This window comes from Lissotriton vulgaris, chromosome 6 (assembly GCF_964263255.1).
Source record: "Lissotriton vulgaris chromosome 6, aLisVul1.2, whole genome shotgun sequence".
In the NCBI taxonomy this organism is placed as follows: Eukaryota; Metazoa; Chordata; class Amphibia; order Caudata; family Salamandridae; genus Lissotriton; species Lissotriton vulgaris.
The window spans coordinates 325,034,368-325,178,546 of record NC_141694.1 but is presented as its reverse complement, the minus strand read 5'-3'; the positions used below and the strand labels follow the sequence as shown (position 1 = coordinate 325,178,546).

The 144,179-nt window shown below is 45.4% G+C and overlaps 1 protein-coding gene across 3 annotated transcripts; it reads left to right on the top strand.

Moving 5' to 3' along the window:
• Positions 1 to 36,793: 36,793 nt before the first annotated feature.
• Positions 36,794 to 135,056, top strand: GRHL1 (grainyhead like transcription factor 1). 3 transcript variants are annotated; one of them, XM_086926353.1, is made up of 16 exons: positions 36,794 to 37,008; positions 44,782 to 44,968; positions 47,331 to 47,401; positions 49,056 to 49,434; positions 52,035 to 52,102; positions 53,675 to 53,831; positions 57,251 to 57,362; positions 58,101 to 58,195; positions 86,757 to 86,915; positions 101,073 to 101,160; positions 104,132 to 104,271; positions 106,055 to 106,095; positions 108,146 to 108,234; positions 111,689 to 111,774; positions 130,589 to 130,653; positions 133,443 to 135,056. In XM_086926353.1, the coding sequence occupies exons 1-16, from the start codon at positions 36,989 to 36,991 to the stop codon at positions 133,555 to 133,557; spliced, it is 1,872 nt and encodes a 623-aa protein (XP_086782479.1). In that variant the 5' UTR covers positions 36,794 to 36,988; the 3' UTR covers positions 133,558 to 135,056. The 3 variants fall into 3 exon arrangements, with proteins under 3 accessions (XP_086782479.1, XP_086782480.1, XP_086782481.1); XM_086926354.1 differs by having other exon boundaries at positions 36,845 to 37,008; positions 101,073 to 101,124; XM_086926355.1 differs by lacking the exon at positions 36,794 to 37,008 and adding an exon at positions 37,141 to 37,272.
• The last annotated feature ends 9,123 nt before the right edge of the window (positions 135,057 to 144,179 follow it).

Sequence of the window (144,179 nt, the reverse complement as noted above, 5' to 3'; positions counted from 1 at the left end):
GTGATACGCTCGCTGTGAAGCGCCGACCTCAATTAGTCTTCCACTGCAACGGAATAGCGCTAGAATCAGCAAAATCAATATCCGTCGGGAAGGATTCCACTTAGGATCACAGCGGAACACAATGACAAAGTCAATTACGCGCAAATGTCAAAAGCGCGACAATAAACATTAAACGCCTGTGCTGATAAAGCACGTAACTTCTCCAGGAACGAGTGAAAAGCCACGAGGAACAAAAGGGAACGCTGGCTCAAAGATAACTCGTAAGCAAAGCACAGTTCGCAATTCCTCGGAAGACTCACAGTTACTTGACAGGCGTTGTGCTTTGCACGCGTGGGTTCGTATCCCACCCTCGTCGCCAATTTGTTAGAAGGAATGACAGCCACACGATGAATCTTGAAGAGCTGTGTTTATTCGCATCTGGTCTCTCGCACTCCGCTTGCCTCAGTCAACGTTCTAAGACAAGCGCCCTACCAACATTCCACGGGACAAACAATGCCCGTTGCGGAGGGAGGGGGGAAATGGGAGCATACCATTAACATATGTCACCAAGGAAGATAACAACAACGTAATACAATGAACAGGAAGAGATTACAACAATACTCTCACTAGCCGCCCAACTCATGAATTCCGCCTTCCATCGCTCCACACTAGGGCCATGCTTGGATTTCCACTTTCTCGTTAGTTCCCGTTTGGCCAACAGCAACCCCAGGTCAATTAATTTACTTGTTACCTTAGTTCGTTCTGTATGAGGAAACCAGTGCAGTATACATGCCCCCATTCTATCTGCCTATTCGTCACTCCGCAGAGGACCTCAACCACCTCCTCCCAGTACTTTCCGAGCTGGGGGCAGCTCCACATCATATGTTGGAAGTCTGCTGCAGTCAAACAACATTTAGGGCAACATGCCGAAACCACATTGAAGTATTTATTTATCTGCTCTGGGGTTAAGTACGCCCTGTGTATGATGTAGAAATGGATCAGTTGGAATCTAGCATTCCGCTTACCCCTCCATGCCCTTTCCACTAGTTTAGCCCAAGTCGATTCAGGTATATCCATACCCATTTTCCTCGCACCTGAGATAGTGGCTGAAATCCCTCCTCTGCCATTCGCCTATACAGGTACGTTACTGCCTTTACTGTCCCTGCGGCCATTACTACATATCGGCATGCCAGGGATGTTTGAGGCCCAGTGTTTCTGAATCTCTGATACCAGAGCGGCATGCAGCAAAAAGTCACCCCTGGGCTGTACCTGTCCTGCAGTGTTGGATAAGGCAAGAGAGCCCCCTCCTCATACAGGTCACCTACCATCTGCAACCCCAGTCTTTCTCACTCTGAGAGCGCCGACCAGTCCCCACTCCGAGAGGTATCTCCAGTGCGTACGGACGAGTACCTCCCACCCTATGTCAGCTTCTATTCCAACATGCCCTCAGCGCTTTCTCCTCATAGGTCAGTGAATCGACCCACAACAGTTGGGTCATCAATGGCTGATAGCCAGAAACCGGTCCTAGGCTGCTTGATTCTGGTCCAGTAAAGACATGGCTTGGCAGTTCGGGCTGGACTGTTCCATGAGGCACAGGGTCAAGGCTGATTTGCTTATGGACATGTCTGGACTAGGGTGGTTTGGAGTGCAAAAAAACTATGGATTTAGGCCCAGATCTCTGTACTGGGGTGAATGTATGACATAGTTCTGCATTCTGTCTATCAACTGTGTTTTTGCAAGAGTACTCCATAACGCCATGCTCCCTTTGATCCCTCTCACTGCCCTATTCACATTACCATCCAAAAGAGCCGCCTGCTCATGATAAATGTTAGTTCCCAGATACGGCAGACGGCAGGGTTCCCATCTTATTCCGTTCGGTCTGTCAGGAGTTCCCACTGCTCGACACGCCGGGAACAGGCTAGTCTTCTCCCAGTTCACACACAGCCCTGATGCCGCCCTAAACCCCTGTAGCAGCACAGTTGCTCCCGTTAAGTCCTCGCCCGGGGCTGCTAGAAACATCAGCAGGTCATCTGCGTAAAGCGATATATAATGCATGTCTCCCCACATCTCCAGCCCAGTATAATGCCTCCCCGATCTAGCTTGCACCGCTAAGGGCTCAATCGCCAGCGCGAATAGCAGTGGAGACAACGAACAACCTTGTCATGTCCCTCGTCCCACCGAGCAGGGTGCCGGCACCGTCCCCCCCCCGTTCGCACCCGAGCCGTCGCTGAGTTATAAAGTATTTGAGTCCATCTCACAAACTCTTCCCCAAGTCCCATCTTGCGCATAACCTGAAAGAGGAACTTCCACTCCAAACTATCAAACGCCTTCTCTATGTCCACTGAGAGATTCAAGGCCGACGGTGCCAGGTCTTGGCAATTCTCCAACATTCACAGTAACCGTCTCACATTAATAGACTTGTTACGCTTAGGTATGAAACCTGACTGATCTCGATGTATTAATTGCGTCATATACGGGAGTAGGCGGGACGCTAATATCCTGCTCAGGATTTTGTAGTCGGTTGTCAACATTGATAGCGGGCGTTCCTCCCAGATTTCAGAAGGGGAATAATAATAGCCTCCCTAGTAGTCTTAGGCAACCTCCCTACTGTATGCGCCTCCCGATATATTATTTGCAGCCTCGGAACTAAGCAATCTACATATTTGGAGTAAAATTCTATGGGGAGGCCGTCCCCCAGAGGTGTCTTATTACGGGCCATATGTTTAATCGCACTTCTAATCTATCCCACCGTGATCTCCACTCCCAACAGATCTCCATGCTCCTTGCTCAAGTTCAGTAAGGCCACCTCCTCCAAATACTCCCCCATGCCATCACGACCCTGTGTCAGTTGACTACTGTAGAGTCCCGTTTAATACTCCAGGAACAAGTTGTTTATCCCCGATTGAGTGTACACCATCTTACCTGAAGGTGCTACCAGGCCCAATATGCCCTGTTCCCATCATGCACTGGGACAGGAACAGACTAATTTGCATACAGCCAGGTTCTGAAACTGGGATGGTGCAGTGAGCTAAAAAACGGTGTTGGATCTAGCCCTGATCTCTTGACTGGGTGAGAGCTTTCTGCTTAATTCAGAGACTCTGTCCCTCACCACCCCTTGTTGTAAATATTTTTGTCCACCCTAAGCGTGGAAGGGTATTCTCAGATGTGAGACCCTTGCTCATTGCACCATCAGGATTCAAGCAAACCGGGCCGAAGACGGCTGTAATGCCAGAAACCGGTCCCCGGGAGCTTGTTTCCTTCCCAGTGTAAGAATTGGCTTTTGTAGTTTGGTTTGCCCTGTTCCCATCATGCACTGGGACAGGAACAGACTAATTTGCATACAGCCAGGTTCTGAAACTGGGATGGTGCAGTGAGCTAAAAAACGGTGTTGGATCTAGCCCTGATCTCTTGACTGGGTGAGAGCTTTCTGCTTAATTCAGAGACTCTGTCCCTCACCACCCCTTGTTGTAAATATTTTTGTCCACCCTAAGCGTGGAAGGGTATTCTCAGATGTGAGACCCTTGCTCATTGCACCATCAGGATTCAAGCAAACCGGGCCGAAGACGGCTGTAATGCCAGAAACCGGTCCCCGGGAGCTTGTTTCCTTCCCAGTGTAAGAATTGGCTTTTGTAGTTTGGTTTGCCCTGTTCCCATCATGCACTGGGACAGGAACAGACTAATTTGCATACAGCCAGGTTCTGAAACTGGGATGGTGCAGTGAGCTAAAAAACGGTGTTGGATCTAGCCCTGATCTCTTGACTGGGTGAGAGCTTTCTGCTTAATTCAGAGACTCTGTCCCTCACCACCCCTTGTTGTAAATATTTTTGTCCACCCTAAGCGTGGAAGGGTACTCTCAGATGTGAGACCCTTGCTCATTGCACCATCAGGATTCAAGCAAACCGGGCCGAAGACGGCTGTAATGCCAGAAACCGGTCCCCGGGAGCTTGTTTCCTTCCCAGTGTAAGAATTGGCTTTTGTAGTTTGGTTTGCCCTGTTCCCATCATGCACTGGGACAGGAACAGACTAATTTGCATACAGCCAGGTTCTGAAACTGGGATGGTGCAGTGAGCTAAAAAACGGTGTTGGATCTAGCCCTGATCTCTTGACTGGGTGAGAGCTTTCTGCTTAATTCAGAGACTCTGTCCCTCACCACCCCTTGTTGTAAATATTTTTGTCCACCCTAAGCGTGGAAGGGTATTCTCAGATGTGAGACCCTTGCTCATTGCACCATCAGGATTCAAGCAAACCGGGCCGAAGACGGCTGTAATGCCAGAAACCGGTCCCCGGGAGCTTGTTTCCTTCCCAGTGTAAGAATTGGCTTTTGTAGTTTGGTTTGCCCTGTTCCCATCATGCACTGGGACAGGAACAGACTAATTTGCATACAGCCAGGTTCTGAAACTGGGATGGTGCAGTGAGCTAAAAAACGGTGTTGGATCTAGCCCTGATCTCTTGACTGGGTGAGAGCTTTCTGCTTAATTCAGAGACTCTGTCCCTCACCACCCCTTGTTGTAAATATTTTTGTCCACCCTAAGCGTGGAAGGGTATTCTCAGATGTGAGACCCTTGCTCATTGCACCATCAGGATTCAAGCAAACCGGGCCGAAGACGGCTGTAATGCCAGAAACCGGTCCCCGGGAGCTTGTTTCCTTCCCAGTGTAAGAATTGGCTTTTGTAGTTTGGTTTGCCCTGTTCCCATCATGCACTGGGACAGGAACAGACTAATTTGCATACAGCCAGGTTCTGAAACTGGGATGGTGCAGTGAGCTAAAAAACGGTGTTGGATCTAGCCCTGATCTCTTGACTGGGTGAGAGCTTTCTGCTTAATTCAGAGACTCTGTCCCTCACCACCCCTTGTTGTAAATATTTTTGTCCACCCTAAGCGTGGAAGGGTATTCTCAGATGTGAGACCCTTGCTCATTGCACCATCAGGATTCAAGCAAACCGGGCCGAAGACGGCTGTAATGCCAGAAACCGGTCCCCGGGAGCTTGTTTCCTTCCCAGTGTAAGAATTGGCTTTTGTAGTTTGGTTTGCCCTGTTCCCATCATGCACTGGGACAGGAACAGACTAATTTGCATACAGCCAGGTTCTGAAACTGGGATGGTGCAGTGAGCTAAAAAACGGTGTTGGATCTAGCCCTGATCTCTTGACTGGGTGAGAGCTTTCTGCTTAATTCAGAGACTCTGTCCCTCACCACCCCTTGTTGTAAATATTTTTGTCCACCCTAAGCGTGGAAGGGTATTCTCAGATGTGAGACCCTTGCTCATTGCACCATCAGGATTCAAGCAAACCGGGCCGAAGACGGCTGTAATGCCAGAAACCGGTCCCCGGGAGCTTGTTTCCTTCCCAGTGTAAGAATTGGCTTTTGTAGTTTGGTTTGCCCTGTTCCCATCATGCACTGGGACAGGAACAGACTAATTTGCATACAGCCAGGTTCTGAAACTGGGATGGTGCAGTGAGCTAAAAAACGGTGTTGGATCTAGCCCTGATCTCTTGACTGGGTGAGAGCTTTCTGCTTAATTCAGAGACTCTGTCCCTCACCACCCCTTGTTGTAAATATTTTTGTCCACCCTAAGCGTGGAAGGGTATTCTCAGATGTGAGACCCTTGCTCATTGCACCATCAGGATTCAAGCAAACCGGGCCGAAGACGGCTGTAATGCCAGAAACCGGTCCCCGGGAGCTTGTTTCCTTCCCAGTGTAAGAATTGGCTTTTGTAGTTTGGTTTGCCCTGTTCCCATCATGCACTGGGACAGGAACAGACTAATTTGCATACAGACAGGTTCTGAAACTGGGATGGTGCAGTGAGCTAAAAAACGGTGTTGGATCTAGCCCTGATCTCTTGACTGGGTGAGAGCTTTCTGCTTAATTCAGAGACTCTGTCCATCACCACCCCTTGTTGTAAATATTTTTGTCCACCCTAAGCGTGGAAGGGTATTCTCAGATGTGAGACCCTTGCTCATTGCACCATCAGGATTCAAGCAAACCGGGCCGAAGACGGCTGTAATGCCAGAAACCGGTCCCCGGGAGCTTGTTTCCTTCCCAGTGTAAGAATTGGCTTTTGTAGTTTGGTTTGCCCTGTTCCCATCATGCACTGGGACAGGAACAGACTAATTTGCATACAGCCAGGTTCTGAAACTGGGATGGTGCAGTGAGCTAAAAAACGGTGTTGGATCTAGCCCTGATCTCTTGACTGGGTGAGAGCTTTCTGCTTAATTCAGAGACTCTGTCCCTCACCACCCCTTGTTGTAAATATAACCAGGCCCAATATTGGCACTCCCCGGGGGATTAGGTTAGCCAACCATGCCAGAGTGCACTTGATTTGTTCCACTCTGCATACATCCGTGCTCTGTAGTTCTTATAATCAAAGGAGCGCAATCTCTCCACCTGAACTGCTACTGCCTCCCTAGCTTCCAAGACCTCGGCCTGCACCCCCGGACACCCCCGGATTCCCAGGTCAGTCCTTTTCCTCCCGATACCGGCCTTCCTCTTTCTCTAAGTCAGCCAAAATCATTTCCTTACCCTCACCACCTTACTAATACATATACCACTAGTCATAACCTTAAACGCATCCCACTCAATTGCCGCTGAAGTCGCCGTCCCCTCGTTCTCCTCAAAGTACTGTGTAATGCCCATCCCCAGCTCTTCACTGAAGACCGGGTCTTCCAGTGCCTCCGGTCTGAGCTGCCAGGTCGGTATGACCGCCCTCTGTCGACGCTTACGTATCCGCACTAGCAACGGGTTGTGATCGATCAGCCCCCAATTAGTTTGCCAGGTGCTTCTCGCCTTGGAGATCGTATGCACTGAGGCACCAGATAGCGGGGGGTGGGACCTGTCTCGCTCCACATCCGTTATTGAGTTAAAGTCTCCCCCCATTATTGTTGCAGTAGTCAAATATGGCACTAGGCTCCCCGACAATCTCTCAAAAAAGGAAGGCTGGTCCACATTGGGGGCATGTACACTGTATAACGTAACATCCACTCCATTGAGTCACCCCAGTAGCGCCACAAATCTTCCCTCTGGGTCTACCAAGTGCTGCATTGGTTGGAATGGGACCCCCGCTCTAACCCACACCAAGGTGCCTCTGGCAAACGCTGAGTAGGTCGTATGAAATCATTGCCCCTGCCATCTCTTTTTCAGAGCCACCCCCTCAATTCGGTTAAGATGTGTTTCTTGAAGGAGCGCTATATGCACCCCTCGTTGTATTAGGTATGCATGCACCTTGTGTCGCCTTTGCATAGTACGAAGCCCCCGAACATTCCATGTAATACACTTCAGCTCATGTAACTTCCCCATTGATCAAGCATTTCCCCTTTCTCACCCATCCCACATCTAAGAGCACACCAGTGTCAGTAACGTCCCCAAACCTCCTCCCATCCTCTCCCCAACTCCCACCCCCTAGGACAGGCGCTACAACATTAGAACCCATCCAAACTATTGCTCAAATACACCCACAATACTCCAAGGAGCTACGCCCACACAGACTTACGGGAGGTAAGCCCTATGCTTCAGAGAGTCGGATTCCTGGTTGTCCACTCACCTGCGCCCATCCCACTTAGTACTGATCCAGCCCCTTCCGGAGCCGTGTATCTACAAGACCTCTCCTACATATGTTCCACAGCCCCCACCTACTCCTTATCTCTGAACAGCAAAGTATCAGCCAACCGAGTCCCAGGTTAGCACCCCCTCCCCGATCCCCCCCATTTAGTATTCGATTCATGTCCGGTCAAAGTCTACGTCACCCATCTACGATCTCGTCCGCCGTCCCAGCCGTCACATGGGGTAGCTTCTGGCTTTCGGCATACGATTGTTCATTGTCCTCTTCCAAGGATCCCCTGTCTGATTCAGTCCCTTTTGGATGTGAGCCCCCTCCATCTTGCGAGAGAGCCGTGTCGGCCTGCAAAGCGGCCGCTCGCTCCTTCTCCGTTTGCGACTCCGTTGGCCTCTTTGCCACTGGGTGAAGCCGCCAATTGCGCCTTAGTCTGAGCGGCTGGGGTCCCATCGCGCCTGCATTTACACCACTTCCCGCTTCTCCAATTCCTCCTTTATACATCTCCAGCCAGTCCCAGGCCTCCTCAGGGCTGTTGTGGAACAACGTCTTGTCATCCAACGTTATCTTCAGGCGCGCCGGAAACATCAGAGAGTATTGAATGCCCTCATCTCGAAGTGCCCTTTTGACTGCCACAAACGATACTCTGCGGCGCTGGACCTCAAGCGTGTAATTCGGGAACAGTGTCACCTTGTTATTGTCCACCGTGTATGGGCCCGCCATCCTGGCCTGGTACAGCAGGAGATCTCTATCCTTGTAGTGAAGCAGCCTGGCACCACCAGCCTCGGCGGTCTTCCGGGACCTGCGGCCTGGCTGGCACCCTGTGGGCTCTCTCTAAAGTGAAGGACATCAGTCCTGCTGGTGCTACAGTCCCCTTGAGCCTTTCTTCCAGGTATTCCACCATGTTGGGGCCTTCCACCTCTTCAGGTAAACCCACCACGCGGATGTTGTTTCTTCGGTTCCTCCCTTCTGCATCCTTCGCCCGCCTCTCCAGGGTCTGCAGCCTATTTTGAAAATCCACCATCTGCGCTGCCATCGACTTTTGAGCCGGTTCCAGGACCTCTATGGCTACTTCACCCTGTCGGCCAATTTGGAGTGGTCCACTTGGAGAAGTCCTAGACCTTGCGTCACATGCCCAATGTCCTTCTGCAAAGCTTCCCTAGAGTCTGTTATGGCTTGCAGTATTTGATCAACCTGCTGCTGGAGAATCCCTTCCGAGCGCTGTTGCGGTCCCTCTCACGCCTCCATGATGGCCATGTCGTCCTCCTGTTCCGCTGGTGCCCCCGCTTGTTTCCCTCTTGGCTTCCCCATGGTCCCGCAGGTCTCAAGACCTTTGCATCGTCAGGCTCTCTTTGATGTGCACCTCCTCTCCGTGGCTGCCCACCATGTATGATTGCCTCAAACAGTCCAGTTGCCCCACTGCACCGTTCTTCGCCCTCCGCTGCCGCACTCACCCAGTTAGGGTCGTCTTTCAGGCCCAATCATGCCTTCCGACGTTGCGGTTTCAGCCCCCCAGGAGGACCCCTCTCCGGCAGGTTAACAAAGGCTCTCTTCCATCCAAGTGGCCCTCTCCAGGCCAGCTGTCTGGAGCCACGGTGCCATTCCCGCCTGTTTAGAGCCTCGCCCCAGTTCAGTGCTCCCTCCTGCCAAGCTTACAGCCCAGCCTCAGGTTAACGTGAACTACGCGAGTGCTCCTCCTGCCAATATCGCCAGCTCCATCGCCTCACAGCACCACTACCTCAGTTGCCTCACTCTGGGGTTGCTCTCCCGTGCCTTCAGCTGTCTCCACTCCCAGCTCTCCAGGTTCTCTACGCCCTGCCAGGCCCACCAGCTGAGCAGCCGTTGCCTCTTCTCAGTCCTCCAAGCTCAGTAGCGCCACCTGTGTGCTCTGCTAGTGGAGGGGTCGCCTAACATGCCCATCCAGCTCCACTCGTCATCAGCTCCATTCAGCCATGTTGGCACCTTCCGCTAATATCGTACCATTCGCTGGTTGTCGTCTGCTCCACCAACAATTATTAGGACTAAACAAATCGGTTATACCAACCTCCTCGTTGAGGCACTAGCTGCTCCCAAGTAGCTCCCTTTCCGTTCCTGCGCACTACTTGAGCTCTCAACAGGTATTATCCTCAATCGCCCCATACATTGCACGCAGCCCCAGGGCGTCAAGTCCCATCCAGCCCAGCTGATCTCTGTTGTACCTCTCAGCCACAGCTGCCACACATGGCTACCAATGTCAGGGCCACTTCACTGCTTATCCAACAGTCCCCCTCAGTAATTTGCTCCAGTAGTCTGGCTCTTTGGCAGCTCCAGCTCGCAATTCCCAGCAGGCACCCCAATCCAGCTTTCTTCCCCTCCTCGGGGCTGCCTCAGGTCAGCCAGGATAGTCTCAGCTCTCCAGGCGCTGCAATCCAGCCGTCAGCTGGAACTACCCGTCCCCAACGAACTCTCTTACATCTGTAAGCCTTCTCGAGGCTGCAGCGTTTACTCCCAGGCAGGGAGGGAAGGGGGGGGGGCGCCTGCCGCCAACTGTGTCCCGCTTAGGGCCACGCCAATGTGCAGTTCTGTCCCAAACTTTGCCGCTCAGTGTCCCATCCGCACAACAGCAGCGGAGACCTCGCTCCGCCACTGCTATTCCTTTGTGTCTCTGCCTGCCTCCAGGCTGTGTCCCGTCGGCCGCCCAGTGCTGACGTGCAACAGGCGCTCACAAGGCTGAAATCCCTCGCCTCCCCCTGCTAATCACCGCGGGGCCCATACGGACAAATCTCTTCTTCGCCGGTGGTCCCTTTCAGATCTTTCCGCTCCGTCGTCCACTACATCCAGCCGCGTCCCCAATCCTCCTTGCCGCCGTCTTGGGACCGCGACTCGGCTCCCTCTTGAGACGGTGATCTCTAGTCTGCACCGCTGCAGCCTCCCAGGCGCTCGCTACTTTCACCCTGGGGTGTAGGGGCTCCGTATCTTGTCTCTGTGCAGGATAACAGACGGGGGCGGCGCGGAGCTCTGTGCTCACATGTCCGCTCTCATCTGCCTCGTAGCCATGCCCCCCCCACAGTAGCGAATGTTTTTATGTTGTTTCATAATATCATGTGCTTTTTAAATTGAAAAAGAATTGAATTGCCGTATTACTTTGCAAAGGAGGGAGTCAGTTGCGAGTGCTGCATTGACGTCATAGAGAGCTGCGCTGGAATTGGTAGAAGCAGCGGGGTGTAACCGTGAGAAAATTGTAAAGGAGGGGTGAGTGCAGAGAGTGAGATTCACGTCACAGAAAAGCCGCGCAATCATTGGTTAACGCTGCTTGTAAGTCAAATACTCATTGGTCATTGAAAATAAGAGACACACTGGTATTTGAGAAATATTTCTGCAAAATAACCAAATTGATTTAATTAAATTAATTAGAATTTCGTAGAAATTTAGACAGCGGTATATGTGGCATCTAGATCCAGCATTTATAGGAAATCGTCCTGATAGAAAATATTTAGGATTTACTAAAGAACAACAGATTAGAGTAAAGAGAAAAATTTTGTTTTTTAAGAAAATAAAGAATTATTTCAAAAAGGACAAAGCTATTAAAACAAGAGAAGGGATTATTATTCCACCACCTAATACCCCTGCATCATACATGATGGTAGAAAGGGGCTACCACTAGATAGAGTACACTAAGGACGACAGTATTTTGGCATTTCCAGAAAATGGTACCTTTAATGGTAGAATTTTGTATAATTTAAGAATTCGCATGAATGAGTTAGATCCCAGATCTAGATTAACGCAGTATGAAGCATCAGAAGAATTGGAAACAGAGGTGTTTGAGTAAGACAGGCCCAGAAGTGACAGGAATTGGAGTAAATTCTATCCCAGACTTCCTAAAGAGACGAGAGATAAGCAAATGAAAAGATGGAGACAGTCTATGCTAGTGGAAGGATTATATCCAGTTTTCACCACAGAAGAACCGACTGAAAGTAAAAGTACTGACAAAACAAAATGGTTAATGACTAGTGGTGGGGGTTCTGATGAAGATTATTTAGAGGATTTGTTAATGAAAAATCTGCCACCTTACCAAGAAGAAACCCATAGAGTTACTCCTAGTGCTCCATTCCTACAACCACCTTTGGTTCCACAAATTATACAGGAAACCTAATTGGAAAAGGTACTCCAAGAAAGAGCGAAAGAAGCATTAAACAAACAGCGTAGTGAGTTAATTCATAAAATCACTCAATTAAATACAGGTCCTGAAGCCCTGACAATAGCAGTAACAATAGGTCCGGTAGTTCCTCTATATGGAGACAAGCAAACTAGTCCTAAAACTCCTGTTCTGACTATACCCATAGTACAGCCCAGGAACGATACCCTAATAGTCGATGACCAAGCAAGTGAATGCGAGTCAGTAATTTCCTTAATGGATTTACCTATACAAGAACCAGTGAGTGACTCAATTAGAAAAATTACTCTCAGATGCTCAAAGGAAGTACAAATCGAAACATCTACAGCAACAAGAAATGCAACTGTAGTAAGCCCCGATGAGTTAGAAAGATGGACCTGAGATATAGAAAAGCCAAAATCACAGCCAAAAGTAATGGACATATTCAAATTAAGAGTAGAATTGGAAGAAATGGTAGCTGGAAATGTAGGACTGGAAAGGTTAAAATCTTTTGATGAAAATGAACTGTTGTTTATATGCAGAAGTATTACTCGAAATACGAGAATACACCATGAAAAGTTAATGAATTTGGCTTCTGAGATGGGAATTGACATTGGTAAATCAAAGGTATTACAGAAACCGTACAGAGCTGAATTTTCTGACAAAGATTTGGAAAACATGAATGTGTCTGGACGTAAATTGCAGATAAAGGAATTGATGTCTTTGTTGCAAAAGTGGGGAGATCTAGACAAATGGAAAGCTAGATGGACAAAGAAAAAGGAATAGGTATAGGCAAATAAAACTACCTCTGAGTATTTACTAAAAGAAACAGATAAAGTAGAAAGGTTGTGTCCGATGAGAGAAGTGCTAGGAGGAAGTTATGTATATGTACCATGGTCCCGACAGTATATTTTATGATTTACTAATGACTTCCCAAAGCTTAGAGAAAAGCCTATAGAATGGTAACGACAGGTCGAAAAAGATTTGTGAACATGTCGAAAGTACTGTTAAAGGATATAGATGGATTTTTTGACATTGTGTTTCCAGCTGATTTGTGGACTGAATGTAAAATTACAGTAGATTGGCCAAATGATGAATACCCTAGAGATCCTAAAACAGGAGCCCCGTCAGAAGATGTAATGAAAAAGTACAATCAGGTAATAACCTATTTAAAGGGAAAGATTCCCCCAAAAGAAACAGAGTGGACTAAAATTGACAGAACCATCCAAAATAAAGATGAATCTGAATATTGACAGTAAGGACATGACACATTTTATTTATCGTTTTGTGTCCGGACTAAAACCAGGAATTTCCTAAACGATTAAAGAACATAAACTGTGTTGGTAAGCGAAGCCTGTCCATGAAATTCTCAAGTATGCAAAATACTGTGAGGATGAAATTGATAATAAGCTAAAGAAGTTAGAAGAAAAGGTAATGTGGGCTCAAGTGAAAATGGCAGAACAACAGGAACTTCAGTTAGGTCAGCAAGCAAATAATAAAAAAAGGGGGAAGGCCAAGGTGAAAGTAGTGGGGGAAAACCTAGAGGAAAAATGAGTAAAGAAGAGGCGAAGAAAAAGTTTCCTTGTCATGGGTGCGGAAAATTGGGGCATTGGAGAAATGAGTGTAAGTTAATACAGAATAATAATGTCCAAAATCAAAATTTAAATCTACAGATGCAGAATGAGGTGTCAATGAGACAGCCACAACAGGTAATACAGAATCAGTTACCTCAAGCCACGATGCCAGATTTTGTGAGTCAACCCAAATACAGTGTGGACACCGGATTTCGGGAGGGGAGTGGTGAGAAAAGTACGGTAACACCACAGTTTCTTTTGCAGGACACGTTTTTCAAATCAGTAGACTACTGACGGTGCCTGAGAGGGGGGGAGGAGGAATGCGTACTTGGCGCATCCTTACCGGTAGATCAGTCAGGTCCTTACATTGAGGGAAAAGTGGAGGGAAATAATGTTACCTTTTTGTTGGACAATGGTGCTACCCATTCTACTGTGAGAACAGCAGACAACCTACACCTACCCCTCTCGGAAGAAGCGATCCAAGTAGTGGGCGTTTCTAATAAACAAATTAGGACCCCTGTCACAGAACCAATGTATGTTCGTATTGATAATTTTAAAGTAATGCATACATTCATTGTGCGTGAATCTAGCCCTGTAAACTTGCTAGGAAGGGATCTACTGTGCAAGATTAATTGCTTAGTCCTCTGCACACCACGTGGTGTTGAAATTCAGACCCCAGATGAAGACGAAGTGTATAAAGTTATGCTGGCCAGACAAGGAACAGAAGGTAAAAAGATTTTCTTAGAGGTTTTTCCAGGAGAATTAAAAACCTTTGTGAATCCTGATGCGTGGGATATTTCAGGAAAAGAAGTAGGTCTAATGGCAGATATCGACCCCATAAAAGTGACAGTAAAAGAAGGTGTAGTTTACCCAAATATTCGACAGTACAAAATGAGTCCCGAAATAAAAGCAGGAGTTGCAAAAGAAATAGAGCATTTGGTTTAACAAGGCCTTCTAGAAGTAATTATGAGCAGTCTGAGGTACTGGGTTTTCTCGGAACCGATACTATTACAATAACCCAGCGGTGTCAGGGCAACACCCAAAGACCCCGGATTCCCCTGTCTTGGCAAACAGAGACACGGGATACTTCTCGATGACGTCAAAGACCAAAGTTTATTGGTTGCAACCAGGGAAAGAGGTCTTCGAAGTACACACGGGTAGTTCGACAGAGACTGCGCCACTTCAATGAACGAAACTCTGTCTTTTCTACCGAAAATTACGCCTCTGGCAACATCACAATTTACATTTGGTGCATACAAACTGACCAATGAACAAGTAGCATTTCAAAAAGTAACGAATGACGACAGTCAAAGTTAATCCCACTTTCCGTTGTCCAGCCCACCAAAAACGATCGCACACATGCTTGGTTTCCTGTTCGATCAGGCCAGACAAACCCATCATAAAACCTTCAACCCAGATCGATGATCATGTCGTAAAGGAAAGGCAGAAACAGATGGAAAGGAGATAGAGGAGTGGGAACGGTGTGCCAAAATGTCAAGGCACGTCCTGCTCTTTGATCTTTATCAGGCCAGCTGCTGAACAAGGAACTGGCTCAGCGGGATTCGCCCCAGGCGAGGAGTCAGTTCGGCCAGGGCAACCAGAAGTCAACTAAGGCGTACGTGTCAAGGACTCGTTCGGCCACAATCATCGGGCCTATGTTAGGGTAACCACACAAGATGGCTGCCACATACAAAATGAAACCCAAGGGTTTAAACTAAATCCTCAAATGCAGAGTGTTCTCCTATATCGATTCATACGAAAACACTCAGACACGTTACACTCGCCATTTGCGGTCTGTAGAGACCAAAATCGTCCATTTCCGACGATCTTTATAAATCGGGTTTCGGAACTATCGAACCCAATTCGGGACCACGGAACCACAGACCCTCCTTTTGCCCTATCATAGGCAATAAACCCAGACCCATTTTAATCTGAATCCGGATCTATATTCATCAGGTCATCGATATGTTGCTGTAGCATCATCTTATTACTATGCATTTCTCTCCGGACAGGTTTCCGTACGCACAAAGTAGCACACAGGCCACAAATAGCCGGAGCACACTGTACACAAAGACAAATTATGAATAGAATCGCTAAGACCATCCCAATGACCATCAAAATCTTCCAACCCCAAGTGGATATCAAACCCATAACCATCCCATCAAAGACCAATCCCCTTTGTCCAGATGGACAGAATCGGAGATTTTGTGCAATTTGGAAATGGCCTGGAGGACTGACGGAGCATTGTCAGGAATAAAAACGCAGCCGCTCGATTGAATCAATCTACAAACTCCCCCTCGATCTGCCAGAATAACGTCTAGGGCAACTCTATTCTGAAGTGTCATAAGTCTATCCAACTGGAACTCAGCAGTCAGGTTACCAAGGGCACTGGCGGTTTCCACTATGGTGGACTCAACCACTCTCGTAAGCTGACGAATGTTCCTACTGTTAGCCATAGGTCCCCAGAACGGCAGAAAACCCTTGAAGAAATCACCCAAATATTGTCCTGCAGTGCCTTCTTGGTTAAAGACACCTCTAGCAATTCTCGTCTTGTGGTAATCTACCGCAGCTGTAAAAGTGGGGGGTAACAGAAAGGAAACAAAACATGTGCCCGAGAAGTCGGGGGGCAACCATGTATACGCTTTGTCATAGCAAACAAAGTAAGTACCCTTAGCAGCTAAGAACGCTGGAGAAGACTGAGACGGAAACACATAAGTCTCAGCGCAAACGCTCTTCCCTAACTGAGCCTTCGGATTCTTACAGTTGCCCTGCAGACAATAGTAGCCCTTATGAGGCACTATCCAGATCGGTGGAGGACTTTTCGCTCGCTGGTTAATACTCAGACTAACTCCATATCCAGTTACGTTCCAACCACTATATGGTTGCCTCTCATCTTTCGGAATAGTCTCTACTGCATTAGTCCCTTTAATCATGTCGACTATGCCTCTAGCTATAGGACTATTCTTCGGATTATCTCTCGGTGAACGTAAGGGGTAAACGCTGTGGGCATATATGAACATGGTTCTATAAGCTTGAATCAAACCATTCAAACTAAAGGGCAAGACCAAATATGGAATACCTTTATTGGTTGTATGAGGCATCAAACCACAAATCCAACAGTTCGTTGTATTAATCACTAACTGATGCTGGTGCAAAAGCTGTATGAAGGAATTATTGGAGAATTCCTTATGTCTGACTACCTCATATTCAGGCAAAGGGTGGAAAGAATGAGAGGAAACAGTAGGTGAAGGTGTAGATTGCACAGTGGAATTAGACGTCATTTTAAAAACAAATGCTACATAACCAACTATGAAAATTACGAAACTCAATAGCAAAAGTATGCAGGGTATCAAGAAGCATTTCTTCAACATTATTTTGCATATAGGTTTTCTAAAAGTCAGTGTCTGCACAGGTCTCTCCAACTCAAAGAAATCCATCCTAAACTAAAGTTGCTGCCCGCGGTGGTTGGTTGATTCTGCTTGAGAGTGCCTCTGCTGCACCCAGGAAGACTGCCTCGGACCAACAGAACCCAAGACCTAGTGTCTCAGGCTTACACTCCCAAGACTGGTAGCAACCTCGACCCTAGCAGCAAGAACCGGATGGCAGTTCAGAAAAACAAAAATGAGTAGATCCTTGGTGGAGAGTTAACCTGCAAACAGTAAAAAAATCAACTTTATTAATTTTTATTTGTCCTTAATTCTCGATCTCAAATTGTATCTGTTTCTTCCAGGTAACTCTTGATCAGCAAACAAAAGATGAGGCTCGGTAGTGTCCAATCGATCTGCAGAAGGTACTGATGCTTGCAAAAGTCGATCGCTCTCCTGTTCTGAGCTAGTCCCAATCAAACGAGCATCACTGAACGTTACAAACTTCGGGATTGTCTCAGGCTCAGAATCTGCGAGACCATCCTGAACCCACTTATCATACGGCAAAGGTAAGGGTGCTTTCTTTGTGTGGGAGCCGTGTATCCAGTGGCGTTTCCCATGTACTCGCACCGCAGATCTCGTCGACAAAAGGACAGGAAGGGTCCAATTCAGCGGGGCTGATCGTTCTTCGTACGCTGGAAATTTCTGATAAAGATCCAGTTGCCAGGTTCGATCGCGTTGCCTGGATCTTCTGTAACTTGTGGAAGAGTATCATGCACCTGTTGGCGTAAAACACTCATTTTAGTTGTTAATTCACGCAAGTAATCAAGCAAAACAGGGTATTCGAGGTCACTAAACCTCGTCGGTCTTGGTACGCCCCAAATATTCGCCGGGCGACCAAACACAACTTCATACGGACTCAAACCCATTCGTGAGTGCACAGTCATTCGGGTGGACAAAAGTGCTAATGGCAAAGCATCTGGCCATTGTAAACCAGTGCTCTCTTGAATTTTGGCCAACTTAAGCTTGAGAGTGCCATTATAGCACTCAAGTGAACCAGCTGATTGGGGATGATTTGCAGCGTGGAATTTCTGCCTAATTCCGAGACCATCACACACTCTCTTCATCACCTGACCCACAAACTCACTTCCGTTATCACTCCAAATGATTCTCGGCAAACCGAACCTCGGAAAGAACTCTTTGATCAAAGCTTTCGCAGTGGACAAAGCAGTGTTGTCCTTAAGGGGAGTAAGCTTCTACCCATCTAGAAAAAGAGCAAACAACCACTAACACATACTTTAAGTTGTTGCATCTTTCCATATGGATAAAATCTAGCTGCAAGGCCTCAAACGGATATGTAGGAGGAGCAAAATGACCAGCTGGTGTTGGGGTTCCCTTGCCAGGATTATGCATCAAACACACCATACAATTCTTGACCGAATTCTCTGCACATCTGGGTATTCCCACATTCTGCCAAACCGGAGCCAACAACTTGCAAATCCCTTTCACACTAATGTGTGCCAATCCATGCGCCATTGTAGCAACTGGAAGCACATATGCGTTTGGCAGCAACCATCTTTGATGTTCCGACAAATCAGTCCAACAACCATTCGAATCCAACCTACCCTTACTCTCTCTCCATTCATCCAACTCTTTCTCTGTGGCCTCACTCTGAATAACTTTCACGCTCTCAATAGTGTCTTCGCACATACTCTTCTCTGGAACCCATCTCGCTGGACCCACAACATACATTCGACTCGTCACATTCCTAGCAGTTTCTTTCGCAACTTCATCCGCAAATGCATTACCACGACCAACATCATCCGTAATCTTCTTATGGGCACTGCATTTCACGATCGCTATTTGCAAAGGTAGCGTAAGAGATTCAAGAAGTTCATTCACCAGCTGCCCATGCTGGATCTTTGTCCCATGCGATGTCAAAAATCCACATTCACGCCACAATCGTCCAAAGCTATGAGCCACTCCAAATGCATACTGACTATCAGTATACACTTTCACTCGTTTCCCTTTCGCCAACACACATGCTCTCGTAAGTGCAATTAACTCAGCCGCTTCCGCGGAATTGTGTGGGATACGTGCAGCTTCGACAACTGTATGTAAAGTCGTCACAGCATATGCTGCAGTGGTATCACCATTCGGTAATTTAAAACACGAACCGTCAACCCACAAAGCATCATTAACAACAAAGACACAGTGGCATCCTTACATATGTCTTCTGTATCGGCAGCGACCAACAAATCGTCGACATACTGAATAAGGGCTGCACCTTCAGGTAAGGTCAGCAAGTCAAGTTGCGTCTTCAGAGCTTGACTATAGATAGATGGACTCTCACAATAGCCTTGAGGAGCGCGCTTAAAGCGGAAACTTCGTCCTCCTAAAGAGAATCCAAAGATATCTCTACTCTCTATGGCAATCGGGATGCTGAAGAAAGCATTCTTCAAATCAATCACCGAAAACCAAGTAGCAGAAGCCAGAATCAATGTCAATAATGCAGTAATGTCGGGTACAACAGGGAACTGTGGAACAACAATTTTGTTCACTTTACGAAGATCGTTAACACACCTATATACAGGAGGCTGTGAAGAATCAGTTCTCTTCAAGACAGGCAAAACCGGACTATTACACACATTACCTCGAGTCTCTTCGATAACGCCCTTGTCAATCAGATCATAAATGATCGCCAAAAGCGCTCGTTCACCATCACTTGAAATACGATATTGCGGAATGCGTGGTAACTGAGCATTCATTTTCAACGTCACAACATATGGGGGAATGTCTAACAGGCCCACATCATTTGGACCCGTAGCCCATAACGAATCCGGTAACGAAGACAATTCAGGTGGAGGACAATCTTTTGAAAAATATATCGGAGAAATCACATTCTCACCCAAAGTAAGATGTACTCCTGACGGAGAACAGTACAAAGTCGCATACAATCTCCTCAACAGGTCAAGGCCTAGTAAGTTCTCATTACAACCTGTAGTCAAAAGAAGGGGTGCTTCAAACCTACGAGGACCAACAGAAAGAGGCAATGGAACGGAAATCGGATTCATAACGGGGGCGCCAGAAAAACCTATAGAAACATTATTAAAGCCAGACAAAGGTGCGCCAGGGAGTTTAGAATGCATAATAGAACTCTTCGTAGCACCAGTGTCTAGCAGAAAAGGCTCTGACACACCTCATGCAATCACTTCCACGTAAGGTCCACTCTGATCTACCGGAACTGAAACAACTCCCTCTCTTTGTCCATGGCTGTCCTAACAATCATTACCTTGCTCTTCATCGCCTTCAGCATAGTAATCATCTACATAGTACTGTGTAGACCTACCAGACGAATTCTGCTGTTGATCGAAACTGTTCATTGAATTCTGCGGAGGCAAAGGGCGCGCGTTCTGTCCGCGTCCTCTACCTCTAGGCGCTTGTTGAGCACCTCTACCTCTAACACCAGGAGCACTATTAGCACGTTGCAACAAAACCGGACAACTGTTCTTATAATGGCCCTCTTCTCTACAATATGCACACTGATTAGGCCCATACTGAATACGCTGTTGTTGAGGAGTCTCGTCTCTTTGCGAGTTCCTCGAATACTGTTGAGGTTGCTGATAATCGCGCTGATTATTAACACGGGGTGGATAAGCTTGTTGTAGAAGAACCTTAGTCTTCAATTCCTTAGTCTTCTTATCCGCTCTCTCTAACTCATCCTTACGCCTATTCTCGTAGTACTGAGCCGTAGCAAGAATTTGCGCCGAAGTAGAAACAGGCCAAGCACTCTCGGAATCCTTCAACTTAGTACACAACTCAGGAAGAAGATTGTGCACGAATTTATCAACGAATAATCTCTGCCCACCTTCGGTAGCCATATCCTGACTACTATGATCAACAAAAGTTTCCTCGAAACGCGAGAAAAAGTCCGAAACAGACTTGTCTTTCTTCTGCTTACAAGCTGACAATTTGTCCCAATTAACACGGACCTCAGGCATTAAAGTTTTCATGAAAGTGATAATTCTACCAGGAAGTTCAGCAATAACATCTTCAGGCTTAGCACCTCTAACTTGTCTATCGTTCGCTGCAACAAGATTCACCCACGAAGCGCCCAATTCATTATCATGATCTGTATGTCAGATGACATTCCAGATGGACTGTGGGACAACATTCCCAAACAACATATCTATATCCGCCAAATTCATGACGCACAAACTCACAGTTTGCGTAAGTTCTTTATAATATCCTGCCGGATTCTTCCGCGGATCTGGTAGAGTCTGTTTAAGCGCTAAAACTTCTGCACGTTTCCATGGGACATGAACCCACACTCGCTGAAAGTGCGCTAAAACAGGTGGATGAGCAGCAGCATCAGCAGGTCTCCATGCCGGAGGAACCTCTCGCATCGGATACTGACGTGCATGTCTCCTAACTGATGAATCTGGCTCAAACAGTCGTTCAGTAGGGACATCGCTACTAAGTGACAATAACGTCGATACCGCTTTCTCAACATCGAGCAGACTCACAATCATTCCTTTAGCAAATTCTGAACGTAATCGGGACAATTCTACAGGAACTCTACCCAATTCGTCCATCCATTGTTCATGGAGGAACGCACACATAAGCTCAAAAACATAAAGCTGCTTTGGTGCTTCCCATTGTCGGAAAACATCCATAATACCTTCTAGATCATACTGGGACTTATACGTCACCCATCTACGCGCCATATGATCCAAAACCACTCTCTCATCTGTGTCGGGCAATTGGCTACGCAACTGTCTACGCTCACTCACAGGAGACATACCTATCTGTCCCAACAGGGGAGTTAGAAAATTAGAAAAGGCAGCGGTCATCCGCTGTCTAGGAGAAGGAGCAGTCGGAAGGACAAGAGGAGACGAAACAGTAGTAGTAGGATCCATAGTCGGAACAGGCATAGAGGCAGTAGTAGCAGGAAAAGGCAAAGTTGGCAACCCTTGAGAAGGCTGCGCATAAGGAACAACAGCCAACGAAGAAGCTGGCTGCGGAGGAATAACAGGAGGCAAAGCAATAGGTGCTTGCGCAGCCACAACCGGTGGTGGTTGTGGTGCCGTAGCATTCTGCACATAAGGTGGTGGTGAATTTAGCAAATGCGACATCAAAGGGTCTTTCACAAGATCCTTTTCGTCTTTCTGCTCCTAAGCCGGCAAGACTGGGTAGCATCTGTCTACCGCTAACTTCCTCACTCTAAGCATCTGCTCGCTGTTTTTCTCTTCTGCATCATCTCTGTATGCAATGGCAGCTTGCACCATTGACATACCCTTTCTATTCTTCTTCGCTAACTTATTTCTTTCTGTTTGGCTTCTTTGCGCCATATGCGGAAAGAGTCAAACATTGCTGGCCGGGCTTTCTTCTTGAACAACCTCACTTCAAGGTTATCTAAGACTTCTGTCTCAAAACTACCATAACGGGGCCACTGTAGGACACCGTCATCCTTCGTATATTTTACCCAAATCTCATTGTAGCTAATAGGACCTACACCATGTTTCACATACAACTAGTATGTAGGAGTTCCGATCGGAGGAACCGGACACGAATCCTCTAACCGGGAATCCCTCAACGTACCACAACTAAACAAATTCCTAAGACTGCTTAAACCAGGCATCTTGCTCACTAGTCTAGCTTCAAACAACAAGGGCAATCTAAAATCGATAAGCTTGTGAATACACGAATCCCTTGGCTTTGGGGCCTGCAGGTACCAAATCAAAGCTATCCACTAAAGGATACAAAACAAACTAAGAACTAGGAGACGCTCCCTTTATACTTAACTGAGTTGTCGATGGCGTCACCAGAAGACCCCTCAATCGTCTCGCTCTACAATCGTCTAAGGCTCCAAAACAGGGCGACAGTCAGGGCAGCAGTCCTTCGTAGCCGTCGGGACGCAGGAAACCTCGCAGCAAAGACCTTCGGAACCACGTCGACATACAGGGGTCGCTGAAGTGGCTGGCCAACCTCTGGAATTTTCACACGAAGCTCCTCACGAACCTCTGGCTTGGACCGGTACCGCTGAAGTCGCCCGACGTTGGGCACCAACTGAGGTACTGGGTTTTCTCGGAACCGATACTATTACAATAACCCAGCGGTGTCAGGGCAACACCCAAAGACCCCGGATTCCCCTGTCTTGGCAAACAGAGACACGGGATACTTCTCGATGACGTCAAAGACCAAAGTTTATTGGTTGCAACCAGGGACAGAGGTCTACGAAGTACACACGGGTAGTTCGACAGAGACTGCACCACTTCAATGAACGAAACTCGGTCTTTTATGCCGATAATTACGCCTCTGGCAACATCACAATTTACATTTGGTGCATACAAACTGACCAATGAACAAGTAGCATTTCAAAAAGTAACGAATGACGGCAGTCAAAGTTAATCCCACTTTCCGTTGTCCAGCCCACCAAAAACGATTGCACACATGCTTGGTTTCCTGTTCGATCAGGCCGGACAAACCCATCATAAAACCTTCAACCCAGATCGATGATCATGTCGTAAAGGAAAGGCAGAAACAGATGGAAAGGAGATAGAGGAGTGGGAACGGTGTGCCATAAAGTCAGGGCATGTCCTGCTCTTTGATCTTTATCAGGCCAGCTGCTGAACAAGGAACTGGCTCAGTGGGATTCGCCCCAGGCGAGGAGTCAGTTCGGCCAAGTCAACCAGAAGTCAACTAAGGCGTACGTGTCAAGGACTCGTTCGGCCACAATCATCGGGCCTATGTTAGGGCAACCACACAAGATGGCTGCCACATACAAAATGAAACCCAAGGGTTCAAACTAAATCCTCAAATGCAGAGTGTTCTCCTATATCGATTCATACGAAAACACTCAGACACGTTACACTCGCCATTTGCGGTCTGTAGAGACCAAAATCGTCAATTTCCGACGATCTTTATACATCGGGTTTCGGAACTATCGAACCCAGATCGGGACCACGGAACCACAAGTCCTTGCAATTCACCCATAATTGGCATAAAGAAACCAAACGGAATGTACAGGTTGTTCGAAGACCTCTGAAAAATTAATAAAATTGTTGTCCCATGTTGCCCAATAGTACCAAATCCAGCAGAGATTCTGTATCAAATACCATGAGGAGCAGGATGGTTCACTGTAATTGATGTATGCCATGCCTTCTATTCTATTCCACTGCATCCGGATAGCAAGTTTTTATTTTCGTTCAAATTTGACGAGCATTTTTACGTTTGGAATCGTGTTCCACAAGGGTACACGGAAAGCCCATCCATCTTTAATCAATTTCTGAAAAAGTGCCTTGAAAGCTGGCCGGACAATCTGTTCTGATGCATTATATCGATAACCTATTGTTGGCATCGAGAACCCAAAATGATTGCATGATTGATTCCATTGCAGTATTGAACCATTTATCAAAAGGTAGACATAAAGTGTCCCCAGAAAAATTACAATACTGTACAACCTCAGTCAAGTATCTGGAACACCAGATAGAAAGAGGGGTTAGAAGAGTGATCTCAGAGAGAATCAAAATAATTCAAAACATGAAACTACCCCAAACTCAGAAAGAGATCAGAATGTTTCTCTGAGTTGTAGGTTACAGCAGGCAATGGATTGTGGAATTTGCAGTACTAGCTAAACCTTTGATTCAGATGACAAAGAAACGAGCAAAAGACCCAGTCGAGTGGGATGATGAAAGCATGACTGCTTTCTTAAAATTGCGTAATGGTCTGTGTGAAGCTCCACATTAGGAATGCCTGATTATTCAAAAGAGTTTGCATTATTCTGTGACACAAGAGACAATTGCCCTCTCTCAGTTCTAACCCAGACCCATGGGTTAATGCGACGTCCTGTGGCATATTTTTTTGCCACATTGGACCAGGTGGCATCAGCACTGCCAGGTTGTCTGAAAGTGGTAGCTGCAACTTGTATGAGTCTTGAGAAAAGTGTATTCATTATCCTGGGACACCCTGTAACAGTGTATGTCCCACATTCAGTCATTATTCGGTTAACCAGAACACATACTCAGCATTTAACTCCAAGATGGATGACTAAATATGAGAGAATTATCATTGGTTCAGAGAACATGACAATAGTGAGGTGCACTATTCTAAATCCAGCTACCTTATTGCCAGATTCCCACTTCGAAGAAGTAAGAGCGGAAGTCGAACATGATTGTATCGACCTCACTGAATTCAGTACTAAGCCTTGATTGCTTTAGTAAAAACGTGCAGGGAAAAATTGGAGAGTAACCATTTACACTGATAGCCAGTATGGTTACCAGGTTGTGCATGACTTTGGCCAACTCTGGATGCAAAGGGAGTTCATGACTTCTTCAGAAACCCCTATTAAAAATGGACAATATGTAAAAGAATTACTTGAAGCAATTCAATTTCCAAAAGAATTGGCCGTGGTCAAGTGTGCTGCTCACCAATCTGGAAATGACAAAGTGACAGTTGGTAATCGATATGCTGACCAAGTGGCCCAACATTATGCCAGATATAAAATGGCAGTAAACAAGAAAATCGAAGCATGTGAAACCAGCTGTAAATTTATGATGTTGAGAGGAGTGAATACATGGGAGGAAGTGAAAGATTTACAAAATGAAGCAGAACCAAAAGAAAAGGAAGATTGGCAGAAAATAGGGGGTCAGATGAGACCTGAAGATGGGGTGATAGTTTACCTAGATGGGAAACCAGTGTTACCTGACTGTATGCTTGCACCAATGGCTAGAATGTATCATGGGGACACACACATCGGTAGCAATGCCATGATCAAATTGTTCAGACAAGATTGGTTTAATGCGAAGTTCAGGAACGTAGCAGAGAGTCTTTGCCATAGATGCTTAAATGTCAGCAAATGAACCCTGGTAAGAAAACTGTGGTTTGTCCCGGGAAGACTACAACTTGACTTCATGTCGAGGACTAAAATATGTACTAGTCATTGTTTGTTTATTTTCAAAATGGGTAGAAGCATATCCTACCCGGAGGAATGAGAGTCTAACTGTGGCCAAGCTCTTTTAAAGAGAGCTCATTCCTCGATTCGGGTTTCCAGTGACGATTGAATCAGACCAAGGGAAACATTTTAATAATGAAATAATTTAACTAATCTGTGAAGCATTCAAAATTGAGCAAAAGCTGCACTGTGCATACTGCCCAGAGGCTTCTGTAGTGGTAGAACAATTAAATGGCACAATAAAAGCAAGATTGGGAAAAATGTGTGAATCTACCCGATTGGAATGCCCTGATCTTTTACCACTTGTCCTGATGGGATTCAGAAGCATTCCACACAAGAAAACAGGCTTGAGTCCCCATGAAATACTCATGGGAAGGGCAATGAGGCAGGAATGTGTACTAGGACATCAGCTGTTAACTATATCTGTTGATTTAGTGTTGGAGTACTGCAAAGAGTTGACTGAACAAGTGCGTTCTATCTCTCACCAGGTTGGAGAAGACGCAGAAGCCAGACATTCAACTCCAGCACGTGATTTGAATCCTGGAGTTTGGGTAGTGATAAAAAAATCACACTCAAGAATCTTGCCTAGCACCAAGGTGGGGAGAACCATGTCAAGTGATACTGGTTACCACCACAGCTGTAAAGTGCAAGGGAATTCCAAACTGGATCCATGCCAGTCAATCTAAAAGGGTAACAGAACCTGACGAAGTTGAGGCTGAAGGTTGCGCAGCTGAAGGGTCTCATGAAGTTGATCCTGAAGTAGTTGACGAAGAACAACCGAGCACCAGTCAGGATGAATGGATTCCAGTAGTCGACATACCTGAAATAAGAGTAAGAACAAGAAGCCAAACATATTTAGATAGCCAGACTGATAGTGCGGACAAGATAGGAATAGAAGAACGTACTCAGATTAAAAATCAAAGCTAATGGTAATCATGAGGAGGACCAGATAAGGAAAGAGCAATATACAAAGACCAACGAAACACCCACCAGAACTCCTGTGTCTGAGGGGGTACAGATAGGTACTAGAAAAAACGCACAGGCAGAAGTCAATCAAGAAACTGCAAGACCTGTGCAGGACCAGACAGGATTAGCCAAATAGGTTCAGGACGAAGATAAAATTCTAGGCCCACCAAAGCAATATCGTGAACAAGGTCAGATTAGTCTAGAACAGAGGTCTTCAAACTTTTTGATGCCGAGACCCCCTTGTAAAACCTTTTTAGGCTTAAGGACCCCCTTCCAACAAAAGTTTCTAGAAATTGTTACTCCTCATCATCAACAACTATCGACAACCATAAATGCACCTGTTAGACCTCATCATATCCATCCATCCATCCATCCATCATTCCTCTACCCACACTTTCACACATCCATCCATCATTTATCCATGCACGCTTTTATCCATCCATACATCCTTCCTTCATCCATCCACCCTTTCATCCTTCCTTCCATCCATACATCCATCCTTCATCCATCCACCCTTTCATCCACCCATCCATACATCCATCCTTCATCCATCCACCCTTTCATCCATACATCCACCCTTCATCCACCCACCCTTTCATCCATCCATCCACCCATAATTCATCCACCCACCTTTTCACACATCCATCTTGATCCATGTAACCTTTTATCCATCCATAAATCCATACTTCATCCATCCACCCTTTCATCCATCCATTCACCCACCTTTTCACACATCCATTCATCCATCATTCATCCATGCAACCTTTTATCAATCCATCCATCCATCCTTCATCCATCCACCCTTTCATCCATCCATTCACCCATCATTCACCCACCCACCTTTTCACACATCCATCCATCATTCAACCGTGCAACCTTTTATCCCTTCATACATCCATCCTTCATCAATCCACCCTTTTATCCATTCATCCACCCACCTTTTCTGTGCCTCTCTCATGGGGGAGAGCAAGGGGGTAAGTATCTCTCTGCGTCTTCTTCCTTCTTCTTCCTCTCTCATAGGAGGGCATCTCTGTGCCACACTGCTGGGGGCGGGGGTGGACAGGCTGTAACAACATCTCACCTGAAGAACAGACTCTCAGGCACATTTCTCCCACACAGGCGCCAGGTATGAGGCTTTGTGCTTTGTGCTTTACAGACCGGACCCACAGCTCCAGGCACGCAACGTCCATGGAACTCAAAGGGCTACAGCCTCCTCCTCCAGCCACCCTCCCCTGACCCCCAGCTCTCCCCCCCCCTTGTGAATGTGAGCTGGGCTGAAACACCTTCAGGGACACACAGAAAGCCGCACCCGAGTACTTCACAGGTCTTTAAAAGACCTTTTACTTGTTAATGAGGCTTTGCTGTTTTTCACCCCTCTGTGTGAATTAGGCCTCCGCCGTGAGCACCCTCAATCAGCCCGATGCCACTAAGGCAAAATGACAATATGCGACCCCCTTCCCAGGACTCGACACCCCCCGGGGGTCTCGCCCCACAGATTGAAGACCCCTGGTCTAGAAGAACCCATCAAGGCAGAAACGTCAACAGTAATAAGCCCTGGACAAGGTCAGTTAGAGAGGATACCTGAAGTTGACGAAAATCAAAATGTGCCACAACTCAAAGAAAACAAAAGAACATCTAAAAAAACTAAAAGCACAGGGCCAGCTAAAAGACTCCGAAAATGTGATAAATGGCCTGGTGTTGTTAAGAGACTGAAACATCGCCTAGTCACAATAAATGAAGAACCTGAACAAGTAGACGAAGTGATAAGTCTAACAGAACTTTCAACAAGCACTCAAAGAAGAAGAAGTCCACGATTGAAAAGAATGAACAATAAATTCAAAGGTGCTGAATGGACTTACGTCATCCTTGAAGATTTCGAGAATTTAGAAATCAGTGATGAAAGTGATGAAGAATTAATTGCTGATCAGTCTTTCGAAGAAGTGAGACCTACTTGAGATAAATTCACAGTTATATTCTGTGTAAAATTCACTAAGCGGGGATAAGTCTCCTTAGCCAAAAATGGCTGATGCTAGAGTTACCGGAAACTCGAAAAGACATTGTATAAAGACATGCTGTAGAATATGCATATGTAGTGTACAGATAGTTCTTGTAGTATGGTTATGACTGCAAATGTGAATGTGAAAATGGCGACACTTTCCTGAAGCCATTTCAGCCCGACCGCCGCCGGAAGAAGTCAAGAAGCTGCTGAGTCCTCCGGTGAGTGCTCGCTTTTCTTGCCTCTCTTCCCTGATTGTGCCCGTGTTCTTGCCTCTTGCTGTGCGTCTACCCCCTCACTGTGCTTGCTCCCCTGCCCCCTCGTTCGTTGTGCTTGCTCTCCTGCCCCCTCGTTCATTGTGCTTGCTCTCCTGCCCCCCCTCGATGTTGTGCTTGCTTTCCTGCCCCTGCCCCCTGGTTCGTTGTGCTTGCTCTCCTGCCCCTGCCCCCTCGTTCGATGTGCTTGCTCTCCTGCCCACCACACCCCCTCGTTCGATGTGCTTGCTCTGTCCCCGCGAGCACCGGAGCCGCAGCATCGGGAGCAGACACCCAAAGGAGGAGCTCGTGGAGAGAGAACTGCACCGGGAGCAGGAGCATCGGGAGCAACGCACCGGGAGCAGGAGCGCCTGGATCGGGAGCACCGCACCGGGAGCAGGAACACTGGTGCCGTGAGCAGGAGCACCTCACCGGGAACAGGAGCACCGGCGCCGTGAGCACGGTCCACAGGGGGAGCCGCAGCACCGGGAGCACCGGAGCCCGGGAGAACTGCGGGGGAGGCCCGAGCCGGGCTGCAGGACCCCCTCACACCTGAAACAATGAGTCGGAGACCAGCCCGTCTCCCCCGCAAACTGCACATCGGGCTCCCCTGTCCTGCAACCTACGGCCCCCGGTACTGCACTATAGCGCTCCCTGCCCTGCACCCTGGGCGCCTCAGCGCTGTATCTAAGGATCCTGTGCATTGCTCCCACCGGCACCCCACCCAGTGTAGTGCATCCTACACCCAAGAACACCCCGAGCACCACTGCACCCACAGACCACCCTTCACAGCACTGCATGGCAACTGCAATTCACTGGAGTTCAACAACCTTGTGCGTCCTCTCCTGGACCGCCTTCATGACCCCCACTTCGCACTGTGCACCTCAATTTATTATGGAAATCCCTGTGTGATCCTGCGTTGTCTCTTGACCCCGCCCCCTGCAGAGCAGATCGCAAGGCCTGGAAGCCCCCATACAATCTATTTGATCCACATATTCAACATCCTACCATCTACTCAGCACGTCAGCCCCTTGTTCAGTGCCATAGGCCCCACCACTCAGCATCCTAGCTCCCACCTGTGCAGCATAACCTCACCCACGTGCACAGCCCCGCCCCCTCCTGTATCAACCAAGAACCTCTGTGCACCTCAGTGCATGAGTATCCCCACTGCACAGATTAGCAGTTTTTCCCGCACACCACCCTGCCCCTCCGCAGTGCGACATCCCAGCCCTTCCCTGCACAGCATCTCAGCCATTACCCAGGCTCAGCATCTCAGCCATTCCCCAGGCTCAGCATCTCAGCCATTCCCGAGGCTCAGCATCTCAGCCATTCTCCAGGCTCAGAATCTCAGCCTTCCCCAGTCGCAGCCCACCCAACCTCACCTGCAGTTTACTTGCTTCCCCGTTACAGTCCGTACCCACGCACTTAACCATATTTTTAAGCCCTGTGTTTAACCATATTATTCTAACCTCTCAACCCCCAAAAAACCTATTTAACACACCCTTCAGCTCCTATGACGCTTTGCCGAATCCCTGAAGCAGCAATGGCATGACACTTTGCAGAGTCACCTGAACATCAATATGACCCTGTCCTAGCCCCCAGTTCCCCTCCCTTGCACAGTCCTTTAAGCTCTTATTTTGCACAGCCCTTATGCTAGTCACTGGCACGTCCCTTTTCGTCTCCATTGCACAGTTTCTTAGATTCCCTCATTTGCACAGGCTCCTCCCTTGCACGCCCCTTTACACCCCCGCACTGTCCCTTGCACCCCCTTGCATGCACAGTCCCCTGTATTCCCTCACATGCACACTCCTCTACATTTGATCACATGCAGTTCCTCAGGCTTCTCCCATGCACTGCTCCAGACTCCCTTGCACAGCTCCATGCTCCCTTGCGCAGCTCTTAGGGCACTGTGGCCACTGCCGGATGTAACCTGCCCAGGCCCTCTTACTGCGTTCTCAGTTCTGCAGTGCCACAGGTCTCACCTCGCACTTCACCTTGACGCCTTTATCTCCCTTCAAACTGACCCCAAAGTGTCACCTGCATCGCCCATATTCTCATATTGCTCAGCCCATAAGCCCCCTCTTACACAGCCTCCGAAATCCCCTCACACAACTTCCTAGGCCTCTCTCCTGCACAGAGTTATGGAGTCACTTCACTTCACTTCACTCTCACCTTTTGCACCACCCACTAGGACCTATCTTCACAACTGGCTATATCCTCCCGTTGCCCAGACTCCCTGTGAGCCCACTGATCAGCCCAAGACTACCCTGCAATTCTTAGCACATTACCTGCCATCACTCTGCCAGATTCGCCCCATACTCCACCACAGCTTCATAGTCACGGGGTCCTAGTGGGACCCCATAGGGTGCCCAAAGTTGAAAGGAACCTTCCCACATCCACCTGGTCCTTCTCTGAATTGGCGCTTCCTCTCTGCTCTGTCCTTGTTCTGGATGGTGATGCTCGCCTGGGATACCCGCCTGGCTAGTTCGGCTTCCCACGCTCATTAGTTTCCCTAAGTGCAAGTGCTTTATTATCTTTCTACACTTGATCCAACATTGACCTTCTAGAAGCGCGACAGTTCTGTGGGCTAGCATACCATTTTGTCCCGGAGACCGCACATTGCATAGATTCGGGTGCAGATTTAGAGGATAACCTTCCGACGTTTTAGGAGTAGGATTCTAACCACTGTGACACCTGTCTGTACTCTTGAACTTAGTACTGGTTCTTCAGCAGTTCATCATCTCTTAAGGTTCTTGAGCTCCATAAAGTTTTGTAAAGTTTGATAATGGGAGTTCTGGAGAGCATCACCTAGAAGCACTGGCTCATTCAACTTGTAGGTCTCAGAATTTGATATTCATTTCTTACCTGGATTACATGCCCTGATTTCCCACCCTGGCCATCCCACTCAAAGGGCCATGAAACCACTTGAGAAGTTTCTGAAGAAGCAGACTTCGCACTTGGCAGGAGGTGGCATGACCGGGGCCCGCTCACTGCAGAGACGCCAGACTGTGTCCCGCATTCTTCCCGCCTTCCTGAAGGAGCCCATGCCACCGGACCATTGTGATGTTTTTGCCGACGAGCCGGGCCAGAGGCAGCGGATGGGCACTGGCTAGAATTGCCCGACATGCTCAGATCCCCATCCTCAGACGAGCTGTCCCCCTGTGAACCACTGACCCTTTCTGGAAGTCCCCCGTTACTCCTGCTGGGCCGTGCCCTGGAGCAGCTTCTGGGGGCCGCCCGTCATAGCCCCACAGCAGGTAAGTGACCAATGAAAGGGAATGGGCTTGCTCTAGTTGAAGGATCTGGAGGGGCACAGTTATTATGAATATTTACTTTGTGTGTATAGAACTGTGAGCTGGTAGTACCAGCACATCTTGACAACCTCTCACTACTAGAGTTGTGCTTCTTTGGAACCTGTCAGAATGGCAGCCCTGGGGCAAGTTCTAGAAGTGCAGCATTTACTCTGCAGTGCAAAATACTCCTGCATCTTAAAACATCAGACAACATTGACTGTAGCTCTCCCCGTCTGTGGTTTTGGACAGAGGCTATTACTCACACATCCAAGTGGAAGTTTTAGAGGGAGATAGTTATTTAGCTATTTAGGGTCCTGGGGTTGTGCATCTGTGGTTCACTTTTCTCTATGTGGCACCAGAAGCTTTGCATATTATCAACACCATTACTTCAACTTACCACTAACGTGCTTGTGCTTGCTGTCCTGCCCCCTAGTTGTTTGTACTTGCTGTCCTGCCCCTTTGTTGCTTGCGCTTGCTGTCCTGCCCCCCCCCCCTTGTTGGTTGTGCTTGCTCTCCTGCCTCCCCTCGTTGGTTGTGCTTGCTCTCCTGCTTCCCCCCTCGTTGGTTGTCCTTGCTCTCTTGCCCCCCCTCGTTGGTTGTGCTTGCTCTCCTGCCCCCCCCCTCGCTTGCTGTGCTTGCTCTCCTGCCCCCCCTCGCTGGTTGTGCTTGCTCTCCTGCCCCCCTCGCTGGTTGTGCTTACTCTCCTGTCCCCCTTTGTTGGTTGTGCTTGCTCTCCTGCCCCCCCTCGCTGGTTGTGCTTACTCTCCTGTCCCCCTTTGTTGGTTGTGCTTGCTCTCCTGCCCCCTCACTGGTTGTGCTTGCTCTCCTGCCCCCCCCTCATTGGTTGCGCTTGCTCTCCTGCCCCCCCTCGCTGGTTGTGCTTGCTCTCCTGCCCCCTCATTCTCTGGTTGTGCTTGCTCTCCTGCCCCCCTCGCTAGTTGTGCTCGCTCTCCTGCCCCCCTTCGTTGGTTGTGCTTGCTCTCCTGCCCCCCTCGCTGGTTGTGCTTGCTCTCCTGCTCCCCACCCTTGTTGGTTGTACTTGTTCTCCTGCCCCCCCCTCGCTGGTTGTGCTTGCTCTCCTGCCCCCCCCTCGTTGGTTGTGCTTGCTCTCCTGCCCCCCCTCGTTGGTTGTGCTTGCTCTCCTGCCCCCCCTCGCTGGTTGTGCTTGCTCTCCTGCCCCCTAGTTGGTTGTGCTTGCTGTCCTGCCCCCCTCGCTGGTTGTGCTTGCTCTCCTGCCCCCCCTTGTTGGTTGCGCTTGCTCTCCTGCCCCCCCTCGCTGGTTGTGCTTGCTCTCCTGCCCCCCATTCGCTGGTTGTGCTTGCTCTCCTGACCCCCTTGCTAGTTGTGCTTGCTCTCCTGCCCCCCCTTGTTGGTTGTGGTTGCTCTCCTGCCCCCCCTCGCTGGTTGTGCTTGCTCTCCCGCCAGTGGCGTCACTGGGGTTGGTGTCACCCGGTGCGGGTAACTCATGGTGTCACCCCCTCACGACTTATCGCATGGACCTCCTCCGCTCCGAGTCCGCCAGTGGACACAGATGGCAAATTCCCAGAGTACTGACATGACCACCACAGCATTTTCATAAAAAGTTACAGCTGGCCAATCAGAACGTCAATTACAGCAGTACCATACCAGGTTTTGCAGTACCCCATTGAATGACTGGAAAAAATGCTCCCTCAGCAAGTAATTTTTAATTTTTAGTGCATAACGGTCCAGATATCACTACCTTTTCTGAAAAATGTACCCCTTCATAAGCACACCAAGGACTTATTTCTACAAATATTTCTGTGGCTGGCACCTGTTTCGGGCCCCTACACGGCCTTAGACCTATCCTGGGGTTTTTTGATCCGGCCACACGCCAGCTGATCGTTCAGGCCACCATTCTGTCTCGCATAGACTAAGATAACTCACTTTTGTTAGGGGCTATCAAGGCGGATGTGAACTGCTTGCAGAGAGTCCAAAATGCTGCTGCACGGGTCTTGCTAAGGCTCCCTAGATCTTGCCCTACGTCGGACACCATTAAGCGACTCTATTGGCTGCCGTGCCGAGAAGGATTGAGTTTAAAGCGCTTTGCTTAGCTTTTAAAATATTTAAACTATCATCCCCTGAAATTTTATCTAAGCTACTGATCCCATATGTTCCCAACCGCCAATTACGTTCTGCGGAGCAGCTGTTGGCTGTGGTCCCTCGTGTAAAACGCGCTAGAGCTGGGGGGAGGTCTTTTGGCCTTTTGTCCGCCAAGCTGTGGAACTCTCTTCCTGCACAGATTCGCCGTCTGGATGGGCTTCTTCCCTTCCGTAGGGCCATCAAAACGTTTCTGTTCCTAATATGATAGTCTTGCTGCCGCTGCTTTTTGCCTCCAGCGCCAGGACGCCCCTTTGCTGGGGCAGCTGTGCGCTCTATAAAATGACTTAATAATAATAATATTATTAATAATAATAATAATAATAATAACACCATTTGATAGTGCCCCTCAAGTCTCCATAACCACTATCTCTTAGATTCATTTCGTTTTATAGCACCCACCACTCATGCCAGTTTAAGATGTCAATTTTTTTTTACATCACACATGCATTGCACAGGGACAATCATCGCTGTGAAAATCAGTATATAGAAAATGTTACATAAGACAGAGACCTGCAAGGGGTAGGAGTCACATGTCATCTATACTGGTAGGCAGTATAGTTTAAGAGTCCTTGGACTGGAAAAGCACAAATTCAGAATTTAAAATTTAAAACCATTGTTAGGGGTTTTCATTAATAAAAAGTAGTGATTTTTACCCAAATGACACCCTTTTGCAATATTAGGACAAAGAAAGTCTGGGCAAAAATGATATTGCTTTAATATTTTCCTTGCAGTTTGCCTGCAGCTTGTGATGGCAGTTAATAGCTCACTGCTCTATATTAAGATTTTAACTTATAAACTGAAAGTAAGAAAAGGATCTCAGACCAAACTGGTAACCCATTGACCTATTTTTTTTTATTATATGCACGTTTGATGTTAATGGGATACGCACTTTGCAGCAGGCATGTTAAACCTCTGCCCTACGATGTGTCAATACTTTCAGTAGAAAAGGCTCCGGACTCTCCAGGAAGAACATTAATCACTGGAGTTGTCATTTTTATTGCAGGGACAAACTAAGTATGCGGCATCCGGTGCTTTTAAAGCGTTGAACATGGTGCCCCCACACCAAGTCAGCGCTGAAGCCAGGCAGCATAATTAACCAGTTTGGTGTCACCCCATGATGGGGTGACACCCGGTGCGGTCCGCACCCCCCTAGTGACGCCACTGTCTCCCGCCCCCACCCTCATTGGTTGTACTTGCTCTCCTGCCCCCCCCTCGCTGGTTGTGCTTGCTCTCCAGCCCCACCCCCCTCGCTGGTTGTGCTTGCTCTCCTGCCCCCTAGTTGGTTGTGCTTGCTGTCCTGCCCCCTCGTTTGTTGTGCTTGCTCTCCTGCCCTGCTATTGGCATTGTAAATGACAATGCCATTTATTTAGGTTTTAACCCCTTCACTGCGGTGGCTATTCCGCCGCAGTGCTAAGGGGGCGGGGCGGCCGCATGCTGGTGACGGAACCGCTCCGTCATCAACCGCAGTTGGACTGTGCTCATGACGGAGCGGTTCCGTCATGGCCCCGCCCGCTCAATAGAACGCCCAGCGCAGGCGCAGAATCCGCGCCACGCAGGCGCGGCGGCAGGGCCATGACGGAACCGCTCCGTCATCAGCACAGCGCCACCGCAGCTGATGACGGAGCGGTTCCGTCATCAGCATACAAAGGGTTAAAAACAAAAACATAAATAAAAATAATGTCATGAGCAATGCCAATAGCTCTAACTCTTAGAATGCCGAGACCATTGCATTGTAAATGCTTGTTTAAATGATGAGCCTGTGAAAGAACTATAACGAGTCTCTTTAAAGTTACATCAAAAGAGTGTCTTTACTTTAAACTTTATTCGGCTTTTTTCATATATAAAAAACCATAAAAGCGTTGTCACAATTAAAAAACATTTCACAATTTGGATTACAATTTCATTATCTAAAATACAACAAAGCAAGGCTCCTCGCCAGTGCACTGTACATAAGGGTTCAATTTATCTTTGGCGTTATCAAAAGAGTGATGGGTGGCACTGCTGCAGAGTTAAGGTTTGTTTTCACCCTGAGGGTGAGGGCAAAAATGGAGAGCCCGGAAGAGACCCGTCTCAGCACCTGCTTTTTAGAACCGCCGGTGGTGAGCACAGGCAGGACCCGACCCGCTTAAAGCTCTGCTTGTAGTTGTTGAGCGAGCCTCGTCCCTTGCAGCACGGTCGGACTCGTTAGGTGAGCGTTTCGCACGTCGGAATAGTCTCAATAACTAGGTACCTTCGACACCTTCTCGTTCACTGACCTTATACCATGAAATATACTTCAAAGCATTTCTTCAGCAATCATCACATTCACTTTTGGCTCACTGGCCAATCAACAAGTATCTGTCTGGTCCTTCCTTCTCTTCAGCAGGTGAGGCAGACACTCTCAGGGCGCGGAGCATCTCTACAGGAGCGCTCTGTCACTCTTCCTTCGTCCGTTCTCTCTGTCTCTGCTGCAGGGCTCCCGCCCCTGTTCCACCTGTCGCGTTTATTGTCCAATCGGGACGGGCGTGTTGCAATGCCTGCACCTGTCTAACCTGCCCCTTTCTGGAAGGGAGCACCGCTTGCCAATCCGAATAGAGCCGGGCGGCCACGTCACGCGCCTGCCTGCGAAAAAGCGAGAAAAGCGACCCGAACGGGTTCCTGTGCAGCTCTTCCAGTCCAGCAGCCCGGGCCGGCGCGCGCTGAGCCGCTCTCTCCCCATTGGCCGCCACGCCCTCGCGCCCCCGCCCTCTTGCTCCGCTCCGCGGCCGCGCTGCCAGCGCAGACCGCAGCCACTGTCCCAACCCGAAAGTCCAGTTCCGCCGCGCTGGGAAGATGACACAAGAGTACGACAAGTAAGTGATGGCGAGCGGGCCAGTCGGACCGGTGCAGCGCCCCCGCCCCCTGTTTGCGCCTTTCCTTCCATGAGTCCAGTGGTGATTCCCACTAGCCCTCACCTGGCAGGTAGATTGCATGCAAAGAATCCGTGCATGGGTACATGTAGAATACAAGGGATCCACTGCTATGGGATCCACTTGTACTGGGGAGACAACCACTGCTTTACCGGACGTAGGGGTCAACTCGCCCTGCCGCACAGCCCGTTGGATCCACTAACATTGGTGAGCCACTGCACAAGGGATCCATTGGTGAGGTACTCTACGTGGGATCTATATGCATGCTGTCGATGCACCCCCCTGCTGCGCTACACACAGGATCCACGTAAATAAATGACAGCTGTTAATGCCTCTCCTGCACTGATGGATCGGGTGCAGGTCTGTCGGTGCTGACTCTACGCGGGCGCCACTGAAGCGTTCTGCATTATTTTAAACTTGTCCCTGGTGAGAGGGGACCTCTTCAGTCGCACTGTTTTGCTGCGGGATGTTTGCTTGGTGACTGGGGCTGTGCCGTCCCCACGAGTGATCTACAGACTCTGATCTTGGCAAATTTCATCTTCTCTCTCCTGGCAGCACCATCTCAAAGGTCCGACCTCGGGGTGCTCCGGAAAAATTCTGCTCTTATTGGAGCGAACAGCAAAATCCGCACTATGGGAGCAAACTAGCGTTACGTGTGTCTTGTGTGTATGTCTTTGTGTTGGGGCGCAGGTAGATCAGTAGGAGTGAATAGGGATATAGGCGAAGGCGTATCTGTCTAGAAGGTGCATGTGTGTGTGTGTGAATAGGGGTGCATGCATGTTTTTGGGGTGAATGTGTGTACGAGTGAAGTTGTGTGTTTGTCTAGGGGTTAATGCGTGCCCCTCTTAATAGAGGCAGGTGTGTTTGTGGGGATGAATGTGCGCCTAGATTAAAGTGTATGTGCGTGTGACTGGGGTGTCTCTGGAGCATACATTTTCACACGCATTTTCAAAGGGGCCAAAAAGTTTTGCCTGTGATGTGACCGAGGGCTACATTGATGCCAGCAGGTGGTAGACAGGAGAGCTAGGGTTCCCTGTGCGGTGGTAGTGGGGTGGGTGTAGGAGAAGTGAAGCATATACATCCAGTGCCTGAATTGCACAATGTGAAGCCAGGAAATAGGGATTAATCCTGACTTTCCCACTTTGTATAATTGTTTGATCCAAGCCTTCAATTGTTTTATTTAACTTTCCTTCCTTTTTCTTCATTATCACATTTAAAAGAACATTGAAATGACATGGGATGTGCACAGTACATACTTTTCTCCTGTGTTTGATTCAATAAACTATAATGCTTTTCCTGTATAGTAGGAACCCAGCCCAAAGAGTGCACTTAACAACTGACTTGCATCTCAGTTCACTATTGACACTGTTTTAAGGGTGGAGGGGAAGAATGAATGTTTGTAAATTCATGTTTGAAAACTACAGTTACAAAATAACTTCTCGGTGCATTAATATAATTTGATGTACTAAGGTGAAACAGTTCGGCATCTCCATGAAATACACCTTTTTGGATTCTGAAGAGTCCTTGTCTTCATTTTACACGTTTGTTGCAAGATGTCTTTAACAGTAAAGTTGTTACTAAAGTTATAACCTAGTTACTTTATTTCTTTGAATTCAATTAACCTTTAAATAAAGGCTTACCTTTTTATTTAACTTTCTTCTCAGTGTAAGTGCTGAGTCGGAAAACAGCAAACCAGTGCTGCTGTAAAAGTCAGGATGTCACCAGAACCCCCCCATGCCCCCCCCCCCCCCCCCGCTTACTTTTTAGTGTCACTGCTGTATAGGGTGAGTGTATTGATGTAGGTGCGTGTGAAAGCGTTTGTTCAGGGGTGAATTTTTTTAACCATGAAAAATAAACTCTGCTGGCCATCAGCGGAAAACTCACCTGCCACCATCTCTTGGTTGCAGCAATACCGACAGTGGACATTAACAGGCAGTGTCATTTGTGTTCGTCAGACATCTGACCATTACTTTACTATTATGTGGCATATCTTCTCTTAGTGAGTACTTTGCCCACGTTAAATTAACCCGTTGGAAGTTGTGTATTAACCGTGGGTGCGCGCTATATGTTCAGCTGGAGTTAATATCAAGTCTGGATTTTTCGTATCTTATTTTCAGGTTGCCATGGAAATTCTCTAGTTTATTGTCTTGACATCGTTTCTGTTTGGCTCAGTTATGGATGTGAGAAAGATGTGCATATTTGTTCGTGGAATATGCATTGACCGCATGGAAGGCAGCTCTGTTTCTGTAGACTGCGTACATGTGTGGTTGAAGTGTGAGCGGCAGGTGCTCGGTCGTCCAGCGGGTGCACGTTAGGACTCAGTCCTGCCATCTCTCGATGGTAGTTCTGACAGGAGGAACTTCGCTTTCCGTGTTTTAGGATCTGCTTCGCGGTACATTTTTAGGGCACAGTCTACCGCCTGGTGGTGTGTGCGCTGGGACATTTCATCATATCAGAGTGTGGGCCTCTTTAGTGACGCACGTCCTTTGAGTTCCATGTAGGGGCCTCTGGCGAGTTCAAGGGTCCTCTGGCGGGTGCCGGGGACATGTAATGCAAGCTGTGGGCCTCTGTCATGCGCGAGGGCCTTTGGTGTCCGTGCATGCCTCTGGGTTGTGCGACGGGTCGTTGTAGAGTTGTCAGAGTATGGACATGTAGGGGCAGATTTACAAGCCCCCTGCGCCACTTTTGCGTCACTTTTCCCATGTTAAAGGTGGCGCAAAAGTGGCTCAAGGGGCTTGTAAATCTGTCCCGTGGTGTATGAATACGTTTTTTGCGTCAGGCTGGGCCTCTGACATGCCCTAGGGCCCTCTGTGTCCGAGTAGGGGTCTGTGGGGGCGCCAGGGCTCTGCTGTCAGAGAGTGGGCCTTTGGTGGGTACAGTGAAACGTTGTTTTACTATACGGGCGTATGGCTTTGGGGTTTTGTCAGAATGTCCCTGTGCCAGGTGTTCGGGTACCGTGGTTGAACAGGGGCAGCCTTCATTTTAGATTCCACGTGCTGGTGTGGATTTGGCCCTGCAGCCGTCTCTCCCAGATGGCGCGTGTAAATCCATGGTGATCCCAGGATGGTCTGTGGACAGACGCGGCCTAGACAGAGATGGTTGTGGTGTTGACGGAGCGCGGAGCTCGGAGCTGTGACTGCGGCTCGCACGGGCTCACGGCAGGTGTCTGCGGGCCTCGGGGTGTTTGCAGGGAGAACAGACTTTAGTGAAGGTGACAGGTTCGTAGAAACAATTGTGTTGTGAGAAGGACAGGTTACCATGAGTGCGCATCCACAGGCGAGCTAGATGGTTGTAAGCTGATCCAATGCCAAGCGCTGTCCCTCACAGAACCTCCCCTCCCCCCTTCAAAAAGCCATATACAGGAGTGGTTTGTGTAGCTTTTCTGATGGGGAGCAGGCCCCAATCTTACTGCGCAGACTCATTGTGAGGGGGCAGCCCGGGACCCTGTCCCCTTCGAGTCTGCCCCACCTTTGTGATGCGCAGCAGTCTCCGGCTCTGGAGACACCTTGTCCGGAGGGGGGCTCTCTCCAGCACCCCCTCCCTCCCCATCCAATTCTGTGCCACCATTGTCATGGGGAGCAGCCCCAGCTTGCTGGAGACGCTCTGGCCGGGAGGGCCCGAGCATCCCCCCGCCCTGTCTGCGCCCCCTTTGTGATGGGCAGCGGACCACGGCCCTCTGATCTCATTGAGGGCCTGGGCGTGGGTCGAGAGAGCCGGCACTAAAGGCCTCGTTAGATGAGGTGGGCACACCCTGTGCTCTCCTAATGACAGCCACCCCACAGAGGCTCTTTCCACCCTCCCTCCCTTCACGGGCCAGCATACCTCACGCCCAGCTCGCGCTCCACCCCGAGCTTGTTATTTTGCGCTCGGCCAGTGTTTCATAACACGCCACACACGCCCAACTTGTTTTAGGTAATACCAGGTTTCTAGACACCTGTTTCCTTGACATAAGAAAGTTTGCAAATTAAGGGCGGGTGATTTGCAAAAGTCATCATTCAGCCCTTGGTGTAAAACCCGGGTGTTTTTTTTTTTGTGTGCAAAGTTCCCACTTGTTAATCCAATTTGTTTAAAAAAAAAATGGTGGCAGCCACAGGTGAAAATAATTAATATAAAAACGAAATCAAGTTACATCGGAAACATCCGACAGTTCCATCGAGGCGGCCTCCTGTTGAAAGTTTGAAGATCCCTTCCCTCTAGCCGTGTTTTGATAGTGTATATCCCCCTACCAAAACACGTCAATTAAGTGCTGTCTTTAGATGTCATCTTGTGGATGTATCAAAAGTAAAAGGGGAACCCAAGAACACAAGACTCGGCTGGCCATATTCACAAAGTACTAACCATGCTTTGATGGTCGTGCACAAGAATGAGTGAATGAATAAACAACACCTACACAAGCGCAGCCTTACATTCGGGACCAAGGGTTCCGGGTAAAGCTTTTTATTTCGAGAGCATTCAGCTGTTCGTTAATTGAAAGTGCAGTTGTCTCAAACTATTGTGCGTGTGTATCTGCCCCTCTGCTGGGCACTTCTAGGACATGTTTATTGACATCCATGTGAACGTGCTTACTTACCAAGCACTTAAAAGCCTTCTCGTAAAAAATGTAGACCTTGTCCAGCAGTCACAGGTCAATCATTCAAACCAAATGATCATACAAGGAACCAGCCAGCCAGATCCGAGGCACGGTGTGCACGCGGCGCGGGCACTTCTCAGAAGTAGTGACAACTTTCCAATCACAGAAGCTCTATTGAAGGTTTGAATCGCGCGCGCTGCTCGGCTGGTGTGAAACAGAACTGAACTAAGGGCTGTTGTTCAATCAGAATAGCTGGGTTTTTAATCGTACGCTGGTGGAAAGTCCCTGATTTCTGGTGGAAAACCTCACCCAGGCCAGAATCAGTGGCAATGGACGAATTGCCACTACCATAGAGATGGCAGGGGAGAGGGAATCCAACATATTTAGCACTTGCTCCAAATCAGCACTTTAGGTTACAGCCCTTGTGATTGGGGTTAGTAGGGTGGTTAATCTGATGGCATGACGAAGTCCAGCTTGACAGCATCGTGTGATCTTCAGTAAATCCTTTCACCGCTCTCTGATACCTTGTCTACCACAAGGTGCTTGGGGCTGAGTCTGACTGCCTGATGCATGAACAAGGCTTGGCACACAGCACTGTTCCCCCTAAGCACAGACCGGGGTGCAGGTTACCAAACACACGTTCATTCCCTTCGTGGAAGGGCCCTTGCTCTGGGCACGGGTGGGGCCCTCTACACGGTGCACTCAGTGCAGGGAGCTGCCTCCTCGCCCGGCGCTGTCTGAGCAGGGGGTGGGGCGCCTCGAGGGCTCCCGTGTCCTGGGTGGGTGCAGAGTTGGGAGCAGTAGGGGCCTGCCAGTACCTCCCAGGGCGAATGAGGGTGCGGGCTGCCACCCCCTACGTTCCTCTCACTGCATTGAAATCTCATCTTTCCTATTGTTAGTTGCTTTCTCTGTTTGCATACATTTTTTTGTTTTGTTTTTTGAGCTGTGAGTCCCGGCAGTGCTCAGGATGGGCTTTCCTGAATACACTTCTCGTTCAATAGTCTTTTATTCCGATTTAAAAAAACACAGAATGGCGCCACGCCTTTTGATGGCAGTGACTGGGGGGCTGCAGATTACACCCCCCCCCCCCCGCAGTTCCGTGTCTTCAACCATACAGCTTTGTTGAACTTTTTAATCGGTTGCCTGAACAACAAAGCACACGTTGAAGTCACTCTTTAGCTACAGTTCAAAGCACATTTCTTTGCCACGCTTTATTTCACTACAACTAGATCATTTCCTCAAAGTACTCATGTTTACGCAGTGATCTTAATACATTGTGAGCATGTTTTTCACTGCCAGGAGGCATTTGCCCCCCTTTTATTTAGCTTTTAACATAAAAGTAAAGTCGATGTATAGGCCTGCCTCGTGGCCGGCTGTCGAGGCACAGACCTGTGCTCACCTGTTTCATTTGCTATTCTTTGTAGCGCTCAGCGCTATGCGTGCCTTGACTCGGTTTATTCTCCCGTTTTGGCTACGCACCCGTTCTGCACATAGTTACAGACCTCCGTAGAACATGTGCTCTACAAGGAAACTAGTACTAGAATTCTAACATGATTTTGTTATTCACGTTCTGTTAGTGGGAGTCATGCAGACCACTCAGTTTGCCAGGAAGGCTTCTTAGCACTAGGAAAACGTAGCTGCAACACCACTCGTTTATAAAGCGGGCACCATGAACTGAATTCTCTTGCACCTACCATTCATCCTTATGAAGTTGATAAAATGGCTGTCAAAAGGTTGGGGTTAGGTACTGGGTAAACCTGTCTTACAGATGTGCAAGTCGTTGGGAGGTAGGACAGAAGGGGCGGAGGTCAAGCAGGCCGCTTGACCTTCAAACCTCTGACCTTCTGGTTCAGCGAGCACGGCTGCGTGTGGTGCTTTCACTGGATAAGCTAGTTTAGGATAAACCAGACTGGGTTTTTACTATTTAGCCTCGTGGTGCAGCAAGATTGATATGAACTCTCACAGAAGCAAGGGAAATGGGTCCTCTTTGCAGTAATTTTTTTTTTATATACCAACCATTACCACCTGTTTTTGCTAATCCTATTAAGCTAATCTTATGATGGAAATTACTTCCCCTGCTGTTGTAAATTTTTATATGTGCAATGTTTTAATCTGTATACTTTTATGATGTTTCTATAACAATCGAATAAAGTTTATGAAACGAAACGGGTCCTCTTTGCCACAGTTTAATAGTAAAACACAGATGTAAATGGGGTACAGATGGCCCCTCGGTTTCCTGGGCTCCAGTGCCACTGGACCCGCACTTTTGATGGCTTCGCCCCTGATTTAGCCAAAGAAGGTCATAGTTTATAGACAGTCGGTGCAAAACCTCAAAGTTGTATTGTTTTTCACGCCCCTTTGTGCTCCACTGTTTTCAGTGGGAACTTTGAATACAGAAATACTGCTGTGAATATGCACTGCACTGTCGGTGAGGTAGCTCGGGTAGGCTTGCGGTTGCGGCTTGCTCAAGCAGAAAATTGGAAACATTGCATTAGCCATGAGGCTTAGAAAGGCTGGTGGGGCTGGAGCAGAGCCAGTCGCGGGTCAGGTTGGGCCGTGATTGATTGGCAGGCAATGGCTTGCTAGGAAGATGTCCCAGTTTTCTTATTAACCAGTGCATCACTGACAGTGTAGTTTCTGGTTTAAGTAAAAAGCATATTTCATCGGAATGTAATATTTGAGCAGCACTGGAATGAGTTAGTTTCTCTGAGTGGCTTAGCCTGGGTATCATGGGCCCTGCTGCAAGCAAGGAATAAGGTCCCCAAGCAAGAAGAGGGACTAGAGCTGGACAGGCTGGTCCCACCGCCTCCTCTGGGCTATGGTGCCACTGCACTAGTTGCACCATTGAAAGCTACGCCTGCGGTTTCACTTCAGCGCTGCGTAAAGCACCTGTATTTGGTCATGAATCTTGCGGCACTGCTGCCATGCCAACAGCCTGTAAAAGATGCAGCCTGCGCTTTCATCGATACTATCTCATTAAAGATATGTTGACTATGCGGTGAAACAGAAAACCAATATTTACTCGGCAAACTCAGACTGATTAACTTTAGGCACTGCTTGTTTGTAAACTCCGTTAAACCTATTGTGTTTTGCATTCCTGCCGCACACATTTATTTTAGTTGTATTTATTTTTTTAATATGGATAGCAAAAGGCCGGTGTTGGTGCTGCAGAATGAGGCCCTCTACCCGCAGAGACGCTCCTACTCCAGTGAGGATGAAGCCTGGAAGTCCTTCCTCAAGAACCCCCTGACAGCCGCCACCGAAGCCATGATGAGTATTAATGGGGATGAAGATAGTGCTGCTGCCCTGGGCCTACTCTACGACTACTACAAGGTAACCGACCCGCTTGCTGAACGTTAAAGCCGGGGGCTGCCAATCCCCTGCCCCAATAACCAACTCAAAGTTTCTGGTCCTCAACATTTTGCTTCTTTTATCTGGTGCATTGTTGGAGGCGGGGCTTTAAGTGGGATAAAAAAGGGGTGGTCTTTGAAAGGGGTGTAGCCTACGTAAATATGGGCGTGGCTTATAAGTGTAAACTGCATTTCTGTAATTTCCATAGAGTGCCACCGACCACTAGTTTGGTGCTTCTTTGGAGTTTTTGTTATTGCATCTAGATATTCAAGACAACAACTGAAATACATCTAAAACCAGTAAGGACTATTGACTTTGCCAATAGTTGTTAGCTGTGTACTAAAATTGAGTAACAACAATGATTTTATTGTAAATAATATTAATAAATATTTTAATTCTGAAATTATGAGACGTGAATCACATGTTACTGAGGCCTGTGGAAAGGGTAGTGGTGTTATATTCACTCTGTTAGACATGTACGCCCCTTGTCTCTCCACGCCTCATCCTTTGGCATATCTTACATCTCCTCTATTTCATCTTTTCATTCTCTCTTGAATGCACTTCCTCTTCTCACTTCACCACCCGTCAACACACCCACTCACTTGTAAGCACTGCATTCTTTTATTATCCCCTTGTCAATATTTTGATAACCGTGCACCTCCTTCACACACAGAATCCTGCACAGACTCACGTTTGCAAATGGAATAGGTCATTGCTCTATGCACTCTGCAGAGATGGCAATGATTGGATGACCATGCATGCTAAATACCTCTCTGACCCACTGACAGACATTGTGAGAAACTCTTGCCGCCTTCACCCTCAACTCCAGAACTGTTGATAGTAGAGTATGTGGTAAATGCGAAAAATTCCGAATTATGTCGGAAATGCCGCAGAATCTTTTAATTCAATTGATCCTGGCTTAACTTTCAGAAACAAATAGTTCCCCAAAAAAGTGTTTTTCAAGGTCTCAAAAGCTTAATTTCTTGCAAACTTAAATAAAACTATGCATTCTCCTGCTCTGGTCTCGTGTATGTTGAGAGAGCATATCACATCTCCTTCCAGAGGTACAGGCAGCTCGGCACTGGATGCCAGAGGAATAGCATGCAATCTGGCACTCTTACACTCCTGCAGTAACAAACAACCAACGCATTCTTTCAGGTTTCCTCTTTGTCGTTGTTACATTTTTGACGCCTCCCACAGGGACCGTAATAATATAGTTATTTCAAGGTTCACTAGTTATCGCATAATGACTGAATACATGGTAATCATGTGTGTGACTACAGGCTGACATTCCTTATTTTGTTTCAAGAATCAGGCGGACTGGGAAGGCACTGGGCGAAATTAGAAAGCATTCAGAAGCAGTGGGCTATATGGACCCATTGGCAACACATAGGTGATATTGCGAAAGCTGAGGGGAAAGTGTAACAGTACTGGACACAATAAGATACCACTGGCCTCATTAAGCACATTGAGAAAATTAAAAATCCTATGGATGCTTTGAAAAGTATAAAGTACAGGACATATTAAGAAACAGCTATTCGAACATTCACATTGACCTTGCATAGGACCTGGAATTGCTGATGAAAGCCTCAGTGTCACTCTGAAAGCGTCGCTGCGACTTCAACAGGCACTGAGAAAGCATTGGTGCAGTTAGGAGGGCCTGTGACACCTTCAGAAAGCGTTGGTGCCTTGTGGAAATGGTGGCCACGTTATGTAGGTGATGCGTACTTAAAGAATTTATAAGACACACATTGCGAAAGCATTGGACCTACTAGGGTAGCATTGGTTATAACATAAAACACACAAACCACCTTATAAAAACAGTGGGCAGATTAATAAAAGAATAGACAATTGGACAAGTTGTGCAAGCATTAATAAAGCATCACTTATATAATGAAAGCATTCATCATGGAGCACACAGTGAACTTATTGGACCCTATTACAAAACACTGGCGGCACTAGGATAGCCGTGGAAAACCTGTGACAACTTTATGCACAAGAAAAAAGCGCTAGGCACCTTTTTCATAGGGCACCTCGAGAAATCACTGGGCATATTTCGAAAGCTTAGGACGCATTAAGAAATTCCTAAGGCTAAATCAGCTCATTTAGTAATCAGTGAGGATATGATAAAAGCCCTTGACACTATAAATAACGAAATATCACAAATTGTATGAGCGATGTGCAAGTTAATGGAGCACAGCACATGTGCATAAAACATTGAAGGTCGTCCTGCCACCAGGGACAGCTTAGTTGTGTTTTGCAAGCATGCATGATACTTGGGAGGCATGTGTATTGTTCTTGGATAACAGTAATTCTTTTCTCACCAATCATGACACTCTTGTAGGTTCCTCGGGAAAGGAGGAGTGCCCAAGCAAAGCATGACCTTGACCACCACGACCATGAGCACATCAAAAGGTACGGTGCGCCATGTTTTGAGGAGGCACGTGGACTGCATGAAACAGTCGCTTAGCCGGAGGGCTCCATTTTGGATGTGTTAATAAGAATATGTTGAGTTTGAGTGTCTCGTGTAGCAACCAGTCTAACAATTGGTAGTGCAGATTGGGACCGCTGAATATATTATGAAAGATCAGCTGTTGCTTCTAGTTATGATAATCGTGGTGATTTTATACTGGTCTCTTGCCATCTCGCTCACCTCCAGCAACTGGTAACCATGTGATATGGTCCTAAACTGCCTTGAAGGGTTTCTGCTGACATTATGGTTATACGACCAAATGCTGAATGGTTTGTAAATGCCACCTAAACTCATGCTACATACATATCGTTTTGTATTTTAGATATTGCATGTTCATATTGGTGAAAGCAGCACGAAAAGTGTGCCTTTAATACATGGGAGTATTTACTGAAATCACTATATGAAGTAGGGAACTGTTTGCCTGTCTGCAGTAAAGGTGTGTGTGTGTGTGTAGGGTGGGGGGGGGGTTCATTGTAGAGTTCAGAAGATGCAGTTTTAATAAAAACACGTTAAGTTGTGGTGTGATTTTTATAGTTGCCGACTTCAAGGGTCAGCTAGCAGTGGGCCCTGGTAGGAGTAAGAATGCTCAGGTTTTCTTTACTTTTCATGAAGCAAATGTTGATGAACAAAGGGTTACTGGTGGATCTTATCGGGTTGGTTTGGGGTTGTTCTTATCCAAATGCACTGCTCTGCATGAGACTCCTTAGATGTGTGATGTGTACTGACAGTGATTGATGAAATCTATATTTCAGAGCAACGGTTTCATAATCGAGGTGTCACAATTTATCCCTTTGAATGAAATATGTGGTCATCCAGAGTGCTCGTATCTGCAAAACAAGACCTTCTATCTTTGAAATATTGGGCTTTAAACTACTGTTTGTGCAACTCAAACAACCGTGCGTGTAACTCCTGGTTGATGTCCAGAGTTGGATGAGAGGTAGAAGTATAGGATGCGCCCTCCCTTCTATGATAACCTCCACATCTAGGTATCTTATACAATTAACTGGTCTCTCTGTTCTCCCTGTAACTTACTGTAGGAAAAACAATGTATATAGAGTGAAGCTAAATCTACACCTTTACGAACAACATAGCATTGTGTGATACACACCCACATGCCTTATTTGTGTCATGCTTCATCATCCGGTATCATTCTGCTCCCTAAAAACCAAGATGGGCTCAGCTATGTTCTAGGAAGCATTTAGGATTATTCTCTTGCTGGAGGTCTAACAATATATATACATATAAACACACAAGTATCCCTCTGTTTGCGGGGTTTCTGGTATGATTATCATTTTCCCTCTCGATTTCTACTGGGACTTTCTCAGTGAGACACATGAGTTAGTCCTGCTTCAAAACATGGAATCTACTGTTGTCGAACATTCTTAATGGCCGTGCGTATCACATTTCCACAGGTGTATGAAGATCCACCAGTGGGGATGCAGAGTTTCTGTGCCTCCATTATAACAGCATAGTAGTACCCTCCTGTTAAAAGCATTGGAATGAAACAAACCGAAGATGTGAAATGACCAACCATATTTCCTCCATGCTTCTCCCTCCCAATAACAAGAAATCTATTGTGTGTATTTTGTTTTAAAGGAATGGGATGGCAAATTTGTCTGAACAGTCATTGATTGCCCCTGGAGAAAATAGGGTGCAGGTTCTGAAAAGTGTGCCCTTCAATATTGTTCTTCCGACTGGTAACCAGCTCAGCCATGACAAGCGGGGGCAACTAACGACGCCGGATACCACAGTGACCGTCTCCATTGCAACAATGCCAACACATTCCATCAAAACGGAAATGCAGCCCCACGGCTTCACGGTGGGCATCCCACAGTCTGTGTACCACCCAGAGGCCACAGACCGCATAGTTGTGTTTGATCGAAACAGTGACCAGTTCAGCGCTCAACCTGCAAACGCCCAGAGGAGGACTCCTGATTCCACCTTCTCCGAGACCTTTAAAGAAGAAGTGCAAGAGGTGAGGCTAGCCTATAGCACCGTCTGTGTTTTCTGTTCTTTCTTGTGCCACACTGCCATGGCTCGTGGTGAGATCGCGTTACCCAGCCATTGTTGTACAAAGTCCAAATCCCAGACCAGTGGATTTAGCAGTAGGACATCCGGGCACAGGGGTATAATTTATGAAATGTAGCTGTCGGAACTGAAAATCCTTATCAAAAGATGTTGGCTAATCTTACAGTTGCCTAAAAGATGGTGGAAGTAAATGCTAAATGCAATCCCTGTTAAAGAAAACTGAAATGCGTTCAAGGTTCCGTTTCCCTGTCATAGTTTTTTGTCTGCTTTCTTGTTGAAGGTTTTGGTCAGTTATGAGTGAAAGCGTGGCAGCCAAATATACGGCTGTAAATTGTTTTTGTGCTGGATTTACTGTGCAAAGGTACGGTCCCTTTTATCCTAGGACTCTGATGCTCAGCTGGCTATTATTTGCAATTGTTGGCAACTACGTTTTACTTCCAAATTGCATGTCATGGTCTAAACTTACATAAATCTAATTTGGTTACGAGTAGCATCTGTGTTTCACAACCTGGTCACAATATACTTTTTTTTTTTAATGCATTCTAATTTTTATTGCTCGTTTTTGTAGGATTAGAATAGTTGAGAACAGATAAGGGCTACTTGATCCAACCAGTCTTCCCACTTCCATACCTCACGGCTAACCTGTCTGGCAGGTCACTTCTGCCCTTGAGTATCTTACACCTGCCCGCGTGCCGCTCTACACTCTCCACCCACCTGGAGGCTGGGCGCCAACTACATCTGATAATAACTTGCCTTTTATACATCGCTTCATGCACTGTAAATGAGTGTTACTAGCTATTTCTCTACCATGCTGGTCACCGTTTTACTGCCGGGAGAAGAGTGAAGCATGACAGATCTTATAAATAAATGAACAGAACTTTGTTAAATATAGCACGTGCTTGAATCCATGTTTTTCCACTGTGTTTTGAACATAGAGCCAAAAGTAAACTGGAGATGTGAAATAATGTAACACTTGGATAAAAACGAGTTGTTTTGTTAAAATTGAGTCTTATCCTCTAAATTTCTATAAAAGAGTGGGAGGTATAAACTCAACGCCATAGGCTCAACCTGGTCTGTCTATGGTTCCACTTTCATTTTCTCTGAAATACTTACGTTGCATTACCGGTCCAGCAAGTTTTCATTGTCTTGCCTAGCACAAGGTTTCTACCTCTCTGAAAAGACTCACTTCATTTCCACCCTCCCCTTTATAGACTATCCAAACTCCTTCCTGCTAGAACCATCATAAAATAATCCACCATTCTGGCATAGCTGGCTTCCATAAAGACCCCCCTCGGTTTGTGCCAACCCTGATGCTGGCACAATACAGACCAAATGAAATGTCTACGGTTTTGCTGTGACATGTCATCTGATCTTCAACTGTACAGTTGTTCACACTTCATAAACTATAAAAATGACAAAATGAATCCTGCTTTGGTAGATCCTGTGGCCGATGGGAGCCCCCATCACCCAGGCCCCCCGTTCAACCGGAGATGTCTGCATTTCTGTGAGGTATGAGACGTCTAAGGACCCCATACCACATTCTGCAGGAAAGCCTCGTCATTTTACAGTACATCAATGCCGTCAGTCACATAACTTTATTGGCCATAAAAGTACAATTATTAAAAGCATTTCGTGAATAAATAGAACATCATTACAAGATTTAGGGATTTTCGAGCAAGATACTACATAGGGTACACACCAGTGCTAAATTACATAAAACAAATATGAAAGGGCTAATGGTTCTTAGGCAAAAAACGAAAGTTTTTAAAATAGTTAAAAGATATATGATGAGGGTAAGGAAGTTATGTTGAGGGATTATTACAACAGTGTAACAAAAGCCGCCTGTAGCCGTTGTCAGAGCTACTGATCTTTGCTGTCTCAAGGGAATGATCAATTATTTTAGCTAAACCTGCGATTCGCCTCCATCTCACAGAAGGGCTTCTTGACGTCCACAGGCCTCGATTCTAAAACTGCTTTCATTAACCGCATCGCTGCGGCGGCTTTTCCCGCTGTGTGCAGCATTTTTTAAATTACCGCGTTACGTGACGAGCTCAGCTCGTCATCCTCACACGTCAGGTAAGCCTGATGACGAGCTGAGCTCGTCATCCGCATCGAAGTGGTTAACCTCGCCGGCTTGAAACTGTGCATAGGCCACAGACCAAATTGGTTTGTGCTTTGTCTCACAAGAATCCACCTTAATCCGGAGAGTCAGAGATGGTAAACCACTAATTGCCACCTAGACCTGCACCTGTTTAATGCTTAGGGTTTCACCTAATATAGAGGCCCTTTTGAAGGCGCTAGAAACGCCCTTGCCTAGACAGCTCACACAAGCGCTGGCCTCTACCAGAGGCCTTCATCTCATGGCTGAGGGTAGGGTCGGTGGAAGATGGCGGATGAGTCCAGCGACATAACTGCGCCATTAAAGATCTTTTAGCTTTTCGTTTGTCATTCCCTACTCCAAATGCGCATGCTCCGAAGTGCTTTACTGATTTGATGGCTGAAGTGTGCTTGTTTATCTTGTGATCGAGCATTTCTATTGTATTTCAGTCGTTCTTCCCACCTGAGCTGAATCTGCGGATGGGTTCGGAGGACTATGGCTTCGAATCAGTTGCTGGGTAAGTATCTTCAGGCTGTTTATGCTCTTGGACATTATTTTACATTCAACTCTGACGTGTTACCCTCCTTGCACGGCTGTGGAGAGATGTCATGGGTTGGGTGGCTGGCCGTGTGGATGGCAAGTGGCCTTAAGCTTAAGAGTCTTTCATTGGAGAGTTACAACCAGTGGTTCATTTGTAAAAAAAGAAAGTGTAGGGGCCAACTTATTTCTGAAGAAGCCACCAGGGCTCACATCTACTGTGTTTACTAAGGCTGCTAAATGTCAATTTTGTTAACTATCACACTACTACAAGTGTAACATTTTGCCCTATTCCAAGCCATCTTGAGTTGTAAGGATGGACTAGATGTGCTGCTAGTTCATTTAATTTTTTAAATATATGAACCTGTGAGATACTTTGCTGGTCGTTAAAAATTTCAGACAGTCAGTCGCCATGTGGTGGACTGTCATTCTAAAGTGCTGGTGTTTATAAATAAGTGCTGATGCCGAGCTCCGGCAAACACCGGTACAAAATAGCCATTGGTTTAAACCTATTATAATCACTGCAACATTGTCTTGAACAAAGCCCTAGAATAAACCCGCATGTTCTTGCCAAACTTACATTTCATCGAGCTTTGGACTAAAGATAACCCTTTTTTATTGCTAGAATAGACCCCATAGTAGAAAAAAAATACTTTGTGTTTTCTGTTGTCAGTGTGCTCTCAATTTTTTTGTTATACAAAGAGGGAGAATGTACTGATGAATTATAATACATATATGTATTGGTCTTTTTAATTAGGACTACTCGCTGTAACTCTTATGTGCTTAAGGTTCTGTGGCAGTAATTCATTTTCGTACCTTCACATGGTTATGACGCTCTATGTAAGTGGAACTGGAGCAGCTCTGGGTGCACTGGTCTTTGTAGAAACACTAAATAAAACCACTGAAATAATAAAATACAGTAAAATAACTTGACTAAAGATTTCAGCGAGGTGAGTCTCCATGTTTTCCTTAAATCCGGAGGAATGAACCGTTGGTCACAAGCTCTGGTTCCTTACTACATATATTGTGTTAATATGCTTATGTGCAGGGCCACTAGAATTACGTTGCATGAAGGGCCAAATTATGCGGCAGAGTTTAGTAAATTATGCAGGAAAAAAAGACAAATTATTCTGCACATTTTGTGATATTATTACTTTATTTCGTCTTTTTTTAACGCTTTTTAACAATGTCTCGTCATTGGTTGCACCTCATTAGTACCCGTTTAGCACCCACATATAGCAATAAGCAACAGAAAGGTGACCAGTCAACTTTTGCAAAGAGACTTCCACCGTGCAGCAACAAGTGTCACTGTTTATTTACTAACTTTTGAACCGTTTAAGTTACAAACAGAATTGTTTGTTAAAATCTGCAGATTAAGAGGCAGGTGATGAAATATGCAGTGGATCTATGAATATGTGAAAAATGCAGCAGCCACACAATTGCATAATTCCAGTCGCCCTGCATATGTGTGATCAGTTTTGGGCTTTGGCAATGAGAAACGAAAGTGTAAAACTTAATAAATCTCTATTTTGTCAAAACGTTTTTCCTTTAGCAACAACTTTGAATATACATTGGAAGCCTCGAAGTCCCTTCGCCAGAAGCCAGGAGACAACACAATGACCTATCTTAACAAGGGACAGTTTTATCCAATCACCCTCAAGGAAGTTAGTGGCAACAAAGGGATACATCACCCAATCAGCAAAGTCCGGGTGAGGCTTATGTCCATTTTATAGGTGGCTGTTGAAAATTTGACTGTGAAATGATTGGTTGGCTAATCAGATACCCTAAAAAGAGTACCTTTTTTCAAAACTTCGGACAGGATCTCCGGCTCAATGTAGTAACACATTTTTAAGCATCTGCTAATGTCAAGAATCATCTCCTTTTACAGTATCCTCCTGTAGGCTGTCACTGGAGTGTGCAGCAGAGAGTTTCTGTGCGAAGAACAAAAAACCCTCTGTGTACCATTATTTAAAGTTCGTTAATTAAAAACATTACGAGGTGCCCATAGTCTAAAATGCATATGTGCTGCAGATTTGAGTAGTGCCTCACATGGATGGCACTCCAGGGTTAAATTGCCAGAATGTGTCTTTCCTCAACCCTTTATAAGCACTTGTTTGCATAGTTAGTAGGTCTACCTATGTTTTAGGGATAGACAGGCATACATGGCCATATTAAAGGTGTACAAATATAAAAAGGAAATACAGATGCTCACTCAGTCAACACGACCGGTGCCCTTGCAAAAACAGACATTGTCAAGTGATCCTTTCTTGTGTGATGTGCACTTTACTAATATGTTAAAAGAACTACAGTAAGTAAAGTAAATTATATTTGAAAGTTCATCTCTAAGATACAGTCTTAATTAGTGGCCGGTTACATGGAAAATGAAGAATGTGGGCATTCTAGGCATGCCATGCTTCCTCTTTACCCCTCTGTCTAATGACGAAGACTGGTGATTGAAATGAAAGAGCCATTGCAGGCCCTCACTGTCCCAAAGCATACCCTTCCTATTCAAAAGCGCTTGTGTTCTCACACTTAAAGTACGTAGTGGTCGCTCGTATTGTGTAGTGGTGGGGTGGTGGAGAGGGAATACAAAAACATATATAAATATATAAAATTGCACTTACCTGATCCAACAGCCATCGCCTTGCTCCTGATGCTCGCCTCCCAGACGTCCAGGAACTGCTGCACACTGCGCAGGCTCTCAAATGCCTATCCCAGAATAGCATTCCCAGCAAGAGGGCAGCACTGGAATTGGTCCAAGTGCCCTGGTTCGGTGCTCAGGCATGGACTGGGAGCCTGTGTTGGCTCTCCACCCAGCTGTAAGACATTGCTCAGGTTGGAGAAAGGCTAAGTGCACATGGCGGATTGGCCTGCCCCCAAGGGCCGGCCAAACCATCATGCACACTTAGAAGTGTTAGAAGTGCCCACTCGTCCCTGGTGCTGCAGTGTCAGTAAGGATGGCCCCGCCCTTCCCTGGCTTGCAGCCTGCAGGCCGAAAAATAAAATGATAATAAAAATGTTCTATTATCATTACATTTTTCGGTCGCCTCTACTGGCTTTCGCTGGAGGGGGGGGTGGGTGCGACGCATCTCCGCCATAACGGAGGAGCTGCCCCAGCTGAAAGTGCTGCACACTGCTGATGAGTTGGGGTTATTTTTTTCAGATAAAATAACTGAATACTCTGAATCCAACTGTATTCAATATTTAATGCAGAGTTCAGGACCCTCCTGTACCCGTAGACTCCTCACTCACACCGGTAGACATCTCCGCAGGCACCCTAGCCTCGGACCAACGCTCAGACCCCTCCTGCGATCTTCACCACTCTGTAGGGCCATGTTATTTCCATTCAGCTGATTGACCCGTCTCAAGCATGTCTTTCTCCTCTCAGATCTATAGAGGCACTTCATCTCTCTTACCAGATTACCAGCCAACAGAATTAACTTACAGTGATAGTTTTAAGATGAGGGAGGGCAGGGCGAACCAGTCTCGTCTCTTATCTCAAACCTACCCAATGGAGCTAATTCTTCTTACTGGAATAACATACCATTCTGCAGAATACAAAGGAACAGATGTATTGTGGTCTGTTACAGTCACAGGCACAGAGCAAGCCAGCTCACTTTTCCAACCAACCCACAGTTTTAGTGTCCTAATCTAGTCCTCATTCTCTTTAACATCTCCAAGAGCTTTTTCACTCCTCTTTGTTAAAAGCCACACACTAGACATAGCGAGACTTCCTACAATTCAAAGCCTTTCTTGAAATTTCCTCTGCCAGAACCACCACCACCCTGTCACTGAGAAAATGTCATGCTGACACTCCCCTTTCCTGTCACTGACCCATTTCCTGTCCAAGCCCTCCTGCTGTCTTGTTACTTTTGCTTCTCACCTCTCCCATTCACCTTAATATCCTGTCTGGTCAATGTGAGTATGGAAAACTGGCTGTTGCTTCTGAAACTTTCGTAGGGCTGTTGGCGGAGTAGAGACAGCCTTGCATGTGACTATCTGTTCTTCAATCCTAGCAGTATTTCAAAGCCTTCGGAAGTGAAGGAAGTTACTTTTCTTGATGCCCACTTCCCTGCATTTCTGCTTCTTTACCGTCTGCAGTAGCCTGAATTTTATTCAATGTACGAACAGAGGTAATGGAACTTAATGCTTGCACCATAGATAAAGGGCTTGAAACAACCAACAGGTGTTCAGCACAACTGGCATTTGAGGAAAGGATAAAACGAGAGCAACCCACAAAACCATTTTGTTAATGAACATATTTTTATGTTCATCTTACTGTGTTTCTTAGCTTAACTTAAGTTGCTTATTCCATGCACTTTATCTATAGGTAGAACACTAGGTCAGTAATCCCATTACAAAGTTCCCGTCACTGCCAACAGCATGGAAGGGGGAATTAAGGGAAAGGGAAAAGGGAACAGAAAACATAACGTGCATTTGTAAAGCAGATGTTCACCCAGAAGGGTATTCTGCTGTTAATAACAGATGTATATTGGTACACCAATCAGTCGTACTCAATCGACCTCAGAAGGATGAAAGGAACCACTGGGATTTGAACCTGTGACCATGAGGTCAAACACAGGCCCCAACAGTGGATACATTAGTCCACCAAGCCAAAAGACTTGGCTTGTAAAGAGTAGACTCATCATATATAAATGAAATGGCTGTATGCCTGGTAACTCCATATGTCATGAAGGAGAGTTGTGCTCAACCATTGTCTCATAATTGGGCCTGATGCATACATGAATGACACTTATGACAACCAATAACTAAGGTGTGCTGATCTTTTGGCCCTCTCAGTATCTAGATAGTATTAGGAAGTATTAGTATCCAGACGTATACAGAAAAATTATTTATAATAAATAACCTATAAATGCACATAGTGGAATGCCTCCATAAATACACATGTCCATACTGTTGGTGCTATTATGTCACCCTCAGGGCCACATATGTAGCTGAGCAAATGAAGCGAGCCAAGGAAATTCAATACAAGTCGCTACAAAACATGCAGCAGCACTCAATGCTTTTTTTTACCAACTACAATAATATACATTTTTAGTAAATGCCCATTTCTCTGGAATAAGCTTTGTGGTATTGTTAAGTATCTCTTTTGTTTTGTTTTGTCTAGAGTGTGATCATGGTTGTGTTTGCTGAAGATAAATGTCGAGAGGATCAGCTCAGGCACTGGAAGTACTGGCACTCGCGACAACACACCGCTAAACAAAGATGCATTGACATAGGTAAGGCACTTCCTCCCCCCTCCCCTAAAATCTTTAATTACTGGTGCCAAACCTTGAACCTAGTTTTCTTTGGCAGCACTCGTGCTCTCTGCTCAAATGCAATTTTGAAATAGACCTTTAAAAAAAACCACACAATGGCCCAAAGTGCCCTCCCTTTCAGCTTTAGAATTACACCTGCAGTCTGCGTAAAATGTCTTCCCCCGAATCCAACCTCTAAACCTTGGTACAGTAGGAAACAAGTTCTTATTGTGAGCCTCTCCTTCAAACTCCCTATACCTGGAAATGCCTTTTCAGCTCTTTAAAAAGGAAACTACCATCTGTTTGCAGACGAGCGGATGGTGGCCATGTTCCAAGCATCGGAGTGTGCAAGCCAGGCCTCGGCCCAACCTTCTTTGAAGAAAGGCCAGATTAATCACCTGCTCGTGAAACAAAACTCACATGCAGATCCTTGTTTACTATATAAGAGTTTCTATGAAGAGCTGTATCTTCGTCATGGGAGGTGGATTTGCTAATACTGCTACATCGCAGAACCCCGCCTGTACCTGTCAGGCATGCGTCACATGCATTCCCCTTTTTTTCCCAAAGATTTTATGAGCAATGCATAACTGGTGATGAAAGATCCACCCAAGATTTGTTCCAGTCTAGTTATGTTAACCCTTGGGGAACTGCAGCTTAGGGAAGTGTTTTTGTTGGCAGTAATCATTAAGATATATATATATTTATTTTTTGCCTTGACAGCGGACTATAAAGAGAGCTTCAATACCATCAGTAACATTGAGGAGATTGCCTACAACGCTATATCGTTTACGTGGGACATTAACGACGAAGGAAAGGTAGGGAATGACCTTGAGCTTTGATTGTGATGAAGGAAATGTAGGAACAAATGATTTTTTTTTAAAACATACCTGGGAATTTCTGAAAATCAGTGCTTTGAGAAATGGAATCTAACATCATTCACTAAAGGTAACATCCTTTAGAAAATGGCAAAAGTGATTATTAGATGCTTGGGTAAAAGTCCTGGAGGTCATCTGCTGCCCCTACAATGTATCCTTGCGTATAAGGCCCATCAAACGTGCTCTGGCCAGCTTTTTCACCGAGAAAGTTAAATAAAAATGGCAATTTTAACCATGCAGCGCCTTAAACACTCGGCCTTTACAACGCAAATCTTTACCACACATATGTCTTTACCATGCATGGTAAGTATAGTTAAGGTAAATACATATATATATATATATATATATATATATATATATATAATCACACAGCTTCTCTCCCATCGAAAGAAGAAAGGGACACAGCGGGGCTCGTCAGGACCTTTATTGGAAAGAAATCGGCATGACCGGTTTCGGCGTTAGCCTTTCTCAAATGCCTCTGTTCACCTCCATTGGTCCCAGTAAGTGTTTATAAGGCTCCTCCTACGCAGTGGTGAAGGGCCCAGCTGCAGCTCGTTATCGCGCCGACTCCTCAGCAGCCCCAGCCAAGGACTGCGAGTACCATCATGCACCTTAGTTCTCATCCAACGTGCTGCAGTGGAAAAATGATGGCGAAAATTCTGGGGATAAAAGTCCTCAGGTCCCCTACTTCCTAACCTCCTTGTCTGATGTCTTCCAAAGCTGGGGATGCAATAACAATGCAGGCGCCCCTCTGAGAAGTCTCGGACCGCCAGCTGGCAGCAGCTGCTTGAAAGAGGAAGGCAGGAGGGCGGGCTGTGACGATCCGATACCTCGGGTGAACAAAACTCAGTTTCCTGATGACCTGTGCCATTCACAGCCTCTTGTCGGAAGGGTCCCTTTAAAGCGTGCCACAGGATGCACGCTAATTGTACCACACAGCTTCTCTCCCATCGAAAGGAGAAAGGGACACAGCGGGGCTCGTCAGGACCTTTATTGGAAAGAAATCGGCAAGACCGGTTTCGGCGTTAGCCTTTCTCAAATGCCTCTGTTCACCTCCATTACTCCCAGTAAGTGTTTATAAGGCTCCTCCTACGCAGTGGTGAAGGGCCCAGCTGCAGCTCGTTATCGCGCCGACTCCTCAGCAGCCCCAGCCAAGGACTGCGAGTACCATCATGCACCTTAGTTCTCATCCAACGTGCTGCAGTGGAAAAATGATGGCGAAAATTCTGGGGATAAAAGTCCTCAGGTCCCCTACTTCCTAACCTCCTTGTCTGATGTCTTCCAAAGCTGGGGACGCAATAACAATGCAGGCGCCCCTCTGAGAAGTCTCGGACCGCCAGCTGGCAGCAGCTGCTTGAAAGAGGAAGGCAGGAGGGCGGGCTGTGACGATCCGATACCTCGGGTGAACAAAACTCAGTTTCCTGATGACCTGTGCCATTCACAGCCTCTTGTCGGAAGGGTCCCTTTAAAGCGTGCCACAGGATGCACGCTAATTGTACCACACAGCTTCTCTCCCATCGAAAGAAGAAAGGGACACAGCGGGGCTCGTCAGGACCTTTATTGGAAAGAAATCGGCATGACCGGTTTCGGCGTTAGCCTTTCTCAAATGCCTCTGTTCACCTCCATTAGTCCCAGTAAGTGTTTATAAGGCTCCTCCTACGCAGTGGTGAAGGGCCCAGCTGCAGCTCGTTATCGCGCCGACTCCTCAGCAGCCCCAGCCAAGGACTGCGAGTACCATCATGCACCTTAGTTCTCATCCAACGTGCTGCAGTGGAAAAATGATGGCGAAAATTCTGGGGATAAAAGTCCTCGGGTCCCCTACTTCCTAACCTCCTTGTCTGATGTCTTCCAAAGCTGGGGACGCAATAACAATGCAGGCGCCCCTCTGAGAAGTCTCGGACCGCCAGCTGGCAGCAGCTGCTTGAAAGAGGAAGGCAGGAGGGCGGGCTGTGACGATCCGATACCTCGGGTGAACAAAACTCAGTTTCCTGATGACCTGTGCCATTCACAGCCTCTTGTCGGAAGGGTCCCTTTAAAGCGTGCCACAGGATGCACGCTAATTGTACCACACAGCTTCTCTCCCATCGAAAGAAGGAAGGGACACAGCGGGGCTCGTCAGGACCTTTATTGGAAAGAAATCGGTATATATATATATATATATATATATATATATATATATATATATATATATATATAATATAATATATATTTGAGGACTGGGTATGTGTATAAGGTGATATGGGTTGGTTTAGGGGTGGGTAAAAGTATTCTGTTGTAAGGATGTCTGTAGTTTTAAGGGGTGGGTAGGGATATAGGGTGATAACATTATTTTTAGGGTTTGGGGTAGGGGTATAGGGAGGTAAGGGTAATTAAGAAAGGGATATTTGGAGGCTGTTCCTACCCCAATGAAACTGAAATCAATTCATTTCTGTAAACAAATAAAAAGGGAGGTGGCTTGAGAGGGTCTCCCCCCCTAAAATTGAAATTGTAATGTACAACCGTAGGCCAAGATATACTCAACTTCATCCTTGACAGTCATTGGGAGAAATAATATCATGTGAGTACCCTGATGAAGGAAGAGACTGTATGATACAGTTGGAATGGAAGTCAGATGTGTCAGCAATGCATTAAGTTTTGATGCCAAGATTCTGAAGTGCTATGCTGACAACTCGCATACATTTGTATGTCCTAGACCAGCAGGACTAGTTTGTAATGATTTTTGACTGATGAACACATGAACGAGTTTGTTGGAAGGACACAAGAGCCGACCTCTCCTCACAACTCCATTGAGCCCCTGTGTAGATAAATTCACAACTGCTGACAATTCTGGCTAAACTTTCATAGATGAGGTGAGGACAGCAAGAAGCAACACTCCCTCAATACATACAACACTTCATCTGGAAAATCACACAGCCAGGAGACGTTGATTTGACCACACTCACATGGGTGAGGTGGAAGGTATCATGACTCATCCAACATTCTAACCCCTACCTTGCCCCCACCCCACCCTATTGGGAAAATCTGCAGCAGGGCACAAGTTGGGGGTACACGCAGGTACACGGAATCCACCCACTATTTTCACAGGGTGGACGCTGTCCCCCGTCACGAACTTGGGACCCACAGAAATATGCTGAACTTGTCCCAGTATTATTTTCAGACACTTGGGCACGCTCAGCAGCGCCTGCACGTTGACCACTTTCGATTCCGAGCAGCAATATGCAGGCAGCTAGGTTGTTTTTTTTCCCCTCCAGCTGGGCCAAGTTACGGGGCCATCAGGCCTCCTTTTGTTTGAATATCCTGACTGTAGGCAGCCTGAAACCTCACACTTAAATGTAAATGCCACAGAGGGGAAACAAAGGCACGCAGCTTGTTATCTCTTCACGGGTACTTAAGAGAGGCATGCTGTTGCCATTGGTCAGTCCTTGTATATAAGAGATGCATGCAGTGTAAGAATGTCAGATTTATTGGTCTGTCCCAGTATTTACACTATTAACAATTTCAATAGCACTATTTTATTTCTTTTATAGCGCTACGCAACTCAATGCAGGGTGTCCGAGTTCTTTACGTAACATACACATTATACATTGACAATAAATCCTGTACATGTGTAAATCAATGTACAAGATGAATTACATGAGACCAGGTTGCAAAGTGTAGAAGTTGCATGTCCTTCATAGCTCACTGCTATATTACAAGGATTACTATTTATGAACTGCAGATAACAAAAGGATCTCTGTGTAAAAGCAGTTGCCCACTTTACTATCTACATAAAATAAAAATCTGTCACCTGCATGTTACGTGATGTGCTTTGCATGAGACACATTAACCTGCTATGCTACTTTGATTCAAATCTGTGACTTCGCAACACACAGATCTCTCCAGCAAATATGTTAACCTCCAGAGTTATCACCATTATCAATCAATCAATCAATCAATCAATGACATTTATAGAGCGCACTACCTACCCGTAGGGTCTCAAGGCGCTTAGGGGGAGGGGGGTGCCGTTACTGCTCGAACAGCCAGGTCTTGAGCTTCTTCCTGAAGGAGAGGTGGTCTTGGGTCAGGCGCAGGTCGGCCGGGAGGGAGTTCCAGGTCTTGGCGGCCAGGTAGGAGAAGGACCTTCCTCCTGTTGTGGCTCTACGGATGCGTGGAACGGCGGCGAGGGCGTGGCTGGCAGATCGGAGGTGGCGTTTGGGAGCGTAGAAGTTGATTCGGTTGTTGAGGTAGCTCGGGCCTTGATCGTGTAGGGCTTTGTGTGCGTGGGTGAGGAGCCGGAAGGTGATTCTTTTGTTGACGGGGAGCCAGTGCAGGTCTCTCAGGTGTCCGGAGATGTGGCTGTTCCGTGGGATGTCGAGGATGAGTCTGGCTGAGGCGTTCTGGATCCGCTGGAGTCTCTTCTGGAGCTTGGCGGTGGTTCCGGCGTAGAGTGCGTTGCCGTAGTCCAGTCGGCTGGTGACGAGGGCCTGGGTGACGGTCTTCCTGGTCTCGGTGGGGATCCACCAGAAGATCTTTCGAAGCATGCGCAGGATGTTGAAGCACGACGAGGAGACGGCGTTGACTTGCCTGGTCATGGAGAGGGAGGAGTCCAGGATGAAGCCCAGGTTGCGTGCGTGGTTCGTCGGTTTGGGTGCGGTGCCCAGGGCGGGGGGCCACCAGGAGTCGTCCCAGGCAGAGGGCGAGGAGCCCAGGATGAGGACCTCCGTCTTGTCTGAGTTCAGTTTCAGGCGGCTCGTCGTCATCCACTCGGCTACCTCTTTCATCCCTTCGTGCAGGTTGGCTCTGGCGGCGGCGGGGTCGTTGGTCAGGGAGAGGATCAGCTGGGTGTCGTCGGCGTAGGAGATTATGTTGAGGTTGTGTTGGCGTGCGATGGCCGCGAGGGGGCTCATGTAGACGTTGAAGAGGGTAGGGCTCAGCGAGGATCCTTGAGGGACGCCGCAGATGACTTCGGTGGCCTCTGACTTGTACGGTGGTAGGCGGACTCTCTGTGATCTTCCGTCGAGGAAAGAGACGATCCATTCCAGTGCCTTCTCCTGGATTCCGACGTTGCTGAGGCGCTGCACTAGGGTGCGGTGGCAGACCGTGTCGAAAGCCGCGGAGAGGTCTAGGAGGATGAGGGCCGCTGTTTCTCCGTTGTCCATCAGGGCTCGGATGTCGTCGGTGGCGGCGATGAGGGCGGTCTCGGTGCTGTGGTTGGCACGGAAGCCGGACTGCGAGGGGTCGAGGGATCCATTCGTCTCGAGGAAGGCGGACAGCTGTTTGTTGACGGTCTTCTCGATGACTTTGGCTGGAAACGGGAGTAGTGAGATGGGGTGGTAATTCTTGAGTTCGGTGGGGTCTGCCGTAGGTTTCTTGAGTAGAGCGCTGAGTTCGGCGTGCTTCCAGCTCTCGGGGAAGGTGGCGGTGTCGAATGAGGTGTTGATAATGTCCCACAGGTGGGGTGCGATGACAGCGTCGGCTTTGTTGAAGACGTGGTGAGGGCAGGGGTCGGTCGGAGATCCGGAGTGGACGGAGTTCATCATGCGGACGGTGTCTTCGGTGCTGATCGGGGTCCAGGCTCGGAGAGTGGTGGTGGGCGGCGTTGCTGTGGTCGTGGCGTGGGTCGGATGGGTGCTGAAGCTGTTGTGTATGTCCGCGATCTTGTTGTGGAAGTAGGAGGCGAGGGAGTTGCAGAGGTCTTGCGATGGGGTGATGTTGTTGTTTCCGGCGTTGGGGTTGGAGAGCTCTTTCACGATGTTGAAGAGTTCCTTGCAGTTGTGTGCGTTGTTGTCCAGTCGGTTCTTGAAAGCCGTTTTCTTGGAGGTGCGGATCAGTTGGTGGTGTTTCCGGGTGGCGAGCTTGAGGGTGGTCCTGTTGTCCGGTGTGGGTTCCTTTCTCCAGACATTCTCGAGGGCTCGGCAGTTCTTCTTGGAGCTCTTGAGTTCGTCGGTGAACCATGGGGCTTTCTTACTGCCGGGTCTGCTGGGCGGGGTCCTCAGAGGGGCGAGTTCGTCCGCGCAGTTGCTGATCCACTTCGTGAGGTTGTCGGCGGCCTGGCTGGGGTTCGCTGAGCTGGCCGGAGGGTGCTGGCTCAGGGAAGCGGCGAGCTGGTCGGCTGTGATCTTGTTCCAGCTTCTTCGAGCAACCTGTTGCTGGTGGTGGTGGATCGTCGTTCTTCTGAAGGTGAAGTGGACGCATCTGTGGTCCGTCCAGTGGAGTTCTGTGGCGTGGCTGAAAGCGATGTCTTTGCTGGATGAGAAGATGGCGTTGAGTGTGTGTCCGGCGAGGTGGGTGGGGGTGCTCACCAGTTGCTTGAGTCCAAGGTTGGCGAGGTTGTCGAGCAGGGTGCTGGTGTTGCAGTCGTTGTTCTCCAGGTGGAAGTTGAAGTCCCCCAGGAGGACTATACCCTGAGATTTACTGCACACCTTTCCAGCAGGTGCCTTCACCCATAAAATATTTTTTTAAAATGCAGACTTTGCAACAAATTAAGTAGAATAGATCTACTGCCATGCTTCTACTTGTTTCCAATTTCTTTGTGACCAAGTGTGAAATAATATATATATTAGTTGAGGCCCAGATTTTGCGTCAGGATTGAGCCACTTTGGCACAACCCTGACACCAAATCTTGTTTGTTAAATCTCATAATGTATTTAAATGTACTAATGATATACCTGATAAACATGTATGAGGTCTTAATATCTGATACTATTCCTTGTGATGTCACATCCAGTGAGGTCACTTCCTGTTATGTCACGTGCATTGTCAGTCGTTGTGATATCATGCGCTGAGATGGCACGGGTCATGATTTCACTTGCATACTGCTTCACCTGGTTAGTCTCTCCACTTCTTTTTTTAGGACTTGTGCCCTTGATCTAGGGTGCTCATACACTAGTATTCACTTGCTAATATGAACTAGTGTCAAGAGGCCACAGAGTTAAGGAGCGGTAGTACACCAAACATGTGTAACATTGAAAGTATTAAAAAACTTCTGCCTTACATACAAGCGCGTGGGCACTGGAGAGCGTGGCCACAGGCCTCCAGTCCAGTACAGTCGGCCCTCGAATGTGTCCTTTTTCACTCCATGAAGGAATTCAGTACGGCTCATGAGCTGTCTGTGGCACACTGAGGAAGGGTCAGGGCCGGACTGGGAACCAATACCGGCCCTGGCAAAGTGCTCGGCCAGTCCCCGGGGGTGAGGGGGGTGACTGGGGGGGGGTCGCGACCGAGCTCTTTGACAGTGCCGGTTTTCGTCCGATTTTGTTACAGGGCCGATTTTGCTGCAAAAACGGCCCTGTAACTAAAATGGCCCCCAGGGGGCCAAAACCGGCCCCCACCCTTGCGGCCCACCGGGAAATTGCCCGGTGCCCGCAACGGCCAGTCCAGCCCTGGGAAGGGTGGTGGGCAGGAGGTCAACCTGGGCAGGTATTGTGCTCCTACAATGGAGGGTGCGGTAATAATACCTGTGGGTGCACTCATTTCATCCTTGTATGGGGCCAGATTGAAGAACAGGCCTTCATATGTTCCCAAGGCAAAGGGAAAGCATTGCTTCAGGAGATGCAAGGCCTGAAAAGGAGCGTTTTCTTTTCCGAGGGAAGGGCTTTGTTTGCCGCTCGGAGATCCCTCTCTATTTGATCTCGGTTATTTAGAACAAACTACCGTGAAAAGTCCCATTTCACTCTTGAAACAACAGGAGAGCGGCCTGCCGGTGGGGGCTGCTTCCTGACAATGGCGCAGGGCTGAAGGCGGGGCGCCAGAGGGCGTCGCCCGCGCCAGGTGGGCGGCCGCGGGCTCGCGCCAGGATACTGAGCGGGACCCTTGGCTTTGTCCACAGGCGCGCGCCTCGTGCTCCGAGCCGCATCCCCGGAATGCGCGGGATCCTTCAGTGCTGTGTGTGCTGAGCAAACACCGCTCAGACAGACCTTTCTAAACTCGCTCGCCCGTCACTAAACTAGTAAAACTCAAGGATTAAGGAGAGAACAATGCAGCCGTGATTCGGCCCGGGTAATATTAGTGCCGCTCCTAGGCGCTGTCAGCTTACTCTTCACCTTGAACTGAGAGGGGGCGGCGAGCGTGGGCACTTAAGGGGACTGAGAACGCTGACGTCGGATCCCCCCAGCTGCGTTACCTTATCAGGAGATGGCCGGATTCCTTCATGATGGCTGACCTTTATGTAGAGGTTGCGCCTAAATGATGGAAAGTCCAGGTGACAGACAGTACTTAATGCACACGTTGGACCTTCCCGCCCAGAGCTCGGCGCTGATCATAACATTAAATAGTGGCAGTCTATCACAATTTACAATCAACTCCAATCTAATGACAGGATGGTTGTTTTGGCCATCACAAATCCAGTGTTTACACTTTGAGTATCTATCAGCAACAAGCACCTGAATTCAAATGTGTTCTTGATAAAAGAATGAAAACAAAGTGAGACCGATTGACTTTTCTTATATAGTACTTTTTCAGTCTTGCTGTTTCATAGTACTGTCAGAATCGCATGTATTTATCAAACTCGTTTGCATCCTTTTCGTGTGACTAAAAAGAAAGACCCGTCTGAGTCGCCAGACGAGCTTCAAATTCTCTAGCTTCTAAAAACAACTCTGTAGCAGGTGTATTAACCAACTGATGTACCGCAATTGAGAACTGAGGTACTAGTGGAAATGTTGGTCCATTTTCTTTTCCTTCAGGTTTCAACCGGCACTTGGCTGAGCAGCATATATCACGTGAATGTGCAAAATGAATGTGCTCACCTGTGCCATTTGTTGTGACAACGTTTTTTGTTGCTCGCCAAAAGTAGTTAAACAAATATGCTTTGCAATCTGCAATGGATCCGTGTGATGTCAGTCATTATTGCAGGAGCAGAACATTATGTTGTATTGGGCTGATACTGGTTTGATATCGTGCAAGTTCTGATCATGCATGTCTGCCTTCCTGTCCAGCACTAGTACACGTGTGATATGTGGGTTATCGGAAACATCTACGCCAAATCAGATTCCGAAGTACAATAATTATTTAAGCAGATATATATGAAGCATAAGTGCACCGCTTTTGGAAAGGAAGAGGGATTTCACCTAAAATTATGGAAATAAAACGATTAGAAGGGTAGACATCCATTAAAAATCGTGCAAACAAGTAAATGTGAAAGTGAGGTCAAATGTCGTTATTCTGGAGGAATGATTTTTTCTTACCTCAATGTAAAGCTCACATTGTTTATCCTGATTTCTTTTCTTAATTTATATGTTAATTGTCATGGGTTCACTCCTGCTTATTTGCTGTTCCAACAGAGCAAATAAAATGTTATTACAAAATATAGTGGCGATGAGTAATAATTGATACATTATATAGCAAACTGTACCATTTGTGTGGTCTCTAGGTGTTGCTGACTGATGTTAAGTATTACCCATATCAAAGGTACTCAGTTTATTGTCCTCAGAAGAATGAAAAGCTACTTGGAACCACCAGGATTCGAACCTATGACCTTTAGGTTGCACTCTGATTCTTATAATAACAGCATTAGTCCACTGAGTTGTTTTAGCTTAGCATTGTGATGGTGTAAATTGAAAGCCCTCAATAAAGAGGTGCCAGCATATAATTCAAGAAAGCTGCATGTGGCAAACATCTGCCCTGTATAAGAGACGGAAAAACTCAAGATTGAACACCAAAAGCTGAAAACTAGTAATACATGATCTTAACTTCTGTCATCAAATACGTATAATGATAGAAACAGCAGAAACCTCATCAGCTGTTTGTTCTGTGAATATTGTCATGGAGAGTGCAGCAGGTCGTAGTCTTACAAATCAGCTGGGCTGGTAGGATGGTCTCTGGAAATGGCAATTGTATATGTAAATTGTACTCCTATATAGAGATTACTAACCCTGATGAGGCATTTAAGCACTTTGCTGCAACTTGCACACTACTACCGAGCCCAATATTAGAGGTAAACAGGTAGTAGATTAGCAATATGTGCTTCTTTTTCGTTGTCGGATTAGATGTGTTAAATTGGTGCTCTCGAGATCTCATGCATGTATTCTAGATTTTTTAAATAGGGATAGATTCATTGAAAATGATTAGTAAAGGAAAGATGTGAGATGTTGTTAGGAGTGATAAAAGATGGGATGAGAAGGTAGATAGCATTTTGGAAAGCATGTATGGGAGTCGTTTGTAGTCTGAAAGGTTTAGAATGAGTCGAAGAGTGGAAGAAAAGGAGACATGGAAGTTTCCCCCCTCATAAATACATGTGTGTGTGTGCCCTTGCGTCTGTGTGTACATATATGTGTGTGTGTGTAAACACATATATATATATACACATATCCTTATACAAAGCATAAACCCATCTACATATACCCACATGTATTATTAATATTCACATGGCCAGACATAAGCATATATATGATGCGTAAATATACATTCACTATTATGTTTATTACTTAAAAAAATATATATAAACTTTTTAGCAGCCATTGAAACTTGCACATGGGGGAGGTTATAGGCAGACGTTTTCCCCAAACACTGGTTGGAATGCCTCGATTGACTGATTGAGTGTCGGCAGACCAACTGCAGCGGATGTGATGGATGTGCATTTATTTGCCAATTTCTCATCCTAAAAAGATTTAAGCTTGAATCCTTTTTTGGAGAAACGCAAGTGGTTGTGGTATCCAGGTCAACCAAGACTGTTTCCGAAATAGTTAGAAGTATCAGGCGTCCTTCGAAAGCTCGGTTGTGTTGAACTTTCTCTTTGTGATGGATGTGATGCGTTCAGATGGTACATATCTGACAAAGTTTACCATGATCATAAGAGCTAAGAGCATTAGCGCCTCTGAGCCACAGTAGTGTCCAGACTCGATGGTAGATGTTTCTGATGGGGTGACTTGTGGGGGAAGTCTCTGTGGTAGCCAGGTGCCACCTCTTGAATAAGAGTTGTAGTTACACACATACTGATTAATTGCTGTGTACAATTTGTAGATCCATCTTGGTGTTATTCACAGGCTGCTATTGCAAGTCGCATCGCAAATGTGTTTTTACATAGTGATTGTTGACTGACTTGCTACTCTGTGGTGCTGTTACCTAGTACAGTGCCTTTCATTTTATTTCCCCTCAGTCTTCCTCTTGGAACAAAGTACTCAGCCAACTTCTCTAGTATCAAATCTGATTTAATTCATAAATGTGCGTTATGCAATTTACCGACTGTGCTATCTTAGGGGCCGAGTTAGTTCTATTGGGTAATGGCTTTAGGCCTAGCAGGCATTAAGGGGTTTTGAAGAGATGGAAGTTTTGAAGTATTCGTTCTTAACTTGAAGTTTTCACAGCCTCAGCCCAGTGCTGAGTCTGTGGGTCGGCAGCTCCATGTTCATGTGTACAAAGAGCATGCATCTCTCAAACTGCATGTACCATTGCAGCGTTAAGGCTTCATTTAGTCACCACTGACCCTGCTGTTTGGGATGCAAACACGCTCTGGAAAAACAAAGCAGGTGGTAAGCAGAAGTGTGTGCCCCCCCCCAAAAAAAGCAAGTAACCGTGCACCATCATGGCTTCCTCTGAGTCTAAAGTCTAAAAGTGTTGCAGAAATGGTGCGATGCAGTTATAATTCTTGTAGTGCCCTGCAGCCATTGGTGTGAGCGGAGTAGGGGACTGCTTTCTACGGTGGGAGTGTTGTAGCGTTAATGGAGTGCTCTAGGGTGTTGTGGTGGCAATTAGCCACTTCCCATATTCCAGATACATTAGAAAGCCCTCTTGCCCTCTTACGTTGAAATCCACCAGTTTGAGCTCAAAAGCACTGCACCTGTGTCTTGTGTTTGAGCACACTCGTGGCATATCAAACACAAGTACTGCTCTTAATATGGTCATTTAGAAGCAAAAAGGCTAGTGCTGCCTGGCATAACCTGAAACTTTGCAACCATACACAGAGGCAGCCGCCAGAGGTTCCTGCAAATTAAATATCCTACATTTAATTTGAATAATTCTTGTGAATCAACACCATGTTATGGACTATATACGGTGGTCCACGCCCAATAGGTGCTTAGATTATCTATACATGGGTATAACTGCACCAGTGTCACTTGGTATAAAATAGCGAATTAACGCTGTACATTGTGTTTTTCGTGAAATGCGATTGCCAACCTTTAGGTTTAATCATCAAGTACTTGACAGCTCTGATCACAGCCCCCTTCGTAAGCATCAAGAGCGCAGGTTTGTAGTCTATATACGTTATGATGATAATTGGAAGCTACAATAAACATTGTCCGTTCAATGAAAAGCACGAAAAAAGGGTGCTATAAACGTACTCGTTTCGGGTAGAATCCAGCAAACCCTTATTTGTATAGACACTACCTCAAATGATGTTTATTGATTTTTTTTAATATCCTGATAGGATGATCACTCTTGCTTGATGCATCAACCTCCAAACATTTCAGATACCATTGCTAAACAAGTCCCCTCATTTACCCTCAATTTCCACCCCTAGCAAATGGCTTTTAATAGTATGTATAAACCGGACTAGTATAGGTATAATCAATTATCGTGAGGTTGGGGAGTGTAGAAAACATGGCAGTTTTTATACTTTTCGCCCGAACCATAAGGCATTATTTCTGTGCCACCAGTATAGAACTCCTTGTTACCTTGCCCTCCATCATTACTATAGTGAACCCTCTAGGGTAAACAAGGGCCAGTCTCTTTGCAGGTAGTGCTGGCAGGTAATGGCAACTCTGCTGGTCTGCATCGCTAGGGCCGTTCTGTCACTGCGAAGGAAGTGCGACAGTAGGCCCACTGGTACCATGTCCCTTCCTTCTGGAGCCACCAGTCAAGACTTCCAGCACCTCTGCTACCTTAACACTGGCAGTTCCGTGCAGAAATGTAGCCTTAGCAACCTGTATTGTGCATACTTTGTTGAGAATTGACACCTTTAAGTCCAGGGTTGCTTGGTAGCTGCAGGGGGCCCTGGTCTAGACCTGGGGTGAGTGAAATTGCATGATTTCTCTCCCTCCCCAAGCATCACCTGCAAAATGTCTTGAAATTTTGTGAAAAATTCATGAGATTATGCAAAATCTCTATCATGAAATGTGGTTAGCCAGTGTTTTGTTTGATTTTTGTGTGCATAAAAATGTAAGCCTGATGAAATGATGGCAGGAGACTGCTTTGTGCAGAAAATGCCACTAAAAGATGACATTTTCTGCACAAACCAGTTTCTAGCGAGTAAAAAATATGCAGAATTTTGCAGTGTGAAATGCTGTGAAATTTCACAAATTTTACACAGCGTGAAATCCATGACTTTGAAAATTTCACCTGTGTAATAAAAATGTTCCCATGTCTACTGGAGACCAATCTAGACCGGGAAGCAGCCTTTTGTACTTCACCACACTGCTTAAATACCCGGCCAGTTTAGCTTCAACAACTCATACTTTTGTAAATAAAGCCAGGGATGGACTACTGGTTTAGCATCCATGGCTACTAAGACAGGGTGGTTTGCAATGCCCAGTTAGGGGAGTGATGGAAATGAGAGCCGGAGATATAATTGATCAGTAAACTGAAAAGCATGATCCTTAAAATTATTAGTGCTTTCATGATGCGGCACCTGCCCTAGTTTTACCAGGTTTGTCTGACGAGGAACAACCTGATTTTCCTGTTGCAGGCGTTCCTCCACCAGAACAGGCTGTATTTTTGGTGTCACCCTTTGCCGCCTTCTATCTTCGTGAATACTTGCTAACTGTACAGTCACGTTCCAAGAACAATGCAACTTTAAAAAAAAAAAAGAAAATCAGATTTGACTAGATATTAGAAAGGCTCAGCGAGACTTTCCCAAAGGCACCAGGTGACGCCTGTCGACAGGTTTCGGATTTCTCGTCTCTTGAGGTAAAGTGTCTAGGAGCATTAATCCGCTGAAACATCTAGTTGAACCAAAGGATATATGAAGTTTGCATGTTTTAGCCCACCTGTCTCTGATTGCCTAGAGGCATAGAGACAGCAAAGGTAAACTTCAGTGTCATCAAGAATGAGGAACTGCTGTGAGAAGAAATCCAGGTGACACAACTAGGGAGGAATCTTGCTCGACTGGATGAAGATGCTCTGCACCTTTCTGTGATTGTGTTTTTTTTCACAGGTAGTATTTTTAGGATGGGTGTGGTGAAAATGTTGCTCCCAGCGTGTCACTCAAACTGCTCTGCGTATTTTACTTAGGTGTTCTCTTCTTACCTGACACAACACTGCTTAATTTAGATCAGTGTTCTTGAAGAGGCATCAAGCCATTTTACAGTAAACGTGTAAAACAGTGTTTAAAAAATCAGGTTAAAGTACTGGGAAGCATTTCAAGCTTAGGTAAAAGGCTCAGGATGCAGAAACATTGAACACTGCATCAGCTCTGTGACAGCTACTGACATTTAGTGTCGTGTGTGTAGATATTCTAAGTGTTGTTTTGGTTTGGTTAGTAAATATCTCAAGACATTTTTTTGGTTTTCACCTGAACAGCGTGAATGCGCGGTCAGTGAAATCTACTGTAAATATTTTCTTTTTAAATGTAAAAATTGGCTTTGAGTCCATGCATTATCTATCAATACTTACCATTAGTTGGCTTCCACATCACTCTTGTTTCCTTGCTTCTTATTGGTCACACCTTCTGCTTTCCCCTCCCTGCTTGCCTCCTTCTGCTTTCTTCCCGGGCTTCTGTTCTGCTGTGGAACACAAACCTATCACCGCTTCCTGTTTGTGACCAGTGTCCTTCCACTGGCCGCGTGCTGCTGCAGGTATTTTTTTTAACTTTTTGCCCTGCATTCTAGAAGAGTGCATGGCACTGTGCAGTCTTTGCCCTCCCAGCTCTCCTCCTGCGGTTCATTGTTGCTTATCCCTCCTCCGCCGCAGCATTCTCATGTTGTTTCCCCTCCACACACCCTCCTCCCGTTCTTTCTTCTCCCTTCCCTTCCCCGCAGCTTGCTTGTGTTGTCCCCCATGCACTCCCCCCACTGTCTGTTGCTGCTCCTTCCCTCTCGTATACACCTCCCTGGTGTTGTTCCCACTTCTTCACTATTAGACATATTGCACAGCAGCGCAGGCTGCTGTGCAACTGGCTTAATGATAAAAAGCGCTATCACACTGTCAACATTGGCAGTGTCATCACACTTTTTTATTTATTTTATGCAATGCTGCACAGCAGCCTATGCTGCTGTGCAGCATGTCTAAAATTAAAAAAATAGATCTGGCATATGCACAACCTATTGGTTTTTCCCAATGCATGTTTAAGTTTGCCTTTGAATGAACAGTATTTGTTGTAGCTGAAGGTTTGCACCAATCTCGAACCAAACGCTAGATCACACCTGCCTCCTTCAAAAAAAAAAAGAACTTATAACAGGGCGTTCACCGGAGCAGCACCACGAATCTGGAACTCTCTTCCACCCTCCATCAGAAAAATCCCTCTTCTAGCACGCTTCAAAACTGAGACGAAAACCTTCCTCATGGGTAAATTCTTCGCCTAAGGTCTGCCCAGAACCTCCTCATTGAGTGGGACTAATCTAAGACTACCGCCACACATATCAAAAGCTAACCACGACGAATACATTTGGAACCTTGCTTTTGTTTCTGTCTATGACAATGAGTGCAACCATTCGTGTGGATCTGTTTGTCCCTGCACCTTAATCTTTTGTTTGCTCAACAATGTATACCGTGTAAAGCGCTCTGATACCCTCACGGGTCATGTTCGCGCTCTATAAAACACAAAAAAATAAATAAATAATAAAATGTACCTGTTCTAGTCATGTTTCCAAGTCTTTCTTACTGTAGACTGATTGCAGAATAGATGGTTTCTGCACAGTCTGATCTATAAACGTGTGCACTCTTACAGTAATTCATTTTATCATAAATTTCGGTGTGCTCGGACATTGCGCAATACCAAGTTTTATTGTGGAAATCCTTAAAACAGAGTTATCTTGTAATATTGATGTAAACAGTTTTGGCTGGTGACTTTTGAAAGTGGTGTGGCGTAACAGTTCTTTTCAACTTTCAGGGTATGAGCGAGGCAGCCACACTCTCTCAAGTTCTGAACAGCCCAATGTAGAAGCAAAAATGCTAGGACCAATTCCGGTTTCCCCACTTGACTAAAATGGGTGATCCTAGGCAAATATATTTCCTCAACACTCCCATTCCTTCGTTATCACATAGGAGTGCTCCTTAAAATACACAAGTTTCGGAGCGTTTGCTCTGTAGAAAGACATTATGCTTGATTTAATCAAAAATAAGGTTGCTTCATCTTAATATTGCTTAATGCATCATAAAATACTAGGCCACACACAAGTAGCATTGTCATTAGGGCGTGTTCTTCTTTTCCATAGTCACAGTTTAAGTTTCATTAATCAGAGATGTTTCTAAATTTTCTTGAATCACGTTTAAAAGAGCCATATTTGAAAGCCAGAGCATGCACACATACTCTGTCATACATGCGCGCGCTTACACAGGCACACAAATCTGTGCAACTTCCTACCATCTAGCAAAGAGCTTATTATTACAAAAAGAAAACTAAAGAAAATGACTCGCCTAACGCTTCTGAACATTCTGTACTCATATACAGTACACCGTCTCCCTCGCTCACTTCCACCAGGCCTGATAGGGTAGGGTCTCTCCCCCGGGACTTAGTAACTTTTAACGCCCTGAGATGAGGGCACAATGTGCGGGGAGCCTCGGGCTGCAGATACCTGCGAGGAAATTCCCAACACAGCAAGAGTGGAGCAATGTATATAGAGTCATTTATAAACATGAAACTTCCCCTTAAGATAACAGAAAAAACATGTAGCGATAACGATCCTGATTGTAAGGTCAATGCCGGCTGTTTACAGATTAACAACAGCCAGGAGGAGCACGTGCTGGGAACTCGCAAACAAACCAAAGGCCTGACTGCCATGCAAACGCCAACCTCCTCAACTGAGGTGAAAACCATGGGCAGCGTGGCGTTAAAGCGACCCGTCAAACTTGCGCCACTCAAGATTCCTTTGGAAGTGAAAAACGCTCAGCGGCAGAAGATAATGAGCGTGCAAGCAGAGGCAAAGAAGGCTTCAGAAAAATTATCACTCTGGGGTGTCATCAATAGGAACAATGAACCTCGTGCCAAAAGGGTAAAAAACCTGCCTCAGATGCAGTCGCGGCTGGCGAACTCGCGGCCCGTGAGTCATGATGCCGCCGGCCGCGACTTAACAAGGGAGCCAATCACAATGCTGCAATGTCAGCGTTGTGATTGGTGAGGCGCAGGGGAGAGCGCCCCAGCCGTGCCATTTTCTCCTTCATAAAGAAAAAGGGAGAGTGGGCCGTCCTGCTTGAGGGCAGGGGGGAAGCGGCTTACCCACTGTTGTGGGTACTGACTGTTTTGTCGGTTCCAGGGCTGACCAAACAGTCAGTACCCACAACAGTGGGCAATCCACTCCCCCCTGCACTCAAGCAGGACTGCCCACCCTCCCGCCCCCAACCAGGCATTTCTGCTTTCTCACAGTGCGAGAAGCAGAAACATAAAATGGTAGTTTTTACCATTTTATGTTTCTGCTGCTCGCACTGCGAGAGAGCAGGGGGCGACGACCAAACGCCCCTACGGAGGAGCCGCTACTGTAAACCCATTTTTGTAGTTATAACATAAGAAGCCTACCAAAGCCAGGCACAGAAGCATGTATCATGAGGTGAGGAAAGAAAGCGGTGAGGATGAAAGAGTAAGGTTGTAGCTTTATTGGGAACTTCATCAAATGACGTGTACTTTTCTTTAAGGGTAAATACCTCCCCCTTCAACAAAACACCCTGACGCTCCAATGTCAGCCCACCTGTTTGGTTGGGGTAAGGCATGTGACCCTATAGGTTTGTATCTGTAGGCACATTGACCGCTCTGGTAGGGGTGAATGAATATAATTATTTTGTGCCTTTTTGTGTTTTTTCCCATCCACCAGTAGGGCTTTTAAGTGCACAGATTCCATGTAGATTGGAATTTAAAGAAACTGACAAAGGGATTCCGCACAAAGGACTTGGTCGCCAAATGGGGGTTTCTGCATTCAACACAGACATTAGGATAAACTGCGCCCATGTCAAAAGGTTGTGTTTCAGCCAGACCTCTTTTTGTGGGACAAGGTGGCTGATTTACAGTTTGACTGACTGGGTACTCCATCACATACGCGACGGAGTACACTGTCTACCTAACTCTTAGTCTGCCCTCTCATTTACAGACATGCAAACTATCTTTTTTTATTTGCAGTGCCCGCATTAAATCTTTTGAACAAAAGTCTTTTCTGATGGCCCCATGGACATGGGGCTGTCAGAGTAACGCCATCTGACTGCTCACTCTATTTACAGCAGATGGTAACGTTTCTGTTCATCACTGACAGGAAAAACTTGGGGATGAGGGCCAAAAAAATAATAATGACTCCCACATGCGGAGAGAAAACTACCAGGGTCTAGCCTCTTCGGTGCCCCCGGCTGTCCAACGTTACGGTGGGCGTGTGCTAAGGACGGCTGGGGGCTGTCCGAATCCCGCCCACTTATTCATTCTCCCGCACAGCAGGAGAATTTGGGCAGCGCCGAAGGGGTTAAAGCTCATTAGTATATTGTTTTAAAAAATAAAAAATCCACTTGTGAATTTGCTTCTGAAAAACAAAGAAAATTAAAAGTTTGGTGAATGTTCATCAGAACCTATAGCGTCCTTCCACCAAACTTTTTGTACCTTGAAGGGAACTGCCATCCCCGATGACTCCCAGACCAGTGGCCATATCTAAATTTGAAGAACAAAGTACAGTTGAGATTGCGGAGGTAATATCTTGTGTCACCCAGATGGATTGTATACTGTCTGTCAAATTCTAAATCCGCCCCAAATGTCCTAGGCCTTGTTTCATTTTTTCTATGAAAAGTATGACCTGCAAGTTCCTACATGCTTAGGACTGTTGGTTTAAAAACAAAACTGGCAGAGTAACCCTCTTGACTTGGGGTTAGTCGACAAATGACAAAGGGGGCAAAAGCTTATACATTAAAGTGTGAGCCAGTTATCTTGCCAATGTGGGTGATGGGACTCCGTTGAACCAAAAAGCTTTATAGCATCCTTCACTGTTTCCTTAGATATTATTAGTAATTTTTGCTCCCCTTGTACATTCTTGTTATTGTTTTTAACAACCACATCCTTTCAGTGCAGCACATTATATGGAATTCGAATTTGATCTGTCAAAATGTGTTCTCGTACAGCCATCTCCTCCTGATAACACATTGCATCTCCGGATGTTACCGAAGTCTTTGAATGTGCGGTTATAGTATGTACTGGTTTTAGAAGCGATTAGATTCAGGAAAGACCTCAAAACGTGGCTTTTACTACTTAATTCCAGATAGCTCCCTTTTTACACTGACATAGTAAACACCTCTGACTCCTCAGTGCCAAGACCCCTCAGGACATTTGCGCGCTTTACAAAAATGAACAAGAACATTATTGAATCAAAACCCAATTGTTTTCTAGAGGACCCTAGTAGAAAAGTCATGCAGCAAGCCACACTTTTTCATTGGTGGTTGCTGCCACTCTTCTTAGCTTATAGCAGTGGAACTGGTTCAAAATTGGGATCTTGATCACAAAAGTGTTTTCCTCGTTGCGGTGCAGATTTACCCTGTGCGCTGACCATCATTGATTCCCATTGTTCATGACGAGCTGAGCTCGTCATGAGTGTATGAGAGGTGTACCTCATGACGATCTGAGCTCGTCATGAGCATCAAAGGGGTTAAAGCAGTCAGAGGACTGGTTTACGTAAGAACGACGCCCTGGTTTACAAAAAGTTATGCCCTGCCTTAACACAGTCTTGGTACCTGGTATTTAGGAGAGTCTCAAAAATGGTTCACACAAGGGAGAAGGAAAGAGCAATGGTAAATCCTGCCCTAGTTTCATGCCATAAGACACCCATAACAGTGAAGTAATCTCAGGAAAACTGTATCAAACCCCTTAGTCACCTTTGAATAGCTCTGTATGCGGCGTTGTACTCCCATTCACGATGTTTCAAAAGACTTTAACCCCTTAGAGCACCATTTTAAAATTTGTCCCTTTGCTCATATTTATTTTGGCACCTAATTAAACATAGTCTGGTATGCTTTTCGCAGACCTGCCAGCACACACATTGTAACCATGTGTCATCTAATATCGGCTCCCTTCACATGGTACCCAAGTGAGGAGCCGATATCACAGGGTTGAACACCAGGTGAGCTGGAGTGGAAACCTGTGCACAGAGAGGGTTTCCAGCTTGTGTTTGGAAGATCTGTATAGAGCATGTATACTCGCAAACATTTTCCCAGGGGCCAAAAGGATTTGTCTGTGATGTGACCGAAGTATGCATTGTTGCCAGCAGGGTGGTGGTCTGGGTACGGTGTGCCAGTAAGGTGGGTGTAGGGGGTGAAGCATATACATCCAATGACTGAATTGCACTATGTGAAACCAGAAAATCTTGGATTAATGCTGGTTTTCACACTTTACCAAACCGTGTGATCCTAGGCAATTGTTTAATTTCCCTTTCCTGTCATTTTCTTCATTATATCATATAAGAGGACATAAAAATACATGATATCTGGATGTGTATTGTACAAAGCCTTCTGTGTTTGATTCAATAAACTATAATGCTGTTCATGTATAATAGGAACACTGCCCAAAGTGTGCACTTAACACGTGATTTGCATCTTAGTTCACTATTGACATTATTGTCAGGGTGGGGAACGACAAATTAATGTTTGTAAACTCATGTTTGGAAAACTATTGCTTAAAAGATGCTTCTCAATGTACTATGTACTGATATAATGTGATGTATTATTGTGAAACGGTTCTGCATGTTAATGAAACACACTTTTTCATTTTGAAGAGACCTTATCATTTTTTACACTTTTACTGCAAGATGTCTTTTAAAAATAAAGGTGTTGCTAAAGTTAGGCGGTGCAAGATAACTTTGTTACTTTTTTCTTTAACTTCAGTTATCCTTTAAGTAAAGGTTTGCCTGTATATTTAACTTATTTCTTAATGTTAGTGCTCAGTCAGGAAAACAAAGGTCTGTAAGTCACTGATCTGGGGTCAAGAAGTTACTGATCTGGGTTGAATCCATCATCATTCTTTAGCTCACTTCCCCACATCAGTTTAGGCCCAACTATATGCACATCAGTCTTGAACTTGTGCCTCATGGGAATAGTCCAGCCCGAACTGTCTAGCCAGGTCTTCCTGGAAACAACCGGTTTAGGGGTAACACTCCTCATCAGCCAGGTCAGCTTGAATGCAGTGGTAAAGTGAGCAAGGGACCCACGTCTGGGCATACCCTGCCAACTTAGGCCGAACAAAGCAAACAAAAGGAGATGGACGGAGTGCTGAAACTTTACAGTCACCCTCAGTCACAGATCTGGGTTGAATCCATCATCGTACTTTAGCTCACTTCGCCTCCCAAGTTCAGACCCAGCCATATGCAAATCTGGCTCGAACCTTTGTCTCATGGGAACAGCTGCCAAGCCAGGTTTTCCCTGACCCAGAAACAAGCATCCTGGGACTAGTTTCGGGGTAACACCCCTTTTCAGCCAGGCTAGCTTGAATCCAGTGGCAGCCTTGTAAATATGCCAGGTCATCGGCGATAGACTAAGAAGCTTTCCTGTTTTTTACCTTTTTTAGATGTTTAAAGGGGAGTTATGAAGTGCCGAAGAGGCAGCGCTTGGCACAAAGCCCCATTCCAATCATTGACTGTCTTGTACTTCGAGTAATGCCATTTTAGCCTATGTTGTGCGCACAGCCCCTTGAAACCAAGTGCACTTCGGTGCCAGAGACAGAATCCTGGGCTTTATGGCCACTCCTTTATTTTCAAAATGTTTGCCAATTTATGTGTTAGCATGTTGAATATCCTTAAAATAAATACATAATTAAAAAGAAATCATGCCTGCCAAGTTCAGACCAACAGGCTTGCACTGCTTGTTTGAAAATGTAGTTTAGACTGGGAGTAAAAAGATTGATGTTTGCTAATGTCGGCTCAGTGGTTTAAGCTCTTCCAGAAGAGTAACTGTGGTCTTGGTCGCCCTCTTCTGGTTATCGACAGTCTTGACTTTTTACACAGCATTTACATCCGAACCACATGAAGCCATTGCATTCACTTTCGTTTTATTGTATTTGAACGACACCATTCTTAGCTTTGTTTATGCGCTACATTCTTTTTGATTTAACTTTTAGTTTGTTACACTAGGTTGTGGATGTGTAATTATGATGCCATAACATACTAAAGTTTAAAGGTAGACATACTACAAGTAGAGGGGTGCCCCAGTTTTCATTGATACATACCAGTTAGTTGTTCAACTTCTGAGATTCTGGCAGGCCAGGAACTAGAATTATTAAAACATATTTCGGTTAAAATCTTCTGTATTGATTTGTAATATGGAAAAGATTAAGTAGGTTTAATGATCCTAAAACACATGAATATTCTATTCATGCATTTCAACGGGAATAACTACTGACCACTATTTTGTTCCAAAATTTGTATCCCTCTTAACATAAGTACTGACCACAACAGTAAAATACTGTTCAGGTAGCCGCTCTATTTAGAAGGCGTTCTACGGGCACATTATAATGGGGGGCTTACATGCCAAGACGAGCAGTAGTGGCTGTTGAAGATCATTTGTGAACAGTACCAGTACTAGAGCAGGCTTTAAGTCAGCCCATTGTCCTGCCATGGTTGGCTTGCTTTTCAATTTAGGTTGTTTGCATTTTAATCAATGGCTTTCCTTCCTTTTCTTGTGTTTGCTCCCCAAGCATAGCTTCTTTACCATCCTGTTTTATTGGAAACGTATCTTTCCACAGTATGGAGCTACTTTTTTCTGCTGTCAGCACTCCATGAAAGCGCATACGTTTTCTTGCTTTCATCTTAACTGCCCTCTATGCTCTTTGTTACTTCCCCCAAGATTGTTTGTTGCCTCGTCTGCCCGCCCTCATCCATATTTGCTTGATTTATCAAACCTCCACAGCTTGAACATGCCTAAGGCCGCCCCTGCTCCCAGCCTGATCCGTTCTCGCACTCCCCCACTCCCTGTTGTTTTCTGTTATTATATTTGTTCTACTTTGGAGTGCCCTTAAGCTGCAATCTGCAGTCGTACCACTACTTCTTGAAAAAAAAATGCTTTGGCTCCGTTTCTATAATTTCTTCGTTTTATCACTCCATGATTGTATCAATCCTTTTGGAACAATGAATAAGAAATAGAAGAAATAGCTACTACACCATGATGCGGGAATGCATGTGTGGTCAAGCAGGGCCCTTCATAGCATTGTGATGCATTCGCACATGTACATAGCGCTTTATTACTTTTTTGCCAGTTCTGTTCCCCATTAGTGAATGAGCATATTTTTCTTTTTGCTGATGCAGAACACCATTGGCAAAATGCTTTGACAAATGTAAATAGTAGGATAACACTGTTGGAAGGCGAGACCTATTGTCTTTGCCATTGTTTTTTTTTTAAGCTCCTGCATCTGCGCTTCCAGCCTGCCTCACCTGTCACTACATTGTCCATCCTTTTGCACCTCTGCTGTTAAATATTGGATACCCCTACCTCTGGCTGGCAATGCTACCCTCTGGTTAGGTCTCCGTGCCCTTCACATGGCGGCCTTCATCCAAGCAGAGATTTATGTGACACTCTCCGCACCAGATCAGCAAGTATCTGCACTCAAAGCAGTGTCCTTCGACATGTCTACTGACAAACCTACACATCTCCTGTCACCTTCAGTATCTCAATATGTACTTTGTAACCTGATGATCAATGACTCGTTAATCGTGATTGTGTAGATATTGTGTGTTACACTTTCTTGGGCTTGATTCATGTCCTCTAGACTATACATTTGCATTAATAGAAACAACATGAGTTTGGTGAGGGACAGGTTTTGGTAAAGCGCATAAATGGCCTGTGTAATGTAAAAAAAAAAGCATTGAGATGAGGGGGAGGTGGGAGGGACCCATATAAAGATAATTCTATGTTGAAAGCTGGCATTGTGAGTGCTGTAAGACAGGACACCACCAGTGAGCACGTCTGATGCATGATTTGGCTGAAGGCGGGTTGGGGGGTGGAGGGGGATTCATTTCAGCCAATGCCCTCAGCGTGTCTTCAAACAATGGTCCTGTTCAGCCTCGAAAGACCCTGTATATCATATGCGCATAATAAATAAATTGAAGGTGTTACACAGGTGCCAATGATAATTGGGACATTCCGTAGCTTAAATTGCCCTGTTGCATAAGGTCGCCTCTCGCACAAAAGTCTGATTGTGTGACATTTACAGTCTGTCCTCTGTGTTCTAGCTGCACAGAATGAGCTCTTTAGCCCAGCAGCAGACTGCTGCATCCTCTCCCATCTCTACTCCCTGCCCTCAGCAGCACAGAACATCTGGCAAGGGGCCTGATTGCCTGTCTGAAATCATGTAATCAATCAATCAGATGGCTTGTAAAGTGTGACTACTCGCCTGTAAGGGTCTCAATTAACAAATGACATTGGTTACTCCGAACACTGTATCTACTTTCTACATTGGCATGGCAGATGTCTTTGTTTCTCTTCGGAGTGGATTTGCTCAGAATCTTGGTCTAAGTGTGACACTTCTCTCCTTCCTGCTCCAAAGCCTCTGAAGTGGCAGCATGCCAAAGGACTGGGTCTTTTTTTGCCAAGTCTGATGCAGCTGCCAGGTTCAGCAAGAACTGCAACCTGTTCTACCAGCATGCCCAGCCCTTCTAACCTTACCAGTCACACTATCCCACTAATCCGAAAGTCTCATCCGGATTTCTCACCAGCAAACATTGTGAGAGGTACAATCAACATAAGAACTGTGGATTCTAAGAAAAGATTAGAGAAAAGACTGTGACAAAAATAATTGGTGTCTACATGGAACTAACTATCCCACAGTTTTTAAATACGACAGTAAAGTCTGCTACCGTGGTTTCCCAGTTTCAGTATGTCGCATAAGTAAGATGAAAGACTAAAGACTGAATCAACGGACCAGTACACAAGCATGGTACCATCCTCTTATACACCTGATTGCAACCCCTGAAACCTCTTATGAGCTTATCACCTGTCCACAGCACGTGCACCACATTTAGCCAGAAGATAGGCTCGTATTTTGCATGTTATTCTTTTCAAATCGAACTGCTATTTCCGTATTGCAGTTTATGGCACATTAATGTATTCTGTGCATATAATTTTAACCTGAACCTCTTTCAGGACCATGTGGAATCTAGTGATGCACATGGTACCTGATGTTCAGGGTCAGTTTGAGATGATTTTAACTTGCAGGTTAACAGAACCAACCAATGTAAGGAATCCATGTAATGGTACCTTAAAACAAAACGTTGCTTCACGAATCATGGTAGGTTCGTCTAGTGTTGGAAAAAGCATGACGAATCTTTTTGTATTTATACTTCTGGGAGATGAAGTCCTAGAAGAGCAGTGAATTCCTAAAATTATAAATAATGCAGTTTGTGGACTTGGGACAAATACAGACCACCGAATACTAATTGACAAGTTAATATCTTTAGTATAATAAACAATTACTCCTTTGTAACCGATATGCAGCATCTTTCGTGGCATCTCTTTTGTGGGTATGGTAGAGCTCCCTGTGAAGCAAAACCCAAACCTGTGAAAAAACCTGCTATCAAACATAACTTTCATGCAAGTCAGTTTAAAACCAAAGTGGGAGAGAACAGGACTGGCAAGAGATGAGCAAACACTGGCATGATCCCAGATACAGGTAGCAAAAGATTCACTGGCGAGAGATTCCAGTTTCTCTTTCACACTGAAGCACACATGAAGCCAGGGATGGCCTACCGTGAAATACTGGAAAAGAAGCCTTCATAAAGAAAGGCAGACTGGAATACACGTTCCACCTAATAACACTCTGTTGCACATCAGTGGTAGCGTTAGTAACCAAAAAATAATGTCTATAAGGGGTCAAAAAAGAACATTAGGTGTTACTCCGTGCTCTTATTGTTGCCAGAACAAGCGCAATGCAGGCATGTAAACACCAAAGAGAAAGCAAAGACAGAAAAGCAACTGCAAAGAAGTGTGGCTCAATGATTAGAGCGGCAGACCCTGATGCAGTGGTCTAGCCCGGGACCAGGGTTCAATTCCGGGTCTTGGGCTCAAAAATTCCACAGACCTGATAATTCTCGCCTCGGTGCCTATTCCAATCTTGGAGTCCCCCTCTGCAACTCTGGGCAATAGCTTGCTTAATTTCCACAACGGCCCCCACAACGCTAAGGATGCCTGGCCTCCACCTTGGGGGTGCCCAGGAGTGGACGCCTTACAGGGTAAGCCAGGATGGGTTCCACAGTGGTATTCGTACAAGCGCCTTGAGACCCTTGCGGGTGAGTAGTGCTATACAAGTATCTATTTACATTTAAAGGTGCAATACAGAAGAGTTGTTGCATTTAAAGGCTTGTATATTGATTCGTGTTCAAAACTCTCAAAGGGCTTTATGCAATTCCTTGTATATGTTAAAGGAGCTAAACATGTGTCCTAAGGATGTTATAGATGCACGTGATACATAAAGCCGTTGAAGCTGGTAAGCATGCTTTTCGGCAAATATGTCAACTCGCAGAGTATGTATGCAAATTTAGAAACATCATTTGAATACCTGTACGTTACAACTTCAGCCACTTCAGCAACATGCTAATTCTTGTATTTGCTTGCATCTCGATACTTTCTTGAACCAATGCTGTTTCTCACCAGTGTTTCTTAAACTGCTCACGTAGCTCAGTGTCACAGATGATAGTGCCACAAGTCCAGAACACTAAATAGTTCCTATCTCAGGTCCAAATTCCTACTTTATTTTTGAAAATTTTAAATCGTTTTCATGAAACCCAAAATGCATTTCAGACTCGATATTCTTAAACTTTGATCACCATTCTTTGCTTTCTTTTAAAACACATGTGCTTTTAATATACACAAAATAGCACACCTCTGCTGTGTAGATGGGGCATGTAGCCTCGCGCTCCCTCCCTCTGTTCCATTTTATTTTGGGGTTTGCCAAACGTTTACAATGTTATAAGTTTGGATATGTTTAAAGCACCTTCGTCTGATACTACTAATTCAGTTTACTATATTCAGTACACTCAAGTGTCCACTTGGTGGCACCAGTGTGTTTCCGATGCAGTTTAAAGTGGCGACATGTGCTCCATTGCGAGGACACAATTAGTAATCGCGGACTCACACAGCCATCAGCATGGCAGCAGCTTGCACAGTCGACGGGTTTGCATTCCATTGCTTGCTCCGTGGACAGGAGAACAGAACAGGCAGCTCTCTTGGTCAGCCGGTGCTTATCTTGGCTGGCCACGTGGCCTGGATGCTTCACTGAGCAGTATCTCTGTTGACTCACTAGCTCCATCCATTACTGAATGTGTTTACTTTCGATCTACCACTCAAAGACCCTCCTGTAGACTACTCATCTCTCACCTCTCCACCAACCGTTTATGGAATATGCAGGCAAAGTAAGTAGTAGGTTTGCCAACAAATTAACAGGGAGGGCGAGCCAGAGTCTAGCCAAGGGCATACTGTGGCTTTAAGACCCTGTGCACGAGTCGAGCATTGAATATGTTTGGCATGTAAATCTTGCAACAAAAATCATGTCACAATATGTCAAGATATCTCCAGAATTAAAAATATATATATCTTTCTTTAACACACTCCTTCGTACATCAGATTATATTTGTGCATTGTGAAGTATTTTTTTTAAGTGAGATTTTTAAACATGAATTCAGAAACATTTCTGCCATGCCCTTATGACAATGCTATTAGTGTACTAAGAGGCAAGTTAGTTTTGGGAGTCGGTTTTCATCAGATGAAGACATGTAGCACATTCTCTACTTATTGACCACGTTTGGAGTAAACACTAACGCATTAAAATTTAGCTCTTGACATTGTTCTTAAAGAGGGCCCATGTTTTAGATTTGGAACTCACCTGCGTGAGCATTCCTACAAGAAATGCTCTGCATGTGGAAGGGTGGTGAGTGGGAGACTGATAGTCCCAAGGTCTAGGAATTAGCAGACAATCTGGTCAATTCTTGTATCTGGGTTGGGACTGGGGCTGCAAAATTATCACTCTTCCTTAGAAACACAGGGGGGGAGGGGGGTGGATGGGGGTGGGGGGTTGTCATGTGTGCGGCGAACCTGAAAACGACAAAAAGACAAATTCATGGACCGAATGCAGAACACAGCCTTACATTCACCCCAGTACAGAGATCTGGGCCGTTTTTTTTGCTCACCATGCCATTCCAGTTTGGATCCAGCTATATGCAAATCAGTCTTGACCCTGCACACAATGGGAACAGTCCAGCCCGAACTGCCAAGCCAGGTCCTCCCTGACGACTACTACACTAGAAAAACAGGATGACAATCGCCATAGATGACAGATGCACCTACTCTGTGCTTTACGTGAGCCTTGAATTGAAAATATCCTGGCTTCATTAAAATGCTGTTAGCCTTAGTTCCATTGCCATCTAATGAAGGTCATAGTTGTGATCATGTTTGTGCCAACTAACTTCTGACTCGGAAGTGATGCTTCTTATTGCCTTTGTAGGTTTTCATCTCTGTGAACTGCTTGAGTACGGACTTTTCATCTCAGAAAGGGGTGAAAGGGCTTCCCCTGAACATTCAGATTGACACCTACAGCTACAACAACAGGAGTAACAAGCCAGTCCACCGGGCCTACTGCCAGATTAAAGTCTTCTGTGATAAGGTAATGTAATTCCAGAGGACTAGAGGTGGGCAATGAGAGGGTACAGGGGATGGTGGGGGAAAGGAATAGGGAATGTACAAGCACCTACACTCTCTGACTTGTTCTTTGCTTTTGTCATCACTCATGCCTGGATTTTGCTTTAGTTATAAGGTCCTGTACCACATTGTTCCTCAAAGTTTAAGTATTTAATTCTACTTTCTTTTACTTCATTTCTTGGACACATGCCCCTGTGTTGCTGTTTTTTATTTACACATCTTATTTCTGCTTCTTCCTTTCTTGCACCCTTGACTTGTTTGTTGGTTTGGTTTTCTGTTGCTTCCTTTTTCTCTGTCTCACTAGCTTGTTGTTTTAGTTTCTTCCTTCCAAACACACTTCCTGTTTTTTGCTTTGCCTTTTGCACATTTTTCCATTCTGTTGCATTGATTCTGAGACTTACCCTTCCTGCTGCTTGCTCTTGTGTGTATATGCTATAGTTTTTAAAAACGTTTTTCCTTTTTAGGTCGAAGCCTGCATTGCAGGGCATGGCCCTGCTGCGGGCAAAGAGATATTGTGAGCAGGGGATTTCAGTATGGCATGAAGCCACGCCCCTTTTTTCCATTGGCAGGCCTCTTGAAACGGAGGCCTGCCATTGGAAAAAGCTACTGTTTAGCAGATTTGTCTGCTCTGGATCCCACCTCTCGAGGACTCCATGACCTGCCTTACGGTAGCACGGCAATATTTTCAGAAATATTGCCTTGGCAACCATGAGGCAGGTCAGGGAGTCCTGGAGGGGTAGGAATCAGTGCGCTGCAAGTAACAATTATCACAGCATGAGACCCCACTTATCACAGCATGTCAACAGGCGCCCCAGGCTGCTGAAGCACTCAACTATAATTAATGTGCAGTTGAGTGCTCCAGCAGTGTGGGGCGCCTCTCTGCATGCTGTGATAATTATCACTTTGGGGCCTCATGCTGTGATAATTAGGGCGGCATGCTCTATTTGCAGCACTGAACATTTTCAAAGCAGGCGAAGCAGCAGCGACATTCATTGGAGACACTCGCCCTCACCCCCCTCACTCGCCCTCACCCCCTCACACCCCCTGACCCCTCACACACCTCCTCACCCTCACACCCCCTCACTCACACACCCTCACCCTCTCACCCTCACTCACCCCCTCTCACCCTCACTCACCCTCTCACACCCCCTCACCCTCACACCCCCTCACCCTCACACCGCCTCACCCTCACACCGCCTCACCCTCACACCCCCTCACCCTTACACCCCCACACCCTCACACCCCCTCACCCTCACACCCCCTCACCCTCACACCCCCTCACTTTCACACCCCCTCACCCTCACACTGCCTCCCCCTCACACCCCCTCACATACCCTTACACACTCTCACTCACCCTCACCCCCCTCACCCTCACACCCCCTCTCACCCTCACACACCCTCACTCACTCTCACACCCTCACCCTCTCACCCCCCTCACACCGCCTCACTCTCACATACCCTCACACACCCTCACTCACCCTCACACCCCTCACCCTCACTCACCCTCACACCCCCTCACCCTCACACCCCCTCACTCTCACACACCCTCACCCCCTCACCCTCACACACCCTCACCCTCACACACCCTCACACCCCCTCACACCCTCACCCTCACCCTCACACCCCCTCTCACCCTCACACACCCTCACTCACTCTCACACCCTCACCCTCTCACCCCCCTCACACCGCCTCACTCTCACATACCCTCACACACCCTCACTCACCCTCACACCCCTCACCCTCACTCACCCTCACACCCCCTCACCCTCACACCCCCTCACTCTCACACACCCTCACCCCCTCACCCTCACACACCCTCACCCTCACACACCCTCACACACCCTCACCCTCACCCTCACACCCCCTCCCCCTCACACCCCCTCACTCTAACACCCCCTCATCCTCACACCCTCACACACCATCACTGTCAAAAACCCTCACACACCCTCACCCACCCTCACTCACCCTCACACACCCTCACATACCCTCACCCGCATAGCATAACAAAACATAGCATAGCATAACGAAACACAACACAGCATAGCATAGCATAACAAAAGCATAGGATAGCAAAAGCACAGCATAACAAAACAAAGCATGGGATAGCAAAACAAAACATAGCATAGCAAAACACAACAAAGCATAGCATAGCATAACAAAACACAACAAAACATAGCATAGCATAACAAAACATAGCATAAGAAAACAAAGCATAACATAACAAAGCATAGCAAAACAAAACATATCATAGTAAAACAAAACATAGCATAGCATAACATAAAACAAAGCATAGCATAACAAAACATAGCATAACAAAACATAGCAAAACACAGCAAAACATAGCATAGCATAACAAAACAAACCATAGCATAACATAACAAAGAATAGCAAAACAAAACATAGCATAGTAAAACAAACATAGCATGGCATAACATAACACAACAAAACAGCAGAACAAAACAGCATAGCATAACATAACAAAACATAGCATAACATAACATAAAACAAAGCATAGCCTAACAAAACATAGCATAATAAAACATAGCAAAACACAACAAAATATAGCGTAGCATAAAACAAAACATAGCATAGCATAACATAACACAACAAAACAGCATAACATAACAAAACATAGCATAACATAACATAAAACAAAGCATAGCATAACAAAACATAGCATAACAAAACATAGCAAAACACAGCAAAACATAGCATAGCATAACAAAACAAACCATAGCATAACATAACAAAGAATAGCAAAACAAAACATAGCATAGTAAAACAAAACATAGCATAGCATAACATAACAACAAAACAGCAGAACAAAACAGCATAACATAACAAAACATAGCATAACATAAAACAAAGCATAGCATAACAAAACATAGCATAACAAAACATAGCAAAACAACAAAATATAGCATAGCATAACTAAACACAACAAAACATAGCATACATAACAAAACACAGCATTGCAAAGCATAGCAAAACATAGCATAGCATAAGAAAACACAACAAAACACAGCATAGCATAACCAAACACAACACAACATAGCATAGCATAACAAAACAAAGCTTAGCATACCAAAACATAGTATAACAAAGCATAGCATAGCATAACAAAACATAGCATAACAAAACATAGCATAGCAAAACAAAGCATAGCATAATAAAACACAACAAAACATAGCATAACAAATCATAGCAAAACACAACAAAACATAGCACAGCATAACAAAGCATAGGATAGCAAACCTAAACATAGCATAGGATAACATAACATAACAAAACAAAGCATAGGATAGCAAAACAAAACATAGCTTAGCATACCAAAACATAGCATAACAAAACGCAACAACAGATAGCAGAACAAAACATAGCAGAACAAAACAAAGCATATCATAACAAAACAATAAAACACAACAAAACATAGCATAGCATAACACACAACAAAACATAGCATACATAACAAAACATAGCATTGCAAAGCATAGCAAAACCTAGCATAGCATAACAAAACACAACAAAACATAGCATAGCATAACAAAATACAACATAGCATAGCATAACAAAACACAACATAGCATAGCCTAACAAAACAACGCTTGGCATAGCATAAAAAACATAGCATAACAAAGCATAGCATAACAAAACCTAGCATAGCAAAACAAAGCATAGCATAATAAAACAGCAGAGCATAACACAAAATAGCATAACAAAGCATAGCATACTATAACAAAACACAACAAACCATAGCATAGCATAACAAAACAAAGCATAGGATAGCAAAACTAAACGGAGCATAGCATAACAAAACAAAGCATAGGATAGCAAAACAAACATAGCATAACAAAACAAAGCATAGCATAGCAAAACCAAACTAGCATAACATGACAAAATATAGCATAACAAAACACAACACATAGCATAACAAAACAGCAAAACACAACAAAACATAGCATAGCTTAACAAAACACAACAAAACATAGCACAGCAAAACAAAACATAATAGCATAGCAAAACATAGCATATCAAACACAACAAAACATAGCATAGCAAAACATAGCATAGCAAAACAAAGCATAGCATAATAAAACACAACATATAGCATAGCATAACAAAACATAGCATAGCATAACAAAGCATAGCATAACATAGCATAGCATAACAAAGCATAGCATAACAAAGCATAGCATAGCATAACAAAACATAGCATAACAAAACATAGCATAGCAAAACACAACAAAACATAGCATAGCATAACAAAACAAAGCATAGGATAGAAAAACATAGCATAGCATAATAAAACAAAGCATAGCAAAACAAAACACAACAACACATAGCATAACAAAACATAGCAAAACACAACAACGCATTGCATAGCATAACAAAACAAAGCATAGGATAGCAAAAAAACATAGCATAGCATAACAAAACAAAGCATAGAATAGCAAAACAAAGCATAGAATAGCAAAACAAAACATTGCATAGCATAACAAAACATCGCATAGCATAACAAAATATAGCATAACATAACAAAGCATAGCATAACAAAAGACAACAACACATAGCATAACAAAACATAGCAAAACACAACAAAACATAGCATAGCTTAACAAAACAACAAAACATAGCATAACAAAACAAAACAGATCATAGCCTAGCAAAACATAGCATAGCATACCAAACACAACAAAACATAGCATAGCATAACAAAATATAGCATAGCAAAACAAAGCATAACACACACAACCACACACAACCACAACCACGCACACACAACCACACACACACAACCGCACACACAACTCTCTATCTATTTATCTATCTATCTATCTATCTCCCTCACTCTATCTGTCTATCTATCTATCGCCCTCACTCTATCTGTCTATCTATCGCCCTGACTCTATCTTTATAATCGCCCTCTATCTATCTATCTATCTATCTATCTATCTATCTATCTATCTATCTATCTATCTATCTATCTATCGCCCTCACTCTTATCTATCTATCTATCTATCGCCCTCACTCTTATCTATCTATCTATCTATCGCCCTCACTCTTATCTATCTATCTATCTATCTATCGCCCTCACTCTGATCTATCTATCTATCTATCGCCCTCACTCTGATCTATCTATCTATCTATCGCCCTCACTCTGATCTATCTATCGCCCTCACTCTGATCTATCTATCGCCCTCACTCTGATCTATCTATCGCCCTCACTCTGATCTATCTATCGCCCTCACTCTGATCTATCTATCGCCCTCACTCTGATCTATCTATCGCCCTCACTCTGATCTATCTATCGCCCTCACTCTGATCTATCTATCGCCCTCACTCTGATCTATCTATCGCCCTCACTCGATCTATCTATCTCCCTCACTCGATCTATCTATCTCCCTCACTCGATCTATCTATCTCCCTCACTCGATCTATCTATCTCCCTCACTCTATCCATCGCCCTCATTCTATCCATCGCCCTCATTCTATCCATCGCCCTCACTCTATCCATCGCCCTCACTCTATCCATCGCCCTCACTCTATCCATCGCCCTCACTCTATCCATCGCCCTCACTCTATCCATCGCCCTCACTCTATCTATCGCCCTATCTATCTATCTATCGCCCTCACTCTATCTGTCCTATCTATCTATCTATCTATCTATCTATCTATCTATCGCCCTCACTCTGTCTATCTATCTATCTATCTATCGCCCTCACTCTGTCTATCTATCTATCTATCTATCGCCCTCACTCTATCTATCTATCGCCCTCACTCTTATCTATCTATCTATCTATCTATCTATCGTCCTCACTCTATCGCATCACCTCAGCATTACTCAGCACCACCACAGCATCACTAAGGGGTAAACAACATCACTATGCGCTACCACAGGATCATTGAATGCCACAGCATCACTAGTCGCCACCACAACATCACTCAGCGCCACTACAGCATCAATCTGTGCAACCATTCAACAACAACTGGGTCAAATATGTTCTCTCAATGTTTCAAGCTTTATTACAAATGTCACAAAAAGAGGTTAGTATTTCACTTCTGTTCTTGGATTTTCCTCACAATAAAATACACTGAACATATTCTTCACAAAAGTTATTTACAAAAGTTTAAGCTATTGCCATTATAAATTACAATAACTTTTATTTAAGTATTACTTAATAAAAAAATTAAGCCACTGTTATTTGTAATATCAATACATCTAAGTCACGTGAATACAACACATATTGCATTACAAATGCTAAAGGTGTCACAAGTTATAACTATTGGCACTGTAAATGACAAGGCTATTATTTTTGCTATTTTCAAAACCAACACATAAATAAAAAATGTGTCATTTACAATACCAATAGCTCAAACGTTCCTAATGCGAGACCTTATGCATTGCAAATGCTTGTTTTAACTCTTACTTTCCATTTTGCTGCATTGATTTTCTCTCAGTCCTCTTTACTGTGCCTTTTCCTCCTATCATGTTGAGTATATTGCACCCTTTTTCATTGTTGCTGTTATATTTTCACATTTGGTTTCAGTTCTCCTATAGCCCGTTTCTCTCTTTCAGGTTTCTGTTATGTTTCTCACATTTTTCTTTCCGTGTCCCCATTCTTTATTTCTTAATTCCTCTTTATTTCTCTTTTTCAACTTTTTCTTTCATTGCTTTTTTTATTTCTTGCACTTCTCATTTGAGTGTCTGTGTTTAATTTCCATTTAGATGTGCACTCAAATCTGATTTAAGTTTAATTTTCCTTTCACTTTCTTGGTCTTGTTTCCATCTTTTCATTACTCGAATTTTAATGCGTTTCACACAACTCCTCGCTGTCAACCTTTGTTTCTTTTTCTCATTCCATTTTCTTCTCTGTAAGTGACTTGGAGCGAATAGGGTTTGTGTATGGTTTTCACAAAGATTTCACGACAAGGATTCACGATAGCGGAGTACAAACAGATTTTCAGGCCTAGATATTTTAAAATCGAGTTAAAACTAGATTATGAATTGATAACTCACTTGGGAAGTACATGCATATGAACAGGATGCCACATGCGTCTAAATTATTTTCCAGGGTGCTGGTTATTTCGGGTCACCTATTCCCTCAACTCTTTGGCCATTCGGACGACTACCCCCGCATTGTTTTTTTGTTTTGAGGCTATAGCGTTTATTCAACGGAATCTTTGACTGCAAGCTGGCCAGGAAAACATAGGTGGCACTGTACTGCCTTCTTGACAGAACAGAATGTTCCTGCCCTCGGGGCTGTCATGGCGGCAAGGAGTAAATCTCTCCTGCAGAGGGTTTGACTAACGGGGAGCTCCGAGAATGAAAGCCTGTTTTATTTTTACCAGTTTCTTCCTCAACAGTTTAGTGACACGGAAATACACCTATATGTGTGGAAATAGCCTTAACGTCAAGGGATTGCTTGCTCTGAACAAACTGAACGATGATCAACAAATGAGTAATTTTTGTCACGTGATTGTGACTGATAGATTACTGGTAGTCATTTTCAGCAAGGCTGCCATGGGCGCTAATCCAAGTTAAGAAAATGGCTCCCTAATCCTGTGGCTAGGTGGTAACAAAAAATAGAACAGCCAAATTGGGTGCAGGGGGTCTCAAACACCCCAAGCACAGGCACCGCTGCACCCGCTGCACTAATGATAGCAATGCTTCTGCTTCTCTGTACCTTTTTACTTCACCAGGTGTCTGCATCACTATCCGAATATGCCAGTCCCTTTCTTTCCTCCTTTTCCTTCCTGCCATGCTACATTCCACTCCCCCCCCACATCCCCTTTTGTATCTTTCCACTTTCCTCCCCTCTCTCATTCTCCATTGATGGCTACATTCCGTGATTCCCCTCTCTCCATCTCCCTAGTCTCATTTACTCTACCCCTTATCTCATCACTATTCCCCCGTCTCCTACACATTTATCTAGATCCTTCCTTGCGTATCTCTACTTTATCCTCCTCTAATTTTATATATATATCTCTTGCTACTTTTTACCTTTCATTCTCCCCTCCATTCCCACCTGTGTGTCTCCACTTTCCATTCCCGCTCCCCATTTTCCATGGATGATTCCATGACCTTCCCTTTTTAGGGCTCGCCTGCTGATGCGCTTCTGCGCATCGCTGGCGAAGCTCTATTACGGCTTATCCAGTGTTGATCCACCACTGGCGATTCCACTGGCGATTTCTTCAAGTGCATGTGCTTTTTAGGTCATTGCGCAAGCGCAAGCCCTAAAAAGCGCGTGCACAATGCCACCAGCCCCCTGCCTGCCTGCCTCGCATTACCAGATCAAAGGCAGCCCAGCCCCCCTCCCACAAGCTTCTCGGCGTGTGCTCTGCCTCAGGCCTGCATTTCTCCTCCCCTCGGGCAAACAGATAGCTGCAATAAAACCCTCCCTGCTCAGCTTTTTTTTCTCAATTTCTCCCCGTCTACACTTCCCATTAGGAGCCCTTCCTCCCCCCAGAAAATCTATCTCCATAAGAGATAAGCAGCTCTTCCACCATCTCAAACCCGTATTAGTGCTCCTCACTATGCATGTTTTTACTTAGAAAATCAGCACAATGCAGCAGTGTGACATCAAGCCAGGTTCATCGACATCACTGCAAAAGTAAAGTTTTTATTCCCCATTTCCTCTTCAAGAAAGTGACTGCGCATCAGCCTCTACGGATCAGAAAGCGGAGCCCCTCCACTGACCGGGCTGCGAGTCAAATGGCCATGTTTCACAAATTATGGTTTTCGTGGTCTTATTCTGGAGTAGCCCTGTTGGCAAGAGAGGAAAGAGCAAGGCTCTGACAGTCAGTCCTCCTCTGCTTCATAGTATGCCGCGCCACTATAGTAAGTTGAACAAGGGATATTATTTGACAGAAAGAGGCAACCTGCATCTATTCACGGAAATACATTGAGCAGTCTACATTTTTATTTTTTAAAGCTACATACAATGCACCATAACTATTCTAGGTCTACAAATGGAAATACATAACAAGCAATATTTTTATTTATTTTTTAAGAGGTGCATACTTAAAAAAATGATTACAAAAATTAAACATCAACTAGTAATTAAAAAACCTAGCAATTAAGATATGCCACGTCAAATAATAACTTTTGTCGCCAATTAATTATCAGTGTCTGGAATGGATATGGTCACACCCCCACTCACCCTCAACCCCTCACCCTCACTCACCCTCAACCCCTCACCCACACCCTCACTCACCCTCAACACCTCACCCTCAACCCCTCCCTCACGCTCACCCACCCTCACCCTCACTCACCCTCAACACCTCACCCTCACTCACCCTCAACCCCTCACCCTCACTCACCCTCAACCCCTCACCCTCACTCACCCTCAACCCCTCACCCTCACTCACCCTCAACTCCTCACCCTCAACACCTCACTCACCCCCACGCTCACCCTCACGCTCACCCACCCTCACCCTCAACACCTCACCCTCACTCACCCTCAACCCCTCACCCTCACTCACCCTCAACCCCTCACCCTCAACCCCTCACTCACCCTCACTCTCACTCATCCTCTATCACCCTCAACCCCTCACCCTCAACCTCTCACCCTCACTCACCCTCAACCCCTCACCCTCACTCACCCTCAACCCCTCACCCTCACTCACCCTCAGCCCCTCACCCTCAACCCCTCACCCTCACTCACCCTCACCCTCACCCTCACTCACCCTCAACCCCTCACCCTCACTCACCCTCACTCACCCACCCTCACTCACCCTCAACACCTCACCCTCACTCACCCTCACTGACCCTCAACACCTCACCCTCACTCACCCTCAACCCCTCACCCTCACCCACCCTCACTCACCCTCAACCCCTCACCCTCAACCCCTCACTCACCCTCAACACCTCACCCTCAACCCCTCCCTCACGCTCACCCACCCTCACCCTCACTCACCCTCAACACCTCACCCTCACTCACCCTCAACCCCTCACCCTCACTCACTCTCAACCCCTCACCCTCACCCTCACTCACCCTCAACCCCTCACCCTCACTCACCCTCAACCCCTCACCCTCACTCACCCTCAACCCCTCACCCTCAACCTCTCACCCTCACTCACCCTCAACCCCTCACCCTCACTCACCCTCAACCCCTCACCCTCACTCACCCTCAGCCCCTCACCCTCAACCCCTCACCCTCACTCACCCTCACCCTCACTCACCCTCACCCTCACTCACCCACCCTCACTCACCCTCAACACCTCACCCTCACCCTCACTCACCCTCACTCACCCTCAACACCTCACCCTCACTCACCCTCAACCCCTCACCCACCCTCACTCACCCTCACTCACCCTCAACCCCTCACCCTCAACCCCTCACCCACACCCTCACTCACCCTCAACACCTCACCCTCAACCCCTCCCTCACGCTCACCCACCCTCACCCTCACTCACCCTCAACACCTCACCCTCACTCACCCTCAACCCCTCACCCTCACTCACCCTCAACCCCTCACCCTCACTCACCCTCAACCCCTCACCCTCACTCACCCTCAACCCCTCACCCTCAACCCCTCACTCACCCTCACTCTCACTCATCCTCTATCACCCTCAACCCCTCACCCTCACTCACCCTCAACCTCTCACCCTCACTCACCCTCAACCCCTCACCCTCACTCACCCTCACTCACCCTCAACCCCTCACCCTCACCCTCACTCACCCTCAACCCCTCACCCTCACTCACCCTCACCCTCACCCTCACCCTCACTCACCCTCAACCCCTCACCCTCACTCACCCTCACTCACCCTCACCCACCCTCACTCACCCTCAACACCTCACCCTCACCCTCACTCACCCTCAACCCCTCACCCTCACTCACCCTCAACTCCTCACCCTCAACACCTCACTCACCCCCACGCTCACCCTCACGCTCACCCACCCTCACCCTCAACACCTCACCCTCAAACCCTCACCCTCACTCACCCTCAACCCCTCACCCTCAACCCCTCACTCACCCTCACTCTCACTCATCCTCTATCACCCTCAACCCCTCACCCTCAACCTCTCACCCTCACTCACCCTCAACCCCTCACCCTCAACCCCTCACCCTCACTCACCCTCAACCCCTCACCCTCACTCACCCTCAACCCCTCACCCTCACTCACCCTCACCCTCACCCTCACCCTCACCCTCACTCACCCTCAACCCCTCACCCTCACTCACCCTCACTCACCCACCCTCACTCACCCTCAACACCTCACCCTCACCCTCACTCACCCTCACTCACCCTCAACACCTCACCCTCACTCACCCTCAACCCCTCACCCTCACTCACCCTCAACCCCCTCACCCTCACTCACCCTCAACCCCTCACCCACACCATCACTCACCCTCACTCACCCTCACTCGCCCTCACTCACCCTCACTCACCCTCAACACCTCACCCTCACTCACCCTCAACACCTCACCCTCACTCACCCTCAATGCCTCACCCTCACTCACCCTCAACACCTCACCCCCTCACTCACCCTCACTCTAACTCACCCTCACTCACCCTCAACACCTCACCCTCACTCACCCTCACCCACCTCAACCCCTCACCCTAACTCACCCTCACCCTCACTCACCCTCAACCCCTCACCCTCACTCACCCTCAACCCCTCACCCTCACTCACCCTCAACCCCTCATCCTCACCCTCACTCACCCTCACTCACACTCACCCTCACTCACCCTCACTCACCCTCACCCTCACTCACCCTCACCCTCACTCACCCTCACCCTCACTCACCCTCACCCTCACTCACCCTCACCCTCACTCACCCTCAACCTCACTCACCCTCACCCTCACCCTCACTCACCCTCAACCTCACTCACCCTCAACCTCACTCACCCTCAACCTCACTCACCCTCAACCCCTCATCCTCACTCACCCTCACCCTCACTCACCCTCACTCACCCTCAACCCCTCACCCTCACTCACCCTCAACCCCTCACCCTCACTCACCCTCAACCCCTCATCCTCACCCTCACTCACCTTCACTCACATTCACCCTCACTCACCCTCACTCACCCTCACCCTCACCCTCACTCACATTCACCCTCACCCTCACTCACCCTCACTCACCCTCACCATCACTCACCCTCACCCTCACCCTCACTCACCCTCACTCACCCTCAACCCCTCATCCTCACTCACCCTCATCCTCACTCACCCTCAACCCCTCACCCTCCCTCACCCTCAACACCTCACCCTCACTCACCCTCACCCTCACTCACCCTCACCCTCACTCACCCTCAACCCCTCACCCTCAACCCCTCACCCTCAACCCCTCACCCTCAACCCCTCACCCTCAATCCCTCACCCTCACTCACCCTCACTCACCCTCACTCACCCTCACTCACCCTCACTCACCCTCACTCACCCTCACTCACCCTCACTCACCCTCAACCCCTCAGCCTCACCCTCACCCTCACTCTCAACCCCTCACCCTCACTCACCCTCAACCCCTCACCCTCAACCCCTCACTCACCCTCACTCTCACTCACCCTCACTCAACCTCAACCCCTCAGCCTCACCCTCACCCTCACCCACCCTCACTCAACCTCAACCCCTCAGCCTCACCCTCACCCTCACCCACCCTCAACACCTCACCTCACCCTCACTCACCCTCACTCACTCTCAACCCCTCACCCACCCTCACCCTCACTCACCCTCAACCCCTCACCCTCACTCACCCTCAACCCCTCACCCTCCCTCACCCTCAACCCCTCACCCTCCCTCACCCTCAACCCCTCACCCTCGACCCCTCCCCCTTAACCCCTCACCCTCACTCAGCCTCACTCAGCCTCAACACCTCACCCTCACTCACCCTCAACACCTCACCCTCAACCCCTCACCCTCACCCTCACTCACCCTCACAACACATATTGTGTTACAATAGGTGTCACATTTGCAAAAGATAAAACTATTGGCATTGTAAATAACAAAGCTATTAATTCGCTATTTTCAAAACAAGCACATAAATAAAAAATGTGTCCTTTACAATACCAATAGCTCAAACTTTCCTAATGCAAGACCTATTGCATTGCTGTGCTTCTCTCCCCTGCTGCACTCTCCTGCTCTCTAGAGATGTGGCCTAACGACAAGAGATGCCATCTAAGTCACGTAAATACAAAATATGTTGCATTCCAAATGCTATAGGTGTCACATTCGCAAAAGTTATAACTATTGGCATTGTAAATGACAAAGCCATCAATTTAGCAATTTTAAAAACCAACAAATAAATAACATATGTCATTTACAATACCAATAACTCCAACTTTTCTAATGCGAGACCTATTGCATTTCCAATGCTTGTTTCTTTTCTAGTGCATCACTTTGTATTCCCCTTCCTTCTTTCCAATCCCCTCACAATCTCCTACTATCTCGTAGTTTCCTCTATAGCTCTACATCCATCTTTATTCAGCTACTTTACTCCATTCACACTCTCCTCAATCTCTAGACTCTTGTTCTTTCCTCACCATTCTCCCTGTAACACTACATTGTTTCTAGTGCAGTTGCTGCTGGGCGGGTACGGGGGGAAGAGAAGGTTGGGAAATCGGGTAAAAAGAAAAAATCGTTTACCTCCTTGCCTGTGTCTCGTCCTCTTCCTGGTTTCTTATGAGAAACAGGAAGCAGGAAGCACTAGGGCTCCCACGCTCCCTGCAGCTAATCACAACACTGCAATGCAGCATTGTGATTGGTCTGAGCGCCGTGACACTGGGCTCAGCCAGAAACTGCAGGGTGGGCATTGATCCACGTCCAGGGTTTTAAATAAACTTTGGCGTTGTGGGCAACACAACTGCATTAAAGGAGTGCTGAAGCGTCTTTGGCATGACTTGCATTCCTTCTCAATTGTACTCTGGAGAGGGTGTGTGTGTGCGCGTGTGTGTGTGTGTGTGTTTTACATACCTTAAGTATACCTACCATGCGTGATAAAGGCTTGCTTGATAATTCACACAAATCTGCACAAGCTGCACCACTGTTAGCTACGTCCCAGCATGTAACAGTGCTGGTTAACGCTGATTCCGAGACTACTTTTGCCCAGCACGTGTGAGGGTAAAACCCCAAACTAGTGAAAGTCAATGTTTAAACATATGTACGTTTTTGTTCAACAGGGCGCAGAGAGGAAGATCAGGGACGAGGAACGAAAACAAAGCAAGCGAAAAGGCAAGTGCACTTATACCAGCTCCCAGTTAAACACCTGTAAGTAGAAATGACTTTGTATGTGTTTATAGTGTGAATATTACAGCATTTAGTTCATTACAGTTCACTTATGCATTCTGTTTGTCAGATTACACACATGGCGGACAGCCATCCCATTTTGATGGAATCCAAACTGAAAGCCATTTCGAGTAAACTATTTGCATGGCACCAGGCAATACTGTGCTACCTGACAGTCCCTCTGGTGTATTTGTCAGCTAGTGGCTGAACAAGGCCTTGCTTCTCTCACACGCAGTATTCTGAGACTGGCTCAATTTATACTTTCAAAAATGCCATTCACACATTTACCGTATTTAGCAACAGTGGTTCTTTAGTGGCTGAAATGCAAAAAGAGCAGAATGGAACTGTTATCTTAATGGCAAATGGGAGGGGGAATCTTTTAGGCCAATGTCAGTGAGGGTAGAGCATGGTCACTTGGTCTGGTACTGGGGTCAGAGGCCTGGCTAATAAGAGAAAAATATCCTTTACGTTTTTTGTTGGCTTTTCCCCTGTAATCAGTGCATGCATTTGGTCCACCTACTAATGTAGCTGTTAGTTAACTTTTGAAGCATTGATCGCTGGCATTTCAAAACACTTATGTGGTAAGGAGGTCCCGAGTTAGGATTGGGACTTCTGACCAATTTATTACACACACTTAAGATTAACCCACAAAGCTTTGTCACTGAGTTTAGAGTCTGTGGCCCGGAGAATACACGCAGATCTAATAGTTGTATTCTCAAATGTCAAATGACCGCATTTTTATATGAACTGTGAAGAAAGAAGAATACCTCCTAACAATTACGTATGCAACCACGCCTTAGGCACACCATTCGACACTCTAGGCAATGCTGATCTCATTAACCTGCTCTCTCCTCTATGGCTACTCATAACTTATCCAACTAGTGACCTCACTTTCTACTATTTCTAGAGTATCATTACCGTAAAACAACTCTTGCCCAGTCTTCTAGCTTCTCTAGGCCCCCCTCTTTCTTCCCTAACACGTTCTTCTAATCTTCGTAACCCCCTCCAATCGGGCTTCCTCACCTTCCTAACCCCACAGTTAACGTGAACAGCACTGTCACACGTATTCTACTTCATCACCATTACCCATCACAGTTGTCGTTTTTTCATCCGCATACATTTGGACTTATCTTTTACTTTTGATATTGTTGACCACCCTACTCTACTTTCCTCTCTAGACTACGTAGGCTTTACTGGCCCGGCACACATGTATCTCACCTTATACCTCTCCGATTGCTCATTTTCTGTCTGACCAGCAATGCTCTGTCTTTGGCTTTCTTGTGTTTTCACTCTACACTTCTTCCTTTGGTGATATCCTCATTCAGTTTCTCCTATTGCTGGTATGCTGACATCACCCAAATCCTTATCTCCTTTCCTACATTTACACCTACACATCAGTCACGCCTCACAGACTGCCTCACTCTTGAACTCCTTGACTCCTTGAAACCGGAAGTCACGTGCCCTCCCTCTTCTCAAGCACCCATCTCTCACTTACTTCATCCACTTTCCCCCGGTCTCAGAATTTTCACTCCTCAACCAGAAACCCTTGGGTTCTCTTCTGAACAGCCGTGAAAATGGAAGCCTTTATCTTCCACTCGGGCACTGCAGCATGTTTCCAAATACTGAATGTGTGCAAGACGCATCCGAAGCACTAATCACCTCATTAGCACTTCGAGGACCGGACTATTGCACTAGTTTTCTTGCTCATCTTACACAATACACCTTTTCTCCATTAGACAAGGTCCTAATCTTTGCTATCCTAGCTCTGTATAATTTAGCCAAGCATGCTCCAACCTTCAGTAGCTGCCACCAAGCCAGCAGTCTCACCACCAAGAACTGGACTTTATGCAAGTGCCCGGCAGTGGTTTTCAAAGCAGTGTGGCTCCATACTACTTCTCTGACATCACGATGTACAGTGACTTGAATGATATGACCCTCGTCGCACTATTCCACTGCCCGCTACCGCCAATTGTGAACTTTTCACTTTATCGCCTTTATGCATTCAAACTTCATACAACCAGACATACAGAATTTCAAAATGATTGAAAAGTAAATATTTATAACTTTAAAAAGGAGGCCTCAGTTATGCTGTGTGTGTGTGTGTACTCTCTTTCTCCCCGCCCCCCCCCATAAGGCTAAGAAATAGTTATGTCTAGCCTAAGGTAAATGTGTGGGTGAGATCGGCGAAAACATACAACGGGCACAATTAGACCAAGCCATTGCTCTTCATCCATACTATGAGACCCGCCCAACCCTCATCAACGTATGTCGTCATCATTGCTGTGTAAAACATTTCTGATCGAAACATTTCTCATGCCAAATAAATGTTTGAATAGACACATTTTTCCATTGAGTTTTCTGATTTACATTAGAAACTGTAATCTGGTGACTACAGATCAAACTCTGTAATCACTCTATTAAACTAGTGCACTTTCTCGCAAAGACTGCATATGCATAAAACCTTAACGTACAGTCTATTTATTTTTCTGCAGGTTTTTTGCCATTCTCACTCACTTGCCTTTACCCTTATTTTCTCCCTCTCCCCTTTTTATATTTTGCTATTTCTCTTTTCAATCCTTTTCTTTTACACTATTGTATTCTGTTTCGTTTGCTTATCTCTGTCCTTTTTTGTTCTACATTCTCTTTCTTCTTTCAGCACCCAACATTTGTGTGTATCCTGCAAAATAAGAACCTTCAAGGCCCAGTCCCTTAAGCTCACTCTGCAATTAAGAGTCCGCAATTTATGCGCATTGAGATTGACCCATAATAGATTTTTGTGATCAATTCTGATTCATTAATCGTTTTACATTAATGAGCATTTATTGTATTTTTGAATGTTCCAAGAAAATGCTGATATGCCATTTGACAATACTGTTCACAAGCCTGTGGTTTGAATCCTTGATTGTGAACGTCATAATTAATACTCTACCTCCAACTTTGTTGGTTTTATTAGTTGCAGATGCCAAAGGACAATTACTTGCACCCCACAAGCGAACCGACATGACCATTTTTAAGCCTCTGATGGACTTTGACACTCAGCCCGTTCTTTTTATCCCGGATGTGCACTTCACGAACCTTCAGCGCACCGCTCATGTAAGTCCCCCTTGTGCATTTGGGCATGTCTTTTGTACATATAAACAAATGGAGATGACATTTCTTTTATTGTAAATCTGATAATGATATTTTGGGTGGGGGGAAAAGGTAGCTAAATGAATATCGGGCCTGCTATACTAGTTTTTTCTGTAACCAAGTTTGATTTGTTCCAGTCCCAAGTGTTGCATAATTCTTATTCTAGTCTATAGCGTTGCATAATTCTGAATTTCCGTAATTGGGTCACACCTATTCCCAGAAAAAAAGCTGTGTGAATCCAGTCCAAAGTTTCCAAATTAGAATTGAGTGTTTGGAGCTAGAGCCCGTTGTTGAAAGGTGAGCGATGAACCTTCTAAACTACCCAAGAGTTGCTGCTCTGTGCTGGGCCCACCAGGATTCATTTTTCTGTTTATATTTTCTACTTAAATATGCATCAAATATCTGTTTTCATTAAGGTGATCAGACTACGAACTGCCAGTGGTGCAGAAACAATTTTCAGAGTGGCTGTGTTGGTATCAATGTTAAGTCACTGAAGTGGTGGGGATTGTGAAACATTCAAGTGTTGCACTAAGAACCAGTGTAACAAATGAGCCTATTCAGCAGGAGAGTGGCAAGGGTGTGGTATATAGCTGATGGTGCACTTTGGAGCACACTGTCAAACATGTTGTACCAAACCATGGTGTGGTAGTGCTCAATCATTTACAGACAACACATTTTCCATTGACATGGCCACTAAATCTGCACAGACATGCAGTTTAACTGATAAAACAAATCAGCACACAAACGATCATATATGGAAATTGGGTTTCACAAATATTTATAATTTGTGCATCACCAAGTAAAGTGTCTTTTTTTTTTTATTGCATTAAAATCTGTTTCCATCACACTTCAGAATTACGGAAAAAGTGTTTAATTTTTGATTTCGAAATTGCTGGTACATTTTGAATAATTTATACAGGTCATTCACAAATTTTTACATTTTGATAGAAAAAAAATATTCTATGCCTTTCCTTTCGCACTCCCTGTATCCCAGCAAGATTGCCACAGTTTTCTTTACAGAGTGCTCTAAACAATCTCTCTGGTAAGAAAATAAGCAGCAATTTGACAGAGGACATAACCTAACATTTGACTTCTGTCTCTGAATGCATAGCAGAAGTTACAAAATGAAAACACAATTTAAAGGCATCCTTATTGCTCATTCACCTTCTGAACAGCCAGCATGGTTATATTGGGGGGAGGTGGGGGGAGGGCTTCAGGACCTTCATGCCCCCATTTCCAGCATCTATGACCTCCTGTCTCTCTTCTGAGAGGCACGTGCAGGAGGCACTTTTCACCAAAGCCAGTTTTTTCTACACATTTTCTTTTTTACATTAATAAGAGGAAGGAATTTTTAAAGCGGTGAGTGAATTGCATTACAAGAGCAGTCACTACCCAGTACATTTGGCATAGGGTCCCTTATTTCTCCAGCTCTTGGTGCTCTATTAGTTGGGAAATAGCCATTGCTGAAGCAATTCAGAAATGTGTTACTAAAGAATTAGAAGTTTTTAATTAGCTATTAGAGTTTGAAAGTACAAGCAACCTGTGGTTCAAAATACTAAACCTGAATCTTTCACACGGTTTAATATTTTAGTATCGTGACAGTATGCATAATTTAACATTCTAAAGCTACTTATGCTTGGCACCAAATACAGCTACCACTTAATGTTTATATTCACAACATGGGAACAAACTTCTGCGATCATTAACAAGAGTTGCTTATCTTTTGATATGTATTTTCTTTTTAAAGGTACTTCCTGTAGGAGCAAGTGAGGAATTGGAAGGCGAGGGGTAAGGCTAATAAATTATTTATTAAAATATTGTAACCAATTTTACCTTAAAAAGGGCTCGCAAAGTATTGTGCACAATAAGGTAAAAGTAACTCACAAAAAGCATGTTGCTCCAAGATTAAAGTCTAGTGCTTCTTCATCATGTTTGCAAGTACTGCCTTGTAATTGAATCAAATCAATAATAATGCCAATAATAGATGATTTGGGGAAATGATGACTAAATTGATTTGGGGGAGGCTTAAGACAATTGATAGTTCTTAGATTGCCAAAGACTTTGAGGTGCAGGGGATATTTTCAATACGCTTGCCACATCACTAAAATATGATGTTTCCCTCTTCCCATCAGGAGAGGTTAATGTAGCTGCAATTATGGTTGTAAGTATACCACCCACCAAATTCTGAAAGGTTCACAGTTTTGTGGAATTGAGTGCTCCATAGCCTGAATTTGCTATGGTTTCCTACTGTTGATACTAATTTCAAGGCAGGTCGATTGGGCTTCTGCCAACACTTGTCCATTACTGTGGCTGTTTGAGGTAGCAGGTTTCATTACTCAAAGTTGAGACTTAATCCCTGATGGCCTATTATAGCAACCAAAAATGGCCACATAGTCACCTGATTCTGAGCAGACTTCAGTTTCAAAAGACCGGGAAACCCACTATTCAGGCTACAGTCGTCTTTGACATCTAGAGGGGACTTGTACATTAAAGGACAGAGGAGAGGCAGATTGGGAGACACAATGAGGATTCCTACTCTTTGTGCATTACCTTGCACAATTTCCACCCTCTCAGTATGAAGCCACGTTCAGATTACTGTAATTCACCACATCTAGCCTGTTTTTTCCGGCTCACCTAGATCTTCTAGCTTCAACTAAGATCCAAGCATGACCATTTTGTAAGCCTCATGCCTTACTTGGCAACAGGTTGCTTCTATTTTACTTTATTGAAAATATTTACGGCCCAGTAATGCCATTAGTTGAATCACAGCGCTAACAGCATTTGCACAATTTAGCCCTTCCCCCAATGAGTGATTACATAGCAAAGGGGCATTCATTGTGGAATATCTAAAAAGGGAAAAATAGTCGTGGGTTTCTCTTGATGATATTGAAAGGGCATGCTATAGTTCCAGTACCAGCCCCCAGAAGGCTTTTCCCCTCTTCCTGACTTCTCTGTACCTGATTATTTCAAGTAGAATGCATTAGGTTGATCACAACTTTCAGTACATATTTTACCAGCCTGTCACATGTAAATGAGGGCTGGAGTAGTAAAATTACATGGGTCCACAGGCGAGGTCTTAACTCCTATACTAGTAACCAGTGTAGGATGGCAACTGATGCTCTTTGAAATATAGACATGGGCCTGATTTTACCAATAGTTGATGGACACTGCACAGTTTTGTGGTTTGCTTTTCTAATGCTAAGCAATTTGACACAATAGTTTGCATTGTTTTGCTTCATATGAGAGCCCTGTAAATGCTTAGTAAATAATCCCCTTTGAGAGAAGGGATTTACACAGAGCCAAGAGTAGAGAGGCCAGGCATGGCCCTTTGTCCCTAAACACTATGAATATAATATTGAAACGAGGACCTTGTTTATTGCAGCAAAGCAACCTGGTTCGGCTTTACATAAATGAATACTTAGGTTAGTCCTGGAGTATGAGCAACAAGAAATGCATACCACACCAATAGTATGCTACAGTCAAATTCAATACATTCAATCAATCAATCATTTGTAAAGCTCACTACATACCTGTGAGGGTCTCAAGGCGCGGGGGGGGAGTGGGGGTTGCGCTACTGATCGAGCAGCCAGGTCTTGAGTATCCTCCAGCAGGTCTTGGGTCTGTCGTAGGCTCCGTGAAAATGAGCCTTTCCAGAAATCCTCTTTTAGGGCAGTACTCTTCTAGCTTTCCTAAGGTTCTCCGGTGAATTTGTAGTAGTTTAAATAAGAAGTAAACTAAATTAAATATGCACATTAAACTGCTGTGAATTCCTCTGAGAATTCAGTGCTGATAAGTTTTAAGGATGCCTTCTTTAAAGTGTGTTGGTGTTTGCTTTCAGGTCTGGGATGAAGCGATTGTCCTTTGTGGCTGATGATGAATTTCCAGGACCGCCTGTTAAGTTGGCCAGGATAGAAGAACCTAAGCGAGGTACATCTCTTGAATTCCCATTTATCTTGTGTCAAAACTCAAAAGTCTGAAGTAGTGGTGGGGAGGTGGAATTCAGTCTCCATTACTGTTACACAGGTGCTGTTTTCGTTTGTGCACTTGAAGAGGGACGGTGGGAGTGCTACCCTTGAGATTTCTGGTAAAATTGTATCTTTTCGTAGGGTGATGTGTCCCTGCCTTTTGGGTTTAGCTTGACAGTACAGCAGTCTGCAAGATGTATTGTTACCCGTTCTTTTAAGTATACATTGAGTGGGCTTTGGCTCTACCCATAGTGCATACTATTGGCTATTTCTGGTATCATTACACCTTCCAGGAAGAGTTTCTATTAGAATGCACGAGGAGCTGTTTTCCATCTGAAAAGCGCACTCCTCATGCTATTTGTCACATTCAGTGTTTTATCTACGATCTGCATTTTATACAGAAAGCAATTGTTTTGGCTGCTTTTTGCCAGCAGTGAAAATGTGATAAACAGCAATTGTGCATGCAAAACTTTGAAACAGATTTGTGAATGTCCATGTTTACGTGATTTAGCAACTGAAGCTAGACCTACTGCCTTTGCCAATGTTTGTATAATTTGGGTTATTCAAAAGTGCAGTTCGTGACATTCTGGCAGACTCTGAGTTCTTTACAATGGTGCTGGATATTATTGTCCAAGAGTACAGATCTGTTTTGAGATTTTGGTGGTTTGACATTGCGTCAAACTGGATCTAAGTCTTGTGTTCCAATCCCTCTGTCAAATCTTTGGTGTTCGGGAATTTGATTATAAAACCTTGTGTGTAGAACCTAATGATCCTGGCCACTACCACATAGGGACAGGGAGTCCGGCAGTTACACTTTATTTGCAGGGCATGGTACTGCAAATATTCGTGGTGCACTGAGGAGTGTCCCATTCTAAACACCCCTTCACTATTCCACATGTACTGCTACTGCAGTCTAGGTGCTATCACCACTGAGGTGCTTAAGTACGAAGGGCCTTATTTATGAGGCCCCTTGCTACACCAGAACATCACTTTGTTGACGTTCCGATGGCAAAATGTATCCCGGCATATGCACAGTGGCATGTAAAGCCACTTTACGTGTATTTTCATGGATTTGTAAATGTGGCTTTTTCCCGCAGAACACTGTGTGAAAGACGTGTTTCATGGGCGTTGCTGCGGGTGTTCCCATGCAACACCCATTGAATCTGACACATTCCCAGTTTTACTAGAAATCGTAAACTTGGGAATGCGTCAGAATCTAACGCCACCTACGGGTGGTGTTAGGGAGGCGTAACAAGTAGAAATGTTTTCATTTCTCCTTTGTTTTGTCTTTTATTCTGCAAGATGTATTCTGAAGCACACATAGGAAGAGGAAATTGCCTGAATTGATTGATTTTGTGCAGGAAGCTGTCCCTTCCTGCACAAAATCAATCAGCCCCCTTCGCGGGTTCCCTTGCACCATGGTGCAAGGGTGCCTGCGTTGGCGCACAGCATCCCATTGTGCGCTTGCGCTGGGGAAAAGGACAGGAATGCAGAGTATCTTATAGATACAGCACATTCTTACCCATTTCTTCTCACATAGGGCAGCGAAGCTAGATTCCTTGAAACGCTGACCTACATCAAAACCTCATATATGAGGCCCTAAAACAGCACTACATCACTCAGCTGCAAGTTACCCCAGGGTACGCCTTGCAGTGGATAGAAGCATGGTGGGACACTGACAGGGTGGACCAGGGCAAAGAAGGTGGTGAGGAGCCTGGCTCCCTCCAGCTTTTCTCCCTGTGTGTGTGGTTCTTTTCACGCTTGAGCAAATGTGTTGAGTTGTATGTAGCAGAATATACCTTTCGGTTACTTCGGTGCCCTGGAACTGACAATGTGCACCTCCACTAAAAAGACAAGAAACCAGGGATGATGGAGTGCTATCAAAGGGACACCCCCCCACCCCCTTATCCAGAGTTCGTCAGTTGCGACCCTTGATCAGTAAGGATTTCCCTTAGAAATCAAGTCTGAACATCCTAGTCTCTTAGTTTGGCCACAGTTTCCATTTTAGGTCGAGCATTCAAGACCTCTTGTATATACTTTACTATATACTTGTAGATTATACTTATATGTGTATGTACTTTATGGGCTCTGGAGATCATCCCTAGGACTTGTCTGCTTCCGCTTAGGGATATTTTTTTCTGTTCCAATCCCTCTATTTACTATTTAACTGTTTTAATAGAAAAGGACCAGTAGAGGTCAGTAAAATACCAGAATTGATCTCTACTGAGGGATTTTATTTTTCTGGCAACTGCCTCTATTTAACTTTCTTGATAGAAAAGGACCAGCAGAGGTCAGTAAAATACCAGAATCACTTTAGCGTTCTCTAGATTCCAGTCCATAGAAATTGTCTTCCACGAGCACCCGTAGACAAACTTTTTTTTCAAATCTTGTATATTCAGTGATATGACCACCGAAGTCCCTGATTTTATATTAAAGACTAGCAATATTTCTCTCCATGTGTTCCCATACCTGGCGTGCCACGCAGTTTGGTGCTTAATTTCGCTCTGTGTTAAAGAACAGTAGATGTTTCAGCACCCTGGCTAATGTGCTGCATAGCGAAATACATATAAGGTCCCAAAGGCCGGACCGATTGCATTGCAAATGCTTATTGCTTTCTGAGGACGGGCACTTGCAGTCCTGTGAGAGCACCTGCCTGCACTTTCAGTCCGCTGGTGCACCTGTGCTTGTATTTTACAGAGTTCCTTTGTTACAAAAACATAACTAACACGTGAAAAGTTCAGCACGTATACGCCCACAGGTTTATAATATTATGCCTCCAACACCTAACAAAAATTCCGACTACCCGCAACCGGTGGCTTATTACAGCCCTCTCTGCCTCACCTGCACCTCCGCAAGGAGTGACTGTGACGCAGCCGCGTGCGCTGTCCTGCAGGGGCACGTGAGGTCACCAGCAGCACTCACCGATGCCGCCTTCTTTGACCTCGCGCGCCTCCGTCTGCCCTTCAGTGTAACACCACGAATTGTGCTCCATTAATCAGGGAGGCAGACCGCGCTGTAAACCTTTGGACCTTGGCGGCCATTATTACTTTGTGTGAGGTAAAAACATTCCCATCAATGTTGTTCTGGATGGGAGAGGAAAGGCAGTACGGGCTGCTGGACCTTGTTTACCAGAGATCTGACCCTTTTATGCAAAGAGGAAAATAAAAGTGGAACAGGTCGTTGAATAGATACTGCGACATTTGAGAAAGCAGACCTTTCTGTGACACTGAGAACAGACCTAATACTTATAATGGGTTTATTTTAATACTACATTTTAACAGGAGCGAGCAAGTATGAGGGAACTTTTAAAAACAAGTAGTGATGCTTTAATCTCCTTTGTCAGGTTTTGTATTTCAGCCAGTGTCTGTCGCATTCGTTTGTTACAGTGTGTAATAATAATTTCATTTTGCCTCAAGTGTTGCTGTATGTCCGGAGGGAGTCTGAGGAAGTTTTTGACGCACTCATGCTGAAGACCCCTACCCTGAAGGGTTTGATGGAAGCTGTAAGTTATCTTCTCGTTTTTTTCTCTTGAGTTCAGCTTCCTAATAATGTTTTCTCACCGCCCCTATGACCTCAGTGCACGCACTTTGGTGGTTGAACGAAGCAGTTTTCCTAGAGGCTCCATACGACACACATTGAGAGTGGTGTCCAATGAGCACTCCTACACAATACCACTAATTGACTTTGAAGACTGCACAGACCCACTTGACCTGAACTAGGTGTTATAAAAAATCAATACCGATTCTTTATAAGTCACAATAAGTGTTCTCCTTCTGATGCCACATGTGACCTACCTATGCCTGTGTCACCTTCTCCCATGAGCTAAACTCTGAGTGGTCATCAGTTTTTATAACTCACATTTCCTGTTACCACTGACATACTTCTTTTACTTCTTGTAGCACTTCTGAATGCCCCTTCCATGATCTCGCCCCACTCTTAACCATATTTGCAAGCCTGGCCTTTGTGAACCCTGGATATGGGCATCACAGTAGGGACGTGTGCTGCTGGATTCGCATATCACCGCAGGGTTTCCTTCAATAAGAGTTACTTTCACCTTTCCACCATCCTTTATTGCACTGTGTCAACCAGTCAGAGTTTTTGCAAAGACAGCTCTCCGGCACTTTCAACAGTTTAGAGCTGTCTCTTCAGTGAAATGCCTCTTTCTAGTAAGAAACACACTCTGGTTATTGCAGAAGTCATTAGCAGCAAGGATTCCGGAAACTTAACGAATGCCATCGTTTTATGATGTTCAGGAGTGAGTAAGACAAGTCATTGCTGAATGAAACAATTTATATTGCTCCCATGTGTTCAAGGTTTATGTCTAAGCTAAGTTTTCCAGTTTTCAGATTTCCTCCCACAAAAGTCTCCCTGGGACCCGAATAATAATACCCTGCTTCTTACCTTTGGTAATTGGCAACTTTGTTCACTAATATTGGCCATTTACACAGTGCACTTTAGAAACTGGACTGTTTCATCACACTTACAGGTGACGAGACTCTTTAGTGACACGTGAAGGGTTAAATGGTGTACGTACCCCACCCAGATTAACATAACATAACGTGTATTTGTAAAGCACACATTCACCCAGATGGTATCTTGGCGCTGAATAATAGATGTTTATTGTTAACCAACTCAATGGTACTCATTTTCTCGACCCCGGAAGGATGAAAGGCTGAATGAACCTGCCAGGATTTTAATCTGTGACCATGAAGTCGAACACAGACCCCTACACTCTGTGCATTTGTCCACTGATCCACCAGTCCTGGCTTTTGTGCTTGTAACCAGCAGGTCCCACACCCTGTACTGTAGCTGGTGCTGGATTCTCTTAAGCCTCTATGGGTGTTACTGTAGTAGTTCAAGCAGCAATGTTGTTAATGGTACATTTAGAACCAAAGCAATTTAAAACCAGCAGGATAAGTGTACACACCACACAACAATGCTGTCATTGTTTGCATTTATGAGCTCACTGTTCCTCTTGCAGCAGCTCTGTTTGAACAACAGCAACCAATGCTTTACTTCTAGCACATCCCGATATTATCTTTGGCTTCGAACTTCTGTAAAGGGGAGGGTGGGGTCACCATTTGAATATCTGGGCTCAATCATTTTGATGCACTAAGCGTCCTCCCTCTTTCACAGTTCATCCCCTCCCAAGATAGTTGACTGCCTGCTCGTGTCTGTTTTCCAAGACCTGCATTTGAGTCTCTTGACCAGTTTTGCAGCTTTTATACAAATGCTGTGTTTGACATCAATGCAAACATTGCAACAGAGATTTTTCGTTCACATAGAGCGATTGACAAGAAGCAGAGTTTAAAGCAATGCAAACAGCATCAGGATTGTTGTTTTAGCTGCCTGGGTTCTGGTGTAGACACAACCACGTATTGCTGTCTACTTTGATTGTACTAGATCGCAATGTTTGTGTCATTGGCACCTTTAGTGTTGAAACTGCTTTCATAGCACTCTATAAGATGACGTTTATTATCGAACCATTTGAGTGAAAATTGTAATAGAACGGTAGGGAGCAAGTCAAGTCCAGTCAAGTCAAAAAGTATGTTTATTTAGATCGTAATCTTTAAACAAATACATAGCAATTAATTATTAATTTAAAATATTCTCCAATGATCCCTCAAGCAAGTTAAAAGTTAAAATCTTCTACCATTGGTTATAAAATGATCTCCCCCTAGATACTTAACAGTTAGAAAATGGGTGCTCATATAATTGATTACTTCATTTAGTTCCTATCCTATTAAAATTAATAAAAACCGCTAACTCTAGACCAGGTTAAAATTCCACAATATTAAAATATTTTTTCTGACTTATTTAAAACTTTGTACTGCTTTTATGAAATTCCCTAGGGCAATTGCAATGTCAATACTAGGTAATTCTGTGATCAGCTCGATTGCTTGCGCCCGAGTTTTTATACCATATTTTACAAATAAAGGGCGCAGCCAGACTTTACGCTGTTCTAAGATGTTTATACAGTCTAGCAGAATGTGCAAGGCGACCCCTTTTGTGCCCAGCCTACATTTACAACACCCGTTGGGATCCAACATTTTGGTTTTAATTTCTTTATTTGTTAGCCAAGGGTTAATCCCAATGCGCAGCCTTAGGATCTCTTTCCAAAACCACGGGTTTGGTAGGAAGTCCAGGTAGGGGAACCAGTTTTCCTTTGCCCATGAGTTCATCATGAACTCTACCGATATTTTCTTGCCGAGGTATTCCCTATCCGCATTTCTAGTAGCTGCTTGTCCATTGAGCTTTAACTCATTCTTTGTACACTCTACTATTAGGGAGTCTCGGCATATGTCCACTTTCATGTTCTCGCAGGCCTGTACCATTTTCTTCCTGCACATTTTTGCCCAATTTAAGCTACTTAGTTGTATCTCTTTCCGACACCATTGTGCAACTTTTTGTCCATTTTCATTTTCAAGGCGTTTCCAAAATGTAATCACTGCTGCTTGTGATTGTACCCCCCAAGCTGTTACACCATTGCTGATGAGGGCAGGGATAAAAGATTTTTCAGGCATTTTCCTTCCTCTAGGTCCCAGGCTCCCTTACCGCTCAAAAAAAGGATTTCTGCACCATAGAGTACTTGCGGTGGAATCATTGCACTGAAAGTTTTTAGTAGTGGTTGATGAGACTTATCCACATACTCGCGATTACAAATTTTTAAGCCAGCGATTGTTTGTGCCTTAACTTTTAGGGCTTCTAGGTGTGTTTGCCAGTTTAATCCTTTGTCGAACCACACCCCTAGGTAGCGGTATTCATTTACAGATTCTAATTTAAGATCCCCTAAAAACCAATTAAATTTAAAAGCTTTTTTCCCAAAGCATAGGATTTTTGTCTTGTCTAGATTTACCGTTAAAAATTTCTTTTTACAATATTCATTAAAAGAATTCAGCTTCCTTTGAAGGCCTATTTCTGTTTGATCCACTAGTACGAGATCATCCGCGTATAACAGACACAGCACCTTTTTGCCATTCATTTTTGGGCTGGCACTACCCTTCACCTCTAGCCAAGCTGGTAATTCTGATAGAAATATGGAAAATAGCTGTGGGGCCAGTACACAGCCTTGTCTCAGACCGTTTTCGATGGGTATTTTTGGCGTCAATGAGCCCTTGGTGTCCCTAATTACTTGGGCCCAATTATCTCGGTGTAATTCTTTTAGTATAGTCAGCAAATCTCCTGGGATATTTTTGTTAATTAATGCTTCCCAGAGACAGCCCCTATCCACTGAGTCAAATGCGGCTCGAAAGTCAACGAAGCAGCAGCAGAACTTTCCGTTCTGCTCTGTTGACTTCCTTGCCATTGCCCATAAAGAGAAGCAGTGGTCTATTGTCGAATGTCCCTCTTTAAAACCTCCCTGTTCAATGGGTACTATTGAATATTCTTCGACCCAGTTGTTTAGTCTATTTAAGACTAGTTTTGAGAATACCTTTTCCCCTATGTCCGAGACGTTTATCAGTCTATAGTTTTTTCGGTTCCCCCATACTGCCCTTTTTGTGGATAGGTCTAATTATTGCACCCTTCCAGTTTAGTGGCATTTTACCTTCTGTTAAAATTACTTGGTATAATTGAGAGAGGAATCTTGCTCACCACTTTGTTTGAGACTTTAATATTATTGCTGGGAGATTATCCGGCCCTGCGGCCCGGGTTAGGTTCAGCTTCTTAATCGTTTCTTCCACTCTTTCTTCAGTGAAATCTAATTTGAATTCTTCTGAGATTTCTTGCCAACCTTGGGGTACTGTATCTGCCGGGGGTATTCGGGCTCCATACAGTTCCCTTAGGTATTTATCCCAGGCGGCCTCACTTACTACGCATAACATTTCTCCAGCTGGGGGGGGGACGATGCTGATTTTACCAATTTCCAGAATTGTCTCAAGTTCTTAGCCTCGATTGATTCTAGCAGCTCACTCCAGCATTTCTCTTTATAAACCCTTTTTGCATCGGAGACCATCTTTTTAAACTCGGCTTTCAATTTAATAATACCGTTTTTTCTCTCTTGGTTGAACTCTTTTTTTTGCTTTCTAGCTTCTGCCCTTATCTCTCTTTTTTTTACTTTGGCAGTCCATTGAGAACCATCTCCGACGATTGACCCGGCTTATTGTACCTATTCTTTTAACCTTTTTTAATTCTATTCTAAGGCACTGGACTACTTGGGCTATTTTCTCCTCATACCACTCCACGTTTTCCCTCTCATAGTTTACTAGTTATACCTTTAGTTGGAAGGATTTTAGCTTTTCCTGGTATTCATCTGTTAGTCTTGTTGCCGGTTTTGGGTAATCCACCTCTTGTGGAATCGCCTTTTCTCTTGGTTCAAACCTTCCTCCGTTTAACCTCAGTTGGAGCGGGTTGTGGTCACTACTCATTTTGATGTACCTTGAATTCCCGCACTAAGGGGAAGTTCCATCCTAGCATGAAGGCATAGTCAATTGGGGAGTTTTGTGAGCCTTTTTTGAAGGTCTTCTTTGCCGGGCAGTCTGTTTTAAACCTGCCATTTAAGCAGAAAAGGCCCTTTTCCCCTAAATAGTTGACCAAGTCCAAATCCTGTTTCGAGGGAACACATACTGGGAAGCTGGCGTAGTTAATTCCATAGGTATCCAATAATTCTGTATACCAGCGATCTACCTTCATTGGTTGCAACTTGTGGTTAAAAGCCCCTAAAATTAACATTACATCTGAAGCATACATTTCTAAAATAGCATCTATATATCCTGTTTAAAGTTCCCCATCTCAGTTACATATTCACCCACATTGTCCCACTGCATATAGACGTTTATGACGATTATCATTTCACATGTCTTATCCTGGGTCAGCTGTTTTAATCTACACGCCAGTAGCCATTTACACTTAACTTTTAACAGTACTACATTACTTAGTATTTTTGTCGAGATAAGTGTCATGACTCCCCCCGATGGTCGGCCGAATCTTTGCCTCTTGGCCAAACGATTTAGTTGGTGGTAGCCCTCGAAGTTAGGGGTTTCGCCGCATGCCCGGGTCTCTTGTAGGCAGGCAATTGCTACTTTATTTACTTGGCTCTTTATATGTTTTTGTTTTAACTCATTGCCTAACCCATTTACATTCCATGAAATGAGACTTAGGCTATGCAGCACCACTCCCCCCATTCCCCCCCAAATATCTCTCCGAGGGGTCTTCTAGATAACTAGCTTGGCTCCAGTTACCCCACAGGTCCTCTTTTACAGTATTGTTTATTACTACCTTCAGGCGGCTTCACACTTCTTCGTTAACCTTTTGTAGCCTTACCTGTCTCCTACTCAGGCCTGCATGGCACTTTAGGAATTCCTTCCAGGTTGTAAATCACCCCTTAGATCTTTTTCTGTGATCACCCTTACTCCCCCTTTGAGTATCTCGCTGGCTGCTTTCATAATTGCCATTTTTACCAGGTCCGAGTATAGTAATACTTTTGTTACTTCCCTTCCTGTTGAACTTTCTATGACTCCCACCTGTCTCAAATCTTTTGTACCAATCCCACTCAGGCTAATACATTTGGAGAAGACTAACAAAACTTATTCCCTATTTAGGGGCTTGATTTTCCTTGATTTCTTACCCCTTTGTTCTGCTTCTACTGGTTCCAAATAGACCCATTTATTGTTCCCCCACTCACATCCTTTCTCTGTGGAAGCTAGGTTTATCTGTCTAGTCTCTTCCCTCCCTGTGGTCCCTACTTCTGGCTCATGTGGCTGTGGTGTTGCCTCCAAATTGCAATGCCTCTGGGGGGGTCTGCAAGTGGCTTTTCAGCAATGGCATTAATCTCTGCTTTATAGGCTTGGTTTTTAGTACTTTCTCTTTTGGGGCCTTACTACTCTGAGATTTCTTTTGTGTATTTTGCACATTTCTTATGGCCCCCATTGCCGGGGGTCTGATCGGTACAAAGGACCGGGCCAAGACATTTAGTGTTCCCCCATCTTCCTTTTTCTTCCTATTTTCCCTTGTCACTACCTATGGTATCTGCTTTTTGCCTGCCCTGCCTTTAGTACGGACCCTTACATGTTCACACCTCCTTTTTACCTGCATTGGGCACCGAGATATATACACATTATCTAATGGCTCTTCCAGTTCACTACTTATACTTTGTGGGGACCCTACTGGTCTTAACATGAGAGGCATTTGCCCTTTAATGCCTGCCAGCTCATCTTCTATCTTTTTTAAGAAAGGCTTTTGGGCATTTAATACACCATTGTTCATCAGTGACACTTCTAGGATTCCCTGAAGGGTTTTCTGCAACATTAGTAGTAAGTCCATAATTGACGAGGTAGGTGCTGCTGACAAGTCCGAGTCGCGTGGGCTATTTCTCTCTAGGGTTTACTTGGCTTCCGGTCTTTCCTTGGTCCTGCTGTTTTGAGTTATTTTTGTCCTCAAGACTGTTAACATTTGGTTAGCAGGTGCCTCCCAAATAAAACTAGGCTCGAAGCTTTCCCTTCTCAATTGCCCTTCATGACCCGACGTTTGTAGGGAAAAATGTTTTGGGGATGATGAAAGCCGCGGTGCCACCATTTTTGAGTTTTGACTCTGGAGGGATATATTTATTAGCAAGGGATCCTCTAACTCCTGATCTTTTTCTGGCGCTCCCCTCTTGCTTTTCTCCACCTGGAGCACATCTTCTGTCTCTCTACTTATTGTGTTCTCAGGGCGGGTCTCCTCTTCAGATTCCAAGTTTATTGCAGATGAATTTTGGGCTTTGTAATATTTACCTACAAAGTCTTTTACGGGATTCGAAGATACAGTAATCTTTTTTTTGGTAACTATTGACGTACCCCCCTTTTTTGTTTGCGGGGCCTGTTTAGTTCCTTTTTTACATTTCCCTTTCTTACGTCGCCCCTAGATACTGTCCTCATGGGAGACCTGACTTTCCTGGCTCTCTCCATAACCTTGATCCTGCCAATATCTCGCTCATTTCCTGGCTGTTTTCTTGAGCTTCCTTCCGTGATTTCTGTTTACGTTTTGGACCCATGTCCTTTTGTAGTTATTATACTGGGGGAGTTCCCGACTTATCTCTACAGCTCTCCCTTACTTGCCAATGAAATCAAATATGGTGACAGGATACTGCTAATACACTCCCCTTTGTATACGTGCACTCCTGCTCACTTACCTCTGTTGTGCCGCTATCCACCAGCCTACCTTGCCAAAAGTTGGAGGGAAAAACTCCTTCCTCCTCTTTTTCCCTGTTGGTATTATCTCTCTTTACCGTCTTCTGCCCCTAGGCTAGAGTATCCTGATGTTGTTTTTTTGGGTGGGCTGTGCTGAGTTTTAACCACTCATTTGCTCGTTTACGCCGTGTCTGCCACACAACACTATGCCAGCTTCTTTCTGGATAGCCGCACCCGCCTCCGCCCCTGCTACGGGGGCCCACAAGCTCCTGCTCCTCGGCGTCCTCCTCTGCACCTGCCGATCCGTTGCACCACACCCCGCTGGGTTACCTCGGCTTGGATCTGGGGCTCCCGTGGGGCTTACGTTGTTTACGCGGGCTTTGGCTACTGAGAGTTACGGGCTAGGGTAGGGGTTAGGTCCGCTCCCCCGCCGCTCCTGCGTCACGGCGATACAATCCACGTTGTTCAGCGCTCCTCCGCGCTCGACTAGCTGGTCTGCGTACGTCTCTCCTCTCGGCTCGGCTCGGCTCGCCAAGGCTGGGTAAGGCGTGGCCGCAACAGACACTGGAACCACAGCACCAGCAGCACCAAAGTCTGCTTCTAATCCCGTAAAAGACTTTGTAGGTAAATATTACAAAGCCCAAAATTCATCTGCAATAAACTTGGAATCTGAAGCAGCCGTTCCTCCTCTTTGGCCCATAAACCTCCCCAACAACACCAGAGACCGATTGCTCACCTCTGCGGGGGTCAAATGGAGCTTGGTTCTGCTGTCTACCTCTTTTCTGTTGCTCCCCAGCGCTTCCAGACGCTGACAGTGACTGGTACTTGCTCTGCCGTGTGATCCCTCTGCTGCTCGCTAGCTCCCCAGGCTCCGTGTTGGTCCCGTGGCTCCTGCCGCCTCTGGGGGGGGGGGGGTCTTTCCGTGGGTTCTGCCCTCTGTTGATGCCGCTGGCGAGCCACCAGAACACTCCCGCGGCTCTTGCCGCTGCTGGGTCCCCGCCACTACCTGGGTGTTCCCGGGCTACCACAATGCTCCTGCGGCTCCCGCCGCTACCGGCCCGTTCCAGAGTTTTGCCCGCCGCTATGGAGATCTCTTGTGGTTAGGTGCAGCTGCAGACTGTGCCGCTGCTGGGGAGACCTCGCGACCTCAGCGGCCACTGGCGGCCCTGCCCTGCGCTCACGCTCAGCAACCCCTGGGGTGCGGGGGGAGCAGGGAACAGGCAAGAACTGACAAGACACCAGCCAGAAAACCACTTGTTAGAACTCCGGTAGAAGCAAAGCCCGTTTGTGAGCTCGGCTGCTGCGGCCTCAAGTGTCTCACTGCTTACTCGCTCAACCGCGGCACTCAGGAAAACGTGGCAAGTGGATTGACAACGAGAGCTGATTGGAATCAAACCAGTGCGAACCAGGTAGGTAGGGAGCAACTTTATTGATAATCTAGACTTTGTAAATATATAGATGTTCTCCTATAATCACACCTTAGGCCGTGAGTGTCCAACACTACCAACTTGACCAGCTAGGCCTTATACTGCAAGACTACACAGTCCTGTTTATGGACCAGAAGACTGACTCTATAAAGAATATCACAATCATTTGTAGGGCTCCGTTCTGAAATGAAATAGTTTTTTTTATATGGACTGCAGCCCAGAAAAACTAAGTGCACTATGCGGTCATACTACCTTCAGACTTTGCACTATGCAAATGCCAATAACATAACAGTAATGGGCCTTTCCGCTTCATAAGTTAAACAAGCATTGTCAATATTTTTGTTGCATCTTTAAGAAACCTGTGGAAGCGCATGTCTTTTATTTGTGACTATTAGCCATTGCATACTTTGGAGTGATTTCCCCTGTCTTTTTGCTTCTGAGCTCCTGTTTTTGACTGTGTGCTGAACTTAGTTTTTGCTGGTATGTAGGGCTCTAGGCACTTTACAACTGCTGGTCAGGGCTAAAGTGCGTGTGCTTTGGACTAAAATGTAATTGTATGGTAAAATTACATTTGTTTTCTCCATTATTGGCGTATTTTCTTTACTAGTAATTCCCTAGTACAGTGCACTACATGTGCCTGGGGCCAGTAACTCAAATGCTACTGGTGGGCTGCAGCACGGATTGTGCCTCCCACCTGAGTAGCCCTTCAATCCTCTATCAGGCCTGCCACTGCAGCGCCTGTGTGTGCAGTCTCAGGCTGCATGGCGACTTGGCAAGTTTACTTACTTGCCAGGCCCAAACCTTCCCTTTTATTACATGTAAGGCACCCCTAAGGTAGGCCCTAGCTATCCCCATGGGCAGAGTGCAGTGTATTAAAAAAGTAGGACATGTATTTATGGGTCTTATATGTCTTTGTAGTGAACAACTGTTAAATTAGTTTACACTACGGCAAGACCTATTCCTCCAAAGGTTAGCATTGGAGCTGCCTTGTAACATCGTATAAGCGTATCTGCCAGTCGGGAGCAGATAGAAAATTGAGTTTGGTGTATCTGGACTCACAATTTAAAAGCAATTCTTTTAGTAAAGTTGTTTTTTTTATATTGCAGGTCTGAAAATGCCAATTTTAGAAAGTTGTCATTTTCTTATTTAACCCTTTGGTGCCCCTGCCTGTCCCCTAGAATACACATGCGGGTTGGATGACAGTTGGGCTTTGCAAATTCACTCTAGACAGTCCCACACATCTGTCAAGAATAATGGGTTGTAGTAAAGGGCATAATGTCCATAAGCAAAATGTTCAAATGGTGCTGTCATGTTAAGCACTGAGTCCCCTTCGGTGCTGATCAACAGGGGCAGAGCCAGCACAAGACGCGGAGGAGCCTCCACTTGCGGTCTGGGACCATTGTGCCCACTTCCCCTGAAGACATGCGGCTATAATCTTACAGAGGTGCACATTACCTTTTTAGAAACAAAGTGGCAACACAAAATCCATTGTGAGTACTACACAAATCGTTGAGTTTAGTTCAATTGTAGTTTTTTTTTGTCCTGACGAATGCCCCCTAGACCCGGCTGGGTGAATGCAGAAACATGTTGACTATTTCCTGATCTTTCAAGTGGTATAATCCGATCAAGTAACCCGATCTGTGTGTATACCCGACTGTTTTAATAACAAACCTCATCCATTGGTGAATAAAACTTTTCTATGATGTAGGCTTGTTTTTTTTAACTTTTTGTGGGCTTATATATATCTCTGGACACTACTGCGCTACACCAGAGGTTTCCTCAGGCTTGAGGCTGGCATACAGCACGAATTTAAAGAACCCAATGATAATGCCATAACGCATATGTGGGGCGGAGAAACGATATAAACCGCAACCGAGATCAACATAGCGTTTATGAGGGTTATCTAAGAGACTATCTAGAGTTGTGGGGTCAGTGAGCCACTGGTCCCATCCTCGTATGCACACTATAATCCCTCTACATGTCACAGAGGTTTCAAAAACTTTTGGTGATGATTTCAATTTTCGATTTATTCATACGTTTCTTTAGTTTAAATCATTGACATTCTTCATTTTCACAATCCGATACAATCCTTATGTACATCCAATGCATTTCGGGGTTGTCATGCACCCCTTCATCAGGGAAAGGACACTGTAATCAAAAACGTAAATATCATAAATAATATCCCAATAAAGTGCATGTTGAACACTCATAAACACATGGTTGAAAACACGACCTCAAGTCAAGGTGGGTATTAGCGCTGGAAAAAAGTGTGATTTGCATTTAAAGGGTTCACCTTAATGTGACCCGAATGATCCCGTGCACAAGATATAACAAGTAATAACAAGTAAAGTCGGCGGAGCCTGGCTTACGTGTATCGCGTTAATCAGGTACGCCTGGTTCTGTAAGTCAAAGTGTCGGGAAAAGTGTATTAGTCATCGGTTAAATAATTGTCAAGAGTTTAACCTCGAGAACGTGATTGCCGGTTTTTGCCAGGTCAAACTAACCTGTGTGTTGTTAGTGGGTTCCTCCGTTCGTGAATGCTGGTCCCAGCGGAAACGCCAAAGACCGCATTTCGTATCTTAAAAGGACGCGATCACGTGTGCTATGCGGAAGAGGATGGGAGTGTGCTCTGCTGTTAAAGGGCCGGTGTGGTATTAGCGTGAGGTAGGGTTAACGCTAAAACCCGGTGCGGGTCGGTGGTTAGTACGGAGGTGGTGAAATTGAAGTATGTGGTGAGCGGATGTGGGGTGATGTGGTCAATTACGCGCCAAGGAATGATGGTGTAAGGAAATGAGGTAATCTAGTGAGCCAATCCTGTGCCTATTCAACCAACATGAATACAAAGGGTTTAAAGGTGATGAAATAAAAAGATAAAAAAATGTAAAAAAATAAAAAGGTAGGATTGAAAAATAATGGTAAATGATCCTTAAATCTCGCAGGAATTACTAGCTCAGTCCGTGGGCAACTTTAAAGATAACAAGAGAGTTCAATTCTTTCGTTGAGCCCAAATGGCTTCTGTGAGGACAGTCTTTGGGTCCATGTATTCTCTCTTTGGAGGAGGAATTTGGTGTTGTCTCTACCCTCCTGTTTGTCGATTGTTTCCAGTATGGTGAATTTTAATTGGGAAATGTTATGTTTCTCTTCATGGAAATGAACTGCCAGTGCAGATTTAGTGTTCTTCAAGCGAATGTTAGATTTGTGTTCTGTAAGTCTAGTTTTGATTTTTCGTTCTGTCTTACCGATATATAGTTTTCCACATGGGCATTTTAGAGCATAGATGACATTGCTGGTGTCACATGTGGCGTTGACCTGGAGTTTTATTTGGTGGCCCTTCATTGGGTGGTTGATTGAGTTACCTCGTATAATGCTGTTGCAGTTTCCACAATTGAAACATGGTTTGGTACCTGAATAGTTAACAAGTTTGTTTGGTTTGTATTGTACAAGTTCTCCCAGATTGCGTGATCTTGTGAACGCAAATAATGGAGGTTCCTGGAAAATCTCGTTGAAGTCAGGCTCCAGGTTCAGTAGCGACCAGTGTTGATGAATGATCCTTTTGAATTTTTTAGTAGCAGTTGAAAATTTAGAAACGACCACTATGCGTGTCTGTTCTTTTTTTGGGCTTGGTTGTAGGAGTTTATGTCTCTCTGTTGTTGATCCTCTGTATGGAGTCTTGGATAATGGTTCCCGGATAACCTCTGTTTCGAAATTTGACTGCAATTTCTTTGATCCGTTCTGTGGCATTGTCTGGGTTTGATGTGATCCGTTTTGCTCGTGCCATTTGTGAAAATGGTAAGTGTGTTTTAAGGTTGGATTCATGGAAACTGCTGTAGTGTAACATATTGTTCTTGTCAGTGGGTTTGGTGTATAAGTCGGTTTCGAACACTTGGCCCTTTACAGATACTCTAACATCCAAGAAGTTAACGCAGTCTTTGGAGATTTCCCACGTCAGTTGTATTCTGTCATCAATTTGGTTAAATTCCATCAGTCGGTGTTGTAATTCTTCCTGTGTGCTTTTCCAGACGATGAAAATATCGTCGATGTATTGTAGAGGGATTATAGTGTGCATACGAGGATGGGACCAGTGGCTCACTGACCCCACAACTCTAGATTGTTACGCCGGATGTCGAGGGACGCCTGACATCACTCGTATAGCACCTAACACTACAAGAAAACCTTCAATTTAAATCAAGCTGTGCGCCAGCCCTACCCACATTTCAGGGTTATCTAAGAGAACCATTGTAACGCGGTTACAAGTGTCCATTCTCTCACTGATTATTTGGCTGATCAACAAACCCCACAAGACGGGTGTGTTTACAATGTCCAAAGAAAAAACAAGCACTCAAGCACACAATAGTAAAGTAATTGAAAGTCCAACTCATATTGAGTGTTGGGCCGTTGTGAATAAATAGATTCAGTCAACAGAAGTTCAATTCTTCTTTTACTTCTATATCTAGGCAGAAAAACTGATTTCCCTCACATAAAAGGAGGCAAAGATCATTGGCAAAGCACAAATAAATTGTGTGTACATCCCATGTCAACCATTTCTTTTTTTTTTTTGGGGAACATTTAGTTTTCATAGAAACGTAACCAGTTGGATTATTGGTTATTCAGTAATTTAATGGCATACAAAAGCAAACAGATAATAGGTGGTATTGTCTAAATTATAAAAAAAGCAATGAAATACATTATCATGATGAAAATAATCTATAGCTACGAAATAGAAGAATCAGGCCTGTTGTATTGAGGTAGGGACTTGAAGCTCGGCCCACTCTCCGCCCATATATTTCATTGGCTTTTGTCAATGTCCACTGTAAACTGTGGCTGTTCATTGGTCAATAGGCTTAGTAGTCTCTCCTTAGTACCGCCTTGTCTCATTTTATAACCTCCCATGGTAACACCTCCTGCTACGTGTGTTGTTACTCAATAGGCTTTAATTACAGCCTCAGAGCACTATTTTCTCAGGATCGCTTGCTCCTAATTATTGTTTTTATTTTTATAGCTCGGGCGATGAATGCATTTGCAATGCTATATGTCTCACATTTGCAAGAGTTTAAGCTATTGGCATTGTAAATGACATTGCCTTTTATATATCTGCTTTAAAAAACACTTCATAAATAAAAAGCATTGACAATGTAATTAGCTCAAACTCTGGTAAATGCGACACCTATTGCATTGCAAATGCTTGGTTTATGTAGTCTTCAATGCGTTTCAAGATCGATTTCGTAGTCTTAAATGTCTATCTGTCAAATTAGATGTTGTTTTATCTTTCATATTTTTACCAGTTTGCCTAGTGACCACTAGGTGTCAGTGAAAGGCAGCAAACTGATCTTTGTTTGCAATGTTGCATTTGTAGTAGGACAAGTAACAAATCTATTAACAACGAAACCAACAAGCATTTGCAATGCAATAAGTCTCGCATTAGGAAAGTGTGAGCTATTGGTATTGTAAATGACACATTTTTAAAATATAGGTTGGCTTTGAAAATATCTAAATTAATAGCATTGTTATTCACAAAGCCAATAGCTTACACTTTCCTAATGCGAGTCCTATTGGCTATAGCAATGCTTGTTGGTAGCAAGCAAGGACAGTGCTGTGGTGTTGCCCCTGAGTGATGTGCTGTTGCCCCTGAGTGATGTGCTGTTGCCCCTGAGTGATGTGCTGTTGCCCCTGAGTGATGTGCTGTTGCCCCTGAGTGATGTGCTGTTGCCCCTGAGTGATGTGCTGTTGCCCCTGAGTGATGTGCTGTTGCCCCCGAGTGATGTGCTGTTGCCCCCGAGTGATGTGGTGGTGTCCCCGAGTGATGTGGTGGTGTCCCCGAGTGATGTGGTGGTGTCCCCGAGTGATGTGGTGGTGTCCCCGAGTGATGTGGTGGTGCACCTGAGATGTTGTGGTGGTGCCCCAGAGTGATGTGGTGGTGTCTCTGAGTGCTCTCGTCAAGAGGCAGCTTGCACCAGCCCATTTCTCCTGTTAGCTCCACCTAAAACAGAACCTACTACTAACCAGGAATGGGAGAGGATGTGACTTAATGGCCAGAGCTGCCAACTTCGGCTCAACATTCTGTGGCAAATCACTTAGGGCTCGATTCCGATCCGGTAAAATGCGCTCCGAATCGTCGTACGGAGCAATTTTCCCCGTACGAATCGTACCCGTACACGTCCCCGTACGTACGACTAAGTACGATCCGTAAAAGGAGCCAAAGACCGTACGAGTCGTACAGGACTCCGTACGACTGAATATCCGTACGAGTCTCACTCGGAACCCGCTGTACGTGACATCGCTACGGTTCGCGGCTGGTTTTTACGACCCAGCAAGTACGATTCGTGTCGGGTACGCAACGTGCAACCCTTTTTTTTACGGGAGCTGGAAACAGCCGTAATAGTTCGCGCCGAAACAAGTACAGAACGCCCCCCCCCGGGGACGCCGCGTACCCCCCATGATCGCCGGGGTACGCGCCGTACCCCTGCGATCATGTGGGGTACGCGGCGTACACCCAGCGTACATGGGGTACGCAACGTACCCCATTTACGGTGGGTGTACGTTGCGCAACCCATGTACGCTGGGTGTACGCCGCGTACCCCACATGATTGCAGGGGTACGGCGCGTACCCCGGCGATCATGGGGGGTACGCGGCGTACGGTGTGTATGTGATTGAGCGCTTTTCCGTACGAATCGCACTTACCTGACGTGGACCGTACGAATAGCGTCCTGATCACCCGGTCCGGATCGTACTCGCCGGGTCGTACGGTGTGTTTACGAGTCGTACGTAAACTGCTACGAATACGAATCGTACGGGGGATTTTTTTTACCGGATCGGAATCGAGCCCTTAATCTCCATTGCCTACAATAATGAGTGTGTTCTTAACTGGTGCTGATGAAAAGCGCTCTAATTGGTTTGAGTTCACGCTACAAGCACCAGTGTTGATGATTAAGTGCCGGTGCTGAGCACCGGAAACCACTGGCTCAAATTAAGGACAGTGCGGTAAATGGAAGAGAAGGGACAGTGAAAGGTTGCAGGAATGAGGCAGAAGGACGGGGGTGAAGTAAAGAAAAAGAATACAGCGGAATATAGGAAAGAAGTGAAACAAGGAGCTGGAATGAGATATCACTCAGTGACATACATTCCTAGAGCAAGCTGATCCCTGGTGTTTGGGGGAGAGTGGCGACTAGAGACAGATTGAGGGGGAAGTTGAGTAATGGGCGGGGGGGAGGGGTGAGAGAGACAGGAGAAATAAGAGTTCAGATAGACAGTCCGTGCATGTTTGAAATTGTAGTAAGATTGCTCTGGCGGTGACTCCTATCCCACAGCCAGCAGATGCAGAGCGAGGGTGAGGCAAGACAGCAGGCAACACCAGCAGAGAGAGAGGAAGAGGACCTCGTAGGAGGGACAGGGAGAGGCTTGACAGGTGAGAAGAGACAGTGAGGAAGATAGGCCGAGTAGTAAATGAAACTAAGTCACAGAATCCTAGAGATTTGCGTATACATTCATCCATTTGCTAAGCAGGAGAAACCTGGATTTTCATGCAGCACTGATGATGCCTGAAGATTGTTTCTAAGCCCTTCGTGAGGGGTTACTGACAACAAGGATTATAGAAGATCTGGAAGTAGGATCTTGGCATCCCTCGCAGGTCTTATGCGCAATTTCACTTCTTGTGAAACATGTGCTGAATACCATAAACAAAGCGGTGTACTTCAAAAGATCTTCAGCTTACCTGATGCACTACTTCACTGTAGCTGCTCGTACAACAAAGTAAGGCGGCAGGGAGTGCGCGATGTGATGTTGCCTCCTCTGTTGTTCAGCTTGAATGAGCGCTGTGTGCATTACAATGGAAAAAAAAAGCCTCAGTGCAAAAAAAATGTGTGGAGGTTGTATAAGGCACCTATGAGGAAAAGGCATAGATGATATAAACTTCAGCGCAAAGAGCATTGTAGAAATTGCGTTCTGGCCACAAAATCCTTTTTGAGGGCTGGAAAGTATAACAGGGGTGGGGGGGGATTGAGACGTTTTGATAGCCAGCATAGGATTTAAAGCTTGGAGACAATGTAGGGCACTCAACCATGGAAGGCACCGGAAAAACACACTGTAGACAATAAAAAAAATATGCCCGAACCGGTGTGCTTCAAGAGGAGTTCAGCTTGCCTGATGCATGACTTCACTGTAGCTGCTCGTACAACAAAGTAAGGCAGCAGGGAGTACGCGATGTGATGTTGCCTCCTCTGTTGTTCAGTTGAATGAGCGCTGTGTGCATTAGAATGAAAAACAAGGCACCAGCCTGTCGTGTTAAGAGTGTGACCTCATGTGTCCTCCTATTACCAAGATAGTTCTGCGTAAGATACTAGTTGAACAAAAAATGGTGTTGTCCGTGCAACGAACGCCATGGTGCATAAAAAAAGGTTTTCACACATTAAACATTTTCGCTTTGTTTAAACAGTGAAAATAAAGAAGAATCATAAATGCGAGACGCACTATAGACAAACGGCCACACGCTTACAAAATAAAAAAAATAACAATTGGACCCATGCCGCCATTGTCCCGGCTGCGCTTGGAAAGTGAAAGCGGCCATGGCCCTGAATGTCAACAAAGCAGGTTGTGGTGCCAATAAAAACAAGAAAACCGTTCTTAAAGAAAAAAGTGACGTAGTGGTGCCATAAAGGGGAATCATGCAAATGGAAATCAAGAGCCTTAAAAGAGATGACAGTAATTGAAAACAAACGCGGATAGAATGAAATGATGGATGCCATCAGTCATGTAAAATATGCCCTCGGAGAGAAAGTGGCTGCATGCCGTAAACAAGCTCTTGGCATTGCTGTGGGGAGGGGAAATGCGAGACCCGGCCTAGCGGCCGTGAAAAATGTAAAGCAGGGGGCGGGGGAGCGGAGCCCTTTGAAGTGAAGGTCTCGGAGGCAGGCGGCTCGGGAGGCAAATGGTAAGCGCGTTCACGAGCACATGCACTCTATGTAATCCGCCTCGTGGTTTCAGAGCTTGGTTTGCCCTCAATACTCTCGTCCCTATTATCGCTTGCGCGATTATTAGGGCGAGACCTAAAAAGCTCCTGTGAGCAGGTCAAACATTGAATGTGAGGATTGCAACAAATAGGAGCAGGGCAACTGTAATTGACACGAAAGCCATCCAACCTAGATCAAGGATTGGCTATGTGGATTATGGTATACGTGCTGTCCGCTGGTGCCTTCTATAGTGAGGCTGCGAAAAAGGGCTTTTGTAGAAAGGAACACAAAGATGCTCTGACAGGAGTGTACCATGATAGTAGAGATCTTCTATTGATATTCCCAGGTGACTACTTCGAATGTGGCAAGGTTTAAAATTTTTGACCGAGTGGATTGTACTCCCAGTTTTCTCTTGTATCCTACATTCTCTATTATTATTATTATTATTATTATTATTATTATTATTATTATTATTATTATTATTATTATTATTATTATTATTATTATTATTATTTTTAGTTTTCAGTTGCATCATCATACCAGGGTAGGTAGGTCTGTCTGTTGTGCTGGCACTTATACTGCAGCCTACGAGTTTTAACAGCACTGTCCCTTAATCAATTTACATTTCACAATAGCTCATACATTTATTATGATTAGATGGTAAGGAGCCAAAATATAACCAATTCGTTGCCTTGCACTTCCTTTCATGCTTTTTTTTAACCAGTTTCTAAGTCACATGGTCTGTGATCAGAAGTGTTTGTTACTATATAGAATTGTGATTTGATAGCCTGTACTATATGTATGGCATAATTCTAAAAAAAAAATTTTTTTTGCATCTTAGATATCCGAAAAGTATGATGTCCCATTTGAGAAAATTGGAAAAATATTCAAGAAATGTAAAAAAGGGTAAGTAGTCAATTGATACAAATGGGTGCATGTACACCATAAATATGTCATTTATTCAAGTAAGTAGTAAAAAAAAAAAGTGTCCATTAATCTTCCAGTACAAAACTCAATTTTTTTTATTAAACATTATTTTTCATTTTACAAATACAAAAACAAATTGAAATCGATGCAGCTTACAGAGGCATACCGTTGATACTATTAGTGGGACGTGGTACAGGTAGTAGCATTGGGGTAAGAAATGCACAATGGGGCAACACATCCATTCTTAAGCATATTACAGTGAAGAGGAAGCACAGGACATGCCACTGACCCTCAGGATGTATTTTACTGGGATCGATCCTCTCGCTCTTCATCATGGTTAGGGCCGTCTTCTACATCAAACCCACTCTCCCCTCGGTCAGTTGCATCTTGAGTGGAGGGCTCCCCCACCGTCAACCCAGAAGTACACATTTCTCGTCAACTCATTTGGTCCGCTTGTAGATTCGCGGCCCTACAGGTGAGTTTCATATGGGCTTCTTCAGCTAGAGACCACTCTCAGACATCTTTGAGCCATATTGGCACTTCCGGGTCCCTCTGCCGCATCCAAGTTATAGCTACCCTACGCCTAGCTAGCCGTAGCATTCATTGTAGGAGCTTATATGGGAGTTTCCTTTTCTTGGGCTTCCGGACTAATGCAAGTAGACAACTTAAGGGTTCCGGCTTCACCTGAAGGCCAATGGCCGCAGCAATCCTGCTCACCCCCGCCCAAAACTGCCTGACCACCCAACATTCCCAGGCCAAGTGTAAAAAGCCCACTTTCTCTGTGCTACATCTGGGGCATCTATCCCCCCTGTCACATGAAATGTGTTTTAAGGGTACCGGAGTTAGGTAGGTGCGATGCAAGAAGCTAAAGTGCGTTGGTTTAAATCTGGCATTACAGGAGACCGTGCGTGTGAGGCAGCCTATGTGTGTCCATTGTTTCTCATCCAGCTGAACAGCGAGATCCCTCTCCCAGGCAGCCCTGGATGGCGGCACCGGGGGGCGGAATCCTGTTTCATAGCTTCATAGAGGATAGAGACTAATTTGCGACCGGTACCACACATAAGCAGGATATCTAGAGTTTGTGTCGGAGGTGGAATGTCCGGGTACTGCGGCCAGGTAATCTTCACCACCTCCTGGAATCCCCGATAGTGTAGGAATTGGCCCTGCCTGAGGCCAAAGTTCTCTTCTGCCTGTTCATAAGTGATAAATGTCTCGGTGGGAAAAAGGTTGGCAAGAACTTCGCAGCCACCCTCCCACCAGGGTTGAAAGGACATGCACCTTCCCATGTCTATAAAGGGTGCCCGTATCCTGATCGAAAGCTCCCTGTGAAAGGGCGCTTTCCGTAAGACTTTCTTGGCAAACTGCTGCCATATGCTGGTCGTATGTCTCACTATATAGGGAAGAGTTGTCTCCGACCCCCTGCCCTGCATCAGTGCTTTCTGCAGGGTCTGGGTGTCCACCCTGTCAGAGAGAAGGCGTTTCTCCCAGTTGTCCGCGTCTGTCAGCCAACGTGCCGCCGGCTGTAATTGGGTCTCTTAATAATATCGATCGAAGCGTGGAGCTTCCAGGCCGCACTCCTCATAGCTGCGTATAATAGTGTTGAGAGCTACCCTACTGCGCCGGCCCGCCCAGTGTAGGGACGTGAGGAGCATGTTCAGGGTTTTGAAAACGCGCTTCGGTAATGGGCATAGTGAGTTCTGTAGGACATATTGATGGGTAGGCTGGCCATCTTTAAGATGGTGAGGCTTCCTAGGACACTGACAGTGGAAGGGTGTTCCAAAATATCACCGACTGCTGCAGAAACGTGGCTATCCGGTCTATGTTCCTGGCCAGCGCCTGTGCATCATCGGGCCACATGCATCCCCAGGTAACGGAAACCCAGCCTATCCCAGCGCAGCCCCAGGTCCGGGAGATCCCCCAGGAGCACCAAAGCCAGTCCTGCTAATGGAAAGATCAGGGACTTACCCAGATTGAGTCGCAATTCAGAGACCTCTACAAACCTATCCAATTGGCACAGCAGTACAGGTAGTGCGTCCCGGGGATAGACCAAATAAAACAGGGTATCGTCGGCATATAGGGTGATAATATGACTCGTGTTACCCACTCTAATTCCCCACTGTTCCATTTCTGCCCTGACTAGGACAGCAAATGGCTCTTTGGCCAGGGCGAACAGTAGAGGTGAGAGGGGACTCCCCTGGCGAGTGCCCCCTCCCAGTTGCCTCTGATCACGCGACCCCAAGCTTTACCCTCTTGTGGGGAAAATGCAACATTTTTGACATAGGATGTGGCCATTTTTCTTTAGCTAACACATGTTTTCTCTATTAGGTGATCCAACCCTTGACTGCCTCAGGGATTAATCATCCATATTATAGTCTCTTAAAATTAAAATCTCTAGGTTCTCGCATGTCAAAACAGATGTCAGTAAACATGCAGTCCATATTACATACTCATTACCAAAATAGAGAAGGCGAATACCCAAAAAGAGAGGTATTCCTTAGGGGTCCCTCTAGCCACACGCCTATGGAATTAATTATCCATTAATTTCATTTTTGTTCATTACTGAGGTATAAATACACAACCCCTCCCTATGTCCTGCAGATGCCTCCTTCACCTCTGCAGTCTGGAATAGCATTTTGCCCATGCGACATCAAACAAAAAGCAGGTGTAACTAAGTTGTTGTCTTTAGCAATGCTTAGCTATTGAAGCAAAAGTAGAAAAGTTGTGGATTGAGTAAATCTGGATATTCATGCATGTTGTTTTTTTCCTAGGATCCTTGTGAACATGGACGACAATATTGTGAAGCATTACTCCAACGAAGACACCTTCCAGCTACAGATTGAAGAGACAGGGGGGTCTTTTAAGCTGACACTCACCGAGATATAAGGTTGAGTTGAGACTCTAGTAGAACAGCCAGTTGGCTTGTTGGTGATATAATATTCACTGCACCAGGCACGCTGTGCCTACTCCAACGGAACCAATCTCTTAACTGTGAACCTGGGAGGAGCCCTGCAGCATCTTCAGACATAACTCATCGCAGTCAAAGTAAAGTAGTTCAACGAAATACTGGGGGATAAGAAACGCAAAGCCGGATTCCATCTTCAGCGACAGAAGGAAAACCATATTCCGCTGTAGGCGAATCTATGATATTGCAGAACAGGAACTTGCAATTTCAGTTTTTTTTTGTTCAGTGCATCGACTAGTTAACGGTTTTTTGTTTGTGTGCCATGCTCTCACTTCTTTGTATTGTTTACTGACTGGGGTAATGTTAAAGGCATGGATTCTAAACCTTATCATTAGCTCACCTTAAAGTGCAAAACTGCCTAATGTATGAAGAACGTGAACCCTATACTGTAATATGTGACATTAAGCTGCATTGTATATAAGTGCAATACATAAGGGGAACTACTGTAAATGTGTACATACTCAAGCCAGTGGCACGCATATAATATATATCTATATATAATTTTTTTTGCCTGTATATACTGTAAAGCACATCTTAACACACCGAGCAGTACGTGTATTTAAATCCAATTAGCGACCTGAACAAATCCCAAATGTGCAGGAGCGACGATTGTGTACTTTTAGTCAGAAATCCGCTACATACAGGCCACCAATAGGTCTATGTGTATGGCCCCTAGATAAAACCGGGATCAGCAGTTTTTTCTGTCAATCTAGGAATAGAGGAACTTGCACACTGCAAAGTTCCCTGTTGAAGGACTCGCCTTGTATGGTCATTTATCAGAATTGCACTTTTAGTCGGTGTTAGCCCAAACTTTAGGAAAAGAAAACTGAAGGGAGAGGCCTATTGTAAGTAAATAGGTGAATTACGATTCCTTCTTCATTTGGCAATATAACATTTGTATCTATTTATATGTTATACAAAATCGTCTATTTTCCTAACAAATGTGGTTAAAGGGTGGATGGAGACCAAGATCCATAAGGGTTTATACTATTTATATATATATTGGATGTGCAAACCAATCTAAATATTCTGATTTATCAGGAAACTGTAACTATGGAGAGGGATCTTTTACATATTTTTGTACATATAGTATATATTTATATATATTTTTGCTTTATCATAATTATTGTTATGGACTTTTATTACAGAACGTTAACGGGTATGTTTAGATTCAGGGAAATGGAATTGATCGTTTGTACGAATACAATTTTTAATGCTGTTGTTTCTTGTGGTACTGGAATGTGGCATAGTGGCTATAATAATGTGGGCTACCTCTCAGGTCAAAAAATGCTAAGGGGAACGCCTCAGAAATTGAGAGATTATCACAAGAATATGACCAGAATTTATTGGGGTTTTTAAACTACATCATTGAAGCTGTTCATTATGCCAAAGCGATAAAATTTTATATTTCAGTTTCTAAGTATATCTCTTGTGTCCCTTTTTTATCTCTTAAAGCTGCAATGTGCAAGTTATGAACTGCGTTTTATATCCTGTCTCGAATTCATGCATTATTCCTACCTGTTGTATCATTTATATTTTAGAAGGAGTATATTTGTTTAGAAAATAAACATTAGCCATCACAAACTTCATGTCACTCCCCCGCAACCTTCAGTAAAGGGTATTCCAGAATCGAGGCATAGGCTAAACATGAGTTGTAGAGTAGACAAAATAGCCTTTGACTAGGGGAAGCTTGCTGGATAAATGCAAGGGCGCCTGCGTTGTTGGCAGGATTGTTTTTGTGCAGGACGGTACACCTCCCTGCACAAAACAATCCTCTTATGCTTTTTTCTCTTTCTACGTGTGCTGTAGAATGCAGCACACGTAGAAAGAGGATACAACGAGGAGAAATGAACCTATTTCTCCTCATTACGCCTTTTCTGGGAAGGTGTAGCATTTTGACGCATTCCCGGGTTTACTATTGTTATTAAATCTGGGAATGCACTAAAAACGCCTTCCCAGGGCAGAGTAACACATGGCAGCAACTTGCGCTGCCTTGCATTACTCCAGATATACGATTTCATGCAGAGATACGCAATGTGGCTCTGAGTGGCATACTAAATATCACTCAGGGGCTTGCATTGTCTTAGGTCACTTTGACTGATGCAAGGGCAATGCAAGTCCCTCGTAAATCTGTGCCGGGGTTTCTAGCAGACCCTTTCCTCGTTCTCCTCCTACTAAACAAAAAGAGAACTATTTCCTGCCTTTCCAGTTCAATAGATCGATTAAACCGCCTGCTCCCTGGCTTGCCCCTGCCGGGATCTATGCGCCACAGGCTTCACCTGAGTTGGGTACTTTTTGCGGCAGCCATCAGAGCATTTCCAAGACGTTTGAAAGAAAGTGTTGCTATTTTGTCTCTATAGGAAGTGGTGTGTTGGTGACCATGATGATGAATACCCACCTAAAGTTCAACACCATAAAGAAAGTGATCATAACCTGCGGATAATGTAAAAAATACCAGCCTAACTCCATGTGGCCCAAGAATCTTGAGGCCCTTCCAACACCATCAGGAGAAGGCAGTAAACTAGGTGGACCCATGGATTCAGACCCACCCATGATACTATGTTGACATCATTACAAAGACTGCCTTCTACACAATAAAAGCACTGGGCCACATCTTCTCGCACTTTGCATGCCAACACAAAATTACAAGCAACCCTCACACGCATAGGGGCATAAGCTAAGAAAGGCTAACGAAACGCTTTGCCACTTAAGAAATGCAGGTCTGCACCATATTTCTGGTAAATATGGTGCAGCCCTGCACCTCCCTATGCGCTGGCGCTAAATTAAAGCTGTACTGGAGTGAATGTATGACATTGTTCTGCATTCTGTCCATCAATTGTTGTTTTTGCATTTGTCACCCCGAGTGGGACGGGTATGCTCAGATGTGAGTCCCGTGCTCTCCATGCCACTGGAATCAAGCTATACTGGCTGATGAGGGCGGAATGCCCGAAACCGGTCCTTAGATGCTTGTTTCCAGTCTAGGGAGGACCTGGCTTGGCATTTCGGGCTGGACTGTTCCCATGGGGCACAAGGTCCAAACTGATTTGCATGTGGCTGGGTCCAAACTGGAATGCCATGGTGAGCAAAAAAACAATGGATTTAGGCCCAGATCTCTGTACTGGGGTGAATGTATGACATTATTTTGCATTCTATCCATCAATTGTTGTTTTGCATTAACGCCCATGCAGGCGCCTTTGCACCATAGTGCTAGCGTGCCTGTGTTGAGGGAAAGATTGTTTATGTGCAGGATGGTCTCCCTTCCTGCACATAAACAATCTTTAAATGCCGTTTTGTAGCTTCTATGTGAGCTGCTTAATGCAGCTCACATTGAAGTTGCAAAATGGCATTTTTTAAAAATGACTGTTTATGTGCAAGATGGAGAACCTTCCTGCACATACACAATCATTGGTGTTTAGCTGTTTCCATGTGTGCTGCCCAAGGAAGCACAAATGGAAACCGCAAAAACTAGGCAAAATAAAGCATTTCTCCTTGGTTTGCCTTTTTACCAGGTTTTCCCTGGTCTTAATTTTGGTGCTGCCTCATATTTATGCTGCTCTTGTAAATAGGGGGCACCCAATGGGTGTTTGGGTGGAACGCCCACCACAACACCCATTGCCCGCCCCTTTCACGCTAAGTGTAGTGTGAAAGGAGGCCTTAATAACAAGGCAGTGTTAAGCAAGGTTAAGAGGCTTAATGCTTCCTTAGAAATAAGGCAAAGCTGGACACTGTGTTCCAAGCTTGCACTATGTGTTATTATACCACCTTAGCAGAAGAAATCCATAGATGAAACTGCTGACTCGGTTCAAGTAGGAGCTTCAGAAATGTTCGTAAGTGTGTAAAATTCACAAAACAATTACGCAAAATTATACGTAATCACTTGAAATGCACCTCCTTGCTGCTCATGCAAATAAATGATGCAAAGATGCATTTTGCAAAAAGACTGTGCAAACGTGTGTGGCCACTATGATCAGGAAGTGGCACTCTGACTTTAGCTAGCTCCCTCCTAGCACTGTTCCCTAGCTCACCCATCTCATTTCATCCCATTCCTGCTCATCACACCCATTAGTTCCCTTTTTTGCTCCCTTTTTGTGCTCGCTCCCTTTTATTTTTCATTTTCCCCACGATCCATCGGATTTTTTGTTTTGTTACCCACTCTACACCCCCACAGCAATGGGAGAGGCAGATAGAGTGCCACAGGAGTCAGCGGCAGCTGAAACACCCAGTACGCAGCATTTTGTCAGAGGAGTTGACTGTGCTTGTTTTCTGTGCAGCATCACCTGCCTCTCATGTTGACAGCAATCTGCAGGGTTCGTGGAAGCTGTTCTGCTGGAGAACATGGTGCAGCATGGATCACCGCAGCATGGATCACCACACCAGGGTCTTTCGCAATCTGCTCGGCGTTCAGGTGGTGGAGACATTTAAGAAACGTTTAAAATTGTTTATATTTATTACTTTGCAGGAGGTATTATTTACAGGTACGTCCAAGTGATTGCTGTTTAATTATATCTATACGTTTGTAGCATGTGTGGCTGTTTACATACATACTCTGCTTACTTCTGCCATCTAGTGTTGGGCTGAGACTTTTGCATGTTTAGATCTCGCCTAGTCCTCGCGCATGCGCTGCTTTTGGAAAACACCTTTAGGAATCGGTCTGCACTTTTCAGCAGCTCGTGCACGCCAGGCATCGACCTTGCGGGAGCGAGCAGTGGCGTGCAGGGTGCCATTGGTTGTGGAGGATGATGTTTCCAATTCGCGGTTGCTTTCACTTTTTCATCAGAGTCACCCTGCTGCTGGCATGGCAGGGCCCCCTCCTGGCTGGCACCATTGTCTTGTTCCTGCTGTCATCCTTATTTCCTCCAGCTTGTTTGATTCGGGGAAAGGAGAGAAAAGAACATACTTTCAGGGAGGGAGCTTTAGAACTCTCTGCAGTGTGACTACAGTAAAACAGGCTGGTCACGGGAAGATCCTTTAGTGTCCTGTTTTCAGGCGCAGAAACGTCTTCTTCATTGGTATTTATTAGACCAGTTTAAAGGCTCTCACACGCTTCAAGTGCAGATTTACCTTTTTTAGTCTCAAAGTCCGTAAAGAGGCTGTGTTTTTTCAAAAGCGGTAACATGAGGAAATTGTCTGTGTAAATGCTTTGCCTAGTCTCTGCAGCTTTCTATGTGTCCGGACCGCCTGCTTAAATGGCTTTCCTGGTTCATCGCTCTGACACTTGCTCACTGCAACTCTTCCACTCACTAGTAAGACTGAAGCTCGCTTGCTCGCCAATTGGATCATTGAACACACGCTGTACATGTTGCCTTTCTTACTTGGCTGACTGGTTCTTTTAAACTTGCATTGTTCTATCAGCTTGAAAGTGCAAATGCTCTAATACAGAAAATGTAAATCTATCACACACAATAATCCCTAAGGAAATATGGCAAATGCAGAGGGGGAGATAATGCGGAATCGCCATTACAAATGAATCACTGAATTTTTACCCACGCCTACCTTGAGCATCTTATTCGAATAATGTGTCAAACTGACAGAGAATGTGTGATAATGTAATTTTGAACAAAAGTGAATTTTAGTGACTTGCATTTTTTCTAAGCTGGAGAGTCAAGAAGACAAAATGTCTTGCCACAGCTCGACTCACTGCCTGTGCCAAAATCGTCATGGGCTTTAGATAGAGCTCAGTGAATTCCTTTGTGAACAACTGAGTAGAAATGCTTCTTTTCTTTCTAATGAGCTTTCACGCGTGCGCTTGTTCTGAGTTTCCGCTTTCTCTGCATTCTGTCAGCACAGCTGTGGGATGAAAGTGTCCCAGAGTGGCGCGCGCCCTCCTCGCTGAATAAAGAACAATATTGAGGTGTGTGTTTGAAGGCGGAGTGACAGAAGAAATTCCGTGGGCACCTCAGGGGTTATACTGTAATACGCTGTGATTTATTCTACCATTATTTGCATGCAGCAATTCTAGATACTACAGCGGCAGGCCATGCATTTGCCTCCATGGGTAAAGGAAAAAGCTACCTGGGGGTATTATAGGCAGTCTTAACACGGATGCTGAATTGGGATCGCATCATCGCAAGTAAGAACTCAAAAATCTATTCTGCAATGAATGGTCATGTGGCTTGCTCAATGGCAGCCGCAAATTACTTAACTTTAGAAAATCCCAATACAGTACTGCGGGGTGCCTGTCATCATCTTTGCAAGGTGTCTCTTCAAACACAGTGTGTCCCCAGCATCCACTGCTCCTTTCGGTTCAGGAGAGATGTGTCTAAATTATGCTGCAAACATTTTGGTTCAGAGCAACCTGCCAGAAGTGGCGTGTCCGTCACTGTTGTCTGGTTGTCAGAGAGTTGAAGCGCAGGGCAACCCCTGTTTATTTAGAAATCTCCAACATTTGCTTCAAAGTGCTTGTCAGAATTATTATTAGGCTCAAATACTAATTAAATACTCACTGTCACATACATAATAAAACCGTTTGCAGAGTTTGCGCTATTCCTTATTACTACTTTTAAGGCTAGAGTTATGTGGAAATCTAGCGGCTTGCGAACCAAATCAAAAATGTGGAAATTCTAAGTTTAATTTTGGGACTATCATATGTCCTCTGGGCGTCTGCTTGGTTCATGCTGTGTAAATCTATAGCCTGACCCCTGCATATTCATCGCCTTTAGTTGCAGGCAGGGCACAAGTCCTAAACAAGCATTGAAAATACAATAGGTCTCGCCTTTGATTAAGTTAATAACATTTGCTTTGCTAATGTTATTGTATAGCAAAGCAAATGGCTTTAACTTAATGAAAGGCAAGTCCTATTGTATTTTTAATGCTTTTTTCTGTCTGCTTTGGTTCGTTGTTTTGAACAGTTGTTTGCACATGTTCATGCGCTTCCCTTTATAACAGCACTGGCACTGGACTGTTATCACAAGCAGCAGAATAAGGAAGCAGGATTTAAATACAAAACAACAGCCTGACTTCGCATTTTAAGACAAAACAATATTTAAAAGGTTTGTCTTGATACCCCCTCCCGGCATCCTCTTGCTGCCTCTTGTTTTTGACTCTTTGGCAGTGTCCCGCTGTTCGTCATGTTACTGCCCTCTCCTTTCTATTAATGCTCGCCTTCCTCCATCCGCACCAATCCAGTCATAGATTTTAATATTATGAGGTTATACATGCCAGGGATCAAAGATCTGAAACCACCACAGGTTTGGGTCAGATGTCTGTCCCCTCCTCCACACACAGCTGCTGGCAGCGGGCTAAGGTTCTTGCTGTTTATTACCTCCCTCAGAGCTGAGGCAGACTAACCTCTCCAGCCAGCTCTATGTTCTGCATACACTTCATGTTGGTATCAATGTAACCAGATCTCAACAGTCCACATTTGTATTTGTTTTCCTATGCTGTTATTTAATACTATTACTGTTGCACCACACAGAATGGTATAGTGCTGTTGACTTTATTCGAGGGTAAATATGAGAGGTACCCCTTAACTAGAGTCAAGGGAAATAGGGTTAACTAACCGATGAAATAAAGTGTTCCCTTGAACGTAAATAAATGGGAGAAGCCAGAGGGTCAAGGAGAAGAATAATACAAATATTAAAAGGAGAGTGGTCCAAAGTGGAACCCACTCATCACAGATAAAACAATAAAAAGTTTTTTTAACATTCAATTTTGGCCAGCAAGATTGAATCACAAGGACAGAAAAGACTGTAAGACATGGAACTTGTGCAATACTGATTGTATATTCGGACTCTATTGTTAACACCTAAGCTATGTGCACTATAATACAGTATATCAGCAAAGATGTCGCGATCCTGAATTATACTGGGTGAAGCGTCGACGCATTTCGGTGGTTTTCCAAATTTTTGTCCACCTTTATCAAGACACCTTTTAATTTCTGTCGAGGTATTGGGGTCAATATAGTTACCCTAGGAGTCCGTATGCGAGGGTTGAATTTAATTTTTATTTTAATCCATTGTTGGACGCAAATTATAAAACTGTGTGTCTGGGTCGTGCTACCGATATGGTGCTCATGTTACTATAGGTACGTGGGCATACAGTCAGTTCAGAATTGTTGTGCCCAATGTGTATTGCTGCTCTTCTCTACAGTGTTAAAATCCAGAGGCACAGCACAGCACCACCTCAGCTCCAATGCAGCATCACTTCAGCATCAGCCCAACACCACCTCAGCATCACTCAGCACCACCTCTGCAGAAGCACACCACCACCTCAGCACCATGTCAGTTTAACTCTGCATCACCTGAGCATCAACACAGCAATACCTCAGCACCAGGATAGAAAAAGTGGAAGACATTGAATATGTTATTTTTTTACTTCAATATAGTCGTTCGTTTGTACATAATGTTTACTTGGGTATATATATATAGGGTAATAAAATGGTTATAACACTTTATTATTACAAAACCAATAGCTCTGGCAAAACACGTATAAGGACCCAAAGGCGAGACCTATTGGCTATGCCAATGCTTGCTTTATATAAAGAAGTTCGAGTCACAAGCCCTCCCTTGTCCCAGAATGCATCAACTGAACTGCTCCACTTAGGACCTTATTTATAGAGGCCTGCATCACTTTTGCGCTGCAGTTGCATCACTTTTAGTGGCGCAGCGGCGGTGCAAATAATGCGCCGTGTTGTGCCATATTTATGTAGTGCACAATCTAGGCAGATGTGACACTTTGTAAACTGCTACACTACATTATACCTGCGTCAAGTATAATGTATGCAGGGTGGGCATTCCCCCGCAGGAAAGGATCATAGGAGTGGCCAATTGAAATCTGACATTTTGCTGCACCACTTCTATGATGCCAATGCGTCAAAACTTACACCTGCCTCATGGCAGGCATATGGGTGACGCAGGCCAATTCACATGGGGCTTACCCCATGTGAAAGGAACATTGCTGGAGTTGCGTCACTCTTTTGACACAACTCCAAAATGCGCAACTTTTGCGCTGACAGATACTTCAGTAATACTGACATATGTCATTCCTTGCGACATAATTTGTCATACAATAATTTTTGACACATCATTTGTGTAGCAAGGAGGATGAACTGAGATTTGTTGCATCGCTGCTTTCACTTAGCAATGCGTCGCATCTCATAATTGAGGCCCTTAATATTTTCTTCCTCAATCAGGATCGGATGATTGGGACACTGCTTTGAAGTCGAAGCATGGAAAACATGCTGAAAACCTTCTTAAGGGTCCGTTTTGGGCCCTGCAGTTCAGCAGAAGAATAGCAATTGCTTGCATTGAAAACATTGTGTTCTTTTCCTTTGCCTTCAACAAAGAACCTTGACGGGGCGCCATATGCTCAAACCTTTTTTGAGAGACCTTTAGATAATTCTCGAAAATTTACTGAGGACTGGGGCACAAAGAGCATGAAATGCGAATTACTCTTGGTTCAACCGCCACAGCCTATGTAACCTGTGCCTTTCCCCCAAACATAAGCAGTCATCATCATCATCATCAATAACTTTATTCAGCGTTTGATTAACACCATAAAAGTACAACATTAAAAAATCAATTCATAAAATGTGCTGACCATTCATCCATTAATACCATAGTCGAGAAGAAAATCACAGTCAGCAACACAATGATTCACACAATACATAAAAACAATTTGGGAGCAAAACAGTTATCCCTCCCCCAATTCAATAGCACTCGTCATATTTCTATACTGGACCTCAATCTAACAGAAGACCTTAAAAAATTAGTAACACAAAATAAGGTCAGGGGTTCTTTTGACACTTTTAAAAAAGCCAACGCATCTCTTGCGGTTCTAAAATTAGCTTTCTTTAAAATTCCTCTTAAAAAACGGCGCCTGGGCATTAGATAAAATGGGCATAGTAATACAAAATGAAGGGCATCCTGCGGAGATCGTTGCTCGCAGCCGCAGGGTCCCTTTGATTCAACTGACTCAGTAAACCCCGAAGGGTTTGAAAGCACATGGTGAATCATGTTGAATCTAAAACGTGTTATTAAAAACCTACCATGTGGGTTATATACAAGAGCAAGATATGGTTCCTGCCCCCTGCGAGATTTCACTAGCAGATAAGCCTGGACTGTCTGCAGTTTCTTTGAGTCGGATTCCCGTATTGCCTCTTTGGTTTTGAGAAGCTTTTCGGTTACTATCACTTGGTCCTGTTTAGTAATAATTTGAGGGTTTGAAAATAGAGTTCCGCAACCAATTCCCATTAGAGCCTCTTTCACGTATTTTAGCCAGGGAATTGAACTGCATTTTTCCTACCCAGGCAATCTGAAATTATTCGTTGGGTCAGGGTGGCTTCCTGACTGACCCATATTTTTAACCAGGCCACCACAGGCCTTATTTGTGCTCTATCTTCCAAAAATGTACAGCCCAATTCCTCATGTACTATATAGGATGATGTGCCCAGTGGAACTTTAAGAAGCCTCTTCAGGTATTTATTTTCCTGTCTTTGCAGTCTATCTACATTCCCTATTCCCCACAGCTCTGCGCTATATATATCTTTCGCGACAGAGACTGAGTTGTAAAGGGTCATCATTTGTTCAGGGGACCAGCGGCCTAA

Coding starts and splice junctions, on each gene's coding strand:
- GRHL1 (XM_086926353.1), top strand. CDS start 36,989: ATGACACAAGAGTACGACAA. Junction 53,832..57,250: donor ACCCAATCAGCAAAGTCCGG/GTGAGGCTTATG, acceptor TGTTTTGTCTAG/AGTGTGATCATGGTTGTGTT. Junction 130,654..133,442: donor TTCAAGAAATGTAAAAAAGG/GTAAGTAGTCAA, acceptor TTTTTTTCCTAG/GATCCTTGTGAACATGGACG.